The 144,179-nt window shown below is 48.1% G+C and overlaps 1 protein-coding gene across 1 annotated transcript; it reads right to left on the bottom strand.

Annotated features, from left to right (window-relative positions):
• Positions 1–29,901: 29,901 nt before the first annotated feature.
• On the bottom strand, positions 29,902–127,926 carry FXYD6 (FXYD domain containing ion transport regulator 6). Its single transcript, XM_075327343.1, has 13 exons — positions 127,820–127,926; positions 94,236–94,289; positions 90,538–90,579; positions 89,006–89,080; positions 88,252–88,291; positions 86,571–86,620; positions 85,802–85,809; positions 70,738–70,828; positions 43,830–43,865; positions 40,528–40,602; positions 31,680–31,716; positions 31,516–31,575; positions 29,902–30,933 (listed from the first exon to the last, which is right to left on the bottom strand). The coding sequence occupies exons 2-12, from the start codon at positions 94,282–94,284 to the stop codon at positions 31,554–31,556; spliced, it is 525 nt and encodes a 174-aa protein (XP_075183458.1). The 5' UTR covers positions 94,285–94,289; positions 127,820–127,926; the 3' UTR covers positions 29,902–30,933; positions 31,516–31,553.
• Between the last annotated feature and the right edge of the window lie 16,253 nt (positions 127,927–144,179).

The raw sequence follows: 144,179 nt of genomic DNA, 5'->3' as shown, positions 1-144,179 counted from the left end.
ACCAAGCACAATTCTGAGCCATACATCACCAAGCACAATGCCGAGCCGTACATCACCAAGCACAATGCCGAGCCATACATCACCAAGCACAATGCCGAGCCATACATCACCAAGCACAATGCTGAGCCATACATCACCAAGCACAATGCCGAGCCATACATCACCAAGCACAATGCCGAGCCATACATCACCAAGCACAATGCCGAGCCATACATCACCAAGCACAATGCTGAGCCATACATCACCAAGCACAATGCCGAGCCATACATCACCAAGCACAATGCTGAGCCGTACATCACCAAGAACAATGCTGAGCCATACATCACCAAGCACAATGTCGAGCCGTACATCACCAAGCACAATACCGAGCCGTACATCACCAAGCACAATGCCGAGCTGTACATCACCAAGCACAATGCCGAGCCGTACATCACCAAGCACAATGCTGAGCCGTACATCACCAAGCACAATGCCGAGCCATACATCACCAAGCACAATGCCGAGCCGTACATCACCAAGCACAATGCCGAGCCATACATCACCAAGCACAATGCCGAGCCGTACATCACCAAGCACAATGCCGAGCCGTACATCACCAAGCACAATGCCGAGCCATACATCACCAAGCACAATGCCGAGCCGTACATCACCAAGCAAAATGCTGAGCCGTACATCACCAAGCACAATGCCGAGCCGTACATCACCAAGCACAATGCCGAGCCATACATCACCAAGCACAATGCCGAGCCGTACATCACCAAGCACAATGCCGAGCCGTACATCACCAAGCACAATGTCGAGCTGTACATCACCAAGCACAATGCCGAGCTGTACATCACCAAGCACAATGCCGAGCCGTACATCACCAAGCACAATGCCGAGCCGTACATCACCAAGCACAATGCCGAGCCGTACATCACCAAGCACAATGCTGAGCCGTACATCACCAAGCACAATGCTGAGCCGTACATCACCAAGCACAATGCTGAGCCGTACATCACCAAGCACAATGCCGAGCCGTACATCACCAAGCACAATGCCGAGCCGTACATCACCAAGCACAATACCGAGCCATACGTCACCAAGCACAATGCCGAGCCGTACATCACCAAGCACAATGCCGAGCCGTACATCACCAAGCACAATGCTGAGCCGTACATCACCAAGCACAATGCCGAGCCGTACATCACCAAGCACAATGCCGAGCCGTACATCACCAAGCACAATGCCGAGCCGTACATCACCAAGCACAATGCCGAGCCGTACATCACCAAGCACAATGCCGAGCCGTACATCACCAAGCACAATGCCGAGCCGTACATCACCAAGCACAATGCCGAGCCGTACATCACCAAGCACAATGCTGAGCCGTACATCACCAAGCACAATGCTGAGCCGTACATCACCAAGCACAATGCTGAGCCGTACATTACCAAGCACAATGCCGAGCCGTACATCACCAAGCACAATACCGAGCCATACGTCACCAAGCACAATGCCGAGCCGTACATCACCAAGCACAATGCCGAGCCGTACATCACCAAGCACAATGCCGAGCCGTACATCACCAAGCACAATGCCGAGCTGTACATCACCAAGCACAATGCCGAGCTGTACATCACCAAGCACAATGCCGAGCCGTACATCACCAAGCACAATGCCGAGCCGTACATCACCAAGCACAATGCTGAGCCGTACATCACCAAGCACAATGCTGAGCCGTACATCACCAAGCACAATGCCGAGCCGTACATCACCAAGCACAATGCCGAGCCGTACATCACCAAGCACAATGCCGAGCCGTACATCACCAAGCACAATGCCGAGCCGTACATCACCAAGCACAATGCCGAGCCGTACATCACCAAGCACAATGCCGAGCCGTACATCACCAAGCACAATGCAGAGCCGTACATCACCAAGCACAATGCTGAGCCGTACATCACCAAGCACAATGCTGAGTCATACATCACCAAGCACAATGCTGAGCCGTACATCACCAAGCACAATGCCGAGCCATACATCACCAAGCACAATGCTGAGCCGTACATCACCAAGCACAATGCCAAGCCGTACATCACCAAGCACAATGCCAAGCCGTACATCACCAAGCACAATGCCGAGCCGTACATCACCAAGCACAATGCCGAGCCGTACATCACCAAGCACAATGCCGAGCCGTACATCACCAAGCACAATGCCGAGCCGTACCGTTTGGTGGAGGAGGATAATGCTCTGGTCTGCTTTCAGAGAACGGCCTCAGGTCCTTATTTCCAGTGAAGGGAAATCTTAATTCTTCAGCACAAGACATTGGACAATTGTAGCTTCAGTTTTGTGGGAACAGTTTGGCCCTTTTCTGTTCCCCGTGACTGTGCCCAGTGCAGGAGCTCCGTACAGACATGGAGGGGGGCAGTTTGGAGGAGGATATATAGAGTGTAATTGTCAGTGATTGAGAGATCTGTATGTAAGGACGTATAGACACCTTCTGCATCACTATCAATGGGGTTAGGAGCAGTAACGTGTCCTCCTGAGTGAAGGACAGTATTTGGAGGTGCAGATGGTCGGCTTTGGAGGTCGTGTGTTCTCTGAGGTCAGGACACTTTGGAGACATGAGGTTATAAGAGCATTAACCTGCGCTAAGTGTGAGGGGAAGAAATGTTTTACACTTATAAGCCTAATCTGACAGGTATTAGATTTGTGTAACAAGGAGCAAAAGAAAAGAGGAAAAGGAAACATTGAATTTGCTGAATGTGATAAAGGACATTTAAAGAAATGGTATAAAAAAGCTCAGCGCTTTCTCAGCGGAGAGACCCCCAAATGTGCCCCCCTCGCCTCCATCTCCCTGTAACAGCCGCCATTTTGTGTGAATATTTTACTGTCTTCCCATGTTCTTTTTTTATTGCTATTTTTGTTCTTTGTGTTGTGCGGAGATAAGCGAGCGCACCCGTCCTGATAACATGAGGAACAGTCACCTAATGCAAAACACAGTTCCTCTTTTCCATTGTCCGGGTCTGAACCTGTGCAGGACCTTCACCGGGTCTCACAAGGTCCACCATCCTCATCTACAGGGGCCGAAGATGCACAGGCCGAGGGTCCACAGGCACGAAATTGTGTTGTCCCATAGCCCATTCTAAAATATTTCACTTTTATGTCTCCCTAATAATCCACTGAAAAGTGTGAGCCATGGAAATGATATTTAAAGGGGTTGTCCAGAATGTATTCATCCTTGTCAGATTGGTGGGGGTCCGACACACAGCACCCAACTATGTGCAGCTTCCGATACAGAAATGGTTTATAACAGCGCCATATACTTTATAGTGGTCATTCCTGGGTACTGCAGCTCAGATCCCATTGAAGTGAATGGCAACGTTTTAAAAAACTGACTTCCTGCCTACACATGAGCGCATGGACTGGACTGGTTGTCACACTGGGGGTCACATGACCCAACCTCCTATACTGAATTGGTTTACAACAGCGCCATACACTTCACAGTGGTCATTCTTGGGTACTGCAGCTCAGATCCCATTGACATGAATGGCAATGTTTTAAAAAACTTACTTCCTGTCTACACATGAGCGCATGGACTGGACTGGTTGTCACTATGGGGGGGTCACATGACCAAACCTGCTATAATGAAGAGCGGAAAATGTATAGATTTAATGGAGGTGGTAAAAAAAAGAAGTTAGCCTAATTGATATACAACAGCGCCATACACTTTATAGTGGTTGTTCTTGGGTACTGCAGCTCAGATCCCATTGACGTGAATGGCAACGTTTTAAAAACTGACTTCCTTTCTACACATGAGCGCATGGACTCGACAGATTGTTATACTGGGGTGGGGGAGGGGGGGTCACATGATCCATCCTGCTATATTGAATTGGTTTACAACAGCGCCATACACTTTATAGTGGTCGTTCTTCGGTACTGCAGCTCAGATCCCATTGAAGTGAATGGCAACGTTTTAAAAACTGACTTCCTGGCTACACATGAGCTCATGGACTGGACTGGTTGTCACAATGGGGGGGGGGGGGGAGGGTGTCACATGACCAAACCTGCTATAATCCAGAGGGGGAAATGTATAGATTTAATGGAGGGGGGATAAAATAAATGAAAAGTGAGCAGAATTAGTTTACAACAGCGTCATATACTTTATAGTGGTCATTCTTGGGTACTACAGCTCAGATCCCATTGAAGTGAATGGCAACGTTTTAAAAAACTGACTTCCTTTCTACACATGAGCTCATGGACTGGACTGGTTGTCACACTAGGGGTCACATGACCAAAGTTGCTATAATTAGAGGGGGAAATGTATAGATTTAACAAAGGTGGTAAAAAAAGAGAAGTGAGCAGAATTGATATACAACAGCGCCAGACACTTTATAGTGGTTGTTCTTGGGTACTGCAGCTCAGATCCCATTGAAGTGAATGGCAACGTTTTAAAAACGGACTTCCTGCCTACACATGAGCGCATGGACTGGACTGGTTGTCATGCTGGGGATGACATGAACCAAGCTTCTATAATGAATTGGTCTACAACAGCGCCATACACTTTATAGTGGTCATTCTTGGTTACTGCAGCTCAGATCCCATTGAAGTGAATGGCAACGTCTTAAAAAACTGACTTCCTGTCTACACATGAGCTCATGGACTCGACTGATTGTTATACTGGGGGGGTTCACATGATCCATCCTGCTATATTGAATTGGTTTACAACAGCTCCATACACTTTATAGTGGTCATTCTTGGGTACTGCAGTTCAGATCCCATTGAAGTGAATGGCAACGTTTTAGAAACTGACTTCCTGGCTACACATGAGCGCATGGACTGGACTGGTTGTCACACTGGGGGGGTCACATGACCAAACCTGCTATAATGAAGAGGGGGAAATGTATAGATTTAATTGAGGTGGGAGAAAAAAGAAGTGAGCAGAATTGATATATAACAGCACCAGACACTTTATAGTGGTCGATCTTGGTTACTGCAGCTCAGATCCCATTGAAGTGAATGGCAACATTTTAAAAAAACTGACTTCCTGTCTACACATGAGCGCATGGACTGGACTGCTTGTCACACTGGGGGTCACATGGCCCATCCTGCTATAATGAATTAGTTTACAATAGCGCCATACACTTCATAGTGGTCATTCTTGGGTACTGCAGTCAGATCCCATTGAAGTGAATGGCAACATTTTAAAAAACTGACTTCCTGTCTACACATGAGCTCATGGACTGTACTGGTTGTCACACTGGGGGTCACATAACCCATCCTGCTATAATTAAAGAGGAAATGTATAGATTTAACGGAGGTGGGATAAAATAGATAAATCAGTCAGATTATGGCTGATGAGGATGGATTATATTTGGAAGAAAAAAATTTAGCAGATTTTTTTTTAAAGGGTAAGTCTATTTTTTTTGTAAAATCCTCTTGGTTGCTACTTAGCAACTGACTCCAGACCGCTCACTCATAAGCTCGCGGCATAAGTAATTTGCATGAAAAAGCCATTGATCTCGATGGCATTTGCTGCCAAAACGCTTTGGGAAAAAAAATGGTTGGGGACTACGCGGTAATCTACTGCAAGTTCTGGATTTTTCTCTGATAAATGTTATTTTTCATTCTCCAGGACAGATGTTAGGAAGCGGAATGGCATTTTTATATCACGGCGCTCGCTACATTAGCTAGCGGAAGAATGATGCTGCGGATTGTGGACTCTGTCTCCCTCTAGTGGTCACTATGCGGTACTGCACTAACCCCTGACACTGATCTTTTGCTGGGTCCCTGTGGGGATGTCACTGAGTTGTTCTTCTGTCAGTCTTCCTGCTGGAGACTGTGTAGCGCTGTACAACATTGTAATATGTGCCATTTTCCATCTTGTCCCTGGCGCTGAGTGCCAGGCAGTGTTCTGTAAAGTGCTCTCCGGTATTATCAGGTGCCGGCGTCCTTTATGCACCGATGCCATTAGCATCTACTTGTAAAACAGCGTTACAGGAGATCTGTGCTTTAGTCCTGCAGTAACCGGTGAATTACCGCAGCCGCTAGTAAAATGGATTCATGGGAAAAAATAAAATAAAGGCTTCATGATATTTTTACAGACAAAACGGGGGGGGGGATACCAAAGAGGCTGACGGACCATGAAAAAAGTATCAGCCCCCCTAAAGAAGGGGGTAAATTAAAAAAAGAACCCGTAGTCACCAAGAGTCATCCTGTCGTGCGGTGTTCTGCATTGCACTCGTTGGGTGTCATTGCAGCGTCAGACTCTGTTCACACTGCAGCCTGTCATGGACGTCGGCTGATTCTGGCTGTGCTGCTCTCCAGTACAGCAGGAGTTAATTTCTGCTGGCTTGTGATCATCTGCTGGGAGCTCTGGCTGCTGATTACCATCCTCAGCCGCCTTCATCCTTTATAAGATTCTGGATTCTGGGGCTGAGTGCCGGATATAGCTTCTGCTATCTCGGTTCCTGTGGTTATACAGTTCTTCGGTGATCTACAAGTTACGGTTCTGCATCGTGTGAGTTCTCCAGTTGTGCATTTATTTCCTACCCCTTTTGCGTTACTCCCCAATTCACATATACTGTCCCTCCTTTGTGTTTGTGTGCGCATGTTTTCGTTTACCCTTGTCTGTGCCTAATTGTCGAGTTTTGGTTACTGGGTTTCCAGCCCGCTCCCTGGATGGGGGGATTGTATCAGGGCTTGGACAGGAGATAGGGTCATGCTGGGAGCTCGAACCTGGCAACCATCAAGCCTACCTTCGAGATAAGTGACAGCGCAGGGGCCACATTCTTAGGATCAGCCTAGCAGCCCCCGTCCATCTGTACACCCCCGTGACACATCTCTAGTGATGAAATTTTTTTTACCAAATTTTAGCCAAAATATTAGTGTAAATTTGTGTACTCAAATTTTGTCAAACTAGAAAATAAAAACAAGTGAGTTTGTTGCAATGTTTTTTTTTTCTGCTGAATTTGCTTTCGAATTAAGTATAAAACACTGTTGTGGTGCAAATACCTTGATAACTTTGCCCAAATGTCTGTGTATGTTCCCCAATCTTCTGTCATCTCTCCAGGATGCTGCATCTTCCATATTTTCCTGCTGGGTCTTTTTGCTCCTCTGCACGTCGGGATGCTGCGGCAACCTGAAGCAATTCTGTGACGTCACTCTCCATGGCCATATAGACGGGCACAGGCAGCAGGTTGCTGCATTAGTATTCATGTACTTAGTGTTCTGCCACTACTTAGATCACGGAGTGTAAAGGCCCCGTTACACGCTACGAGTTATCTGACGATATGTCGTCGGGGTCACGGTTTCCGTGACGCACTTCCGTAGTCGTTAGCGGCGTCGTTGCGTGTGACACCTACGTGCGACTCTGAACGATCGTAAATAGGATGAAAATCGTCGTTCATTTTCAAAATATTGTTCGTCGCTTGGAACGCAGCAGACATATTGCTACGTGTGACACCCTGCCAACGACGAACAACATCCACACGACCGCCTTGGTCAAACAATATATCTGTGAACGATGTAGCGTCGTTTGTGAGATGTGTACGTGTGACCGCTACAACACGAACTATGAGCGATCTCGGCAAATCGTAACAACGATCTGGGCGTGTCACATCGCTAACGAGATCGCAAGCGATGTCGCTGCGTGTAACGGGGCCTTAAGGGAATAACAGGGGACCTTGTTGTCCCTAATCCCAGAGATACCTCTAGTGGTGAAGATGTCTGGGCCGCCTTCCTTGCCCTGCTCCTGGTAAGCCCTAATCTTATATCCCTTATCCCTCGCCCCAGGGGAGGACCTGAACAGGAGTGGTTGAACCCACAATTATAGACAAATGGAGAAACCAAAAACGCTATCACACGTCCAGTAATCATCCATTAGAACATATCCGTTGGTAAAAAATGTTCTGCAAATACAACTTTCTTGTCCGTTTTGAAAAAAAATGATTTTTTCAGAATCCGTTATTTTTGCATTGGAAAATGGATCCATTAACGGATGCTATTGATCTTCTAGTTGAAACTGATCCAGTAAGAAAAAAAAATGGATCCTTTACAAACGCAAGAAAAACGGACGGTTATGGACGGATCCATTTTCCATTGACTCCATGAAAGGCTGGGGTCAGACGGTCATATAACTCAGGTGAGAATCGCATCGCAGTGCCCGGACTGGCCGCGGCTCTCCTGACCCGAGCGGGACAGTTTCATGTATTTCTATGCAGCTCTCATTATTGGATCAGGAGAGCCGCCGGCCAGTCCGGGCATTTTGACGCGATTGTTGTCCGTGTTATACGGCTGTCTGACTGTGGCCTTAATGGGGAATAGGGAAAAAATGGCTGTCAGACTGAGTGTGCATGTGTATGGGGATGTTGGGAGCATTAACTGTTGGCCAAACAAAGGGTCTATGTAAGTTAAGGCGTACGGAGGATTAACTGTAGACTGAGCCAGGTGGGCACTTGTATGGGAGACTCGGAAGGAATAGCTGACACTTGAACTGAGTGTGCATGTGTATGGGAGAGTCACGATGAATGTCAGGAAAACCGAGTGTGCATGTCTATAGGGAGGTTGGAAAAAGTAGCTGTTGGCCCACCTGAGTGAGCATGCATGTGTATGGGGAAATCAGAAGGAACAGCTGTTGTCCCACCTGAGTGTGCACGTGTATGGAGAAGTCACTGAGCGTGCATGTGCATGGGGAAGTCACTGAGCGTGCATGTGTATGGGGATGTCACTGAACGTACATGTGTATGGGGAAGTCACTGAGCGTGCATGTGTATGGGGATGTCACTGAGCGTGCATGTGTATGGGGAAGTCACTGAGCGTGCATGTGCATGGGGAAGTCACTGAGCGTGCATGTGTATGGGGATGTCACTGAACGTGCATGTGTATGGCGAAGTCACTGAGCGTGCATGTGTATGGGGATGTCACTGAGCGTGCATGTGTATGGGGAAGTCACTGAGCGTGCATGTGTATGGGGAAGTCACTGAGCGTGCATGTGTATGGGGATGTCACTGAGCATGCATGTGTATGGGGATGTCACTGTGCGTGCATGTGTATGGGGAAGTCACTGAGCATGCATGTGTATGGGGAAGTCACTGAGCGTGCATGTGTATGGGGAAATCACTGAGCGTGCATGTGTATGGGGAAGTCACTGAGCGTGCATGTGTATGGGGAAGTCACTGAGCGTGCATGTGTATGGGGAAGTCACTGAGCGTGCATGTGTATGGGGAAGTCACTGAGTATGCATATGTATGGGTAAGTAACTGAGCGTGCATGTGTATGGGGAAATCACTGAGCGTGCATGTGTATGGGGAAGTCACTGAGCGTCCATGTGTATGGGGAAGTCACTGAGCGTGCATGTGTATGAGGAAGTCACTGAGCGTGCATGTGTATGGGGAAGTCACTGAGCGTGCATGTGTATGGGGAAGTCACTGAGCGTGCATGTGCATGGGGAAGTCACTGAGTGTGCATGTGTATGGGGAAGTCACTGAGTGTGCATGTGCATGGGGAAGTCACTGAGCGTGCATGTGTATGGGGAAGTCACTGAGCGTGCATGTGCATGGGGAAGTCACTGAGTGTGCATGTGTATGGGGAAATCACTGAGCGTGCATGTGAATGGGGAAGTCACTGAGCATGCATGTGTATGAGGAACTCACTGAGCGTGCATGTGTATGGGGAAATCACTGAGCGTGCATGTGTATGGGGAAATCACTGAGCGTGCATGTGTATGGGGAAATCACTGAGCGTGCATGTGTATGGGGAAATCACTGAGCGTGCATGTGTATGGGGAAATCACTGAGCATGCATGTTTATGGGGAACTCACTGAGCGTGCATGTGTATGAGGAAGTCACTGAGCGTGCATGTGTATGGGGAAATCACTGAGCGTGCATGTGTATGGGGAAGTCACTGAGTATGCATATGTATGGGTAAGTATCTGAGCGTGCATGTGTATGGGGAAATCACTGAGCGTGCATGTGTATGGGGAAGACACTGACTGTGCATGTGCATGGGGAAGTCACTGAGCGTGCATGTGTATGGGGAAGTCACTGAGCGTGCATGTGTATGGGGATGTCACTGAGCGTGCATGTGTATGGGGAAGTCACTGAGCGTGCATGTGCATGGGGAAGTCACTGAGCGTGCATGTGCATGGGGAAGTCACTGAGCGTGCATGTGTATGGGGAAGTCACTGAGCGTGCATGTGTATGAAGAAGTAACTGGGCGTGCATGTGCATGGGGAAGTCACTGAGCGTGCATGTGTATGGGGATGTCACTGAACGTGCATGTGTATGGGGAAGTCACTGAGCGTGCATGTGTGTGGGGAAGTCACTGAGCGTGCATGTGTATGGAAAAGTAACTGGGCGTGCATGTGCATGGGGAAGTCACTGAGCGTGCATGTGTATGGGGATGTCACTGAACGTGCATGTGTATGGGGAAGTCACTGAGCGTGCATGTGTATGGGGATGTCACTGAACGTGCATGTGTATGGGTAAATCACTGAGCGTGCATGTATATGGGGAAGTCACTGAGCGTGCATGTGTGTGGGGAAGTCACTAAGCGTGCATGTGTATGGGGATGTCACTGTGCGTGCATGTGTATGGGGAAGTCACTGAGCATGCATGTGTATGGGGAAGTCACTGGGCGTGCATGTGCATGGGGAAGTCACTGAGCGTGCATGTGTATGGGGAAATCACTGAGCGTGCATGTGTATGGGGAAGTCACTGAGCGTGCATGTGTATGGGGAAGTCACTGAGCGTGCATGTGTATGGGGAAGTCACTGAGCGTGCATGTGTATGGGGAAATCACTGAGCGTGCATGTGTATGGGGAAGTCACTGAGCATGCATGTGTATGAGGAAGTCACTGAGCGTGCATGTGTATGGGGAAGTGACTGAGCGTGCATGTGTATGAGGAAGTCACTGAGCGTGCATGTGTATGGGGAAGTCACTGAGCGTGCATGTGTATGGGGAAGTCACTGGGCGTGCATGTGTATGAGGAAGTCACTGAGCGTGCATGTGTATGGGGAAGTCACTGGGCGTGCATGTGTATGAGGAAGTCACTGAGCGTGCATGTGTATGGGGAAATCACTGAGCGTGCATGTGTGTGGGGAAGTCACTGAGCGTGCATGTGTATGGGGAAGTCACTGAGCGTGCATGTGTATGGGGAAGTCACTGAGCGTGCATGTGCATGGGGAAGTCACTGAGTGTGCATGTGTATGGGGAAGTCACTGAGTGTGCATGGGGAAGTCACTGAGCGTGCATGTGTATGGGGAAGTCACTGAGCGTGCATGTGCATGGGGAAGTCACTGAGCATGCATGTGTATGAGGAAGTCACTGAGCGTGCATTTGTATGGGGAAGTCACTGAGCGTGCATTTGTATGGGGAAATCACTGAGCGTGCATGTGTATGGGGAAATCACTGAGCATGCATGTTTATGGGGAAGTCACTGAGCATGCATGTGTATGAGGAAGTCCCTGAGCGTGCATGTGTATGGGGAAATCACTGAGCGTGCATGTGTATGGGGAAGTCACTGAGTATGCATATGTATGGGTAAGTAACTGAGCGTGCATGTGTATCGGGAAGTCACTGAGCGTGCATGTGAATGGGGAAGTCACTGAGTATGCATATGTATGGGTAAGTAACTGAGCGTGCATGTGTATGGGGAAATCACTGAGCATGCATGTGTATGGGGAAGTCACTGAGCGTGCATGTGTATGGGGAAGTCACTGAGCGTGCATGTGTATGGGGAAGTCACTGAGCGTGCATGTGTATGGGGAAGTCACTGAGCGTGCATGTGTATGGGGATGTCACTGAGCGTGCATGTGTATGGGGATGTCACTGAGCGTGCATGTGTATGGGGATGTCACTGAGCGTGCATGTGTATGGGGAAGTCACTGAGCGTGCATGTGTATGGGGATGTCACTGAGCGTGCATGTGTATGGGGAAGTCACTGAGCATGCATGTGTATGGGGAAATCACTGAGCGTGCATGTGTATGGGGAAGTCACTGAGCGTGCATGTGTGTGGGGAAGTCACTGAGCGTGCATGTGTATGGGGATGTCACTGAGCGTGCATGTGTATGGGGAAGTCACTGAGCGTGCATGTGTATGGGGAAGTCACTGAGTGTTGTCAGGGCCAGGCGGTCGGGCAGACCCAGGAGGTGGATCCACTGGGCCGAACTCTAAGATGGTGGTAAGGAGTCCGGTAGCTGAAGCACTATGGGCAGTAGAACAGTCCGTGCCAGTGAGTGTAACGAAGGAGTCCCTGGGACCGCGGAGTCACAGATGGTAGTCCGGGTGACGTAGCTCAGGTTCGGAAGCCGAGGTGATGTCAGGCGGGGACCGGAACCTTTGGAGCGAGATGACGGGTCACCGCAGGGATCCGAGATGGTACGGACTGTCAGATGGCAGACGGACAGCGTGCGGGGTTCGGGATTCAGCAGGACCGGATGGCGAGGCAGGATCAGCTCTAGAAGAGAGATACGTGAGTATGGCAGGACGACACAAGGAGACCTGACTCCTAGCTTGGAAAACACGAAGATCAGGCCCCGCCCTCTTGGACAATACACCCCTTTATACCCTGTACCTGTTTAGCCTCATTTCCTGTTAATGGACGCTGGCCCTTTAAGAAAGGGTCAGTGACCGCGCGCGCGCCCTAATGCGCATGCGCGCAGCCCGGGTGCCAGAGGCCAGGGAAGGAGGCTGAGAAGAGGACGCAGGGGAGCCGGCCAGGGCCTGGGAAGCCGTCGGGCGCCGCGATCGGAGACCAGGGGGCCTGGGAAGGACGGGCACCGGAGCCAAGGACCCGGGGAGCGTGGCAGGTGAGCCGGGGAGCGGGGCTGAGGACCCGGGGAGCGGAGCGGAGGACCCGGGGAGGGGAGCCAAGGACCCGGGGAGCGTGACAGTACCCCCCCCCACGCCCCCCTCCCCGCAACCGGGACATGAAGGCACGGATCAGAGGAGTGCCCACGTTCTCCCTGGGCTCCCAGGACCTATCCTCAGGACCATACCCCTCCCAGTCCACCAGGAAGAACTGTCGGCCTCGAACAGTCTTCATGGCCACGATATCCCTTACCGCATAGATGTCGTCATCGGCAATAGGTGGAGGAGCCGGACTGGCAGCAGCGGAGAAGGGACCAAGGACAACCGGCTTGAGCAGGGAGACGTGGAATGAGTTGGGTATCCTCATCGTGGCCGGGAGCTGTAGCTTGTAGGAGACCTCATTGATCTTGCAGAGGACCTTAAACGGCCCGATGTAGCGAGGGCCCAGCTTGTAGGAAGGTATCTTCAATCGGATGTACTGGGAAGCAAGCCAGACCAGGTCACCAGGAGAGAAACACGGAGGGTCCAGACGCCTCTTGTCAGCGTGTTTCTTCATCCGCTGGGAAGCGCGTCCAAGGGACGCCTTGACAGAGTCCCAAATGGTAGCGAAGTCACGGGCTACAGTATCAGCCGCAGGGACATCCGAAGAAGGGGATATAGGCAATGGAACGGAGGGCTGAAGTCCGTAAACGACATGGAAGGGAGATTTGGAGGACGACTCACTGATGTGGTGGTTATGTGAGAATTCAGCCCAAGGCAGAAGCGTGGACCAGTCGTCGTGATGGGCGTTGACATAGTGACGTAAGAAGGAGGTCAGGATTTGATTGACCCTCTCCACTTGGCCATTAGACTGAGGATGGTATGCGGAAGAAAAGTCCAGAGTTACTCCCAGATGATTGCAGAGCGCCCTCCAGAAGCGGGAGGTGAACTGAGTTCCTCTGTCGGACACGATGTGGGATGGAAAGCCATGCAAGCGGAAGATGTGATGGATATAGGCTTCCGCGAGTTCCTGAGCAGAGGGCAGTCCAGCCATGGGGATGAAGTGAGCCATTTTGGAGAACCGGTCCACCACGACCCATATGACTGTGTGTCCAGAGGATAATGGCAAGTCCGTAATAAAATCCATCGCTATGTGTTGCCACGGAACTGAGGGTATAGGCAGAGGCAGAAGACGGCCATAGGGCAGGTGTTTGGGCGTCTTGTTTCTGGCACAAGAGGAGCAGGCAGAGACAAAAGCAGCGACGTCCGTGCGAAGGGATGGCCACCAGTAATGGCGTACAATCGCACCCCATGTTCTCTTCTGGCCTGCATGACCGGCTGTTTTTGAGGCATGACCCCAGTGTAACACTTTTTGCCTGTCAGTCTCAGAGACATAGGTCTTTCCGGGCGGTATCTGGGCCAGGGTGACAGGAGCCACCGAAATGATCTTGCTAGGAGAGATGATGGGTTGGGTAGTCTCTTCCTCCTGCTCCATGGGCATGAAAGACCTAGACAAAGCATCAGCGCGTACGTTCTTGTCCGCGGGTCGAAAATGGAGCTGGAAGTCAAACCTGGCAAAGAATAGGGACCACCTGGCTTGCCGTGGGTTCAGTCGCTGAGCGGACCGCAGGTATTCCAGGTTCTTGTGGTCCGTGTAGATAATCACGGGGTACACTGCTCCTTCCAGGAGGTAGCGCCACTCCTCCAGAGCCAGTTTGACCGCCAATAGTTCTCGGTCACCGATGGTGTAATTACGTTCAGGCGCTGAGAAGCTCTTGGAGAAGAAACCGCACGTCACCATCTTGCCGGAGGAGGACTTCTGCATGAGCACTGCTCCGGCTCCCGAGGAGGAGGCATCCACCTCCAAGGTGAACTGGCGGTTTAACTCCGGACGGTGGAGTACAGGAGCGGAGGCAAATGCTCGCTTCAGTGAGCAAAACGCGGCGTCGGCCGCAGGTGACCAGTCCTTTGGATTAGCCTCCTTTTTGGTCAAAGCGGAGAGAGGAGCAGTCAGGGCAGAGAAGTGAGGGATAAACTGGCGGTAGTAGTTGGCGAATCCCAGGAACCGTTGGATTGCCTTCAGTCCAGAAGGGGGAGGCCAGTTGAGTATGGAGGAGACCTTCTTTGGATCCATCTGCAGTCCAGTGCCCGAGATGATGTATCCCAGGAAAGGGAGAGAAGACTGCTCAAAGACACACTTCTCATATTTGGCGTAGAGACGATTCTCTCTCAGTCTTTGTAAAACCAGCTGTACGTTCTCTCTGTGGGTCTGGAGGTCCGGAGAGAAGATAAGGATGTCATCCAGATAAACTACTACACAGATGTAAAGGAGGTCCCGGAATATGTCGTTCACCAATTCTTGGAAGACTGCTGGTGCGTTACACAGGCCGAAGGGCATCACGCAGTATTCATAATGCCCATCGCGAGTATTAAACGCGGTCTTCCATTCGTCCCCAGAGCGGATACGAACTAGGTTGTAGGCACCCCAAAGATCCAGCTTGGTGAACACACGGGCTCCTCTGAGCCGGTCGAACAATTCGGGGATGAGCGGCAGAGGGTACTTGTTTTTTACGGTGATCTGATTCAGACCCCGGTAGTCGATGCATGGGCGTAGGTCACCCTCTTTCTTCTTAACGAAGAAGAAGCCTGCTCCCGCAGGAGAGGAGGATCTCCGGATGAATCCCTTTGCCAGGCTTTCTGTGATGTAGGTGGACATGGCCCTGGTTTCGGCTGGAGACAACGGATATATCCGTCCTCGAGGCGGTGTTGTTCCTGGGAGCAGGTCGATGGCACAATCGTAGGGACGGTGTGGCGGAAGTACCTCGGACTCCTTCTTGTCAAAAACGTCTGCGAAGGACCAATAGGCCGAAGGCAGTTCCGGCAGGTTCTCTGGAACCGGAGGTCGTCGGATGGGTTGTATGGACTTCAGACACTTCTCATGACAAGCAGGGCCCCATCGGGTGATTTCGCCAGTACCCCAGCTGACTGATGGTTCGTGTCCGCAACCAGGGAAGTCCCAGCAGGATTTGATGGGACATGTGTGGAAGGACGTAGAGAGCGATGTTCTCGGTGTGCAGGGCACCGATACGCAGTTCGACCGGACTGGTGACCCAGGAGATGGTATCAGAGAGGGGTCTCCCATCCACAGAGGCAATCACTAGGGGCTTCTCGAGTGGAGTAACAGGCAGCTGGTACTTGTCCACCGTGGCCTGCTGGATGAAATTGCCTGCTGCTCCAGAGTCGAGGTATGCCTCAGCCGTGAAGCGCGTCTCTCCCGTTGACACTTGCACAGTCCACATAACCGGGTCTGAGAGAGTCCCAGCACCTAGGGTGGCCTCTCCTACCAACCCTAGGCTTTGGAGTTTCCCGGCCTTTCCGGACAGGAGCGTAGGAGGTGTGTGTCCTCTCCGCAGTAAAAGCAGAGACCCTTGGCGAGCCGCTCTGCTCGACGTTGTTCAGACTGTCGTACTCGGTCGATCTGCATGGGCTCGTGGACGGGAATCCCAGCTGTTGATGACTGAGATACGGAGGGCTTCTGTGGAGGAGAGGAATGCCGTACCGGACGTCTCTCACGAGACAGCTCTTTGGAGCGCTCCTGAAAACGTATGTCCACTCGAGTTGCTAGGCAATCAGGGCATCTAGGGTGGAGGGCACGTCACGACCCGCCAACTCATCTTTGATGCGACTCGAGAGTCCTTCCCAGAAGGCGGCTGTTAGGGCCTCATTATTCCACCCGAGTCTGAAGCCAAAGTGCGGAAACGGATGGCGTATTGGCCCACCGTCAGTGTTCCTTGACGTAAGCGGAGGAGGGATGAAGCAGACGCAGAGGCGCGTCCCGGCTCGTCAAAGGTGCTGCGAAAGGCCTGCAGGAACTCTTGAAGATCCTTGGTCATAGGGTCCTCCTTCTCCCACAACGGGTTCATCCACGCCAGTGCCTCGCCCTCCAGGTGAGACATGATGAAGGTGACCTTGGCTTGGACGGAGGCAAACAGATGTGGCAGCTGCGTGAAATGGAGGGAGCATTGGTTTATAAACCCCCTGCAGGACTTGGGATCTCCGGCGTACCGGGGTGGTGAGGCCAAACGCAGTCTGGAAGCATCCGAAGAAGCAGCCACGGGAGCGGGGGACGTGGCTTGACTAGTGGCGGCTTGGGATGTCGAAGACGTGACTGCCGCTTGTAGCGTGGTCAGGCGGGTGTCCACGGAAGTCATAAAGTTCAGCATGCGGGTCTGGACTTCACGCTGGCGTTGGAGTTCCTCTTGCAAGGCTGCTAGTGCTGCAGCGGGATCCATGGCCTGATCTTACTGTCAGGGCCAGGCGGTCGGGCAGACCCAGGAGGTGGATCCACTGGGCCGAACTCTAAGATGGTGGTAAGGAGTCCGGTAGCTGAAGCACTATGGGCAGTAGAACAGTCCGTGCCAGTGAGTGTAACGAAGGAGTCCCTGGGACCGCGGAGTCACAGATGGTAGTCCGGGTGACGTAGCTCAGGTTCGGAAGCCGAGGTGATGTCAGGCGGGGACCGGAACCTTTGGAGCGAGATGACGGGTCACCGCAGGGATCCGAGATGGTACGGACTGTCAGATGGCAGACGGACAGCGTGCGGGGTTCGGGATTCAGCAGGACCGGATGGCGAGGCAGGATCAGCTCTAGAAGAGAGATACGTGAGTATGGCAGGACGACACAAGGAGACCTGACTCCTAGCTTGGAAAACACGAAGATCAGGCCCCGCCCTCTTGGACAATACACCCCTTTATACCCTGTACCTGTTTAGCCTCATTTCCTGTTAATGGACGCTGGCCCTTTAAGAAAGGGTCAGTGACCGCGCGCGCGCCCTAATGCGCATGCGCGCAGCCCGGGTGCCAGAAGCCAGGGAAGGAGGCTGAGAAGAGGACGCAGGGGAGCCGGCCAGGGCCTGGGAAGCCGTCGGGCGCCGCGATCGGAGACCAGGGGGCCTGGGAAGGACGGGCACCGGAGCCAAGGACCCGGGGAGCGTGGCAGGTGAGCCGGGGAGCGGGGCTGAGGACCCGGGGAGCGGAGCGGAGGACCCGGGGAGGGGAGCCAAGGACCCGGGGAGCGTGACAAGTGTGCATGTGTATGGGAAAGTCACTGAGCGTGCATGTGTATGGGGATGTCACTGAGCGTGCATGTGTATGGGGAAGTCACTGAGCGTGCATGTGTATGGGGAAGTCACTGAGCGTGCATGTGTATGGGGAAGTCACTGAGCGTGCATGTGTATGGGGATGTCACTGAGCGTGCATGTGTATGGGGATGTCACTGAGCGTGCATGTGAATGGGGAAGTCACTGAGCGTGCATGTGAATGGGGAAGTCACTGAGCGTGCATGTGAATGGGGAAGTCACTGAGCGTGCATGTGTATGGGGAAGTCACTGAGCGTGCATGTGTATGGGGAAGTCACTGAGCGTGCATGTGTATGGGGAAGTCACTGAGCGTGCATGTGTATGGGGAAGTTACTGAGCGTGCATGTGTATGGGGAAGTTACTGAGCGTGCATGTGTATGGGGAAGTCACTGAGCGTGTATGTGTATGGGGAAGTTACTGAGCGTGCATGTGTATGGGGATGTCACTGAGCGTGCATGTGTATGGGGATGTCACTGAGCGTGCATGTGTATGGGGATGTCACTGAGCGTGCATGTGAATGGGGAAGTCACTGAGCGTGCATGTGTATGGGGAAGTCACTGAGCGTGCATGTGTATGGGGAAGTCACTGAGCGTGCATGTGTATGGGGAAGTCACTGAGCGTGCATGTGAATGGGGAAGTCACTGAGCATGCATGTGTATGAGGAAGTCACCGTGCGTGCATGTGTATGGAGATGTCACTGTGTGTGCATGTGTATGGGGAAGTCACTGAGCATGCATGTGTATGGGGAAGTCACTGAGCATGCATGTGTATGGGGAAGTCACTGAGCGTGCATGTGTATGGGGATGTCACTGAGCGTGCATGTGTATGGGGAAGTCACTGAGCGTGCATGTGTATGGGGATGTCACTGAGCGTGCATGTGTATGGGGATGTCACTGAGCGTGCATGTGTATGGGGATGTCACTGAGCGTGCATGTGTATGGGGAAGTCACTGAGCGTGCATGTGTATGGGGAAGTCACTGAGCGTGCATGTGTATGGGGAAGTCACTGAGCGTGCATGTGTATGGGGAAGTCACTGAGCGTGCATGTGTATGGGGAAGTCACTGAGCGTGCATGTGTATGGGGAAGTCACTGAGCGTGCATGTGTATGGGGATGTCACTGAGCGTGCATGTGTATGGGGATGTCACTGAGCGTGCATGTGAATGGGGAAGTCACTGAGCGTGCATGTGAATGGGGAAGTCACTGAGCGTGCATGTGAATGGGGAAGTCACTGAGCGTGCATGTGTATGGGGAAGTCACTGAGCGTGCATGTGTATGGGGAAGTCACTGAGCGTGCATGTGTATGGGGAAGTCACTGAGCGTGCATGTGTATGGGGAAGTTACTGAGCGTGCATGTGTATGGGAAGTTACTGAGCGTGCATGTGTATGGGGAAGTCACTGAGCGTGTATGTGTATGGGGAAGTTACTGAGCGTACATGTGTATGGGATGTCACTGAGCGTGCATGTGTATGGGGATGTCACTGAGCGTGCATGTGTATGGGGATGTCACTGAGCGTGCATGTGAATGGGGAAGTCACTGAGCGTGCATGTGTATGGGGAAGTCACTGAGCGTGCATGTGTATGGGGAAGTCACTGAGCGTGCATGTGTATGGGGAAGTCACTGAGCGTGCATGTGAATGGGGAAGTCACTGAGCATGCATGTGTATGAGGAAAGTCACCGTGCGTGCATGTGTATGGAGATGTCACTGTGTGTGCATGTGTATGGGGAAGTCACTGAGCATGCATGTGTATGGGAAGTCACTGAGCATGCATGTGTATGGGGAAGTCACTGAGCGTGCATGTGTATGGGGATGTCACTGAGCGTGCATGTGTATGGGGAAGTCACTGAGCGTGCATGTGTATGGGATGTCACTGAGCGTGCATGTGTATGGGATGTCACTGAGCGTGCATGTGTATGGGGAAGTCACTGAGCGTGCATGTGTATGGGGAAGTCACTGAGCGTGCATGTGTATGGGGAAGTCACTGAGCGTGCATGTGTATGGGGAAGTCACTGAGCGTGCATGTGTATGGGGAAGTCACTGAGCGTGCATGTGTATGGGGAAGTCACTGAGCGTGCATGTGTATGGGGAAGTTACTGAGCATGCATGTGTATGGGGATGTCACTGAGCGTGCATGTGAATGGGGATGTCACTGAGCGTGCATGTGAATGGGGAAGTCACTGAGCGTGCATGTGTATGGGGAAGTCACTGAGCGTGCATGTGTATGGGGAAGTCACTGAGCGTGCATGTGTATGGGGAAGTCACTGAGCGTGCATGTGAATGGGGAAGTCACTGAGCGTGCATGTGTATGAGGAAGTCACCGTGCGTGCATGTGTATGCGGAAATCACTGAGCGTGCATGTGTATGGGGAAGTCACTGAGCGTGCATGTGTATGGGGAAGTCACTGAGCGTGCATGTGTATGGGGAAGTCACTGAGCGTGCATGTGTATGGGGAAGTCACTGAGCGTGCATGTGTATGGGGAAGTCACTGAGCGTGCATGTGTATGGGGATGTCACTGAGCGTGCATGTGTATGGGGATGTCACTGAGCGTGCATGTGAATGGGGAAGTCACTGAGCGTGCATGTGAATGGGGAAGTCACTGAGCGTGCATGTGAATGGGGAAGTCACTGAGCGTGCATGTGTATGGGGAAGTCACTGAGCGTGCATGTGTATGGGGAAGTCACTGAGCGTGCATGTGTATGGGGAAGTCACTGAGCGTGCATGTGTATGGGGAAGTTACTGAGCGTGCATGTGTATGGGGAAGTTACTGAGCGTGCATGTGTATGGGGAAGTCACTGAGCGTGTATGTGTATGGGGAAGTTACTGAGCGTGCATGTGTATGGGGATGTCACTGAGCGTGCATGTGTATGGGGATGTCACTGAGCGTGCATGTGTATGGGGATGTCACTGAGCGTGCATGTGAATGGGGAAGTCACTGAGCGTGCATGTGTATGGGGAAGTCACTGAGCGTGCATGTGTATGGGGAAGTCACTGAGCGTGCATGTGTATGGGGAAGTCACTGAGCGTGCATGTGAATGGGGAAGTCACTGAGCATGCATGTGTATGAGGAAGTCACCGTGCGTGCATGTGTATGGAGATGTCACTGTGTGTGCATGTGTATGGGGAAGTCACTGAGCATGCATGTGTATGGGGAAGTCACTGAGCATGCATGTGTATGGGGAAGTCACTGAGCGTGCATCTGTATGGGGATGTCACTGAGCGTGCATGTGTATGGGGAAGTCACTGAGCGTGCATGTGTATGGGGATGTCACTGAGCGTGCATGTGTATGGGGATGTCACTGAGCGTGCATGTGTATGGGGAAGTCACTGAGCGTGCATGTGTATGGGGAAGTCACTGAGCGTGCATGTGTATGGGGAAGTCACTGAGCGTGCATGTGTATGCGGAAATCACTGAGCGTGCATGTGTATGGGGATGTCACTGAGCGTGCATGTGTATGGGGATGTCACTGAGCGTGCATGTGTATGGGGAAGTCACTGAGCGTGCATGTGTATGGGGAAGTCACTGAGCGTGCATGTGTATGGGGAAGTCACTGAGCGTGCATGTGTATGGGAAAATCACTGAGCGTGCATGTGTATGGGGAAGTCACTGAGCGTGCATGTGTATGGGGATGTCACTGAGCGTGCATGTGTATGGGGAAATCACTGAGCGTGCATGTGTATGGGGAAGTCACTGAGCGTGCATGTGTATGGGGAAGTCACTGAGCGTGCATGTGTATGGGGAAGTCACTGAGCGTGCATGTGTATGGGGAAGTCACTGAGCGTGCATGTGTATGGGGAAGTCACTGAGCGTGCATGTGTATGGGGAAGTCACTGAGCGTGCATGTGTATGGGGAAGTTACTGAGCATGCATGTGTATGGGGATGTCACTGAGCGTGCATGTGAATGGGGATGTCACTGAGCGTGCATGTGAATGGGGAAGTCACTGAGCGTGCATGTGTATGGGGATGTCACTGAGCGTGCATGTGTATGGGGAAGTCACTGAGCGTGCATGTGTATGGGGATGTCACTGAGCGTGCATGTGTATGGGGAAGTCACTGAGCGTGCATGTGTATGGGGAAGTCACTGAGCGTGCATGTGTATGGGGATGTCACTGAGCGTGCATGTGTATGGGGAAGTCACTGAGCGTGCATGTGTATGGGGAAGTCACTGAGCGTGCATGTGTATGGGGATGTCACTGAGCGTGCATGTGTATGGGGAAGTCACTGAGCGTGCATGTGTATGGGGATGTCACTGAGCGTGCATGTGTATGGGGAAGTCACTGAGCGTGCATGTGTATGGGAAAGTCACTGAGCGTGCATGTGTATGGGAAAGTCACTGAGCGTGCATGTGTATGGGGAAGTCACTGAGCGTGCATGTGTATGGGGAAGTCACTGAGCGTGCATGTGTATGGGGAAGTCACTGAGCGTGCATGTGTATGGGAATGTCATTGAGCGTGCATGTGTATGGGGAAGTCACTGAGCGTGCATGTGTATGGGGAAGTCACTGAGCGTGCATGTGTATGGGGATGTCACTAAGCGTGCATGTGTATGGGGATGTCACTGAGCGTGCATGTGTATGGGGAAGTCACTGAGCGTGCATGTGTATGGGGAAGTCACTGAGCGTGCATGTGTATGGGGAAGTCACTGAGAGTGCATGTGTATGGGGATGTCACTGAGCGTGCATGTGTATGGGGATGTCACTGAGCGTGCATGTGTATGGGGAAGTCACTGAGCGTGTATGTGTATGGGGAAGTTACTGAGCGTACATGTGTATGGGGATGTCACTGAGCGTGCATGTGTATGGGGATGTCACTGAGCGTGCATGTGTATGGGGATGTCACTGAGCGTGCATGTGAATGGGGAAGTCACTGAGCGTGCATGTGTATGGGGAAGTCACTGAGCGTGCATGTGAATGGGGAAGTCACCGAGCGTGCATGTGTATGGGGAAGTCACTGAGCGTGCATGTGTATGGGGAAGTCACTGAGCGTGCATGTGTATGGGGAAGTCACTGAGCGTGCATGTGAATGGGGAAGTCACCGAGCGTGCATGTGTATGAGGAAGTCACCGTGCGTGCATGTGTATGCGGAAGTCACTGAGCGTGCATGTGTATGGGGAAGTCACTGAGCGTGCATGTGTATGGGGAAGTCACTGAGCGTGCATGTGTATGGGGAAGTCACTGAGCGTGCATGTGTATGGGGAAGTCACTGAGCGTGCATGTGTATGGGGAAGTCACTGAGCGTGCATGTGTATGGGGATGTCACTGAGCGTGCATGTGTATGGGGATGTCACTGAGCGTGCATGTGAATGGGGATGTCACTGAGCGTGCATGTGAATGGGGAAGTCACTGAGCGTGCATGTGAATGGGGAAGTCACTGTGCGTGCATGTGAATGGGGAAGTCACTGAGCGTGCATGTGTATGGGGAAGTCACTGAGCGTGCATGTGTATGGGGAAGTCACTGAGCGTGCATGTGTATGGGGAAGTCACTGAGCGTGCATGTGTATGGGGAAGTTACTGAGCGTGCATGTGTATGGGGAAGTCACTGAGCGTGTATGTGTATGGGGAAGTTACTGAGCGTGCATGTGTATGGGGATGTCACTGAGCGTGCATGTGTATGGGGATGTCACTGAGCGTGCATGTGTATGGGGATGTCACTGAGCGTGCATGTGAATGGGGAAGTCACTGAGCGTGCATGTGTATGGGGAAGTCACTGAGCGTGCATGTGTATGGGGAAGTCACTGAGCGTGCATGTGTATGGGGAAGTCACTGAGCGTGCATGTGAATGGGGAAGTCACTGAGCATGCATGTGTATGAGGAAGTCACCGTGCGTGCATGTGTATGGAGATGTCACTGTGTGTGCATGTGTATGGGGAAGTCACTGAGCATGCATGTGTATGGGGAAGTCACTGAGCATGCATGTGTATGGGGAAGTCACTGAGCGTGCATCTGTATGGGGATGTCACTGAGCGTGCATGTGTATGGGGAAGTCACTGAGCGTGCATGTGTATGGGGATGTCACTGAGCGTGCATGTGTATGGGGATGTCACTGAGCGTGCATGTGTATGGGGAAGTCACTGAGCGTGCATGTGTATGGGGAAGTCACTGAGCGTGCATGTGTATGGGGAAGTCACTGAGCGTGCATGTGTATGCGGAAATCACTGAGCGTGCATGTGTATGGGGATGTCACTGAGCGTGCATGTGTATGGGGATGTCACTGAGCGTGCATGTGTATGGGGAAGTCACTGAGCGTGCATGTGTATGGGGAAGTCACTGAGCGTGCATGTGTATGGGGAAGTCACTGAGCGTGCATGTGTATGGGGAAATCACTGAGCGTGCATGTGTATGGGGAAGTCACTGAGCGTGCATGTGTATGGGGATGTCACTGAGCGTGCATGTGTATGGGTAAATCACTGAGCGTGCATGTGTATGGGGAAGTCACTGAGCGTGCATGTGTATGGGGAAGTCACTGAGCGTGCATGTGTATGGGGAAGTCACTGAGCGTGCATGTGTATGGGGATGTCACTGAGCGTGCATGTGTATGGGGAAGTCACTGAGCGTGCATGTGTATGGGGATGTCACTGAGCGTGCATGTGTATGGGGAAGTCACTGAGCGTGCATGTGTATGGGGAAGTCACTGAGCGTGCATGTGTATGGGGATGTCACTGAGCGTGCATGTGTATGGGGAAGTCACTGAGCGTGCATGTGTATGGGGAAGTCACTGAGCGTGCATGTGTATGGGGATGTCACTGAGCGTGCATGTGTATGGGGAAGTCACTGAGCGTGCATGTGTATGGGGATGTCACTGAGCGTGCATGTGTATGGGGAAGTCACTGAGCGTGCATGTGTATGGGAAAGTCACTGAGCGTGCATGTGTATGGGGAAGTCACTGAGCGTGCATGTGTATGGGGAAGTCACTGAGCGTGCATGTGTATGGGGAAGTCACTGAGCGTGCATGTGTATGGGGAAGTCACTGAGCGTGCATGTGTATGGGGATGTCACTGAGCGTGCATGTGTATGGGGAAGTCACTGAGCGTGCATGTGTATGGGGAAGTCACTGAGCGTGCATGTGTATGGGGATGTCACTGAGCGTGCATGTGTATGGGGATGTCACTGAGCGTGCATGTGTATGGGGAAGTCACTGAGCGTGCATGTGTATGGGGAAGTCACTGAGCGTGCATGTGTATGGGGATGTCACTGAGCGTGCATGTGTATGGGGAAGTCACTGAGCGTGCATGTGTATGGGGATGTCACTGAGCGTGCATGTGTATGGGGAAGTCACTGAGCGTGCATGTGTATGGGAAAGTCACTGAGCGTGCATGTGTATGGGGAAGTCACTGAGCGTGCATGTGTATGGGGAAGTCACTGAGCGTGCATGTGTATGGGGAAGTCACTGAGCGTGCATGTGTATGGGGAAGTCACTGAGCGTGCATGTGTATGGGGATGTCACTGAGCGTGCATGTGTATGGGGAAGTCACTGAGCGTGCATGTGTATGGGGAAGTCACTGAGCGTGCATGTGTATGGGGATGTCACTGAGCGTGCATGTGTATGGGGAAGTCACTGAGCGTGCATGTGTATGGGGAAGTCACTGAGCGTGCATGTGTATGGGGAAGTCACTGAGCGTGCATGTGTATGGGGAAGTCACTGAGAGTGCATGTGTATGGGGATGTCACTGAGCGTGCATGTGTATGGGGAAGTCACTGAGCGTGCATGTGTATGGGGAAGTCACTGAGCGTGCATGTGTATGGGGAAGTCACTGAGCGTGCATGTGTATGGAGAAGTCACTGAGCGTGCATGTGTATGGGGAAGTCACTGAGCATGCATGTGTATGGGGAAGTCACTGAGCATGCATGTGTATGGGGAAGTCACTGAGCGTGCATCTGTATGGGGATGTCACTGAGCGTGCATGTGTATGGGGAAGTCACTGAGCGTGCATGTGTATGGGGAAGTCACTGAGCGTGCATGTGTATGGGGAAGTCACTGAGCGTGCATGTGTATGGGGAAGTCACTGAGCGTGCATGTGTATGGGGAAGTCACTGAGCGTGCATGTGAATGGGGAAGTCACTGAGCGTGCATGTGTATGAGGAAGTCACCGTGCGTGCATGTGTATGCGGAAGTCACTGAGCGTGCATGTGTATGGGGAAGTCACTGAGCGTGCATGTGTATGGGGAAGTCACTGAGCGTGCATGTGTATGGGGAAGTCACTGAGCGTGCATGTGTATGGGGAAGTCACTGAGCGTGCATGTGTATGGGGAAGTCACTGAGCGTGCATGTGTATGGGGATGTCACTGAGCGTGCATGTGTATGGGGATGTCACTGAGCGTGCATGTGAATGGGGAAGTCACTGAGCGTGCATGTGAATGGGGAAGTCACTGAGCGTGCATGTGAATGGGGAAGTCACTGAGCGTGCATGTGTATGGGGAAGTCACTGAGCGTGCATGTGTATGGGGAAGTCACTGAGCGTGCATGTGTATGGGGAAGTCACTGAGCGTGCATGTGTATGGGGAAGTTACTGAGCGTGCATGTGTATGGGGAAGTTACTGAGCGTGCATGTGTATGGGGAAGTCACTGAGCGTGTATGTGTATGGGGAAGTTACTGAGCGTGCATGTGTATGGGGATGTCACTGAGCGTGCATGTGTATGGGGATGTCACTGAGCGTGCATGTGTATGGGGATGTCACTGAACGTGCATGTGTATGGGGAAGTCACTGAGCGTGCATGTGTATGGGGAAGTCACTGGGCGTGCATGTGTATGGGGAAGTCACTGAGCGTGCATGTGTATGGGGAAGTAACTGAGCGTGCATGTGTATGGGGAATTCACTGAGCGTGCATGTGTATGGGGAAGTCACTGAGCGTGCATGTGCATGGGGAAGTCACTGAGCGTGCATGTGTATGGGGAAGTCACTGAGCGTGCATGTGTATGGGGAAGTCACTGAGCGTGCATGTGTATGGGGAAGTCACTGAGCGTGCATGTGCATGGGGAAGTCACTGGGCGTGCATGTGTATGGGGAAGTCACTGAGCGTGCATGTGTATGGGGAAGTCATTGAGCGCTGAGGTACGTCCTTCGTGTGAGGTGTATTTGCTGTGACCGCTGTTCACACACGGCTGATATCTCCGCTCACATTCACACGAGCAGCTGATTTCTTGCTTGCAGGGTTCACTGATCCTTGCAGTCTCTGCTGATACAGCTGCATTCTCCAAATGTTAACCCCGGCTCGGAGCGATGTGCAGTATATATATATCTCCGTCCCCTGCACCTCGGATCGAGCGCTCACTGCATCAGATGCCAAAATCCATGTAGCATTGAAATGACAGCAGCCAATCACCTGTCAGCATTGGCAGCTAATCTGCCCTTTTTTACCAGCTTTGTAAAACATTCTAGCAGTGTAAGGAGGGGCCGTCACTTGTGATAAACGCCACTGTTCTCCTGAATCCGGGGATGTTTTTCTTTTGTTCCTGCTCCTCTCTGTCCCTGAGATGCTTCTTCCTTGTATTGTCTCTTGAAGCCGGTGCCTTGCTGGATTGGAGGAGTTTCGAGTGTTTTCCTTTTGTGTCTATGTCTGCCTTCCTTCCCATGTTTTGGATTCTTGCAGTGATGAGACCAGTGTTCTCGCTCGCCTTCTCACTAGCCAGGGTGACAGTGAGAAGGACCCATATAGGGATATTGGAGAGTGCAGGAATCAGCTTCAGGTGAGTGCAGGAGGTGACCCCGCTCCCCTCTCCGCAGCACTAGTGCCCACTGTTGTATCATGTTCCCGGTGTACCCCGTGTGTTGTGGCGCTTGCTGGGGGTTCCCTTATACCTATCAGAAGCCCGGTAATCACTGTGTGACAGTTCCACTCTGCAATCTTCATTCCTTTATTCATTTTCAGACCCCCTGATATGCAGTTTGCAGTCTGATCCATCATTCAGGTTTTTCTATTGTAGGAGCGGTTCTTCCAGTAATATAGGCTGGACATCATCTCTGTGCATTGATTGGCTAATATATCAGCTCACCTTCCATCCTGCACTTCCATCCTGTTCACATAGATTACGTACTCTGCCCTCCCTGAGACTGTAGATACTTTCCTTTCTCGCTCCACGGCAGATTTGTGTACAATTCGCTCCCTTCTGGTATCTCTAACACTGACAGAAGGGAGAAAGAGGCGAAGAGAACCAAAAGCAGGAGCTTTGATGGATTTGCAGAGGACTTACAGACTTTCTGCAGCAGCAAAGTGACACAAAAGCTTTAATGAAGACTGTTAAGAAAATGACTTGACTTTTCATTTAGAAAGCAAAATTTTTTGCAAAGGTGAACATAGCCTTTAATATTAAGGCTCCTGGGGGGTCGCATGGTTCAGGTGCTTTCCAGCAGATGTGCATCACTTATGTCATGTGCTTTTTTATGGGATGAAATCTGATGGATATGCTCTATGTAAGTAAATTAGATTGTCAGCTCTTGTGTTCACGGAGGTGAGAGATTGCAATCTGTGCGGTATTGCAGAATATAAAAGAGTAATATCTAACCCATCAATGTATAACACAGGTGATACATAAATGATAAATGATCAGCAAGTGTCCATAACAAAGAGCATATGCTAGCCGCCATGGATGGAGCGCAGGCAGAGGAGGATCGATTGTAGCCACCATGTCTGGAGCGCAGGCAGAGGAGGATCCATTGTAGCCACCATGTCTGGAGCGCAGGCAGAGGAGGATCCATTGTAGCCACCATGGATGGAACGCAGGCAGCGGAGGATCCATTGTAGCCACCATGGATAGAGCGCAGGCAGTGGAGGATCCATTGTACCCACCATGGATGGAGCACAAGCACAGGAGGATCCATTGTAGCCACCTACATGGAGCGTAGGCAGCAAAGGAGGATCCATTGTAGCCACCATACATGGAGCACAGGCAGCAGAGGATGCATTGTAGCCACCATACATGGAGCGTAGGCAGCAGAGGATGCATTGTAGCCACCATGGATAGAGCGCAGGCAGCAGAGGATGCATTGTAGCCACCATGGATAGAGCGCAGGCAGCAGAGGATGCATTGTAGCCCCCATGGATGGAGCACAGGCAGAGGAGGATTCATTGTAGCCACCATGGATGGAGCGCAGGCAGCAGAGGATGCATTGTAGCCCCCATGGATGGAGCGCAGGCAGCAGACAATCCATTGTAGCCCCATGGATGCAGCGCAGGCAGCAGAGGATACATTGTAGCCACCATGCATGGAGCGCAGGCAGCAGAGGATGCATTGTAGCCCCCATGGATGGAGCACAGGCAGAGGAGGATTCATTGTAGCCACCATGGATGGAGCGCAGGCAGTAGAGGATGCATTGTAGCCCCCATGGATGGAGCACAGGCAGAGGAGGATTCCTTGTAGCCACCATGGATGGAGCGCAGGCAGAAGAGGATGCATTGTAGCCCCCATGGATGGAGCGCAGGCAGCAGACAATCCATTGTAGCCCCATGGATGCAGCGCAGGCAGCAGAGGATGCATTGTAGCCACCAAGCATGGAGCGCAGGCAGCAGAGGATGCATTGTAGCCACCATGGATGGAGCACAGGCAGAAGAGGATTCATTGTAGCCACCATGGATGGAGCGCAGGCAGAAGAGGATGCATTGTAGCCACCATGGATGGAGCGCAGGTAGCAAAGGATGCATTGTAGCCCCCATGGATGGAGCGCAGGCAGCAGAGGATGCATTGTAGCCCCCATGGATGGAGCGCAGGCAGCAGAGGATGCATTGTAGCCCCCATGGATGGAGCGCAGGCAGCAGAGGATGCATTGTAGCCCCCATGGATGGAGTACAGGCAGAGGAGGATTCATTGTAGCCACCATGGATGGAGCGCAGGCAGCAGAGGATGCATTGTAGCCCCCATGGATGGAGCACAGGCAGCGGACAATCCATTGTAGCCCCCATGGATGGAGCGCAGGCAGCAGAGGATGCATTGTAGCCCCCATGGATGGAGTGTGAGCAGTGGAGGATCCATTGAGTCTTTATATACAAGCAGATATGGCTATCCTGACAATTTATTCTACTTTAATAATACAGTAAATACACAAAGATTTCAGATAATTCTGCGCAGAGTTGGATCCATCCAAAGAAATGAGAGGAATGAGGGCTGTATTGTGTACACGGACATACATAGTGTATAAATTTACTTTCCGAGGACGACCATGCAAATAGAGGGGAGGTGCCACGTGCAGAGATAAAAGGATGAAATACTATAAAAGGTGATGATAGAGTAATACTGCAGGGGTTAAACTAATTTCCTCCAAAAATGCAAAAATTACCCGTAAATAAGGGTCTTATCCATAAAATTTATTGTCACCGGTCATTTCATATTTACGTCTGTTTTTAAGGATAAGATGCCACTGAGACCCCTCACCTAGTTAAAAATGGCGGCACGGGGCATTAGGCAGGGAGCCTTCCTACAGCTCTGCAGGTTTATTCAATTGCCTCCAGGTTCTTAAAATTCGGACACAATTGACTAAAGCAGCGGTGAAGCCGGAATCCATGAGCGGCCCCCTGCATCGCACCTGTTAGGCAGCACAATGATGTCATTGCATCAAAAAAGAGCAGATCACAGGGTTGTCAGAGGTGCATTCGATAAGCATGCAGCAGATATTATACCCATCATCCAGGGTGGGCATATACTGCTCTCCTGATCCTCCTTAAAGGGATTGTATGAAATGTGAAAAACATGGCGGCTTCCAGTCCAAATACAATACTAGATTTATCTACACAGTATTTCAGTTAACTTTGGCTGCAGTACCCGACATTGCCACTGACGAGAGAGGCGCTGTTTCCAGAAGAAAGCAGTCACGTTTTTCTAATGTCACTGAACCCCTTTAAATCTGCTCATTATCAAGCTTAATACAGAAATATTTTACACATTTGTTCAGCAGTGGAGTGGGATGAGTCTTCTTATATCTGAGCACATTTTAAATATGTATCGTAGGATATCACCAAAGTGGATGGGGGCAGTACAATTCAGAAGACGTCGGTACAGTTAGGTGGTGTCCATTGGTCCAGATCTGGCTCCCTATGAGAGATAATCCATAGATGAGTTAATATGGAATCCATTTTGTATAACAACCACTCTCCAGCTTTTAATTCGACTTACAGAGGACGTGTCACTTTCCCTAAATATATATATTTTATGTACCTAGTATAAACGCCGCTGTTCTCCTGAATCCGGCGCTGTTTTTCTATTGTTCCTGCGCCTCTCCGTTCCTGAGATATCACACTTTCTTCCCTGGGTATAAACCATGTGCTTTCAGCCAAGTGGGGGTGGTCTTCAAGAGAAGAGTTGAGTACCACGCCCACTTGTCTAACAAGCCAAGTTTTATGTCAAGGGATAAAAGGGGCCATATCTCAGGAACGGAGAGTCGCAGGAAGAAAAGAAAAACAGCGCCGGATTCAGGAGAACTGCGGCATTTACACCGGACAAAAATAAATTATTTCTGGCAAGTAACAGATCTTCTTTAAAGGGGTTGTGCAGAGTCTCTCATTGCGGCAACTGATTATAACATTGTAAAATTTTGATGAATATTCTTTAAAAAATGGCCACAAGTGTGGTTTTCTCATATATTTACATTTCCAGTATTGTAAAGTGTGTAATTACCTTCTATAGAGAATGGATGTGATATCCTGTCCTTATGATCACAAATCATCAGTCATGGCTCTTTTGGGCGCAAAAGGAAAAATGATGTGAAAAGACTGCCACCTGCTGGTCATGTTTGTGCACTGCAATATGCCAAATAATAGAGCCGAGATTTAAAAACCTACCCGAGCTGCTTTTTCCTTCCACATCGGAATCTGCCACCTACAAGAGACAATATGTTGGAATTGGAAGGACGTAGATGTGTGTATACGTCCATATATACAACAGATCTTCATCCAGGTAACCTGTGTCATGCTCCACATTCTGCCAATCAGTGTAAAGCCCAGAGGTGGACCGCTCTAATATATAAATTAACATCTATCCTATGGATAAGTGATAATAACTTGTTTTCATCGGACAAGCCCTTTAATATGACTCAGCCAGCCCCCATCACACACAGCTCCCGTCACACACAGTCACAGGAAAGTCAAAAAGCAGCTGACCACAGCTCATAACCAGTGATGAGCGGACACTACCATGCTCGGGTGCTCAGTACTGGTAACTAGTGATGAGCGGACACTACCATGCTCGGGTGCTCAGTACTGGTAACTAGTGATGAGCGGGCACTACCATGCTCGGGTGCTCAGTACTGGTAACTAGTGATGAGTGGGCAATACCATGCTCGGGTGCTCAGTACTGGTAACTAGTGATGAGCGGGCACTACCATGCTCGGGTGCTCAGTACTTGTAACTAGTGATGAGTGAGCACTACCATGCTCGGGTGCTCAGTACTGGTAACTAGTGATGAGTGGGCACTACCATGCTCGGGTGCTCAGTACTGGTAACTAGTGATGAGCGGGCACTACCATGCTCGGGTGCTCAGTACTCGTAACTAGTGATGAGCGGGCACTACCATGCTCAGGTGCTCAGTACTGGTAACTAGTGATGAGCGGGCACTACCATGCTCGGGTGCTCAGTACTGGTAACTAGTGATGAGCGGGCACTACCATGCTCGGGTGCTCAGTACTGGTAACTAGTGATGAGCGGGCACTACCATGCTCGGGTGCTCAGTACTGGTAACTAGTGATGAGCGGGCACTACCATGCTCGGGTGCTCAGTACTGGTAACTAGTGATGAGCGGGCACTACCATGCTCGGGTGCTCAGTACTCGTAACTAGTGATGAGCGGGCACTACCATGCTCAGGTGCTCAGTACTGGTAACTAGTGATGAGCGGGCACTACCATGCTCGGGTGCTCAGTACTGGTAACTAGTGATGAGCGGGCACTACCATGCTCGGGTGCTCAGTACTCGTAACTAGTGATGAGCGGGCACTACCATGCTCGGGTGCTCAGTACTGGTAACTAGTGATGAGCGAGCACTACCATGGTCGGGTGCTCAGTACTGGTAACTAGTGATGAGCGGGCACTACCATGCTCGGGTGCTCAGTACTGGTAACTAGTGATGAGCGGTCACTACCATGCTCGGGTGCTCAGTACTGGTAACTAGTGATGAGCGGGCACTACCATGCTCGGGTGCTCAGTACTGGTTGTGAAGATGTAATTTACCCTCTCACTGTATATGCTGTGATACTATGTCATGATATGTATGTTTCCCTGGTTGTATTAGTTGTAATTCATGTATTTTCTTGGGGGAGCTGCTGGTCTCAATGTGTCTCTCTCATACAATTGTAGTCTTGGCATCTAATGTGATTATGTAAATAGCCTGTCCTCTTCTTTCCAGAGTTGTGTATCTAATCTGTAATTGCATTGGCCAGTGAAGGAATAGTCATTGTTCTTTACAGCAGTGGGATCAGAGCAGAAGAAATGGAGGACAACAGCCAATCGACGTCTGAAACCAGAACCTCAGGATACAGGAACTGGACTGTGGCGAGTCTACAAACAAAGGCCCGTGAATTAGGTGTCGGCCTGTTGTCTCTCTTTGCTCTGATGTACACCCCGTCACACTGGTAACTAGTGATGAGCGGGCACTACCATTCTCGGGTGCTCAGTACTCGTAACTAGTGATGAGCGGGCACTACCATGGTCGGGTGCTCAGTACTGGTAACTAGTGATGAGCGGGCACTACCATGCTCGGGTGCTCAGTCCTTGTAGCTAGTGATGAGCGGGCACTACCATGCTCAGGTGCTCAGTACTCGTAACTAGTGATGAGTGGGCACTACCATGCTCGGGTGCTCAGTACTGGTAACTAGTGATGAGCGGGCACTACCATGCTCGGGTGCTCTGTACTGGTAACTAGTGATGAGCGGGCACTACCATGCTCGGGTGCTCAGTACTGGTAACTAGTGATGAGCGGGCACTACCATGCTCGGGTGCTCAGTACTCGTAACTAGAGATGAGCGGGCACTACCATGCTCGGGTGCTCAGTACTCGTAACTAGTGATGAGCGGGCACTACCATGCTCGGGTGCTCAGTACTGGTAACTAGTGATGAGCGGACACTACCATGCTCGGGTGCTCTGTACTCGTAACTAGTGATGAGCGGGCACTACCATGCTCAGGTGCTCAGTACTTGTAACTAGTGATGAGTGGACACTACCATGCTCAGGTGCTCAGTACTTGTAACTAGTGATGAGCGGGCACTACCATGCTCGGGTGCTCAGTACTAGTAACTAGAGATGAGCGGGCACTACCATGCTCAGGTGCTCAGTACTTGTAACTAGTGATGAGTGGACACTACCATGCTCAGGTGCTCAGTACTTGTAACTAGTGATGAGCGGGCACTACCATGCTCGGGTGCTCAGTACTAGTAACTAGGGATGAGCGGGCACTTCCATGCTCGGGTGCTCAGTACTGGTAACTAGTGATGAGCGGGCACTACCATGCTCAGGTGCTCAGTACTGGTAACTAGTGATGAGCGGGCACTACCATGCTCGGGTGCTCAGTACTGGTAACTAGTGATGAGCGGGCACTACCATGCTCAGGTGCTCAGTACTCGTAACTAGTGATGAGCGAGCACTACCATGCTCGGGTGCTCAGTACTGGTAACTAGTGATGAGCGGGCACTACCATGCTCAGGTGCTCAGTACTGGTAACTAGTGATGAGCGGGCACTACCATGCTCAGGTGCTCAGTACTCGTAACTAGTGATGAGCGGGCACTACCATGCTCAGGTGTCCAGTACTCGTAACTAGTGATGAGCGGGCACTACCATGCTTGGGTGCTCAGTACTGGTAACTAGTGATGAGCGGGCACTACCATGCTCAGGTGCTCAGTACTCGTAACTAGTGATGAGCGGGCACTACCATGCTCGGGTGCTCAGTACTGGTAACTAGTGATGAGCGGGCACTACCATGCTCGGGTGCTCAGTACTGGTAACTAGTGATGAGCGGGCACTACCATGCTCAGGTGCTCAGTACTCGTAACTAGTGATGAGCGGGCACTACCATGCTCGGGTGCTCAGTACTGGTAACTAGTGATGAGCGGGCACTACCATGCTCAGGTGCTCAGTACTCGTAACTAGTGATGAGCGGGCACTACCATGCTCGGGTGCTCAGTACTGGTAACTAGTGATGAGCGGGCACTACCATGCTCGGGTGCTCAGTACTGGTAACTAGTGATGAGCGGGCACTACCATGCTCAGGTGCTCAGTACTCGTAACTAGTGATGAGCGGGCACTACCATGCTCAGGTGCTCAGTACTCGTAACTAGTGATGAGCGGGCACTACCATGCTCGGGTGCTCAGTACTGGTAACTAGTGATGAGCGGGCACTACCATGCTCGGGTGCTCAGTACTGGTAACTAGTGATGAGCGGGCACTACCATGCTCAGGTGCTCAGTACTCGTAACTAGTGATGAGCGGGCACTACCATGCTCAGGTGCTCAGTACTCGTAACTAGTGATGAGCGGGCACTACCATGCTCGGGTGCTCAGTACTGGTAACTAGTGATGAGCGGGCACTACCATGCTCGGGTGCTCAGTACTGGTAACTAGTGATGAGCGGGCACTACCATGCTCGGGTGCTCAGTACTGGTAACTAGTGATGAGTGGGCACTACCATGCTCGGGTGCTCAGTACTGGTAACTAGTGATGAGTGGGCACTACCATGCTCGGGTGCTCAGTACTGGTAACTAGTGATGAGCGGGCACTACCATGCTCGGGTGCTCAGTACTGGTAACTAGTGATGAGCGGGCACTACCATGCTCGGGTGCTCAGTACTGGTATCTAGTGATGAGCGGGCACTACCATGCTCGGGTGCTCAGTACTGGTAACTAGTGATGAGTGAGCACTACCATGCTCGGGTGCTCAGTACTGGTAACTAGTGATGAGCGGGCACTACCATGCTCAGGTGCTCAGTACTGGTAACTAGTGATGAGTGAGCACTACCATGCTCAGGTGCTCAGTACTGGTAACTAGTGATGAGTGAGCACTACCATGCTCGGGTGCTCAGTACTGGTATCTAGTGACGAGCGGGCACTACCATGCTCGGGTGCTCAGTACTGGTAACTAGTGATGAGTGAGTACTACCATGCTCAGGTGCTCAGTACTGGTAACTAGTGATGAGTGGGCACTACCATGCTCTGGTGCTCAGTACTGGTAACTAGTGATGAGCGGGCACTACCATGCTCGGGTGCTCTGTACTGGTAACTAGTGATGAGCGGGCACTACCATGCTCGGGTGCTCAGTACTGGTAACTAGTGATAAGTGGGCACTACCATGCTCGGGTGCTCAGTACTCGTAACTAGTGATGAGTGGGCACTACCATGCTCTGGTGCTCAGTACTGGTAACTAGTGATGAGCGGGCACTACCATGCTCGGGTGCTCTGTACTGGTAACTAGTGATGAGTGGGCACTACCATGCTCGGGTGCTCTGTACTCGTAACTAGTAATGAGTGGGCACTACCATGCTCGGGTGCTCTGTACTCATAACTAGTGATGAGCGGGCACTACCATGCTCGGGTGCTCAATACTCGTAACTAGTGATGAGCGGGCACTACCATGCTTGGGTGCTCTGTACTCGTAACTAGTGATGAGCGGGCACTACCATGCTCAGGTGCTCAGTACTGGTAACTAGTGATGAGCGGGCACTACCATGCTCGGGTTCTCAATACTCGTAACTAGTGATGAGCGGGCACTACCATGCTCTGGTGCTCAGTACTCGTAACTAGTGATGAGCGGGCACTACCATGCTCGGGTGCTCAGTCCTTGTAACTAGTGATGAGCGGGCACTACCATGCTCGGGTGCTCAGTACTGGTAACTAGTGATGAGCGGGCACTACCATGCTCAGGTGCTCAGTACTGGTAACTAGTGATGAGCGGGCACTACCATGCTCGGGTGCTCAGTCCTTGTAACTAGTGATGAGCGGGCACTACCATGCTCGGGTGCTCAGTCCTTTTAACTAGTGATGAGCGGGCACTACCATGCTCAGGTGCTCAGTACTGGTAACTAGTGATGAGCGGGCACTACCATGCTCGGGTGCTCAGTCCTTGTAACTAGTGATGAGCGGGCACTACCATGCTCGGGTGCTCAGTACTGGTAACTAGTGATGAGCGGGCACTACCATGCTCGGGTGCTCAGTACTGGTAACTAGTGATGAGCGGGCACTACCATGCTCGGGTGCTCAGTACTGGTAACTAGTGATGAGCGGGCACTACCATGCTCAGGTGCTCAGTACTGGTAACTAGTGATGAGCGGGCACTACCATGCTCAGGTGCTCAGTACTCGTAACTAGTGATGAGCGGGCACTACCATGCTCGGGTGTCCAGTACTCGTAACTAGTGATGAGCGGGCACTACCATGCTTGGGTGCTCAGTACTGGTAACTAGTGATGAGCGGGCACTACCATGCTCAGGTGCTCAGTACTCGTAACTAGTGATGAGCGGGCACTACCATGCTCGGGTGCTCAGTACTGGTAACTAGTGATGAGCGGGCACTACCATGCTCGGGTGCTCAGTACTGGTAACTAGTGATGAGCGGGCACTACCATGCTCAGGTGCTCAGTACTCGTAACTAGTGATGAGCGGGCACTACCATGCTCGGGTGCTCAGTACTGGTAACTAGTGATGAGCGGGCACTACCATGCTCGGGTGCTCAGTACTGGTAACTAGTGATGGGCGGGCACTACCATGCTCAGGTGCTCAGTACTCGTAACTAGTGATGAGCGGGCACTACCATGCTCGGGTGCTCAGTACTGGTAACTAGTGATGAGCGGGCACTACCATGCTCGGGTGCTCAGTACTGGTAACTAGTGATGAGCGGGCACTACCATGCTCAGGTGCTCAGTACTCGTAACTAGTGATGAGCGGGCACTACCATGCTCGGGTGCTCAGTACTGGTAACTAGTGATGAGCGGGCACTACCATGCTCGGGTGCTCAGTACTGGTAACTAGTGATGAGCGGGCACTACCATGCTCAGGTGCTCAGTACTCGTAACTAGTGATGAGCGGGCACTACCATGCTCAGGTGCTCAGTACTCGTAACTAGTGATGAGCGGGCACTACCATGCTCGGGTGCTCAGTACTGGTAACTAGTGATGAGCGGGCACTACCATGCTCGGGTGCTCAGTACTGGTAACTAGTGATGAGCGGGCACTACCATGCTCAGGTGCTCAGTACTCGTAACTAGTGATGAGCGGGCACTACCATGCTCAGGTGCTCAGTACTCGTAACTAGTGATGAGCGGGCACTACCATGCTCGGGTGCTCAGTACTGGTAACTAGTGATGAGCGGGCACTACCATGCTCGGGTGCTCAGTACTGGTAACTAGTGATGAGCGGGCACTACCATGCTCGGGTGCTCAGTACTGGTAACTAGTGATGAGCGGGCACTACCATGCTCAGGTGCTCAGTACTCGTAACTAGTGATGAGCGGGCACTACCATGCTCAGGTGCTCAGTACTCGTAACTAGTGATGAGCGGGCACTACCATGCTCGGGTGCTCAGTACTGGTAACTAGTGATGAGCGGGCACTACCATGCTCGGGTGCTCAGTACTGGTAACTAGTGATGAGCGGGCACTACCATGCTCAGGTGCTCAGTACTGGTAACTAGTGATGAGCGAGCACTACCATGCTCGGGTGCTCAGTACTCGTAACTAGTGATGAGCGGGCACTACCATGCTCAGGTGCTCAGTACTGGTAACTAGTGATGAGCGGGCACTACCATGCTCGGGTGCTCAGTACTGGTAACTAGTGATGAGCGGGCACTACCATGCTCGGGTGCTCAGTACTGGTAACTAGTGATGAGCGGGCACTATCATGCTCGGGTGCTCAGTACTGGTAACTAGTGATGAGCGGGCACTACCATGCTCAGGTACTCAGTACTCGTAACTAGTGATGAGCGGGCACTACCATGCTCAGGTGCTCAGTACTCGTAACTAGTGATGAGCGGGCACTACCATGCTCGGGTGCTCAGTACTGGTAACTAGTGATGAGCGGGCACTACCATGCTCGGGTGCTCAGTACTGGTAACTAGTGATGAGCGGGCACTACCATGCTCGGGTGCTCAGTACTGGTAACTAGTGATGAGCGGGCACTACCATGCTCGGGTGCTCAGTACTGGTAACTAGTGATGAGCGGGCACTACCATGCTCGGGTGCTCAGTACGAGATTAACTTCAACCATGAACTAATAATGAAGATGAGATGCGTTATATCATCAGTGTGATGTGGATACAATTGTATACAACTAGCTGTAGTACCCGGCGTTGTCCGGGATAGTAACTGTCTCTCACTTTCCCTCTCTGTCTGCTTGTCTCACTCTCTGTATCTGTCTGCCTCTATTTCTCTCTCTTTATTTGTGTCTGTCTCTGTGTGTCTGTCTCTCTGTGTGTCTGTCTCTCTGTGTGTCTGTCTCTGTGCATCTTTGTCTGTCTCTGTGTGTCTCTGTCTTTCTCTATATGTCTCTGTGTGTCTGTCTCTCTGTGTGTCTGTCTCTGTGTGTCTGTCTCTGTGTGTCTGTCTCTCTGTGTGTCTGTCTCTCTGTGTGTCTGTCTCTCTGTGTGTCTGTCTCTGTGCGTCTTTGTCTGTCTCTGTGTGTCTCTGTCTTTCTCTATATGTCTCTGTGTGTCTGTCTCTCTGTGTGTCTGTCTCTGTGCGTCTTTGTCTGTCTCTGTGTGTCTCTGTCTTTCTCTATATGTCTCTGTGTGTCTGTCTCTTTGTGTGCTTGTCTCTGTGTGTGCCTGTCTCTGTGTGTGCCTGTCTCTGTGTGTGCCTGTCTCTGTGTGTGTCTGTCTCTGTGTGTGTCTGTCTCTTTGTGTGCTTGTCTCTGTGTGTGCCTGTCTCTGTGTGTCTGTCTCTGTGTGTGTCTGTCTCTGTGTGTGTCTGTCTCTGTGTGTCTTTGTCTGTCTCTGTGTGTCTCTGTCTATCTCTATATGTCTCTGTGTGTCTGTCTCCGTGCCTCATTATGTCTGTCTGTGTGTGACTGTCTGTGTTTCTGTGTGTGTCTTTGTGTGTTTGTCTCTGTGTCTCTGCATCTGTGTGTCTCACTGTGTGTGTCTCTGTTTCTGTCTCTGTGTATGTTGGTGTGTGTTGCTGTCTGTGTCTTGTGTGTGTGTTTCTGTCTTTCTCTGTATGTTTCTGTCTCTGTCTCACTGTGTGTGTCTCTGTGTGTCTGTCTCTTTCTGTTTTTGTCTTTGTGCATCTGTGTCTCTCTATCCATCTCTCCACCGACATCTTATTACCTCACACATAAGGTTCTTATACTAAGAATGTCTTTTGTTCCTATAGCAACCAATCACAGCTCCTATTAATGACCTGTAGCTCCCAGCTCCATTCACTTTAATGGAGACAGGTTTTTTGTTGAATAGCTGTAAAGTGCAGGGTTAAATTTTCCCCTCAAAACATAGTCTATGACGTTCCCTGAGTCACATGGGGGGTCTGTGCAAAATTTTGTGATTGTAAATGCAACTGTGCAGATTCCTTTGGCGGACACACACACACACACACACACACACACACACACACACACTGTACATACATACACTCAGCTTTATATATTAGATTATTCTTCTGAGCCGTACATCAGATTCCTGGGGATTATTCTCTGATTATGGAGATTATGTGTCCATAGGCAGATACTCACTGAAGATCACCAGCAACCCCACTACAAACGCTACGGCTGCAAAGATGAGGCCTCCGCGCCGGACAGTCTCATAATCTGCGGATATAATAAAAATCACAAAAAGTTTGCATGTTGCATCGATAACAGTGATACGACAGTTGTGTATATGGTCACTATCTGGTCTCATGTATACTGTCACTATCTGGTCTCCTGTTTAAGGTCACTATCTGGTCTCCTGTTTACGGTCACTATCTGGTCTCCTGTTTACGGTCACTATCTGGTCTCCTGTTTACGGTCACTATCTGGTCTCCTGTTTACGGTCACTATCTGGTCTCCTGTTTACGGTCACTATCTGGTCTCCTGTTTACGGTCACTATCTGGTCTCCTGTATACGGTCACTATCTGGTCTCCTGTATACGGTCACTATTTGGTCTCCTGTATACGGTCACTATTGGGTCTCCTGTTTACGGTCACTATCTGGTCTCCTGAATATGGTCACTATCTGGTCTCCTGTATACGGTCACTATCTGGTCTCCTGTATACGGTCACTGTCTGGTCTCCTGTATACGGTCACTATCTGGTCTCCTGTATACGGTCACTATCTGGTCTCCTGTTTACGGTCACTATCTGGTCTCCTGTATACGGTCACTATCTGGTCTCCTGTATACGGTCACTATCTGGTCTTCTGTATACTGTCACTATCTGGTCTTCTGTATACGGTCACTATCTGGTCTCCTGTATACTGTCACTATCTGGCCTTCTGTATACGGTCACTATCTGGTCTCCTGTATACAGTCACTATCTGGTCTCCTGTATACTGTCACTATCTGGTCTCCTGTATACTGTCACTATCTGGTCTCCTGTATACTGCCACTATCTGGTCTCCTGTATACGGTCACTATCTGGTCTCCTGTTTACGGTCACTATCTGGTCTCCTGTTTACGGTCACTATCTGGTCTCCTGTTTACGGTCACTATCTGGTCTCCTGTTTACGGTCACTATCTGGTCTCCTGTTTACGGTCACTATCTGGTCTCCTGTTTACGGTCACTATCTGGTCTCCTGTATACGGTCACTATCTGGTCTCCTGTATACGGTCACTATTTGGTCTCCTGTATACGGTCACTATTGGGTCTCCTGTTTACGGTCACTATCTGGTCTCCTGAATATGGTCACTATCTGGTCTCCTGTACACGGTCACTATCTGGTCTCCTGTATACGGTCACTATCTGGTCTCCTGTTTACGGTCACTATCTGGTCTCCTGTATACGGTCACTATCTGGTCTCCTGTATACGGTCACTATCTGGTCTCCTGTTTACGGTCACTATCTGGTCTCCTGTATACGGTCACTATCTGGTCTCCTGTATACGGTCACTATCTGGTCTCCTGTTTACGGTCACTATCTGGTCTCCTGTATACGGTCACTATCTGGTCTCCTGTATACGGTCACTATCTGGTCTCCTGTATACGGTCACTATCTGGTCTCCTGTTTACGGTCACTATCTGGTCTCCTGTATACGGTCACTATCTGGGCTCCTGTATACGGTCACTATCTGGTCTCCTGTTTACGGTCACTATCTGGTCTCCTGTTTACAGTCATTATTGGGTGTTCTGTATACTGTCACTATCTGGTCTCCTGTATACGGTCACTATCTGGTCTCCTGTATACGGTCACTATCTGGTCTCCTGTATACGGTCACTATCTGGTCTCCTGTTTACGGTCACTATCTGGTCTCCTGTATACGGTCACTATCTGGTCTCCTGTATACGGTCACTATTTGGTCTCCTGTATACGATCACTATCTGGTCTCCTGTATACGGTCACTATCTGGTCTCCTGTATACGGTCACTATCTGGTCTCCTGTATACGGTCACTATCTGGTCTCCTGTATACGGTCACTATCTGGTCTCCTGTTTACGGTCACTATCTGGTCTCCTGTATACGGTCACTATCTGGTCTCCTGTATACGGTCACTATTTGGTCTCCTGTATACGATCACTATCTGGTCTCCTGTTTACGGTCACTATCTGGTCTCCTGTATACGGTCACTATCTGGTCTCCTGTATACGGTCACTATCTGGTCTCCTGTATACGGTCACTATCTGGTCTCCTGTTTACGGTCACTATCTGGTCTCCTGTATACGGTCACTATCTGGTCTCCTGTATACGGTCACTATTTGGTCTCCTGTATACGGTCACTATCTGGTCTCCTGTTTACGGTCACTATCTGGTCTCCTGTATACGGTCACTATCTGGTCTCCTGTATACGGTCACTATCTGGTCTCCTGTATACGGTCACTATCTGGTCTCCTGTTTACGGTCACTATCTGGTCTCCTGTATACGGTCACTATCTGGTCTCCTGTATACGGTCACTATCTGGTCTCCTGTATACGGTCACTATCTGGTCTCCTGTATACGGTCACTATCTGGTCTCCTGTATACGGTCACTATCTGGTCTCCTGTATACGGTCACTATCTGGTCTCCTGTATACGGTCACTATCTGGTCTCCTGTATACGGTCACTATCTGGTCTCCTGTATACGGTCACTATCTGGTCTCCTGTTTACGGTCACTATCTGGTCTCCTGTATACGGTCACTATCTGGTCTCCTGTATACGGTCACTATCTGGTCTCCTGTATACGGTCACTATCTGGTCTCCTGTTTACGGTCACTATCTGGTCTCCTGTATACGGTCACTATCTGGGCTCCTGTATACGGTCACTATCTGGTCTCCTGTTTACGGTCACTATCTGGTCTCCTGTTTACAGTCATTATTGGGTGTTCTGTATACTGTCACTATCTGGTCTCCTGTATACGGTCACTATCTGGTCTCCTGTATACGGTCACTATCTGGTCTCCTGTATACGGTCACTATCTGGTCTCCTGCTTACAGTCACTATCTGGTCTCCTGTATACGGTCACTATCTGGTCTCCTGTATATGGTCACTATCGGGTCTCCTGTTTACGGTCACTATCTGGTCTTCTGAATATTGTCACTATCTGGTCTCCTGTATACGGTCACTATCTGATCTCCTGTTTACGGTCACTATTTGTTCTCATGTATACGGTCACTATCTGGTCTCCTGTTTACAGTCACCATCTGGTCTCCTGTATACGGTCACTATCTGGTCTCCTGTATACGGTCACTATCTGGTCTCCTGTATACGGTCACTATCTGGTCTCCTGTTTACGGTCACTATCTGGTCTCCTTTATACGGTCACTATCTGGTCTCCTGTATACGGTCACTATCTGGTCTCCTGTTTACAGTCATTATTGGGTGTTCTGTATACTGTCACTATCGGGTCCTGACAAGTACTCACCATACAAGAACCTTTCTGACGTATCTCCTGCCAAATCTGCAAATAAAAAGAAAAAGGAAATGCAATAACAATTATGATGGAAAAAAAAAGGAAACCGCCATCAGCTGCTGTTAAGGTGTCGCAGCGCCGACGCGAGAGGGAACTAATGTACAGTCCACAGAGATAATGTCTGTTTACCCTCCGCTAAGTACCTGCACCGCCATCTCTTGCAGATCATTGCCTTCATAATATATATGACACATTGTGTCCTTATCCTTTATATCTGGTGCAGATGGGCTTTATTTCTGTTTGCTCAGCGCTCGTCCATTTACAAGACAGGAGGCTCGTACATAGGGCGCAGGTCAGGACATGGTTAATTAGTGCATTACAGACCGGTTATAGGGTAACTGAGCGGAAAAACCCTGGTAACCTATAAACCACCACAACTGGCGGACACCGAGGATCTGGAGTGACGGAGCGCGGAGCTGCAGTTATGATTTCCTATAAGGAGGGAACCCTGCAGAACTCCGGATATCAATGATACAAACACTCTTTTGTTTCAGAGCAAAAATTCTAATTGGACACCCCCCCACCGAAAAAAAAAATTGCCTGGGTCACAAAAGAGCATCTCTCACAACTTATCTACCTTTACAAAGTAATCGTCCTCCTCCTGAAGCCCCTATAAACCGCTTTAATTGCCACATAAAGTGTGACGCCAACTAAAGTGCCCCATAAACACTATATGATGCCCCCCCAGGAAGACCCTCCACACACACCCCTCAACTACCCCAGAAAGTATGGTGACCTCAACACAGTATGATTCCTCAACTGTGACCCCCACATAGCCCTCCATGCAGTATAATGGCCTCCACACCTGTGCACACTGTATAATGGCCCCACACTGCCCTCTGCACAGTGTGATGGACCCTACACAATCCTTCACACTGTATAATTGCTTCTATACAGTATAATGGCCATCAAATATCACTACATAAAGTATAAAGGCTCCCTCATAGTCTTCCAAATAGTATAATGGACTCCACAAAGCCTTACATGTGATATAATGGGCCCCCCATAGTCCTCCATATAGTATAATTCACCCCATAGTCCTCCGTATAGAATAATGCACATACCATAGTCATCCATATAGAATAATGCACCCCATAGTCATCCATATAGAATGCGCCCCATAGTCATCCATATAGAATAATGCACCCCATAGTCATCTGTATAGGATAATGCACCCATAGTCATCCATATATAATAATGCACCCCATAGTCATCTGTATAGAATAATGCACCCCATAGTCATCCATATATAATAATGCACCCCATAGTCATCTGTATAGAATAATGCACTCATAGTCATCCGAATAGAATAATGCACCCCATAGTCATCCATATAGAATAATGCACTCATAGTCATCCGAATAGAATAATGCACCCCATAGTCATCCATATAGAATAATGCACCCCTTAGTCATCCATAGTAAATAATGCACCCCTTAGTCATCCGTATTGAATAATGCACCCCATAGTCATCCGTATAGAATTATGCACCCCATAGTCCTCCATATAGAATAATGCACCCCATAGTCATCCGTATAGAATTATGCACCCCATAGTCCTCCATATAGAATTATGCACCCCATAGTCCTCCATATAGAATTATGCACACTATAGTATAGAATAATGCACCCCATAGTATAGAATAATGCACCCAATAGTCATCCATATAGAATAATGCACCCCTTAGTCATCCATAGTAAATAATGCACCCCTTAGTCATCCGTATTGAATAATGCACCCCATAGTCATCCGTATAGAATAATGCACCCCATAGTCATCCGTATTGAATAATGCACCCCATAGTCATCCGTATTGAATAATGCACCCCATAGTCATCCATATAGAATAATGCACCCCATAGTCATCCATATAGTACTATAGCCCCCAGTGTACTCACTAATTTAAATAAATAAATATGCGCTTCCCGTCGTTCCCCCGCTGCTCCGGTCTCCGTGGTGAGAGGTCAGCAGCTCTGCTCATCTCGGTAAAAGCAGGTGCGCTGTAGTGACGTCATCGCACCCACTGTGTTGAGACATCAGACGGCGAGGGAGACTGTTGAGGGGGAGCGGTTGTCTTCCCTCTTTCATCATTGCTTTCAACTGCATCAGCATCCTGGAAGCCGATACAGTTGAGCCGAGGGGGAGGGGGGTATTCCGTTGCTGGCACTGACATCAGCACCAAGCCTCTTTGACTCACGGGCCCCATAGCAGCCGGGTGGTCTGCCGCCATTGGTGGTACACCACTGCCTAAAGGTTAACGACCTTGGCTGTGCCCCTGTATGTGAACCCTAACCCTACAGGTTTGGGGAGAGGGTTATAACCGTAGACTGCACAGCTGGCACATGGCACCACTGCACCTCTACCAAAGTATCTTCCACATGGCTTATCTTTTCCAAATTCCACCTCCAAAACCGCTTCGAAAGCACTTGGAAAACCCTTCCTATTCATTTCAATGGGAAACCCACTTGGCGGTTCAGATGTGGAGTTTTTGAAAGTGCAAAAAATATACGAAATCCGTGCATAAAATCTGCACCAAACATGGAACACGTGAACTCCTCCTAAGTCTCCTTGCACCAGTGGTCTGTACAAAGGAGAAATACCAGCCCTAGACCAACGTATACCTGCTAAAAAAAGGAAACTTCCACCATATTGTAACAAATGCATACTGGTTGTTGTATATTTGCCTATAAATAAAGGAGCGGGAAATCTGATATATTATTATTATTTTTTTATCCAAGTCTGCAATACAATAAAAAGCAACAGACTGGCCATAAAGCAGAAGTTCAATGTGTATGTGATAATGTATCGTCATAAACCCGTGGCCTCAGATAAAGTTGCAGTTTAGCAAATGATGGAGAGTCATCACGCTAGAAAAACCACATAGAACTATATAAAAAAAACCTCACTGTCTTGGCTCTTTTTGGAGAGTCATCACGCTGCATGGGAAGTCATCACAACGCTGCGCGCTCTTTTCCATTAGTTTTATTTACAAACATAATGTAATGTTTGTACAACAAACTGATGTAACAAAAGACACAAATATAACAACAAATAATGTATCAACTGCTGCTTCATTTTTTTCTCTTTTTCTGTAACATAAGTTTGGGTGCACAGGATCCGGTCATGCTGCGCCCTAGACGCAGCGTGTCCTCTCTATGGGGCCGCGAGTGCTCTCTAATGGAGACTGCAAGACCAGGGTTCAGGGTGCTGTGGACTTTGTGCGGAGAACCCTCATGTCGCTGCAGCATAAATTGACATGCAGCGGCTCGGGAAGCCATGCCGCAGGTCAGTTTATGCTGCGGAGAAAACAAGCACAGAGGGCAGGAGATTTCAATACATCCCATCCACTGTGCTTGTACTGTACAACGCAGTATTTTGGATGCAGTACGTCCAAAACATTGCACTCCCTGATCATGTGCACGCACCCTCAGAGTGTGAGGCTCTGTGCGCACGTTGCTTTTTTCATTCTTTTTTCCTTGCAGACTTTAATCAACGCTGCAAGAAAAGAAAACATCCCAGCAAAGTCTATGAGAATCCTGAAGTGCTGTGCACACGTTGCTTCTTTTTTCCTTGCAGATTTTGCTGCAGAAAAAGTAGCAGCATGTCAATTCTTTTTTTTTTTCCTGCGTTTTTCCTATCTCAATAGATAAAAAATCATGAAAAGAAGCATGATAACGCAGTTTTTTTACAGCACCTTATTTCCTGCCAAAACTTGCTTTTTTGTGCAGAAAAAAAACGCAACCTGTCCACATAGCGGCCATGTTCACATGTTGAGCGTTTGCTGCAGATTGTTTTGCATCATAAACCCAACGTGTTGGAAGGAGAAATGCTGCATAAAAGAAGCACATTCTTGATGCATCTTTATTTTTTTTCCCCTTTTCATTTGAATGGGAAAAATATGCTACAAAAACATTGAAAGACGGAGCAGATTTTAAAAAAATGCTTCTTTTGTTCATATTTGCACAGAAAAAAATAAGCATCTTGTGCCGGAGATTTCAGAAATCTACTTCACTTTGCTGTTACTGTAAACTGCAGTATTTTTTAGCTTTGAAAAATAAAATACAAAAAACGCAGTGTGTGAACAAGCCCGAAGCAACAGAAGGAGACAGGAAAGGGAGGATATGCTCCTAAATGGCTGCATAATACTGTGAGTGCAAGAATATATTGGGAAAAATGATAAGATAGACTAAATACAGGTTTCATACCGTCCTGTCCAATTTAATCCCTTATTTGGAACCTTGCCTAAAATTTCCAATCACGTATGTACTGTAAATATAATACTAATGTCATTTTACAGAATATAGAGATGTAGCAGAGCTGAGTTAAACTAAGCTCCCATGACTATGTCAAATCTATATTTTTCCCCCGAAAAAGCCCATTTACTCCGCAGCCAAAAAGCCCATTTACTCTGCAGCCCAAAAAGCCCATTTACTCTGCAGCCCAAAAAGCCCATTTACTCCGCAGCCCAAAAAGCCCAATTACTCCACAGCCCGAAAAGCCCAATTACTCCGCAGCCCGAAAAGCCCAATTACTCCACAGCCCGAAAAGCCCATTTACTCTGCAGCCCAAAAACCCCATTTACTCCGCAGCCCAAAAAGCCCATTTACTCCGCAGCCCGAAAAGCCCATTTACTCCGCAGCTGAAAATGGCCATTTACTCCACAGCCCAAAAAGCCCACATACTCTGCAGCCCAAAAGCCCATTTACTCCGCAGCCAAAAAAGCCCATTTACTCTGCAGCACAAAAAGCCCATTTACTCCACAGCCGAAAAAAACCCATTTACCAAGCAGCCCAAAAAGCCCATTTACTCCACACCCCAAAAAGCCCATTTACTCCGCAGCCCAAAAAGCCCATTTACTCCACACCCCAAAAAGCCCATTTACTCCGCACCCCAAAAAGCCCATTTACTCCGCACCCCAAAAAGCCCATTTACTCCACACCCCAAAAAGCCCATTTACTCAGCAGCCAAAAAAGCCCATTTACGCCGCAGCCAAGAAAGCCCATTTACTCCGCAGCCCAAAAAGCCCATTTACTCCGCAGCCCAAAAAGCCCATTTACTCCACAGCCCAAAAAGCCCATTTACTCCGCAGCCCAAAAGCCCATTTACTCCGCAGCCCAAAAGCCCATTTACTCCGCAGCCCAAAAAGCCCATTTACTCCGCAGCCCAAAAACCCCATTTACTCTGCAGCCCAAAAAGCCCATTTACTCCGCAGCCAAAAAGCCCATTTACTCTGCAGCCCAAAAACCCCATTTACTCCGCAGCCAAAAAAGCCCATTTACTCCGCAGCCAAAAAAGCCCATTTACTCCGCAGCCCAAAAAGCCCATTTACTCCGCAGCGCAAAAGCCCATTTACTCTGCAGCCCAAAAAGCCCATTTACTCTGCAGCCCAAAAAGCCCATTTACGCCGCAGCCCAAAAAGCCCATTTACGCCGCAGCCCAAAAAGCCCATTTACGCCGTAGCCCAAAAAGCACATTTACCCCGCAGCCGAAAAAGTCCATTTATTCCGCAGCCCAAAAACCCATTTACTCCGCAGGTTCATCCGACCTTTCCTTAAATTTTTCTATAATTTCTAATCAAGATTTTCTCCCACTTTTTTGCCAAAAAATAAAGACCCCTCATGACAATATGGTCATGTGAATACAGCCTTAAATAATGTAGCAATGTATGGCAGTGCCAGAAAACACAATCTGATATTACAGTAGATGGTGCCGAATAGTGACGTCATTTTTTATGAAGCTGGGAACTTATACAATTTCTATAGATTGTATATAAGAGATGGAGGACAGTAAAAAAATCCATCACCTGGGGAATATATAAAGGGCTGATAATGAGGGTTCGGGGGTATTATTGGTCACACCATTCTTCAGGAGCACAGGATACCTGTGGTTCACCAGGACATTGCTCCAGCATCTCATCTTACCATTAGCCATGCCTCAGGTCTCACCCAACTGCGCCCTTCCTCTTCACCAGTCCAAGTGCACAATGGCCGGTGTGACTCCTCAGATAGGACAAATATTCAAAGACAGCCTTCATTAAACATTAACCACCCCCGGAGTAATATTTCTTCCAGTCACGAGTGATGCTGGATTTGGATAGAGGAGAATGGGGAGAGGTTCTGGAAAAATACAAGTGCACCTTATAAGCTCCAGACAATGGAGGCAAAGAAGACGCAGAGGTCGAGGGAAGAAGTCCTCATTGTTTCCTCCAAGCCTAAGGGCTTATTCACACAACCGATGTCAGAAGCCTCCTGAAAAATCATGCACTGAATGCACTCTTCATTCTTACGTGTTTCCGTGTCGGGTCTATGTTAGGTCAGTTTGCTTTATCCCTTATTATTGGAGTCTTGTATCCATTTTATATCATCTTCCTCCTTTATTTTCAAATTAAAGGGAATCTGTCAGCAGGTTTTTGCTCCCCCATCCGAGAACAGCATGATGTAGGGACAGAGACCCTGATTCCAGCGATGTGTCACTTACACATGGTGACTCCATCTTCCCCGCATCCAGCAATGTTTCGCTCTGTATGGCCTCGATCCTGCCGACTACGCCAAATGTAACAGGTGAAGACAGGGGGCGCTGTAGTTGTGGTCTGTGTTGTGTCTTGGTGCAACCCCCTGGCCCTGATTGTAGGGCCCGTCAAAGTATGGGGTGCATGTACTTATTGCAGGGGATACTTTGGTTCCCTTAGGGCTCCGGGTTCCGTTTTAAGAAAGAAAACTACACAATAGGGTTTCTTTAAAACCGTAACTTCTACTTTACTTCACACAGGTTACAATAACTTTAACTCCTTCCTGTGATGCAGCCACTACTTACGGGAAGTATGGGTAGAAGAGTAGCCAGGAAGGCCGGGGTCTGCTAACAGGAGGACACGAACGAGCACAAGGAGTAAACAGAAGCGTAATCAGGTCAATATGCGAGGGTCAGAAATCCAAAAGAACATGTAATAAGTTCAGGGAGAAAGCAGAGACGTGGTCAGGTAACAGGCCGAGGTCAAAAGCCAGGAGATCATGACAGGAACAGGGAGCGGACAGAGAGGAGTCAAATAACTGTCCAGATCAGAGAGCAAAGATCAGAACACTAGCAGAGACACAAGCCAAAAGCACAACTGCAGAACCAGAGAATACAACTGGTGAGGTTCTAGGCGAGCATACTCTGTGAAGAAGCCTGAGCTTCTTTACAGAGCAGGTGGAACACCCGAGTAAAATCAGAGAGGTGGAACACCCGAGTAATCAGCACCAACATGGACTCCAGTGCTGCCAATCAAACTGCCAGCTCAGTAACTCAGGAAGGCACAGCAGAGCATCTCCAAAGGCAAGATGCTCTGCACAGAAGAATCATGACACTTCCTCTCGCTCTCTTCCTTTCTTTCTGTGCACTCCTGCTCTGCACTGAAACGTCTTCTATCGGCTGCATTTCTTAGCCCTGCGCAATTCTTAGGGTCCCAGCTCTACACTGTTCCTATTCTCAGGGTCCCGTGTACCCCTACATTCGCCCAGCAGTCCCACCGACAATGGGGACCTGCCTACACGGGGACCGGTCCAACCCCAGCACACACCTTCCTCCTTAGGCAGCCATCTTCTTCTCCTCTTCCCTTTTCCTGTCTCAGGGACTTATCCCTCCAAGGCTCCTCCCAGGGGCAAATCCTTTCCTTAACTTATAGTGTCCCTGCTGTGGGATATGGCCGAGGTACCCGGCCCAGCATCCTAACCAGTCGCTTCTACTTACACATTTCTACTTCTGCTACATTTTCTCTAGTCTAGTCTCACATTCTTCCATCTTGCTACACTGGAACATTATACATTTTCATATGCTGACCACCTTCTTACCTTACACTAGCACCGAGAGCAGGTGGTCGTGTGATTTGCATGCTTCCGGCTACATTCTGACTACACATGTCTGGCTGCGTTCAATTCCCTTCTATTGAGCAAGGCTGAGCATGGCTAGTTGGAATAGGACTGCATTTATACAAACCCCATTGTTGTGGTCACATGTCCACCCTCCTGCTCCCGGCGCCGACACTGGAAGACCCTGCCCTTTCCACACCGGACAGGATGTATTCCGTGCTCCATAGAAGGGAAGCCCATGTACAGGTGAGCTGGCTAATTTTGCATGTTTTTAATTGGAAAATCCTGACAGTGCGCACACTGCTCGCTGTGAGGACTCACAAGTCTGCAGTTCCACAGAGTGATTGCAGACTCGGACCCCAAGACTGGACTACACTTTTCAGTAATCCTTTATCATATGAATTGGAGATTAAATTACAATTATGGAAAAAGCCCTTCAAGATTGTGCCAATAGGCACACAGTAAGTACAACAGTCCACGATGCAGTGGAGGCACTAAAATACACACAGATTGATGCTTGAGGAAAGAAAGAAGAAATGATACCTAGGATGCAGAGGGTGAAATAATCCAGGGTGATGGGGAAACAGCTTGGAACAGCAAGATTATATGAGATAAGGGATAAACAAATCTTAAATTACACTAAGGAGAGAGATGATCCTTATTCGGTAGTGAAAAGTGCAGAACTGCAGGATTATCTGACTACACAGGACCCGTCTGTAGTCTGTTACCATGGGGAGCATAGGACTTTATAGGGACTTCACATAAAAACACCTTGTCACGGGTGTGTCATGCTTGACAGACAGTTCTGTGGTGTTCGGCTGTAGAAGGTCGCAGTGTTTATCTGCATAAACTGCTCCCAGGCTTGGGGTTAATCCCTTTTCATTTAGGACCCTGTGAAATTCCTCATCTTTCAGCTGTCAATCATCAGCACTTCCCTTGGTGTCCTTAAATACTCTCATTCCCCCTTAGTCTTTGCTGGTGATAGGGTTAAAAACCTATATAGGCCTTGGATGCAAGCAGTCGGCTTGCATCCATCTGAAGAAACATTGTTGTTTGTTGCTGTACTTCACCCTGGAGATAAGTTGTTCATCTGCTTTAGTGTCGCCCAGGGTTATGGGGTATTCGGTCCCGGGTGGTGTATATCTGGGGAATGTCACTTTGGTGGCCATTGCCCGGTTCCGTGTCCTGGGTGCTTTTTATAAAGGGGGATATTTACAGGGGATTAGAATAGTGTTCATACGTGATGCCTCTTGCGGTGTTGCGACTATGTAGATGGAGCCACCGATGCACAATGTCCACTGCTGGGGCTGGTATTAATGGCAGCCTGGATGTTAGCGCCTCCGCAAGCTGGCCGGGCCCCAGAGGGTAGGTGATGTGACCGGTGTTGGAAGAAGGTAGTCCACACAAGGGGATCAGTGCAACTGGTTCTTTACTCCCTTTCTGGTAGTAACTGGTCACATGAGTCTGGCTGGTTTCACCTTCAGGTCCCATTTGTCCCAGTGCCAGTGTAGTAATCTGGTGCCTTCTTCCCCTGCACCTGTCTCTGGTTGGTGGATCCCCATGGTGTAGACCAACTGGGGGTCCCTGTCTGGTGGTTTGTCCACTGCAGTCCGTATGACGGTAGCATGAACCCTATGGGGTCGGAGTCTCTGGTCCTGTCCCCGGTTCTCCCTTTGCTACTGAGTTTCGTATTTTCAAGGTCAGTGAGGTCCTTGATGGTCCCCTTGCTGTGCAGGTGTTAACAAGCCTGCCTGGAGCTTCTGCCTGTCCTAGGGTCCTGTACCCCGTTGGTGCGTAGTTCCGGGAGTACTCCACGGCAACTAACCTCCTGGGCACCAGGTTACTGTTTACTCCAAGTCAGTGCGTCTCCTCACATCCACCTTTACGGTCTCCCTACTCAGACTCACTCTCTGTCTCTCCCTGTCCGCCCCTCCAACTTGGTCAACTAATGGACTGGACTGGCTCCACCTCTAGGCGGCCATGCATTGGTCCGACCCTAGCCTTGTACCATTCTTTGGGGGATTGTTGGGGAAAAACTGGGATTTTGTGAAGTGTTTGTGTGTGACCACCACTTGTCTTCTAGGGACCTAGGGGGTAGGCCCTGCATTCGGGTGAGGACGCAGAACCTTGTAGCTCCCTGATGGCTTCAGGGACGCTACACTTTCCCCTGTTTGTGTTCCCTGTGTCTTCTTTAGTGCTCAGTGGGGTTGACAATGTGCTCATCCCATCCATTCCCTACCTAGGGCCCAGTTCAGGGTCAGAGAGGGGGCCAGGTATCGTGCACATAGGTGTGGAACTTATCTAGGGTGGTCAGGAGCCAGGGGCCAGTAGAAAGTTTGGTCAGGGGTCACCATCTCCCCCTTGCCTAGCCACAAGGTTTCTCTTCCCTGTCACCATATGCCGGGACACATTTATTTAGAACATAGAACGGTTGATTGCAAAGTTGCGCAGATTTTCATTGTATTTATATTAGAGAAGAATGGTGTGAACGTAGACAAAGAACTTAATTAGTTTCCTCCTATGATGGTTGGAATCTCAGGTGGGGGAAGGTGTCATAATAATCCGGCACTGGGTGGGTGCCAGTTTGCCAAAGGCTAGACCCGGAGATACCTGTATGGCTTGCACAATATTACGGAAAATTCTATGTTGCTGGTATTAATTAGCTGCATTATTTAGTCCACATGTCCTTCATGTTGGAATATGACACCGCTATATAGACGATGTTTTACCTCTTGATCTTAGTACTGAAGCCAAAAAAAGGAGGAGGGGGATAAGGTGCTGCTTTTCTCCCAACGATTGATCGCTAAACTCAAATACTTAACCCTGCATGTGCGCACCGACAATGGAGGAGCCGAGTGGCACACTCACGGTGTCAGTGTCAGTGCGCATGGAGCGCTCCAATTCTCAGCGATCCGTCCTGTTGTATAGTTGTGGTTTGCTGGTGGGTGACGGTCAGTTCAGGGAACATCCTCACCACTAGCCCATCCTTACCAGGTGCGTGACGTCATGGGGGGTCTTGCTCCACTTGTTTCTGTGATCACCAACACATTAATATCCTGCAGAAATAATGGAGGACGTCGTATCAGGCTGCAAGAGAAACAGCAATTTACCTTTTCATTAGGATTATTTATGTTTTCACACATTTTACACATGATGCCATTCTGTAAATTGTGACCATATCACAGTCCCAATAGAAAGTTATCCAATAGCTAGTAAAATCCCACAAATCACCGAATAATGGGTGTTAGATAATTCTATCTATCCATCTATCTATCCCTCTATCTATCTATCCATCTATCTATCCCTCTATATCTATCTATCCCTCTATCTATCTATCTATCTATCCCTCTATCTATCTATCCCTCTATCTATCTATCTATCTATCTATCCCTCTATATCTATCTATCCCTCTATCTATCTATCTATCTATCTATCTATCCCTCTATATCTATCTATCCCTCTATCTATCTATCTATCTATCTATCTATCCCTCTATATCTATCTATCCCTCTATCTATCTATCTATCTATCTATCTATCTATCTATCTATCCCTCTATATCTATCTATCCCTCTATCTATCTATCTATCTATCTATCTATCTATCTATCTATCCCTCTATCTATCCCTCTATCTATATATCTATCTATCCCTCTATCCATCTATCCATCCATCTATCCCTCTATCTATCTATCTATCTATCTATCTATCTATCCATCCATCTATCCATCTATCTATCTATCTATCTATCTATCTATCTATCCCTCTATCTATCCATCTATCCATCCATCTATCCCTCTATCTATCTATCTATCTATCTATCTATCTATCCCTCTATCTATCTATCCCTCTATCCATCCATCTATCCCTCTATCTATCCATCTATCTATCTATCTATCATCTATCTATCTATCTATCTATCTATCCCTCTATCTATCTATCCCTCTATCCATCCATCTATCCCTCTATCTATCCATCTATCTATCTATCTATCTATCTATCATCTATCTATCTATCTATCTATCTATCCCTCTATCTATCTATCTATCTATCTATCTATCCATCCATCTATCCCTCTATCTATCTATCTATCTATCTATCCCTCTATCTATCTATCTATCTATCTATCTATCTATCTATCTATCCCTCTATCTATCCCTCTATCCATCCATCTATCTATTTATCCCTCTATCTATCCCTCTATCCCTCTATCTATCCCTCTATCTATCTATCTATCTATCTATCTATCTATCCATCTATCCCTCTATCCCTCTATCTATCCCTCTATCCCTCTATCTATCCCTCTATCTATCTATCTATCTATCTATCCCTCTATCTATCCATCCATCCATCTATCCCTCTATCTATCCATCTATCTATATATCTATCTATCCCTCTATCTATCCATCTATCTATCTATCCCTCTATCTATCTATTTATTTATCCCTCTATCTATCCCTCTATCTATCCCTCTATCTATCTATCCATCTATCTATCTATCCCTCTATCTATCTATCCCTCTATCCATCCATCTATCCCTCTATCCATCCATCTATCTATCCCTCTATCTATCTATCCCTCTATCCATCCATCTATCCCCCTATCCATCCATCCCTCTATCTATCCATCTATCTCTCTATCCATCTATCTCTCTATCCATCCATCCCTCTATCTATCTATTATCTATCTAACTAGCCATACATCACCAAGCACAATGCTGAGCCGTACATCACCAAGCACAATGCCAAGCTATACATCACCAAGCACAATGCCGAGCCATACATCACCAAGCACAATGCTGAGCCGTACATCACCAAGCACAATGCTGAGCCGTACATCACCAAGCACAATGCAGAGCCGTACATCACCAAGCACAATGCTGAGCCATACATCACCAAGCACAATGCTGAGCCATACATCACCAAGCACAATGCTGAGCCATACATCACCAAGCACAATGCAGAGCCATACATCACCAGGCACAATGCTGAGCCATACATCACCAAGCACAATGCTGAGCCGTACATCACCAAGCACAATGCAGAGCCGTACATCACCAAGCACAATGCTGAGCCATACATCACCAAGCACAATGCTGAGCCATACATCACCAAGCACAATGCTGAGCCATACATCACCAAGCACAATGCTGAGCCATACATCACCAAGCACAATGCTGAGCCATACATCACCAAGCACAATGCAGAGCCATACATCACCAAGCACAATGCTGAGCCATACATCACCAAGCACAATGCCGAGCCAAACATCACCAAGCACAATGCTGAGCCATACATCACCAAGCACAATGCTGAGCCATACATCACCAAGCACAATGCCGAGCCGTACATCACCAAGCACAATGCCGAGCCGTACATCAAGCACAATGCTGAGCCGTACATCACCAAGCACAACGACTCTGGAGGAGACGTGTTCTGTGCAGTGATGGATCACACTGCTCTGTGGCTGATGGAGGAGTCTGGGTTTGGTGATGGAGAACGTTATCCGCTGACTGCAATGTGCTGCTGTACAGATGGTGGAGGAGGATAATGCTCCGGGCTGTTATCAGGGGGTGACCTCAGCTCCTTAGCTCCAATGATGGGAAATCTTAATCTTCAGCACAAGACATTGTGGACAACTGTAGCTTCAGTTTTGTGGGAACAGTTTGGCCCTTGTCTGTTCCCCGTGACTATGCCCAATGCACAAGCTCCGTACAGACATGGAGAGGGGAGAACATGACAACATACAGAGCCCCATCCTCAGCCCCATCCAACACCTATAATGGAGATTGTGATCCTGGCCTCCCCCAACATCATTTCTGACCTCACAAATGTTCTTCTGGATGAAAGGAAAAAAAATCCTACTGACACCTCCAAAATCTTGTATAAACCCTTCCCAGAAGAGCGGAAGCTCCTTGAAGCAGAGCAGGTCTGATTTTTGTACTCCGACCCTTTGATTCCTTTTTATAATGTGCCCCGTATTCCCCAGTGATTAGCTGCGCTCTGCTTATACTGTGTATTTTAGGCTCGGAGCATGACCCCCAGCATCATACGGGCACAGACTCCGCAGCTCCGACCTACAGCCGACACTAAATCCACACGCGGTTTTGTAGATGCAATAAACTTAAAACATTCACAGAGGTCCTGCATGTGACACGGGCATAAAACATGGAGCAGTAAAAATGTGGCATAAAACTGTGAGCCGGGCTCGTTATATTCTTTATATCTCACATTGCTTGTCTCTGCAATGGAAACAATTTACACAGAGGAACAGATCAGAGACAGCAGAGCTGATAAAGCCCATATATTATAATGTGGGGCATACACTGCACCTGCATAGGAGAACATAGAGAACTGTGAGGCCCAATCTCAAAAAAGGACAATTTGATTCTTAGTAATTTTCCTATCTCTTTTTTGGAATAAATAGAACCTAGGATCCTCAGTCTTGTAATTTCTTACCTTTATTTTCTAATGTGGAGCCTTGTGCCCATAGAACAGAACCCCTTTTCCCCTTATCTAGACCCCCTTTTTTCATGGACATTCCAGTTCAAGCCTTTTTGTACTCTGAGGTTTGCTTTGGATCATTGTCCAAGCTTTATTATCAGGTTTCTTAGTTTGATATGAGATGTAATTACAGACAGCACTGACCTCCTGGTCTAACCTCCTGCATGATTAGAAAGTGCTGGGAGATTAGAGCAGATGACTAAGCCCTATCAGATAAGTTTGATGTGGGTGGAAGGGAAGCACAGCTGAGTTTACTAGTGTCACATTATGAACTCTTTTATCAGCGCTATTCCTCTCTTAGCACTGTCATTTCTGCTTTACTGGCCCTTTCACACACTTCTTTCCCAGAGCAGAGGGATATTATGTCTGTTGTTCTCTAAAGATATTGTACCCGTGCAGTGAGAGCAGATATAATGCTCTTATAATGACCTTAAGGTGTGAGTCATCTGTGCTCTACTTCCAGCATTTTCTAATAATGTAGGAGGTTAGACCAGGAGATCTGATCTGTAGCCTTTCATCTTACACACTGGTAATCTTGCTCCACGCTATGGTGGGGGGATGTTTTTCTTCCCTCCTGTGTGTTTTTGACTGCTTGTGATTGGTCAGTGTAATAATAAGGAAGAAGTACACACCCCCAGCAAAATCTCTCTAGTAACGCCTACTTGGACATTTTAAAAATAACTGTTTAGGTACCAAGTACCATGGTTATTAATATCTCCACAACAAAGATTATTGGGATCAAACTTTATTATCAGGTTTCTCAGTTTATGAGATGTAATAACGACACATAGTGCTGATCTCCTGGTCTATCCTCCTGCATGATTAGAAAGTGCTGGGAGATTAGAGTAGATGACTAATCTGACACCCCTGAACTAGTCAGGGTGTCACAGGGTACTGCACCCTCTTTATCTTGTGGTTCAGGACTCAACCCCTCTTGGTTCTGGGTTCCCAACCTATGGTACTGCCTCCATCCACATCCAAATCCCATGCACACCTCATACCGCACCCTGTTAGACACACCAGTGGGCTGCCTAGCTGGAATAGGGCCACCCACGTAGGGGTCAGGTAGACTAGTGGGAGGGAACTGAGCAGAACGGTGTTAGTCCTCAAGAAGTGAGGGGCTGAAGGAGTAGTGGCTCCTTGTATGTTGTCGGTTGGGTCGCAGATGGTGGTCTGGGCCCGGAGGAGTCGAGACCCGGTCGCAAGGTATTGAGGCTGGGTGCCTAAACTAGTTCTTGGAGGACGGACAGCATCTCAAGCCTAATAACCGGTCCGGGACTGAAAGCACGGCGGGGTACAGGACCCTAGGTCAGGGAGTAGCTTCAGGCAACCCGGCAATTACCCTGTGGAGGATATTGTCTTCACAAACTGTCCCAAAAAAGCTCAAAGATTGAGGGCACTAGCGCAACGAGGGGGATAGGGCTTTCCAATCCATGCAGCCTGCAAAAATCCCAAGCATGAGCCCTTGAGAGCGCAGCTCCACTACCAGCAAGTAGGAAGCGGGACCCGGACAGCTTAAAGCCAATGGGCCACCAAAACATTCCTAAAATTGTGCACGGAGGAAGGCTCCGGAGCATCCGGCAGTACCAGAGGAGACGGACACCTGGACAAGCTCCCCCAAGAGGGCAGCGACACCTAGAGACTTGGTTTATCTTTGTGTCAGAGTCTGCTTTGCGTCCGCTTCACCACCAACACTGCCTGAGTGAGTACACTGTCCTCCCCTGCTTCCAATTCGCACCACGCTCCCCAACACCACTATCCAGAGTCCCAGAGCCTCCCCTACCCGTGGAGGGAACGTCATCTGGCTGCCCCACTCCATCTACCCCGGGTACTCCCATCAACAGCGGTGGTACTCCCCTTAACGTGAACCATGGGTGGCGTCACAAACTCTTATCCCCTGTAAATACCCTTTTTTCATTTGAAGTGGCCGTGAGCCCCCGGGTCCGGAGACCCTTGAGCCACAGCAGCAACCCCCGGATCTGAGCAGTTCGACCGCTGCAGGGGCGGCACACTAAGCCTTAACAAATAAGTTTGATGTGGAAGGAGGGTAAGCACAACTGAGTTTACCGGTGTCACTGACCCTTCCCCACACTTCTTGCCCAGAGAAGAAGCATACTTATATCTGTTGTGCTCTAAAGATATTGTAAGCGTGCAGTGAGAGCAAATATAATGCTCTTATAATGACCTTAAGGCGTGAGTCATTGTGCTCTACTTCCAGCACTTTCTAATCATGTAGGAGGTTAGACCAGGAGATCAGATTTGTAGCTGAGAATCCTGCTCCAAGCTATGGTGGGGGCGTGTTTTTCTTTCCTCTGTGTGTTGCTGTCTGCTTGTGATTGGTCAGTCTCATAAAGAGGAAGACGTACACGCCCATCAGTGAAATCTCTCTGGTAACGCCTACTTAGATATTTAAAAAAGTAACTGTTTAGGTGCCAAGTACCGTGATTACTCAGTTTTACTCTACTCTGCAGCATCTATTACATTGTGTGTCCAATCCAACATGTAAAAGGTCCTCTTTAAAAGGTCTTGGATAAAGTCAGAGGTGTTTTGTCTCTTTAGAAACAACAACATAATGCATTGCATAGTAAACTCACAGTAATGTGTTCAGGGTGTTAGTGTGCACACGCTGCCATTGTAGAGCATTGATACATTCAGCTTTTGATTGATACATTGTAGCATCTGAGAGAATTGTGTGTTGCAGCTATTGTGCTCAGCTCACAGAGGATTATCCGGGATACTTACAATGATTTCCATTTCTCAGCTTAAAAAGGGACTCGAAAAGATGAGAGGAAAAAGGAGAGAAGCTGCACCTCTCACAGGTATTATAGTCTGGGATAAGTCGGATTGTGATAGCCACATAATGTAAAGCCACTTTCCTATTATTTATTTTACTCACTTATATAGCGCTATTAATTCCGCAACGCTTTACAGACCGTGTCATCACTGTCCCCATTGGGGCTCACAATCTATATTCCCTATCAGTCTATGGAGGAAACCGGCAACCGATAGGAAACCCACGCAAACACCGGGAGAATATATAAACTCCTTGCAGATGGTGTCCTTGGTGGGATTTGAACCCAGGACCCCAGCACTGCATGACTGCATTGTTATCCATTGAGCCACCGTGCTAACCACTGAGCCACCATGCTAACCACTGAGCCTATCAATGTGGGAGGAAATCGGAGAATCCGGAAGAAGCCCACACAAACATGGGGAGAACATACAAACCCCTTGCAGATGTCATCCTTGGTGGGATTTGAACCCAGAACCCCAGCGCTGCAAGACTGCAGTGCTAACCACTGAGCCACCATACTAACCACTGAGCTACCATGCTAACCACTGAGCCTATCAGTCTATGGAATGTGGGAGGAAACCATGGAACCCGAAGAAAACCCTCGACAACTCGGGCAGAACATACAACCTCCTTGCAGATGTCGTCCTTGGTGGGATTTGAACCCAGGACCCCAGCGCTGCAAGACTGCAGTGCTAACCACTGAGCAACCACAAGACAAAAAGAAAAGGTAATCAGCTCCTGATAAATTTCAATTTATTTAATAAAAACTATTAAACATTTATCTAAAAACACATGATATGAAAAGCCATGCGTTTCGCAGACAAACCAGTTCAAATTAGCTTTGCTAATGAATATTAGTTTGTGTTCGAAACGCGTCACTTTTGATGTATTTTTCATTAAATGAATGTGAACCTTTTTTCTATCTTTCCAGCATCAATCAGAATAATTGCAGCCGGGTATTATATGCTCTGGAATTTCAGAGAAAATATACTGTAAATATTTACAATATTGACAGGTCTCCCCCTTGCTTGTATATAGGAAGACACCCGTCAATTATGTTTAGTAACTCTGGGAGGAGCCAGAGATCTTTAAAGCATATATATATATATATATATATATATATATATATATACATCAGAGTGTTTCAGAGAATAATGTAGCTGACTGCAATCATGCTTCCGGACTCTGGTTCATGCTCCCCATGGTTCGGGCGCAGTATGAAGCCGGGTGTACATGTTCCAGCTTCAGAGAGGTCTAATACACATGACCGGAAGTGTGGTGACCTCTGATACATGTGCACTGACCCTAAACCCGGCATCTGAGGCGGTGTGACGGACACAGGTACACGTGTCACTGCTGACGATGACGCTTGCAATGGACACTGAGTAGAATGTTAGCACGCCCCTGTGGCCGTGCTGCCATGCTAAGAGGGCGTAATGAGAGCAGGAACTAACGCCCTTGTGACTAGTCCCTGCGCTCATTAGCATAGCATGACTGCATTGCTATCCATTGAGCTACCACGCTAACCACTGAGCCACCATGCTAACCACTGAGCCTATCAATGTGGGAGGAAATTGGAGAATCCGGAGGAAGCCCACGCAAACACGGGGAGAACATACAAACACCTTGCAGATGTCATCCTTGGCGGGATTTGAACCCAGGACCCCAGCGCTGCAAGACTGCCGTGCTAGAAAACATATTTATACTTTATTTAAAGGGAACCTGTCAGGTGTAATATGCAGCTAGGACCGCAAGCAGTTCTGGGTGCATATTACTAATCCCTGCCTAATTGTTCCTGTATCTAGTAGCATAGATAAAGAGATCTATAGAAAAAGTATTTCTAAAGATCTTTTATCGTATGCTAATGAGCACTGGGACAAGTCGTAAGGGCGTTATTTCCCCTGACTAGTCCACCCTCTTAGCATGTTAGCATACCCATAGAGGCGTCCTAACATGCTATTCAATGCCGATTGCCCAGCGTCATCAGCAGTGACGCCATACCTCCCAACCGTCCCGGATACAGCGGGACTATCACGCTTTGCATTGTTTGTCCCGTTGCCACGGGCGGGACGGCCGTCTCCCGGGCTCCGCCCACCCACTCTCTCCCCGCCTACCTGCTTTTCCCTCCTACCATCCTAACACGTGACGTGGCATAACAGAGAGGAGCGCGCTGCCCGAAACTGCTCTGTGCTGCTGCTAAGGTATGTAAACATAATCTCCCCAGCACTGATTCCCCTCCCTCAACCCCCACTTCCCCCGGCCGGAGCCTCTCTGTGCGGTCGGCCGGCCGCCTCTCTGTGCGGTCGGCCGGCCGCCTCTCTGTGCGGTCGGCCGGCCACCTGTCTCTGCGGGCGCCCCCCGCCGCCTGTCTGTGCGGGCGCCCCCCACCACCTGTCTGTGCGGGCGCCCCCCACCGCCTGTCTGTGCGAGCGCCCCCCGGTGCCTCTCTGTGCGGGCGCCCCCCACCGCCTGTCTGTGCGGGCGGCCAGCCGCCTGTCTGTGCGGGCGCCCCCCGCCGCCTGTCTGTGCGGGCGCCCCCCGCCGCCTGTCTGTGCGGGCGCCCCCCACCGCCTGTCTGTGCGAGCGCCCCCGGTGCCTGTCTGTGCGGGCGCCCCCCGCCGCCTCACTGTGGCTGCCTGCGTGTCCATGCTGGAGGCCCGCCGGCTGCCTGCGTGTCCATGCTGGAGGCCCGCCGGCTGCCTGCGTGTCCATGCTGGAGGCCCGCCGGCTGCCTGCGTGTCCATGCTGGAGGCCCGCCGGCTGCCTGCGTGTCCATGCTTGAGGCCCGCCGGCTGCCTGCGTGTCCATGCTGGAGGCCTGCCGGCTGCCTGCGTGTCCATGCTGGAGGCCCGCCGGCTGCCTGCGTGTCTATGCTGGAGGCCCGCCGGCTGCCTGCGTGTCCATGCTTGAGGCCCGCCGGCTGCCTGCGTGTCCATGCTGGAGGCCCGCCGGCTGCCTGCGTGTCCATGCTGGAGGCCCGCCGGCTGCCTGCGTGTCCATGCTGAATGGGTGTGGATGGGGAGTGGATATGGGCGTGACTGTGAAATGGGTGTGGTTAGGGGGCGTGGCCTAAAAATTTGCCGCGGCGCGCGAAGCAAACTTTGTCCCTCTTTTCCTTCTTTAAAAGTTGGGAGGTATGGTGACACGCATGCCTGTGTCCATGTCACTGCTTCAGAACGTCAAGTTTAGGCTCCGTGCATATGGATCAGAAGTCATTGTGTGGCGCCCCTGAGGCTTCAGTCGCCACGGAGTATTGCACCCAACATTGGGTGTAATGCTAAACCCGGTTACTGAGGAGATCAGTCTCGGTTTCACCACATTACACATTCAATACATATCAGGTTGCCCTGTTCCCACTGGGGATTGGGCTAGGGTCGGGTAATAAAGGGGTCGCCGACAGAGTGGCATTTACAGGATGCCCTCAACACAGGGGCCCCAGTCCCACTAGCTTAGGACCTGGGAGGGGGGAGGTGCAGCCAGCAGGGAAAGTTTGGAGTCAAACAACAGTTAACAAAACTAGTGAGCCAGCCACACTCAGGCAGGCAGTCTAGGAGAGTTCTCCAGCAGGAGAGGAAGGGAGCAGTCGCCTCCATAGGTGCTCCGGTGGGAAGGAGGAGAAGTTCATACGGTTGCTGTGGGGAGAGGAATCTCTGCTCCCCTCGCAACCCACGCCACACAGGGAGGCAGGACCCTAGGGAAGATCATACTTCACGTTGGTTTTCCAGAATCTGCCTGGACGGGGAAATTTTCAAGCTTCCCTGACCACACAACGCCCGACTGCACAGTGCCATATAGGATCCGGGGCCTCACTTCAAGCCGAACCCCATATCGCAGGGTTCCCCAACTCCAGTCCTCAAGGCCCACCAACAGTGCATGTTTTCAGGATTTCCTTAGCATTGCACTGCTGTTGGAACCAGCACCTGGGCAGGTAATTACATTATCACCTGTGCAATACTAAGGAAATCCCAAAAACCTGCACTGTTGGTGGGCCTTGAGGACTGGAGTTGGGGACCTCTGCCATATCGGACCCGTGGCACCTGCATATAGGGACAAGAGCACATCTCGTGAAACCCAGGGTCCCCTCATAGCTTCAAGCCAGGGAATCCACAGACAGGTGTTACAAGGAGAAACCCACCGAACACCAAAGTGGGCTGACCTCTAAAAGTGATTCGGGTTCCATGGAGCCCATCATAGCCAGTGTTCGGTATAACCTGGGTGAGCGGCATCGTACAAAACTGAGTAAACAACCTGGAACCGCAGCCATAGACTCTGACTCTTTATTACCCATACTACCACTCCCTGCCGCCATTACTACTCCCCTCATCATCCTCCCCGGGGCCCGCTCTACCTGTGAAGAGCAATACCATCCCTGGCTGCTACTACCATCCGCCCCGGAGGAAAGCGACAGCAGCGGTGGCCCATTCCCTGGCCGCATACCACAGGTGGCGTCACTACAAACACCTCACCACTACCCCCGTCATCCTTCCCCAGCCATCTTCTGTACGCCTCGGGGCAACGGAGTCGGGCTAGGCCGCCCGTGACCGCGACAGTCGACGGCCCGGTGACGAGTAGGTGAAATCCACCTGCCTTGTGGGGTGCTACACTTGCACTTCTGGTCATGCGCACTTTGAAGCCGGGTGTACGCATCCCGACTTCAGAGAGGTCTAGTTCACATGACCGAAAGTGTGTTGACTTCTAATCCATGTGCACTGACCTGAGGTGGTGCAATGGACACAGGTACGTGCGTCACTGCTGATGACGCTGAGCAGTAGGCATTGAATAGCACATGCTAAGAGGGCGGAATGAGCTCAGGAACTAACACCCTTGTGACTAGTCCCCGTGCTCATTAGCATATCATAAAGGATCTCTAGAAATACTTTTTCTAAACATCTCTTTATCTATACTAGTGTATACAGGGACGGTTAGGCAGGGATTAGAAATATACACCCAGAACCGCTTGTGGTCCTGGCTGCACATTGCACCTGACATGTTCCCTTTAAGTCAAATTTAAATGCATTTAAGTAAAACTAAATTGTCCCCATATCATGCAAGGCTCCTAAGAATCTAAAACGTCACCCAGCGTAAAATCGACTCTTGTGGTGGAAGGAAAACACAATCACATATATGTGACCTCCAGGACTGGTTGGCAATGCCAAAGAACACGCCGTGCTTAATAAATAACTGCTCATTTCCAGGTCTCACAATAGTTAGTGTGCGCCGTGGTCAGGTGTCCTCTCCAGCTCCACCGGTGATTAATGGTGAGAAAGTCACCTTTTAGCATAAGTTAACGCGGTGTAGATAAAAGCAGGAACAAACCTGTATTATCAATCCGCGAGCAGGAGACCACAAATAAAAGACGATATGTGCTGATGATGGACGGTGTCCGAAGACATCACCCCAAGGCACAATAATGTCACCACGGGAAGGCATTACGATTCCTTGGTGAAGTTGTTGCTTACATAGTTTGGTGGTCATGGAGGCATCCTTCTGTCCTTCTTCAAATGTCTGTCAGGGGTAATACTCCTTACCAAGCCTTGGTGGCCATGGAGGCATCCTTCTGTCCTTCTTCAGGTGTCCGTCCGGGGTAATACTCCTTACCAAGCCTTGGTGGCCATGGAGGCATCCTTCTGTCCTTCTTCAGGTATCCGTCAGGGGTAATACTCCTTACCAAGCCTTGGTGGCCATGGAGGCATCCTTCTGTCCTTCTTCAAATATCTGTCAGGGGTAATACTCCTTACCAAGCCTTGGTGGCCATGGAGGCATCCTTCTGTCCTTCTTCAGGTGTCCGTCCGGGGTAATACTCCTTACCAAGCCTTGGTGGCCATGGAGGCATCCTTCTGTCCTTCTTCAGGAGTCTGTCAGGGGCAATACTCCTTACCAAGCCTTTTATCAAAACTACTTATATCCCTCCACCTCCTTACATTCCCTCCCATCGCCATCAAAATGTACACCCTAAGGGCCCAACGTCTTAGGAATGTGAAAGGCAGCCAAGCACGGAATATCTTAAGGAGCTGTTAAGGGTTATTTAGTGTAATCACGGGAAGAAATCTAAGCCGAAAGGAGTGGATTGGAAGGTGTATCCTTAAGTTGTGCTATGAAGGAGACACCAACAAAGAAGACAAAAAGGGGGTTACTCCCGTAATCAGTGTGGACATCAGCAGGTTGGCAATTTACTTACTTTTGTTATCTGCCTTGGTTGTTCTTCTTCGCTTTCTTTTGAAAAATCCACTTTGCAAGGAGCGGTGGCCGAACATGAGCCATTACTGTCCGCAAGTTTTCTCGGGATGGAGCATGACCACCCCATCGAGCAAATCAGGGGCAGACATATCATTGGTGCACTCTGAGGCCCAAGAGGTAAGGGGCCATTTTTACCTCCAAAGCGGGTGCTATTTGCATTTTTATGAGCTCTTGGGCTGCTAAGGGCCCATATATTGTTCTTGGACAGGGGCCGTTTTCGGTCTCTGGAGCAGATCCTGGACTTTTCTACATTACTGACCCTCCCAACTGCTGCAAGTGCACATGTTCAGGTCCATGCTCCGCAGCTGAACTTTCACTTATGGTTGCCCAAAACCCACCATCTGTAACGCGCACTTCCTGCGAGCGGGATTAGTGGATCCACTGGACCACAGGGGACACCCTGGGGATTCCCTTTAGTGGGAGGGGCTTTACTAAGCGCCCTTCGTGAGGCAGACGCCAGATACAACTCCCAGGGCAGTGACAGGGACTGTGGCAGCTGATCCTCAGGACTGGTGTTGGACTCCGGTACAGCTACAGATGCACACAGGTAGAAGTGGGATTTCTGAGGTAGACCGGCAGGGGGTTATGGAAAGGAATGGTGGGCAACGCAGGGAAAGACAGGTATGGAAACGCAGACATTGACTAACTAAAGGCATTGTGCAGGCACCTCCCCTAATGGGAGGGTGCCTTAAATACACAGTGCCTCTCAGCCATAGGCTGAGAAGGATTTCCTGGAATTAGCACCCAGACCCTTTAAGAGGAGGACTTGTGTGCTCGTGCATGCCCTAAGCACACTCCCGGGAGACCTGGGCTTCGTGCACAGACCCCGGGAAGGGAAGGAGGCAGCAGCACACGTGGATGGCTGAGGGAGTGCAGGGGAGGACGTGGTGAGTCGGTGTCCTCTCAGGGAGGCCAACGCTACACCATCCAAGAAGTCAATGGGGCACTTCAGAAGTCTGATGGGAAGAACTCTTCAAGAAGGAATTACGTGGACACATTATCCGTTTGTTGGCTGATCTCTGCCATGTTTATAAGAGCCAGTGATCAGGCATAAGAGCATCCAACCAACTATCTTTCCTTATATAGGGGTCTTTATACTATTACCTACGATCTAATCCTAGATGCCAATACTCCAACCTAATCCTTCTAGATCTGTCCTTCCTCTATGACATTGACGACCTCTTCCCAGATACACTCCCCCTACAGTAAAGCCTATGACATATTTCCCGCTCACACAATCTCTCTTTTCCCTGTATATCTGCAGACATAAGCTTTTCTCTTTGGCCCATTCTATACAGAATGAGCGACTTAACAAAGTCTTTTGGTTTCATGAATTATGACTTTTGATATGATATATAATAAATCCTTACTCCATCGTTAATGGGTAGACCACCTTTAGGGACATTTTTTGCTTCTTGCTTTTTTGCTATTGGGTCTCATTAAAAATGTTGCACTGTTTGCCCTCTATAGCTTCTATATGAACTGTGTATGGCCGGCCACAGACTGGGTTAATTAAGGATCTATTAGTGAGCTCATTATGAGAGTCCAATGGGAGAGTTTCAAGCTCTTTAATCTATCTTGTTCTGAGCTCCTTTCAGCTGATTTATAGCCATAGGCCACATTAAGGGTGACTGTGAAGGAAAACAAAGAATTTGTAAAAGCAAAATGCTACATTTTTAAAGGAAACCTGTCAGCTACTCACCTGCGGTGCGGACCGATGGGCGTCACTGATCTTGACCTGGCGTTTCCCCTATTCTTGCAATCGCTGACCTCCTTCTTGCTTCTATGTCATCCATACAGTGTCCTTCATTGTACTCCTGCGTACTTTTCTCTGCTGCACTGAGGGTGGTGCAAAGTATTGTAGTGCGCATGCGCCAGCTCTCTTTGACCTTTCCAGGGCAATCTCTGGTGTTGACTTGGCTCCGCCACTCTTTTTGCGATAGCCATCCTCCTTCTTGCTTTGTGTGGTTGATGCGTCCTACGTCATCCACATACAGTCCGCCATTGCGCTCCTGTGCACCCACACTTCTCTTTGCCGCACTGAGGGAGGTGCAAAGTATTGTAGTGTGCATGCGCCAGCTCTCTTTGACCTTTCCAGGGCGATCTCTGGTGTTGACTTGGCTCCGCCTCTTTTGCGGTCGCCATCCTCCTTCTTGCTTCGTGTGGATGATGCGTCCTACGTCATCCACATACAGTCCGCCATTGAGCTCCTGTGCACCCGCACTTCTTTCTGCTGCACTAAGGGCAGTACAAAGTATTGTAGTGCACATGCGCCGGCTCTCTTTGACCTTTCCAGGGCGGTCTCTGGTGTTGACCCGACGTCTCCTATCCTCTTGGAATCGCCATCCTCCTTCTTGCTTCGTGTGGATGATGCTTTCTACATCATCCACATACAGTCTGCTATTGCGCTCCTGTGCACCTGCACTTCTCTCTGCCGGACTGAGGGTAGAGCAACGTACTGTAATGTGCAGGAGCCGGGAAAGGTCAAAAACCACCCGCGCATGCACTATGCAACACTTTGCTCTGCCCTTAGCATAGCAGAAAGAAGTGCGCATGCGCAAGAGTGCAGTGGAGGACACTGTGTAGATGACATAGGATGTGTCATGCACACGGAGCAGGGAAGGAGGACAGCGATTGCAAGTATAGAGGAGGTGCCGGACCAAGAAAAGTGACACCTATCGGCCCGGAACGGATTGGACCACCCCACAGTACGTGACAGGTTCCCTTTAACAAAAACATATTCTAAAAATGATTTTTAGCCACCAAAACACACATTTTTTTAGTAAAAACAACTGTCTCCAGAGGTGGACAACCACCATGTTTTCGTCCACGGTCCTGCACTCCGTCAGGGCTTCTGGCACAATTGTCCCTGATGGACCTCCAACGTATCCATTGAACGGTTTCAGCAGTTTTGCTAGAGTAGATCTTATGTCAAGGACGGGTTGGTTTACCCAGTCTCTTCCAGAGTTCTACAGAAATCAACTAAGTAAAAAAAAATAAAAAATAAGACCATGGCAGCGCAGTGATGAAGATTTGCCGGCTGCTCTGGGGAGTGTTGGAGGGGGCACCATTATCCGGGAGCCTCCAGGACGTACCGGTGGAGCTGTAATGTGACTTTTGTGATTTTGCACCAGGTATTGAGATAGAAATATAAATTCTTGAATATTTTTAGTACCTTCACTGTGTTTATTTTTAGGGGAGTAATGTGTCTCGTATGTGTGACCAACGGGAGTCGGGGAGGGTGAGGGCCGGTATAAATGGAACATGAGCTTGTCACTTTCTTAGCTCATTAATAAAGATAGTGTGGACAACACAAAACAAATGAAGTTAGAAAACCACGTGAATGACATTGAACTCCGCCGAAGGTCGTCCACTCTCTCGGACTCTTTCTGCACACGAGACCTTATTAATGATTTTGCGCCGTGATCTCTTCGGTACGAGTCTCATTCCAGCTGAATCCATGGCTGCTCTGAGCTGGTTCTCACCTGCACTTGACAAATACGTGTGACCACCCTCTAATGTATCACGTTCCCAATGCACGGTCCATTGCTTTGCTACAGAATGAATCACTTTCACCTGGAAGGACACTCACTGCCAAAACTGGAAAAGGTAAAGATTAATACAACCGTGCACTATAAAAAAAAAATCACTTGGCTTGTAAAGCCAAATTTTATCAACTGTACTAAACCTTGAAAAGTTTTATATATATATATATATATATATACGACGTCGCTCTGGCCGGCGAACCGCCTCTTTACTAAGGGGGCGGGTCGTGCGGCGTCACTGCGACCTCACACAGCAGGCGGCCAATAGGAGCGGAGGGGCGGAGATGAGCGGGATGTAAACATCCCGCCCACCTCCTTCCTTCCGCATAGCCGACGGGAGCCGCGGTGACGCCGGTAGGAGATGTTCATCGCTCCTGCGACTTCACACACAGCGATGTGTGCTGCCGCAGGAGCAAGGAACAACATCGGACCGTCGTGTCAGCGTAATTATGGAATTCCCAGACACTACACTGATGATACGATTACGACGATTTTGCGCTCGTTAATCGTATCATCTAGGATTTACACACTACCATGTCGAGAGCGACACCGGATGTGCGTCACTTTCGACATGACCCCACCGAAATCGCACCTGCAATGTCGTAGTGTGCAAAGTACCCCTTAAGGCCGCTTTACATGCAACGATATCGCTAACGAGATCTCGCTGGGGTCACGGAGTTCGTGACACACATCCGGCCTCGTTAGCGATGTCGTTGCGTGTGATCGTGTGATACCTACAAGCATCCGCTAACAATCAGAAAAACTCACCAAATCGTTGATTGTTGACGCGTCGTTCATTTCCCAAATATCGTTGCTCGTTCTATACGCAGGTCGTTTGTCGTTCCAGAGGCAGCACACATCGCTACGTGTGACACCCCGGGAACGACGAACACAGCTTACCTGCGTCCTCTGGCAACGAGGTGGGCGTGTCGTTAATGCGGCTGCTCTCCGCCCCTCCGCTTCTATTGGTGGCCTGCTGTCTGACGTTGCTGTGACGCCGCACGAACCTCCAACTTAAAAAAGAGTTTGTTCGCTGGCCAAAGCGACGTCGTTAGGAAGGTAAGTATGTGTGACGCGTACCTCTGATATTGTGTCACGGGTGCGATCACTAGCAGCATTGCTAGCGATATCGTTGCGTGTAAAGCGGCCTTTAGTCTCTGCCGGGCTGCTTGTTTGTTTCTTTGATAACATGCTATGAAGGAGCCAGTGACATTCGCTCCCCTTCTATGTATGCTGGCTGGACTATTTCATTAATGCCAGCTATAGCCTCTCTATACTGGTCTGGTGAGGTGTTGTGATTCAGACTTAAGGTTCGGTTCCACTTGCGTTTTGCACTGAGGAGTGCGATCCAATAAAACAGTGCGGGGCAGTGTCCATCTGCGATTGACCTCTCATGCCATATCGGCATGCGGAATGAATTGCAGTATGCGGCGTTTACCAGCGATTCTCAGCTCACGCACCCCGATATAAGTCTATGGGAGCGTGTGAAACATCGCACTGCACTCGCATGTAATCCGAGTGCAGTGTGATATACGAAGAGACAGACAGCAGAGAAGATGGGGAGAAAGTGCTCCCTCCCTCTTCTCTGCACCTGTGATGCGATCACAGATCGCATCACAGTCACATGACCCTTGGCTGACGCTCGCAGCAGAGGGTCATTAGCATATCACTTCTGATGCTCTCACATCAGAAGCTATATGCTAGTGGAACCGTACCCTTATGGTGGTTTTTGAGGATTATTGCTGTGACCAGTTGGGGTGTTAACCCTTGTTATTTTTTTGTTGCTTCCTTCCTGCTCTTCCTTTTCCTCTTTGTCTCTTACTGTTTGTAGTGGATTTTCCCTGTCTGTCTTTATCTTTGTTACCATCACACTCCTGCCCCTTCTTTCCATAGGGGGGAGACAGATTAGATCTGGTCAGGAGAATAGTCAGGACTTGACTCGGGCATCTCCACCATTAGGATTCAACCCCACACATAAAGATGCCTCCACAGTGTCCCTCATATATTAGGATGTCCCCTCAGTGCTCCATCACATTGTGATGCCCCCACACATAAAGCTGGTCTGACAGTGCCATCTTGCAAGATGGTCGCCGCAGTGCCTCCACACAGCTCACCACATAATATGAAGTCCCATTATATGATGGATGGTGTCCCCATAGTATAATGATGAAGTGACAAGTCTGGGAGGCCTCTGGCTGTGTAGTCGTGGCAGCACTGTATTCAAGGCACATCCCTGGCTTCATCACTTCTTTAATGTTGAGAGAGTGTATGTCGGTGTCTTCATCGGCCGATGCACAAAAAGGCTGCAGGCAAAAGTCCAGATGCAATAAAAACGACATTTATTCACAAAGATAAAACACTCCGGGCAGCAGATTCCGGCAATATTAGTGGAGCTGGGGACACCCTGCCCAAACGCACCCTCTGGTGGGAATATGCCCAAAGTACTCCACTTCCTACGGGCTTCCACTCTTCAGCCAAGCATACACCGGACCCACACCGGCAGAATAGGCTTTGAGGTTGCGTTCACCTCCTTATCTCCGGTGTCCCTTGATGGTCCGCTCACACAATCACACTTGCCGCTGCAGATGTGCACTCTCCGCTGCCCCGGATCCTCTCTCTCCACACACATTCAGACCTTGCCTAAATATCCGGCCGACTCCTCCCCCCCGGTGGCAACAGCCGTCCCACCCGGCCACTAGGGGGGTGCCCTAACACATCATATACAATAACAAAAATCAACACTTTTAATAATCACAATGCCGGGTAACTATGCTAAACTAGTAGGGGGTAGGCCCACCCACTACATGCCTCCCCTCTTAAAATCCGAGCCTCCCGGCAAGGCTCTAAAACTTTAAACATATTGACACATAAAAACCTTTTGGGTCAGTCCTCAACAGCGGCACCAGTTCAGCGGCACTCCCGGTCTTTAGGGGCGCTTAATGGCGCAGCAGCGCTCCCGGTCTCTGGATAGCGCCCGGAGGCTCAACAGCGCTCCCGGTCTTAGATGGGCGCCCGGAGGCTTCAATAGCGCTCCCGGTCTTTGCTGAAGGTGCCCGGAGGCTTCAAAAGCGCTCCCGGTCTTTGCTGGAGGGCAACGGGCCCGTAAAACTTTTCAACAACAATGGAACTTTCTGCCGGTCTGGAACAACACCGGTCTTTGAAGGTGCTGAAGTTAACAACTTACTCTGGGGGCCAGGCTCGCTTCCATTCTTCCGCTTGAGCCTGGATATAGGCCCCCAGAGATTGTCCCGGCTGGCGGCGGATTCGCCTGAAAGACACAGGGGCGAAAGGCGGCTCCGCCGGTGCAGCTGCTGCAGCTCCTCTTGGGGGTGATGGTGTCTCTGCCCGAGATGGCGGTGGTGCGTCCAGCATGATGACCGGCTTGTTTGTAACATTTTGCGTTACCGCTACCACGGTTGGAACCTTCTCCGGGTCAGGGGCCGATGCAGTCGCTGTTTCCGGGACAGCAGCCATGACACGCCGGGGTTGAGAGGGCGCGGGCGGGAGCGATCTGGCATGGCTCCGGCGCCGCTCTTGCTGCTCCTCCCACTCAATCTCCTCCTGCCACTGCTCCGCTTCCCGGGTGGTTGGCATGCGGGAGACACAAACAGCAAACAGGCCGCGGCTACCTGCGTCCGGCAGGAACTGGACTTTCTCGCCCGGCCACAAAGTATGGAGTCGCTTGGGCAGTCCTTCCACGTCGAGATGAACTCTATTATAAAAGTAATCATCCCCGGTCTCGACTTCTCGGATGAATCCATATCCGTCCTGCTGGTTGAACTTAACAACCACCCCGGTCACAAACTGCTGTGCCAGCTCCTCGCCACCAGAACCGGACAGCATTTCCCGGACGATGGTCTCGGCCAGAAGACGTTCCTGGACGGGGTCAGGCTTCGGGGTCGGGACACTGGGGCGCGGCTCCGCAGGCGGGGCGATGACTGGATCCCAGAAGAAGCCCAGGTGATCTTTCTCCAAGCGCTCAGCAAACTCCTCAGCCGGCTCCGGCACAAATGGGGAAGCGGCGGCGTTAAGCTGCGGGGTCTCCCATGGGAAGACTGCAACCCCCGGACGGTTTGGCATGGGTGGGGTGGCATAGGTCGCCTTCACCTCTGTGATGGTGCTCCCGGTTTGAGCATCCCATGAGGTCTTCCAGGAAACTTTGTCCGGCCTGGTGGAACCTCCCGGTCCAATGGGAAGGTCCGCCAACGCGGCCTCACTAGCAGGGGCGAACCGGGGTCGACCTCGACCGAGGCTGATTAGGGCCATAGTCGTTGCCAACTCCGCGGGTTGCCCAAAGGTCTCCATCTCGGTCTCCGACAGTGTCGCTGGTAATGGCGGTGATGTCGACGCTGAGACTGGGGAAAGTGGAGGCGGGTCTTCGTTTCCCGCTCTTAAACGGACTCCACCCCCAGCCTCACGCATCATCTTGACTCCTCCGCTGAGGTACTTCTTTTTCTTTTTCTTCATCTTCAATGCCCTGGAGCTGGCGCCTCCCCTCTTTGGGCGGAGTACTCTGTCCTTTTTCTTCGGCGCCGGCCAGCCCCAGGCTCTTCTTTTGGCGCCAACTTTTCGCGCGCTCTCGTTATCTTCACAGACGACGGCCATCTTGCCGCCATCTTGTGCCCGGTCCAACGCCTTGGGCACTTCTTCCTCCCACCATGGGACTGGAAATCTGTTCTCATAGCCCGGAGACGGTGCACTCGGCACCACTTGGTCTCCGGCTTCTTGGGTTCCTGGCAGGGGAATCGCATCCTGCCGACTACGCCACTTGAAGTGACAAGTCTGGGAGGCCTCTGGCTGTGTAGTCGTGGCAGCACTGTATTCAAGGCACATCCCTGGCTTCATCACTTCTTTAATGTTGAGAGAGTGTATGTCGGTGTCTTCATCGGCCGATGCACAAAAAGGCTGCAGGCAAAAGTCCAGATGCAATAAAAACGACATTTATTCACAAAGATAAAACACTCCGGGCAGCAGATTCCGGCAATATTAGTGGAGCTGGGGACACCCTGCCCAAACGCACCCTCTGGTGGGAATATGCCCAAAGTACTCCACTTCCTACGGGCTTCCACTCTTCAGCCAAGCATACACCGGACCCACACCGGCAGAATAGGCTCTGAGGTTGCGTCCACCTCCTTATCTCCGGTGTCCCTTGATGGTCCGCTCACACAATCACACTTGCCGCTGCAGATGTGCACTCTCCGCTGCCCCGGATCCTCTCTCTCCACACACATTCAGACCTTGCCTAAATATCCGGCCGACTCCTCCTCCCCGGTGGCAACAGCCGTCCCACCCGGCCACTAGGGGGGTGCCCTAACACATCATATACAATAACAAAAATCAACACTTTTAATAATCACAATGCCGGGTAACTATGCTAAACTAGTAGGGGGTAGGCCCACCCACTACAATGACCTCAAGTGTGACCAACAGTGCCCCTTTATTCAAGATATCCCCCACAATAGATCCCTGTAGTGGCATTATGTTATTAATATTTTGCTTACTTTACTTATATACCATTAATCCCACAGCGCTTTACAGGCGTGATCCTCACTGTCCCCATCGGGGCTCACAATATACATTGCCTATGTCATTGGGGAGAGGAAACAAACTGGTGGAAACCCACGCAAACATGGGGAAAACATACATACTCCTTGCAGATGTTGCCCTTGGATCCTATGGTTGCTAAGCAACAATGCGAATCACTGTGCCACCCTGCTCCCCATAAATAATGGGGTCACTATTGGTGGCATCATGTGTGTGGGGCATCATACTGTGTGTGGGGGCATAATATGGTGCGGTTGGGTTACTATGGGGACACTATATTGTGTATGGGGGCATAGTGGGGGTACCATACTGCGTGTCTATGGGGGCCCTTGTGAGGATACTGCAGCTTCGATCCTCTCTTTCAATGTTGTAGGTGCCATATAATAAAAACCTATGTACATATACCATATACTTCGCAGTGCCGGGGTCATGAAGATCCTACCGGTGTCAGCGCCTATAAACCTCAAGAAGACTAGATGGAGTAGACGTATGTGGCCAATATCAGTTGTTAATGGTTGTCCTCTCCATGAATACGAGGATTTATAGGGCAATACAGGTTATATGAAGTAGAGATTATAAGAAACCATAGGATTTATAGGCCGCACGCAAACAAAGGAGAGGCCATGTGCGCCAATGAGACCGGAGGCAAAAAGCAGTTATAGGATCGATAGGAAGAGTTATAGGAAAAAGTCACGCGGTGGAATTTACCCATTCATCTGGAAGGCGGTGGCTGCGGAGGAATGCACGGTCAGGCGGCACAGGGTTAGATAGACAAGTTTATTTCACATTGTTCTGACGTCACTAGATATACAGACACAATAAAAAAGATGCTCGTGTTCTGTCAGAGGAGGAGAATCACAGCGAGATCGGTACAGAGGATAGGAAACATACAACTGATTGTGTAAGAACATGCCACAGAAACAGCCACGTCTGTACAGGGACCAGGGAGGAGGAGAGCTGGAAATGAAGACAGAGCCGCCGGACCGGGATCAGCCCGAGACATCGGACCCCGAGAAACAATCCCCTAATAAAGTGACTCACAAACATTTATAACTTTCCACACTGGGCAAAATTATCATTTTTTTTTAGTTATAGTGATGAGCGGGCACTACAATGTTCAGTGCTCTCTACTGGTAACTAGTGATGAGCGGGCACTACCATGCTCGGGTGTTCAGTACTGGTAACTAGTGATGAGCAGGCACTACCATGCTCAGGTGCTCGGTACTCGTAACTAGTGATGAGCGGGCACTACCATGCTCGGGTGTTCAGTACTGGTAACTAGTGATGAGCGGGCACTACCATGCTCAGGTGCTCAGTAGTGGTAACTAGTGATGAGCGGGCACTACCATGCTCAGGTGCTCAGTACTCGTAACTAGTGATGAGTGGGCACTACCATGCTCAGGTGCTCAGTACTCGTAACTAGTGATGAGCGGGCACTACCATGCTCAGGTGCTCAGTACTCGTAACTAGTGATGAGCGGGCACTACCATGCTCAGGTGCTCAGTACTGGTAACTAGTGATGAGCGGGCACTACCATGCTCGGGTGTTCAGTACTGGTAACTAGTGATGAGCGGGAACTACCATGCTCAGGTGCTCAGTACTGGTAACTAGTGATGAGCGGACACTACCATGCTCGGGTGTTCAGTACTGGTAACTAGTGATGAGCGGGCACTACCATGCTCGGGTGCTCAGTACTGGTAACTAGTGATGAGCGAGCACTACCATGCTCAGGTGTTCAGTACTGGTAACTAGTGATGAGCGGGCACTACCATGCTCGGGTGCTCAGTACTTGTAACTAGTGATGAGTGGGCACTACCATGCTCGGGTGCTCAGTACTGGTAACTAGTGATGAGTGGGCACTACCATGCTCGGGTGCTCAGTACTGGTAACTAGTGATGAGCGAGCACTACCATGCTCAGGTGCTCAGTACTCGTACTAGTGATGAGCGGGCACTACAATGCTCGGGTGCTCAGTACTCGTACTAGTGATGAGCGGGCACTACAATGCTCGGGTGGGTGCTTGGTACTTGTAACTAGTGATGAGCGGGCACTACCATGCTCGGGTGCTGGGTACTCGTAACTAGTGATGAGTGAGCACTACCATGCTCAGGTGCTCAGTACTCGTAACTAGTGATGAGCGAGCACTACCATGTTCCGGTGCTCAGTACTGGTAACTAGTGATGAGTGAGCACTACCATGCTCAGGTGCTCAGTACTAGTAACTAGTGATGAGCGAGCACTACCATGCTCGGGTGCTCAGTACTGGTAACTAGTGATGAGCGGGCACTACCATGCTCAGGTGCTCAGTACTGGTAATGAGCAGTTGGATGTTTGGATGGGCGTGACTCATTTACCAAGTATAATAGAAACCAATGGGGAACTTGAGCATTTTTCCGGTAGAGCTCTCAGAAAAATGCTCAACTTCCCCATTGACTTCTATTTTACTCTGGTACTCAAGTCGCGGCCATCCAAACATCCAACTGCCCATTACCAGTACCCAGAAAAATGCTCAAGTTCCCCACTGATTTCTATTATATTTGGTAGACAACTCGAGCGCTTCCAAGCATCCAAATGCTTGTTACGAGTAACGAGCACCCGAGCATGGTAGTGCCCGCTCATCACTAGTTACCGGTACTGAGCGCCTGAGCATGGTAGTGCCCGCTCATCCCTAGTTACGAGTACTGAGCACCTGAGCATGGTAGTGCCCGCTCATCACTACTTACCAGTACTGAGCACCCGAGCATGGTAGTGCCCGCTTATCACTAGTTACCAGTACTGAGCACCCGAGCATGGTAGTGCCCGCTCATCACTAGTTACCAGTACTGAGCACCCGAGCATGGTAGTGCCCACTCATCACTAGTTACCAGTACTGAGCACCCAAGCATGGTAGTGCCCGCTCATCACTAGTTACGAGTACTGAGCACCCGAGCATGGTAGTGCCCGCTCATCACTAGTTACCAGTACTGAGCACCCGAGCATGGTAGTGCCCGCTCATCACTAGTTACCAGTACTGAGCACCCGAGCATGGTAGTGCCCACTCATCACTAGTTACCAGTACAGAGCACCCGAGCATGGTAGTGCCCTCTCATCACTAGTTACGAGTACTGAGCACCCAAGCATGGTAGTGCCCGCTCATCACTAGTTACGAGTACTGAGCACCCAAGCATGGTAGTGCCCACTCATCACTAGTTACGAGTACTGAGCACCCAAGCATGGTAGTGCCCACTCATCACCAGTTACGAGTACCCAGCACCCGAGCATGGTAGTGCCCGCTCATCACTAGTTACCAGTACTGAGCACCCGAGCATGGTAGTGCCCACTCATCACTAGTTACGGGTACTGAGCACCCGAGCATGGTAGTGCCCGCTCATCACTAGTTACCAGTACAGAGCACCCGAGCATGGTAGTGCCCGCTCATCACTAGTTACCAGTACAGAGCACCCGAGCATGGTAGTGCCCGCTCATCACTAGTTACCAGTACCGAGCACCCGAGCATGGTAGTGCCCGCTCATCACTAGTTACCAGTACAGAGCACCCGAGCATGGTAGTGCCCGCTCATCACTAGTTACCAGTACAGAGCACCCGAGCATGGTAGTGCCCGCTCATCACTAGTTACCAGTACAGAGCACCCGAGCATGGTAGTGCCCGCTCATCACTAGTTACCAGTACAGAGCACCCGAGCATGGTAGTGCCCGCTCATCACTAGTTATAAGTACAGAGCACCCGAGCATGGTAGTGCCCGCTCATCACTAGTTACGGGTACTGAGTACCCAAGTATTGTAGTGCTCACTCATCACTAGCTACGAGCACCCAAGCATGGTAGTGCCCGCTCATCTCCAGTAGGCCGTGCTATTTGTCACTGTAGAGACACTCTTGGGGGTTGATGCTCCCTGCAGTTGCATTGTACAGCAGTGCAGAGTATTACAGCATTATGTTCACTTCTATGGAAAGAACAGACTGAATACTAGTCTGCAGCACGATACTCTGCGCAGCGTTCACAGTGCCTTGTGGGTGCTATTTATACTGTTGGGCATATGGCCGCTCGGCACACAGTGTTCTGCAGCTCGCGGTGCACCGTACTCTGTATATGGCTAGATATGCATGATCACTTACACATAACATATTCTGAACACACAGTAAATGGCTTTGCCGGTATTCAATGAACCAGAATATTTAAAGGCACACGCACACTTTTGATCTGGCTGTCAGGACCTATAGAAATAGACTGTTCTCCACGGCTGTCTCCATAAGTCTGGATTTGGTGGTAAACGGTATGAGAAGGTCGAACGGAAAACGTTGGCGAAAATTCCCTACTCTAATGGGACCTAAGAGAGTGGAACGTTGGCCGCACAGTGCCGACATCTCCGCTCCTTCTAAGCCTCTAGGAAAATTTCAGCCACCGAGTGCTAAGACATTACAAGTGACGGCACTGAGAAACAAGGTTCACACGTGGCGCGGACGCACAATATGGCGGAGAGGGGAGGCCTGGCTACGATGGGTGGTGGAGGGTAAAGCGCTCTGTAATTTATTTTTTTTTGCGTAGTTTGTTCTCTGTTATTCCCTGGAGTCCTAAAAAAGAAAACAGAAAATGAGTGGGCGACATTATATACAATATGATATAGGGGTACTACATACAGCAGCTCCAAATGGCGCCATATTTAACCCCATGCGTTTGCTCTTAGTTCTTAGGTTCAACCAAACCAAAACTGATTGACAGCCTAAAAATAATGCATTTAGAAACAATAATACAATGCAAAGCTACAATAAGTAAATAAATAAATACATTTTAGTCCAACAAGTCAACACTGGACATTTTAAGGGACCGTCCAAAGAGAGACTTAATGGCTGAAGACTTTCCAAAGTGGAAAATGTGCAGCAAAATCATCAATATTGAAAACCTCTGTTCCATCATTTTCATTGATTTGCTGCAGATTTCCCCCTTTGGTAATTTATGCTGCAGATTTCCCCCTTTGGTAATTTATGCTGCAGATTTCCCCCTTTGGTAATTTATGCTGCAGATTTCCCCTTTGGTAATTTATGCTGCAGATTTCCCCCTTTGGTAATTTATGCTGCAGATTTCCCCCTTTGGTAATTTATGCTGCAGATTTCCCCTTTGGTAATTTATGCTGCAGATTTCCCCCTTTGGTAATTTATGCTGCAGATTTCCCCTTTGGTAATTTATGCTGCAGATTTCCCCCTTTGGTAATTTATGCTGCAGATTTCCCCTTTGGTAATTTATGCTGCAGATTTCCCCCTTTGGTAATTTATGTTGCAGATTTCCCCCTTTGGTAATTTATGCTGCAGATTTCCCCCTTTGGTAATTTATGCTGCAGATTTCCCCCTTTGGTAATTTATGCTGCAGATTTCCCCCTTTGGTAATTTATGCTGCAGATTTCCCCTTTGGTAGTTTATGCCGCAGATTTCCCCTCTTGCTAATTTATGCTGCAGATTTCCCCCTTTGGTAATTTATGATGCAGATTTCCCCCTTTGGTAATTTATGCTGCAGATTTCCCCCTTTGGTAATTTATGCTGAAGATTTCCCCCTTTGGTAGTTTATGCTGCAGATTTCCCCCTTTGGTAATTTATGCTGCAGATTTCCCCCTTTGGTAATTTATGCTGCAGATTTCCTCCTTTGGTAATTTATGCTGCAGATTTCCCCCTTTGGTAATTTATGCTGCAGATTTCCCCCTTTGGTAATTTATGCTGCAGATTTCCCCCTTTGGTAATTTATGCTGCACATTTCCCCCTTTGGTAATTTATGCTGCAGATTTCCCCCTTTGGTAATTTATGTACCAGATATCCCCCTTTGGTAATGAATGCTGCAGATTTCCCCCTTTGGTAGTTTATGCTGCAGATTTCCCCCTTTGCTAATTTATGCTGCAGATTTCCCCCTTTAGTAATTTATGCTGCAGATTTCCCCCTTTGGTAATTTATGCTGCAGATTTCCCCCTTTGGTAATTTATGCTGCAGATTTCCCCCTTTGGTAATTTATGCTGCAGATTTCCCCCTTTGGTAATGAATGCTGCAGATTTCCCCCTTTGGTAGTTTATGCTGCAGATTTCCCCCTTTGCTAATTTATGCTGCAGATTTCCCCCTTTAGTAATTTATGCTGCAGATTTCCCCCTTTGGTAATTTATGCTGCAGATTTCCCCCTTTGGTAATTTATGCTGCAGATTTCCCCCTTTGGTAATTTATGCTGCAGATTTCTCCCTTTGGTAATTTATGCTGCAGATTTCTCCCTTTGGTAATTTATGCTGCAGATTTCCCCCTTTGGTAATTTATGCTGCACATTTCCCCCTTTGGTAATTTATGCTGCAGATTTCCTCCTTTGGTATTGTATGCTGCAGATTTCCCCCTTTGGTAATTTATGCTGCAGATTTCCCCCTTTGGTAATTTATGCTGCAGATTTCCCCCTTTGGTAATTTATGCTGCAGATTTCCCCCTTTGGTAATTTATGATGCAGATTTCCCCCTTTGGTAATTTATGCTGCAGATTTCCCCCTTTGGTAGTTTATGCCGCAGATTTCCCCCTTTGGTAATTTATGATGCAGATTTCCCCCTTTGGTAATTTATGATGCAGATTTCCCCATTTGGTAGTTTATGCCGCAGATTTCCCCCTTTGGTAATTTATGCTGCAGATTTCCCCCTTTGGTAATTTATGTTGCAGCTTTCCCCCTTTGGTAATTTATGCTGCAGATTTCCCCCTTTGGTAGTTTATGCTGCAGATTTCCCCATTTGGTAGTTTATGCTGCACATTTCCCCCTTTGGTAATTTATGCTGCACATTTCCCCCTTTGGTAGTTTATGCTGCAGATTTCCCCATTTGGTAGTTTATGCTGCACATTTCCCCCTTTGGTAATTTATGCCGCAGATTTCCCCATTTGGTAGTTTATGCTGCACATTTCCCCCTTTGGTAATTTATGCCGCAGATTTCCCCCTTTGGTAATTTATGCTGCAGATTTACCCCTTTGGTAATTTATGCTGCAGATATCCCCCTTTGGTAATTTATGCTGCAGATTTCCCCCTTTGGTAATTTATGCTGCAGATATCCCCCTTTGGTAATGTATGTTGCAGATTTCCTCCTTTGGTAATTTATGCTGCAGATATCCCCCTTTGGTAATTTATGCTGCAGATTTCCCCCTTTGGTAATGTATGTTGCAGATTTCCTCCTTTGGTAGTTTATGCTGCAGATTTCCCCCTTTGGTAATGTATGTTGCAGATTTCCCCCTTTGGTAATTTATGCTGCAGATTTCCCCCTTTGGTAATGTATGTTGCAGATTTCCTCCTTTGGTAGTTTATGCTGCAGATTTCCCCCTTTGGTAATGTATGTTGCAGATTTCCCCCTTTGGTAGTTTATGCTGCAGATTTCCCCCTTTGGTAATTTATGCTGCAGATTTCCCCCTTTGGTAATGTATGTTGCAGATTTCCTCCTTTGGTAGTTTATGCTGCAGATTTCCCCCTTTGGTAATTTATGCTGCAGATTTCCCCCTTTGGTAATTTATGCTGCAGATATCCCCCTTTGGTAATGTATGTTGCAGATTTCCTCCTTTGGTAGTTTATGCTGCAGATTTCCCCCTTTGGTAATGTATGTTGCAGATTTCCCCCTTTGGTAATTTATGCTGCAGATTTCCCCCTTTGGTAATTTATGCTGCAGATTTCCTCCTTTGGTAATTTATGCTGCAGATTTCCCCCTTTGATAATTTATGCTGCAGATTTCCTCCTTTGGTAGTTTATGCTGCAGATTTCCCCCTTTGGTAATTTATGCTGCAGATTTCCCCCTTTGGTAATTTATGCTGCAGATATCCCCCTTTGGTAATTTATGCTGCAGATTTCCCCCTTTGGTAGTTTATGCTGCAGATTTCCCCCTTTGGTAATTTATGCTGCAGATTTCCCCCTTTGGTAATTTATGCTGCAGATATCCCCCTTTGGTAATGTATGTTGCAGATTTCCCCCTTTGGTAATTTATGCTGCAGATTTCCCCCTTTGGTAATTTATGCTGCAGATTTCCCCCTTTGGTAATTTATGCTGCAGATTTCCCCCTTTGGTAATTTATGCTGCAGATTTCCCCCTTTGGTAATTTATGCTGCACATTTCCCCCTTTGGTAATTTATGCTGCAGATTTTAGCTCCGCAGCATCGGTCAATTTCTGTTGCTGATTTTCTCTGCTGAAGGTGGATGAGATTTCTTATTGACCGATCCACTTTGCCGGTACTGTAATATGCCACAAATTTATAATTTTTTTGCATGGAATTTTACGGCTGTGTGCGTCTAGTGTGGACTGTCAGGCTTCCACCAGGGGGCGCAGAAGCAGAATGGAGATAGATTTCCAAAGAGCAGTTAGACTAAAGCCCACAAGAGGACGCACACACCAGTGAAAAGGTAGTCAGCAAGACTAAAGTGGGCGTCACACGAGACGAGCTATCGCGCGATGCATCGTCGGGGTCACGGTTTTCGTGAAACACATCCGGCATCGCTTGCGACGTCGTTTCGTGTGACACCTCCGAGTGATGCAGAATCGCTCACAAATCGTGAGTCGTGTACTCGTCGCTTATTTTTAAAAAATTGTTTATTTTTAATGGCGCCGGTTGTTCATCATACCCGGGGCAGCACACATCACTCCGTGTGACACCCCGGGAACAATGAACGCAGCTTACCTGCGTCCCGCGGCTCCCGCCGGCAATGCGGAAGGAAGGAGGTGGGCGGGATGTTTACATCCCGCTCATCTCCGCCCCTCTGCTTCTATTGGCCGGCCGCTGTGTGACGTCGCTGTGACGCCGAACGTCCCTCCACCCTCCGGAAATGGATGTTCGCCGCCAGGTCGCTCAGCAGTTAAGTACGTGTGACGGCGGTTTAACGACTTTGTGCGCTACGGGCAACTAATTGCCCGTGACGCACAAACGACGGGGGCAGGTACGATCGCTCGTGCAATCGCACGATAGATCGTACCGTGTGAATAAGGTATAAAGCATAAGTCTTAACCAGGAAGTCACTTCTGAACAAGGAAGTGAGAAAGCCATAAACAGGTGGAAGGACGAGGGTCAGGAGCCAAGAGGTCACGTCAGAAGCCAAAAAGGGGAAGCAGAGCCATGGTCAGGAAACGTTACCGAGGTCAGAGGCCGGGACAGCAAGTAAGTACAATGGAGGAGACTGAGAAACAGAACAGGACCGGGGTCTTGGAGACAGGACAGACAAACAGTACAAGGGAAATGGAGGTCGGGGAGAGGTAAGCTGGGTAGCGGGACGGATCAGGGCTAACGCACAAGAACCAGTAGCAGGAACTATTACTGGTGGCGTTCCTGAGGAATACACACCATAATAAAGTGGGGTGAGTCCCGGAACGAGGCACAACAGAGCAGACCCAACAGACTTAACCCCGTCAGAGTCAAGCTACAGTCATGACATGGACGAAGACCAATACAAAATGAAGGAAAACTCACGAGTTGTTAGTTCTCTGTTTTCTGAGCTCCTCGAGCTACAAGAAATGAAAAAAAAAAGAGTAAACACGTGAAGGTAGCATGCATATATTTATGTATGACTGTCAGTATGTAAAGTATGTGTGTATATATGCAATATATATATGTATATAAATCTATGCATGTATAAAACAAAGTATGTGTGTATTTATAGTGTGTACAGTATAGGAGTATACATAATGTATAGTATGTGTGTGAATGGATATGTATGATGTACTATATGTATGGTATAGATGTATGTTTGTTTATAGTGTATGTAAGTAATGTTTGTATACATAATGGATGTGTGTGTATGGATATATGTATAAGGTATGTATATGATATATTAGTGTTTGTTTATAGTGTATGTGTATGTGGGCATTAAAAAGTGTGTATATGTATGTATGGATACATGTTTAAATATATACAGTATGCATGTATGTGTATGGATATATTTAATTATGTATAGTATATACGGTATGTATGTTATAGTGTATGTAATGTATGTACAGTATGTGTGTATGCATAATGTATGTATGTGAATAGATATATATGGTGTATGAATAGTAAATATGTATGATGTATGTATAGTATACTATATATGCATGTAATGTATGCACAGAATGTGTATTTTCATAGTATATGTATGTTTGTATTTTGTTTACAGTGGGCATATACTGTGTGTATACGTATGTATATACTGTATGTATATATGTGTAAATATGTACAGATTGTTCTGTGTATACATGTATGTATACAGTATCCGTTACTTATAAATCACCTTTGGAGACAATAAGGTTTTCTGCCTGAGCTTCTTCATCACCGGGAGCCCTGAGAAATAAAGAAAAGCGTAATTTACTGAGACCTTCTATAACAAAGAACATAACGAATTGTGCCTCCAGAGCTGACATTCTTCATGCACATAGCCATGGGTGGATCCATGTTAGATGGGTCTGTATTGTACCTTTATACTAAGTCATACTGAGGCGTTTTTTAGGTTCTATGAAGGAATACAGTGCTGTGCGGAGGCGCTGTATGACATTACACGGAGCCTATATGTCTGTACGGGACAATAGGACCCCAAGTGCTGCGGGAAAGGCTCCATATACAAGCTCTGACATATACAACTAAAGTTCCTCATACGCATAATATGTTGTTTTTTGGCTTTCTCTTGGTCCCATGTGAAATTTAGCCAGAGACTATGTGTCACATTGGCAGTGTCATGCTCAAGTAATGTGGGCTTTACACGAGACGACGGATCGTGCGATAGATCGTCGGGGTCACAGTTTTTGTGACGCACATCCGGCATCGCTTGCGACGTCGGGCTGTGTGACACCTCCTAGCGACGCAGTATCACTCACAAATCGTGAGTCGTGTACTCGTCACTAGGTTTCATAAAACTGTTTATGAAACATGGCGCCGGTTGTTCATCATTCCCGTGGCAGCACACGTCGCTCCGTGTGTCACCCCGTAAATGATGAACAGCAGCTTACCTGCGTCCCGCAGCACCCGCCGGCAATGCGGAAGGAAGGAGGTGGGCGGGATGTTTACGTCCCTCTCATCTCCGCCCCTCCGCTTCTATTGGCCGGCGGCTGTGTGACGTTACTGTGACGCCGAATGTCCCTCCGCCTTCAGGATGTGGACGTTCGCCGCTCACAGCGAGGTCGCACAGCAGGTAAGTGCGTGTGACGGCGCTTAAACGACTTTGTGTGACACGGGCAGCGATTTGCCCATGACGCACAAACGACGGAGGCGGGTACGATCGATCGTGAAATCGCTCGATAGATCGTACCGTGTAAAGCCCGCATAAGAGGATGCAACACAGAGGTTACAACGAGGATGGAAACAGAGAGGAAGGCCGTGATGATAGGGAGCAGCAGTCAGGACACCTGTGTCTGAACCCTGAGCTCGCCTAACATCCCTATACAGGTCCTTCCACTCGTCGCCATCACGTGCCTAGTCCCTATCTGTCCCTCCAATCACCCTGACTAGTGCAAAGTCTGGTGAGTGCGGTAGACATCAACACTACTGTAATAAAACACAGCTGAAGGAAGACAGACACGGGAACAGACAAAATAGGATACATTTCAACTTCAAAGCTGCAGCCAGACACCAGGGCTGCAGCTGACATGGCTCCAACAGCTGCAAGAAACTTTCTTCTTCCTAGGTGGTCATTTCAGAATGAATCTCTATAACCGGCATCAGGTGATGGAACATGTGACTATTTAAAGGTGGAGAGGAGTGGTCACAAACCACTGTGCAACCAAAGTGTAAGTCTGAAGATCTCCTCCTTACCTGGGAGGTATGTCCTCTGTGAAATTAGTAATATGGCTGCCGTTTATAATGGGGCAATAATATTGGAGGATTATGCAGAGGAGCCTGTTTATCCTTCCCTCAGATCACGTCCTATGTTTCTATATGTGTTCCTAATATTTGATAAATATACATTGTGTGTTTCTTACCTTTGTTTCTGGTTCAGATTGTTGCATCTGCACCTTCGACCTGAAGGAAGAAAAAGTATCCCATCATTTATCCCACGTCTTATTCTACATTTACTTTAAAGCAATGGAGCAGATTTACAAATGAAGACTAGAAAGTCCGAAAATGTTGCAAATTTATAACAGCGGCTCGTGCCGGGCGATACATTTGGAACAACATTGGACACTTGTCTCTAGTTTTCCACTTCTTATCTGTTACTTTACTTTGCTCCACTTTTTTGTGCAGACATTTTGCTGCAGTTCGGCACTTTTTTACCCACAGGCGTTTTCTCTACGCTGTGCCCCCTTATCAAAGCAGCTACAAAAGTGTCTAAAACACATTAAATAGGTCTAAAACTGAAGGTAACATTCTATCCGTGCTTTTCCCGGATAGGACGATAGTCTGTTTTTGATACAAATCCCGGATCACACATACAGGGCTATTGGTCTGTGAAAAAAACGGGCAGCACTCTGATGTCATCAGTGGGCAAAATATATGTGTGAATGCAGTTTTGGTCAAAACTAAGCATGAAAATCTTTCCGGTGGAACAAAGCTAAAAAGGACCCACGAGTCCCAAATAGCGCAGACGTCACAGCACAATAGCAACATTTGTCTTTGAAGGGAAAGAGCGGGTGGGAAAACCGCTTACATTTTGCATTTCACGCCACTAGGGGGCGCTGTAGACCATTATAAAAAAAACAACTTCACAGCGCTCTGTATCACCATAAAGCAACTTACTCAGAATCAGCAGAATCCCCAGTGTGAACAGGACGACTGCAAACACCAGCCCTCCGATCCGCAGGCTCTCATAATCTGTGGAAAGAGCAATTCACATTCTATCAGCAAATCCTATGGGAAAAATCATTTTTTACCTAAAACACATGTCGTTAAATAGAAAAATGCCCTCAAAGAACGCCATATTCTAGATGGTAATGGTTGCATGAAGTAATTGCACCACTTTTTGCGTTCGATTTATGAAAATCCCTATAAAAACGATACGTCTTTACTAGTGATAGGCGTATAGTAACAATTCGGGTTTGGTTTATTTGTAACGAATCCCAAAGTTCTATTCCGGTATTCGTAATGATTGACGAACCTAATGCAAGTCAATGGGGAATCAGAGTGTGGCGCCCCTGAGGCTTCGGTCGCCACAGGGTACTGCGCCTCACTTAAGGTGCAGTATTCATCCCGGGTAAGGAAGAGGTTAATCGCTGGTGTTCTTCACATTTTACACAACATTCAGTTCAGCAGCCAGCCACTGGGACTGGTTAGGGTAGATGTGAGGTGTTGGCTGTCATGGGCATGGGACTTTCCCAATCACTAGTTCAGCACCTAGGGGGTAGAGCTATATTGGGGGGAAGGAAGGAGCATCATTCACACAGTCAGTCAAGTCGGGACCTCGGTTCAGAAAACACCACATCTCAGGAAAGCAAGAGGAGCACGGGGCCCGAGGCTTGAAGCAGGAAGCTCAGCCTGGGCTCTCTACACCTGGAGCGGGATTCCAGGGTCCACGGAGCATGCAGCGAGTACCCGTGACCAGTTCCACAGTCCAGGATTGGCATGGAGGGATTTCCATTAGAAGGGACACACAGTCCACAACACCGGGCGGTGACCTCCGAACTATCCAGGATCAACTGGAGCCCATCACAGTGGAAGCCGGCACTCCAAGGGTGACCATCATTGCCGGCACCGTTCCCCCTGCGCTCCGGTGCCATAGACTACCACCACCATCATCCTCCCTGGGGCCAAGTTCTACCTGTGGAGACCTGCAACATCTGAGCTGCGTTACCATCCGCCCCAGAAGGGAGAAAGACTCTCCGCAGCGGCGGCTCCCATCACAGCCGCCCACCACTGGTGGTGTCACGAGACAACTACTCCCAACATCCCCAACCCCTTCATCTTTTATTGACACCGACAAGACCATGGAACCAGGCCAGGCCACTGTGATATCCCTCTCCTACACCGGCCCGGTGACGAGTAAACCTCCAGGCCCCGTGGTTGCGTCAAGAGCATGTTTATTGAAGATTTCCCAGAAAAATGCTCGGGTTCCCCAGTGATTTGCATTAGGTTTGTTATTCGTGATGAATACTGGAATAAAATATTGGGATTCGTTACAAATAATCCAAACCTGAATAGTCACTATTCGCCGTATGACTACTCTTTACCACGATTTTAGAAAACTAAATGCAACATGATTGCTTCTTGTAGACAAACCCTTAACACACCGTGGTCAAATGTTCCTGGATCATTTGGAATATCGGTCCCCTTACCGTAGATAAATGGATTTGTTTCCTTTTTATCTTCTCCGACACCTGCAGGGATAACAGAAAAAAAAATCACAATGTCACAATAACTAGATTTCTGTGACTGTATGTGATATTTTACTATACATTCAGTATCTTCAGTTACTTCAGGACAAGGGTAAATAAACAATAAAAAAATACTTTTAACATGTTAGAGAAAATGTGCACTATATTAATCCTGAGAAACACTAAAATCAAGGTGTAAGAGGCCTAGGAGCCGTATACCACTCTGCTTAATCTGTATGGATGAGCTGAGCTCTTCTGCCCCTTCACGTCAGTGATCGGAATCTGGACCCCATCAATTAAAAGTTCTAACACGTGTCTAAGACAGGTCAATAGTTTTATTAATAATTGTACTTGTGAAGACACAGCCCTGTAATATGGCAGTCAGGGGGTTAATATTCTTAATTTAGCCAGACAAGAGTCCCTTTTGTGTGTTAACTCGTGTTTGTTGAGCCATTGTTTTCCCCAGGACTATTGGAGCCTTCCATTGTCTGAGAATGTGGATTGCTAAATTAATGTAACTTCCCCCAGCCTCTCTGTCTACCTCACTCAGAAGAGAATTACAGATTTAAATGCTACCCAATCAGAGCACAGCCTTATTCCACCAATCCGGTAAGATCACATCTCCTGGAATGAGTACCTGAAGATATAAAAAGGGACTGTTGGAGTCACTAGGTTGTTCTCTTGCTACATGGCTGCAATCTAGGGGTTTCAGTTCCAGTTGGAAGTCCATTGCCCAGCCTAGACACTTCGGCGTCGGTTAGGGAATCAAACTGGATTATATTGTGCAGGAGTACCGCCAAGGATTCTAGGATTTGGCTGGAAGAAACCCAGGTTGGGACGGGACGATTACCTGGCTACGGACTTTGCTATGCTCGTGAAGCTTCCTACGCTTGTCACTATCCTATTCTTGGTGGGTGCTTGGCAAAAGCAGGGTGCTGCTGGTTCGTGGTATTTGGACCTGGAAGCTATGAAGGCCCAAATAGTCTGAGCCAGCGGAAGGGTGAGACTCTGTTGCCTGTTACATTGTGTGATTTGCATGGTTTTGTGTTATAAGCCTTTGACTGTTGGGGATCCAATTAAGTCTAATTTTTGTGGTTCGCGCACCCTTGTGTTGTGTTCTGCCCATGGGTACGCAGTTCGGATGTTCAGTTGGGATGAGCCCTGGTCCATGAGGTCTTTCTAAAGGCGGCCGGGCCAGCGGACGAGAGCACCCACTGACCCCCGTGTCTCCACAGTAGAGCACCCACTGACCCCCGTGTCTTCACAGTAGAGCACCCACCGACCCCCTTGTCTCCACAGGAGAGCACCCACTGACCCCAGTGTTTCTACAGCAGAGCACCCACTGACCCCCGTGTCTCCACAGCAGAGCACCCACTGACCCCAGTGTCTCCACAGCAGAGCACCCACTGACTCCCGTGTCTCCACAGGAGAGCACCGACTGACCCCCATGTCTCCACAGTAGAGCACCCACTGACCCCGTGTCTCCACAGTAGAGCACCCACTGACCCCCGTGTCTCCACAGTAGAGCACATACTGACCCCCGTGTCTCCACAATAGAGCACCCACTGACTCCCGTGTCTCCACAGTAGAGCACCCACTGACACCCGAGTCTCCACAGGAGAGCACCAACTGACCCCCGTGTCTCCACAGGAGAGCACCAACTGACCTCGTGTCTCCACAGTAGAGCACCCACTGACTCCCGTGTCTCCACAGGAGAGCACCCACTGACCTCCCGTGTCTCCACAGTAGAGCACCCACTGACCCCCGTGTCTCCACAGGAGAGCACCCACTGACCCCCGTGTCTCCACAGTAGAGCACCCACTGACCCCCGTGTCTCCACAGTAGAGCACCCATTGACCCCCGTGTCTCCACAGTAGAGCACCAACTGACCCCCTTGTCTCCACAGGAGAGCACCCACTGACCCCAGTGTCTCTACAGCAGAGCACCCACTGACCCCCGTGTCTCCACAGCAGAGCACCCACTGACCCCAGTGTCTCCACAGCAGAGCACCCACTGACTCCCGTGTCTCCACAGGAGAGCACCGACTGACCCCCGTGTCTCCACAGTAGAGCACCCACTGACCCCGTGTCTCCACAGTAGAGCACCCACTGACCCCCGTGTCTCCACAGTAGAGCACATACTGACCCCCGTGTCTCCACAATAGAGCACCCACTGACTCCCGTGTCTCCACAGTAGAGCACCCACTGACTCCCGTGTCTCCACAGGAGAGCACCCACTGACCCCGTGTCTCCACAGTAGAGCACCCACTGACCCCAGTGTCTCGACAGTAGAGCACCCACTGACCCCCGTGTCTCCACAGTAGAGCACTCACTGACCCCCGTGTCTCCACAGTAGAGCACCCACTGACCCCCGTGTCTCCACAGTAGAGCACCCACTGACCCCCGTGTCTCCACAGTAGAGCACCCACTGACCCCCCTGTCTCCACAGTAGAGAACCCACTGACTCCCGTTTCTCGTTTCACCCACAATACTTACCATCTAAAGTAACCCCCCGCCACCACTATGATCCCTCCAGACAGAAGTATGGTCATTGCCAGGTTTTTTGACCCGTGCCAGCGAGAAATCCAGTCACAAGAGCCCCATGATGTTTCTGGTTACTGCTGAAGATTTGCGTTACCCTGGTCTGGCCTCCACTGTGATATTCCAAACCTCTTCCAATGCCAGCAACATGGACGCCTCGTGCATTTACCATTTTGTGATTTTAAGGCACAAGACGCGTTGTGACGTCTCGCTAGATCTAGAAACGAGACCTCATGCGATCTTATAGTGTCACAGGGGCCGAGTAATTGCAAGAGACGGCCACAATATGTTCCTTCAAGTGCCAACAGATGAAGTTTGTACTTCCCCGATCCGACAAAAGTGGTCAGAGTAGCGCCAATCTTTTTGCTAATCGCTGCTTCTTTTCTGATTGAAAGTCACAGAGGATCCAGTGTTATATTATATATCCCTAGAGTCAGTATTGGACTGCGCTGTCAGGGGCCCACCTGTAATATTTACTCTGGGGGCCAAGTGTTCAGTTAAATGCAAAGATTATATTACCATCATTCACAAATTCACCTATGCTTCTATGTAAAAATAAACTGTGTAGTTTGGTAAATCAATGATAAGACTCTGCAAAAAGGGCCCACCAAGGGATTCTCCGGTCTCCCTGTGGGCCGGTCCGAACCTGCCTAGATTGATGATTAGTGATGGGCAAATAGTAAAATATTCGAGTTCAGATTATTTGTACCGAATACCCAGAACTATTCCAGTATTCATCATGAATAATGAACCTAATACAAGTCAATGGGGAACCGGAACATATGTCTTGAAGATTTTCAAGATAAGTACTCGGGTTCCCCATTGAGTTGCATTAGGTTCATTATTCGTGACAAGTACCGGAATAGTATTAGGGATAATTGAAAACCGAATATTTTACTATTCGCCTACCACTATTGATGACCCATTACCAGGATGTGATCCTATGTGCAGACTGGATCCATGGACTTATATAGACTGCATTCACTTTGCCTAAATGTCATGATTGATTACATCCCCTACCATCTTATTGACGTTCTACTTTGTTTCTGCCGCTGTTCAGACTCCTGTGAAATGTGAAGAATAAATTATACAGACTGAAGAAATGATGCTTGTTCTTACCCAGTACTGGTACCAAGACAGAACAGAGGAAAATCAGAGCAGTCTCCATGAGCCCTGCAAGAAACAATAGGATGTTGGTGAGAAGAAGGAGGACGATGCGCTCATGCTGTATGTACAAACTTCATAATATGGTCAAATAGACTTAACGGGGTGTGCTCATCGTCTCTGTTCAGGAGCGCACTCCTCCCCTGCCTCCAGGCTTCCTCCTTGCTGGGGGGCGACATGCTCCTGATGATTGACACTTTGGACTGGCGCATGGCCTCGTGCTGGCGCTCACTGTACAATCTGCCATGCTACAAGCAGAGGCTGTCACAAAACAGACTAGGGGAGAGTCCAGCATGAGCCAAAACACAAAACAAGGGTAGCATGACAAACAAGGAATACATCGGGGACAGCTTGACAACGGAGGGCATTAGGACTAGTGAGAGGGAAGATGGACACCTCCTCACTTACCTGTCACTGTTCCCTGCACTCCTATCCAGTTCCTATACAGGTTCCTCATCTGTCGCCGAGCATGAACCTGAAACCCTGAAAAGACTCTACAATAATCCCTGGCTAGGGAGTTGGCAGGTGAGGGACACTAGCCCTACTGCTGCACTAAAACAACACACAAAAGATGGAAATAGACAGGGGGGAACACAACAACAGACTGTTGCAGTCAGAACAGAGACTGCAGCCACACCAGCAACCTCAAGAGAGGGTTTCAGTAGCTCCTTCCACCTCCAGGACCAGCATCCAAATGACAAAGAGATCAGAGAATAACTGGCACCCTCTGCTGCTAGCAGAGGGTATATAAAGGGACTGCGAGTGGTCCCAAACCAGAAACACCAGGTGGCAAGGAGTACTGACATTAACCCTAGAACTGTCAAAGGAAAGGAAACATGTTTAATATTGACAGTCAAGAATGGAAATGACTCTCAAGTCATGAATCTGTCACTAGTCTCATAATGCAGAGAGACAGCCGTGACCGAGACAGCTTTGTTTCTACAGCCTCAAAAGAGAGCAGGGATAGCAATCTCGCCAGCTTCAGAACAGCGCTTACAAGCTCTATTGGCAAAAGCTTGTAAGCGCTGTGCTCCTTAGCTTAGGAGACCGGTCACCACTGACAGACTGCAAAGGCGGCCAGTAACATGGGCAATGAGCAGTAAGTAATAAGATTACAAATCCCTCGGTTCTTGAGAAGTTCTTGAGGAGGGAGAGGAGGTCAATTTCAAAGTTGCTTGTTTTTACAAGTGTTTTGCAATTCTACCCATTTGAGAAAATGAGAAAACCCCTTTTATTAGTCCAAAAAGAAATCTAATGTATGGTAGGTAAATGGCTAGAGCATGAAATTGCTACACTAGATCTAAAAGGATATGAGGGCATATCAGTCCTGACATTCGATATTACCCGACTTCATGGCATGAAAATGGACACAAACTTTGTATTCTTCCTAAAGGTACAAGGTGAATGATCGTTGCATCTTATACCTCTGCGATAATCACATATTTCTGTGCTTCTGTAGTAGTATATGGCAAACAGCATTGACATTTACATTACAGGTGTACAGAGAACCATATGTACTACACAATCACCTGATGTAAAGGGCAGCGACCGATGGACCTTAATGATTTCACAAAAAATAAGATTTAGATATAAGTACAGCCATGCAGACTTCACAAAAAAAAATCTCTGAACTCCACAGTGTTTATATATGGTGTTTTTCAAGCCCACTTCAATTGGGATGTGTTCGACACAGATACAGTACAAGATACAGGGCAAGTACAAGAAACAAGTACAGCTAATGTCAGGAACATGCAGCCAGTAACAAAGTTACATGAAAAATGAATCTTTGCTATATCTATTGTGACAACTCTGGTGTAAATTAGCGCATGGGATCGCCATCATCTGGGTTAAGATGAATAGCATAAGAAAAACTTTTACTCCAATGCAGTGGATTAGATTCAAAACTGGCCACAATAAACGTTATTATCTTTATGCATAGCAAAGCAAGTCACAAAGCATAATAAATGTTAAGCTGTCAGCCACCATCTAAACATTATCTAGTGAGTTCATAAAGACTTCATGACTTCTCTGTATCTCAGACCCTGGCTACACTAACTGCAATATGCAAAGAGCCTCTTTAGAAGAGGACTTGATCCCTAGTATCATCAATTGCATGTAACAATCCTAAAAGTCAATATTGACCCTTTGACGACCCCTGACAGATGAATTTGGATAAGAAGCCAAAGCAGAAACTCCATTTTCAGACACGTGTTTAGTGCTGTTGCCGCTCATCAGTGATCTCTAAGGTTTAGCAGCTTCGCGGAAGCTTAAAAGGGTATTGCCAAGTTTGGAAGTAATACCCGGTCCAAGGGATATTGGATAACTTCCCAACTGTTGGCGTTCCGTTGACTGGGACCCCCACCTATGCCGAGAATGGGGGTCTGAAGACAGAAGTGTAATTGGAGCGGTGGTGGATCATGTGCACTGCTGCTCCATCCATTCTTAATGGGAGTGCGGCACTCAGTTGGTCCTTGGCACTTCCATAAGAATAAAAGGATTGGCTCTATCCCGGATCCAACTCTGTTCCATCCATTCTTAATGGGATTGTCGGGGATTGCCGAGGGCGGCACTCAGTTGGTCTTTGGCACTTTCATAAGTATGAATGGGGTGGGTCTATGCCGAATCCACCTCTGCTCCATTCATTCTTAATGGGATTGTCGGGGATTGTTGAGTGCTGTACTCAGTTGCTCTTTGGCACTTCCATAAGTATGAATGGAGTGGCTCAATCCTGGATCCACCTCTGCTCCATCCATTCTTAATGGGACTGCCGGAGATTGCCGAGCGCTGCACAAAGTTGGTCTTTGGTGTAAGAATGAATAGAGCGGCTCTATGCCGGATCCACCTCTGCTCCATCCATTCTTAATGGGATTGTCGGAGATTGCCGAGTGATGCACAAAGTTGGTCTTCGACACTTACATAAGTATGAATGGAGCAGCTCAATGCCGGATCCTCCTCTGCTCCATCCATTCTTAGTGGGACTGCCGGAGATTGCCGAGTGCCGCACTCAGTTGGTCTTTGGTGTAAGAATGAATAGAGCGGCTCTATGCCGGATCCACCTCTGCTCCATCCATTCTTAATGGGATTGTCGGAGATTGCCGAGTGATGCACAAAGTTGGTCTTCGACACTTACATAAGTATGAATGGAGCAGCTCAATGCCGGATCCTCCTCTGCTCCATCCATTCTTAGTGGGACTGCCGGAGATTGCCGAGTGCCGCACTCAGTTGGTCTTTGGTGTAAGAATGAATAGAGCGGCTCTATGCCGGATCCTCCTCTGCTCCATCCATTCTTAATGGGATTGCCAGAGATTGACGAGTGCCGCACTCAGTTGGTCTTCGGCACTTCCATAAAAATGAATAGAGCGGCTCAATGCCGAATCCTCCTCTGCTCAATCTATTCTTAATGGAACTTCCGGAGATTGCCGAGTGTATATATATTAATATTATTATTATTATTATTTTTTTTTAACCCATTCTTAGCGTTCCAAACATTCCAACAAAATGACGGATGTTGGTCGCTATTTTGCTGGTTTCATATGAATCAATAAAAATATTCAAATATTCATATTTGCAAGAATCTGTCATTTTCAGTAAATTTGGGGCCAGATTTGATTGGTTACATATTGATATGCTCTTCTCTACTGCCCAATGATTCCCTATATGATAATAAAGGGCAATAAATGCTGGAGCCGCATCCTTTGGAGCATTAATTAACCCCAGGCATGCTGGATGAGTTCGCTGATATCACTGAAATTCCTATACAGCGCTGGGGATTTTCTGCTGCCTTGTCAGGGATGGTTGCCTTGAAGGATTGCCTGGATATTGCACTGCAGACTTCTGCAGATCCCAAGTAGTGGGAAGAAGTGCGGGGAGGAGGCGTGCTCTGCCATATCCCTGACTCAGGGCATCACAAGGATGTGGTACAGAGGCAGCTAGGGGATGGGAAGAAATGGCACACAGCAGTCAAGATGCAGGTACTTTACACGGATTATCATCCCAGCTCCATACCGATGCGCAATGTCCTTCTTTATTAAGTCTTTTCCCATTTTCCAATGTCTCTATTCCCTGCTCATAGTTTAACCTTCACATTATGGGATTTGTCCCCTGCTCCTTCTTACTGCACCATGACTTTCCACACGCATCTGCATGCACCATGCCACAGAAATGGGGGGCATTGGACCCTAATATTGCATATTACATGTTTTATGGCATGAATGGTGTGAAATCATTGGTAGGAATCGCACTGTGGTCAGGGGTGTAAATATTGGGGGTGCAGAGCTGTTAATACCACTATAATATTGAGGGACCCCCTGACGGATTTTCTATTGTGGCCCCAAAAATTCAAGTTACATCTCGTGCGGCTTTTATTGGGCACTCGGTCAATTTTACAGTTACAAATTGGTAGTAAAATTTGAGTCAATAAGTTTAGAACAAACATTAGGAGGTCTTAATGTTATCACTTGCATATAGATATCACACTTATACACTGTATACTTTATTTATCACACTTATATACTGTATATTTATATATCACACTTATATACTGTATACTTTATTTATCACACTTATACACTGTATACTTTATTTATCACACTTATATACTGTATATTTATATATCACACTTATACACTGTATATTTATATATCACACTTATACACTGTATATTTATTTATCACACTTATATACTGTATACTTTATTTATCACACTTATATACTGTATATTTATATATCACACTTATACACTGTATATTTATATATCACACTTATACACTGTATATTTATTTATCACACTTATATACTGTATACTTTATTTATCACACCTATATACTGTATATTTATATATCACACTTATACACTGTATATTTATATATCACACTTATACACTGTATATTTATTTATCACACTTATATACTGTATACTTTATTTATCACACTTATATACTGTATACTTTATTTATCACACTTATACACTGTATACTTTATTTATCACACTTATATACTGTATACTTTATTTATCACACTTATACACTGTATATTTATATATCACACTTATACACTGTATATTTATTTATCACACTTATATACTGTATACTTTATTTATCACACTTATATACTGTATATTTATATATCACACTTATATACTGTATATTTATTTATCACACTTATACACTGTATATTTATATCACACTTATATACTGTATATTTATATATCACACTTATATACTGTATACTTTATTTATCACACTTATATACTGTATATTTAAATATCACACTTATACACTGTATATTTATTTATCACACTTAATATATTGTATATTTTACTATATAGAAGGATAAACCTAGAAGAGTGACCAATTCTACAAATCTATTGTTTGGAGGTATTTACTAATAATTCCTAGCATTATCATAAATATTTACACTTTGTATTCTGAGGAATTCTTTATCACTTTCTCAGTATACATATTGCCCCCATTATAGAGTCTCCCTTCATTGCAGTATTACACAGGTTGTGCCTATATGGTGCTGGCGGGCAGTACTATGTGGCCATTCACAACTACACAATCTTAATTCTCATCCAAAAACTGAATAACTAATAGGAAATATCTGCAGAATTAAAGGGATCCGTCATGTGGAAAATGCGATCTGATCTGTAGCATGCTACAGGGAAGAAGCAGAGCAGATATATATATATATATATATATATATATATATATATATACCGTATGTATATATATACCGTATGTATGTGTATATATATATATTATATATATATATATATATATATATATATGCACACAGATACAAAGATAGAGAGAGACAGAAAGACTGATACAGAGACAAACAGAGAGATGGACACAGACAGACACACAGAGACAGACAAGGAAAGAGACAGACAGAGACTGTGAGAGAGAGAGATAGACAGTTACTATCCTGGGCAATGCCTGGGTACTAAAGCTAGGATATCTGATATATAAAGCGGAGTGTATGTGTGTATGTCCGCAAAAGGAATCCGCACCGTCGCATTTACAATCACGAAATTTTGCACAGACACCTCATGTGACTCAGGGAACGTCATAGACTATGTTTTGACGGGAAAATTTAACCCCGTGCTTTACAGTTAATCTCCAAAAAACCTGCCTCCATTAAAGGCAATGGAGCTGCGAGCTACAGGTAATTAATAGCAGCTGTAATTGGTTGCTATAGGAACAAAATAAATTGCTATTATAAGAAGCTTATGTGTGAGACAGACAAAGACAGAGAGAGACAGACAGAGAGACAGAGAGAGGGAGACAGACAGAGAGAGAGAGACAGACAAACAGAGAGACAGAGAGAGACAGACAGTCAAAGAGACTGAGGCAGAGAGTCACACAGACAGAGACAGGGAAAGAGACAGAGACAGGGAAAGAGACATAGACAGGAAAAGAGACAGAGACAGGGAAAGAGACAGAGACAGGGAAAGAGACAGAGACAGGGAAAGAGACATAGACAGGAAAAGAGACAGAGACAGGGAAAGAGACATAGACAGGAAAAGAGACAGAGACAGGGAAAGAGACAGAGACAGGGTAAGAGACAGAGACAGGGAAAGAGACATAGACAGGAAAAGAGACAGTAACAGGGAAAGGGACAGAGACAGGGAAAGGGACAGAGACAGGGACAAGGAAAGAGACAGGGAAAGAGACAGAGACAAGGTAATAGACAGGGAAAGAAACAGAGACAGACAGCAAAGAGACAGACGGGGAAAGAAACAGACAGGGAAAGAGACAGACAGAAAGAGCGACAGAGATAGAGAGAGACAGACAGAGAGAGACAGAGACAGACACACAGAGAGACAGAGACTGGGAGAGACAGTTACTATCCCAGGCAACGCCCAGGTACTACAGCTAGTATATATATATAGTTATATAAATGGGAAAAGATTCAGTATAACTTGTAATTAAGTCATTTTAATTCCAGAACACTTTGATCTTCAGAGTCCAGTGGGCGGTCCTAACCAGAGATTGACAGCCTTCATTGTATACTCTACATGTAATGTACACATGTAGCGCTGTCTGGGTGACCGCACACTGGACTCCTAAACCTTATTTTGACACTGATTTATCTTTGGGTGGATACATTGCTTCTATGGACAGTTTTAGGGCATTCATAATTAAGTCCTTGAGCCAAAATATCAACAGAATGTGTCATCAGAGAATGAATTAATAGGACATTCACATAATATACATTAGCAGCAATAAATGAACACAAACCTTATCATTTCTATTAAAGCGCATTTAATGAGCGTGTGTAGAGGTCATTTTGAATGGAGGGTAATAGCCAACTATTGTAAATGGTGGATCTTGTGTTATCTATTGTATATAGAGGTGTTATCAGTCATTGTACAGGCGGGGGAGGAGGTGAGCTGTGACATCACCAATTGTGAATGGTGGATTTTGTTTTATCTGCTGTATACAGAGTTGATATATGTCATTATACAGGAGGAGGAGGAGAGCTGTGACATCATCTAGTGTGAATGGTGGATCCTGTGTTGTCTGCTGTATACAGAGATGTTATCAGTCATTGTATAGGAGGGGAGGAGGTGAGCTGTGATATCTCCTATTGTGCCTGGTGGATCCTGTGATATCTACTGTATATAGAGATGTTAGCAGTCATTGTACAGAAGGAGTAGGAGGTGAGCTGTGACATTGTTGCGGGCGGAGGAGGGGACGCCGCGCTCTCCCACTGCTGCTCGGGTCCGGCTGCCGCGGCTGCTGCGGCCTGCTGCTGCTCGTGGGCTCGAGCGATGAGCCGGATCCCGGGGACTCTAGCGGCGCTCCTCGCCCATGAGTGAAAGGGGGTTGTTGGGTGTGGGGATTGTTTATTGTCCGTGACGCCACCCACGGTTGTGGTGATTTGTAGCCCCACCGCTGCTCGGTGTGGGGATCCCGGGAGTGATGGTGTGAAGCAGCAAGTTGTTGTGTTGCCCCTCCGTGGGTAGGGGTTGGTGATCCCGGGGCCCGGTGATGAGATGGGGGATGCAGGGCCTGATGGGCGCAGGGACGCGGGGGCAGCGCTGTGCCTTGCGGCACTGTGGTACTCACTCAGCCTGAGACGTTGACACAGTTTTTCGGTAAACCACACGGCTGGAAAGACGGTTCCCACGGACGGCTGCACTTGCTCTCCCAGTAGGTAACGGTGATGTCCCTTTGACCTGCACCTAGTGTTTCTGTGTTGGTAGCGATGGGTTCCCACCGGTAACCCGCTCCCCGGCTTGGATATGGGCCGGAGGAGCCCTACTTTGCCCGCAGGCGCTGGCCCTGAGGAACTGGTGCCTTGGCGGTGGCGGTGTTCCCCCTTAATGGTTGGACTGTTGCCTTCAGTCGGGACTTGGTTGTTGGGGGATCGACGTCCCCTTCACTGACGGATTCGGCAAATTATGGCGACTCCTAGCCTTGCCGGGGTCCGAGAGGCCCCTGCCCTGGTGCTGACTGTCCTTCGTATACTGCTCCAGACCGCCGGGCCACTACCCGTCCGCGGTCCTTCCAGCAACCTCCGAGCAGTCCCCCTCCAGACGATCACCGCTGTTGCTGACCTTGCTGACCTGTCCTGCACTTAGCCGGACTAACTTCAGGTCTTTCTACGCTCACTTTTACTCTTGTCTTCTTTGCTCCACTACCACTTCACTTTCACTTAGCTCCTCTACCACCTCCTTCTACTTCACTCCCCTAACTGATCTGCTTGTTTACTCCTTTCTGTCCCTAGCTGGACTGCCTGGTTCTTCCCGTCTCCAGAGCTGTGTACTCCTCGGTGGGCGGAGCCAACTGCCTGGCCCACCCCCTGGTGTGAACATCAGCCCCTGGAGGAAGGCAACAAGGATTTTGGTAGCTTTGGTGTTCCTAACTGGGATGTAGGGTGTGGTGGCGTGATGACCTGTGACCCCTGGCTTGCCCAGGGCGTCACAACATCACCTATTAAGACTGGTAGAGCCTGTGTTATCCGCTGTATATAGAGGTGTTATCAGTCATTGTACAGGAGGAGGAGGTGAGCTGTGACATCACCTATTGTGAATGGCGGATCCAGTGTTTTGTACTGAATATTCAGATGTTATCAGTCCTTGTACAAGAGTGGGAGTAGGTGAGCTGTGACATCACCTATTGTGAAAGATGGATCCTGTGTTATCTATTGTAATTATAAGGCTGGGACCACATTGATGTATGTTCCCTCATGTGAGAGAATTGGATGCGATATGCTAATGACACTTGGCTCAAACTCTGCTACGAGAATCAGAGCACAGGTGCAGAGAAAATGGAGAGTTTAATTTTGCCACTGCCTGTATATCGCCCTGCACTCGGATGTCATCTTTGTGCAGTCCGATGTTTCACACGCACCCATAGACTTGTATGGGTGCACGTGTTCCAATTTGAGCTGCCACTCGCAGCATGCGGCAATATTTTTCTCTTTCGGAATCGGCATCTCTGATCTGCTTTGCCACATAGTATAACACTGGTCCGAGAGCCATCTGATAAAACATCGGATTGTATTTGTCCGTGATATACGCTCGTGTGAGTGAGCCCTAAAGATACCTATAGTCAGATGTAAATTGTGATGGATACTTTGTATAGAAATGTTGAAAGTTCTAAATGGAATGTAACAAATAGAGAGCGGTTACAATAACAGAGCACATGGCTGATATCACGAGTCACTAGTGCAGATTTTTACCTGTCTGTATCATTGTAAAAGTTGCAATTAGGACATTAATTCTTGCAACAATTTATTAAGAATGTCTCAAGTTGACGACATGGAGAATTTTCAGTGGTTCGTCAGCTGTCACCAAGCCGCACAGGGAGCCAGTCACGTCCGCAAATCTCAGGGCTTGTCTGAACTGAACCTACGTTTGATAACATATAGTTTTTATCCTCTTTAATATTTTCTTTTTCTCATGTGAAGTAAAAAACAAACAAAACATTCAAAGGCATTCCAGCTAGACCCAACAATTAACAACATAGAAGAAAAGACAATGCAGTGCAGTCGTCCCTTCTAGGGATGAGCGGACCTATGGACGTTCCGATGCACCACGGTCGGCCGGACTTTAGATAAAAGTTTGGTTATGGACTTTACCTGAACCTGGCTCTGGACCCCCAACCCAAAATAAGTCAATGGGGACCCAAACTATGGTGCTGTAAAATGGCTGTAAAATGGTCATAATATGACAAAAGGAAGCAAAATGGGAGTAAAAACAGGACAATTGCCCTGCAAACAAATGTGGATAGGGAATAAATAAAAAAAAAAGAATGACATGAGGGCCCCCCTATTTTTGATAACCAGCCAAGGTAAAGGAGACAGCTGGGGATGGCTGGTATTATCAGCCTGGGAAGGTCCATGTTCTTGGGCCCTTCCCAGCCTAAAAATAGCAGCCTGCAGCTGCCAAAGAAGTGGTGCATCCATTAGATGACAAAATTCTGGTGTTTTGCCTATCTCTTCCCAACTGCCTTGGTACGGTGGCAATCGGGTAATATTTTTGGGGTTAATGTCAGCTGTGAATTGACAGCTGGCATCATGCCCAAGGGTAAGTAATAGAAAGGCATTTATTAGAAATCCCTATTACTAATCCGGTACGTATATGTACCGCCCCGCGCTCGGCCGCAGCCGAGCAGCTCGGATCCGGGCTCATTTGGTGGGTGGCTCGAGCGCCTCCAGAACCGGGGGTCACATCGCTCTGCAAGGGGTTGCTGGCAATCTTGATGGGGGTGCTGGTTAGGTAGGTGTACGGCCGGAGCCATGTTTGGAGTTCGTGATGCCACCCACGGGACGTAGTGAAGGTGTAGACACCACCGCTGCAATTAGGGGGCGCCCGGGGGAGATGGTCATGCAGCAAGATGTTAACCCCTCCATGGGCAGGGATGGTGGCCCCAGGACCCGTTTGGGAAGTGATGTGGTGGCTGGGCGGTGCAGGGCAGCGTGCGGCCAGATGGCACTATTGTACTCACTATGACAGATACACTGGAGTCTCTGGTGAATCAAAAAAAGGATAGTGGTCGGTGCCCGCAGCTGGCTGCGTCTGGTCCCCCACCAGGTTGGTGGTCCCCGCCTTTCTCCTGCACCTCATTTGTAGATTCTGACTGCCTACGCTTCAGCGACGGTAGTCCGCTCCCTGGCGTGTATGTGTCGAGAGAGCCCATTTTGCCCGCAGATGCTGGCCCGTGGGATCTCTCTGCCTGTGCAGTGGCTTTCTATCCCCCTCGGTGGGCTGTTGCCGTCTTTCGGGTCTTGGGACGGGAAAGGACCTAAGGTCCAGACCTCAATCAGTACATTCGACGTGGTCCAGTGGCTTCTGGATCTCGTTCTGGGTCTGAGTGCCCCTCCTGGTGCTCTGGTTTCCAGTTGGTTCCCTGGTTCGGTACCGGTGGGCCACTACCCCGTCCCAGTCCCTTACGGTTCCACCAGCCGTCTTCCCGGCTCCTGCAGGCGGCAACCACCGTCTGTCTCCTGGCCACAGGGTATCTGGGCTACGACCCAGATCCCTGACAGACGTTTACACTTTGCTACTACTCCCTTTCACCTCCAAAACTGATCTGTTTGTGTTTTTCCCGCCTCAGGCTCTCCGAACTCCTCAGTGGGCGTGGTCAACTACCTGGCTCCGCCCCCTGGTGTGAACATCAAGACCTGAGAGGGGTGACTCAGGGTTTTTAGGTTGGCCGCTGTTACCTTTTTAGGGGGACGGGTGTATTGCAAGGGCCTACATGTGACTACCTGGCTAGTCCAGGGCATCACATAGACACTTAAAAAAATACACACAAATGGAAAGTAATGGAGAGACATGTATCAGAAATCCCTATTACTAATCCGGTAAGTATACAGTTAAAAAATACACACGCACAGAAAAAAAAAATAGTTTATTTGCATAAATACTCCCCCACACTCCCTCTTTCATGAATTTATTAGTAAAAAAGAAATCCTCAAAGCTCTGACGTAATCCAATGGAGTAATGTCCCACGACGCCCATCGATTTATATGGAGCTTCGTTCTGAGAACAAGACTCCATGGGTCACTCCCTGTCAGTGGCAGACCCGGAACTTCTCACTCTCAAGAAAAATGCTGTACCTACCCTACTAATGCAGTGACCTATGGAGTCTCGTTCTCAGAATGAAGCTCCATAGGAATTGATGGGCTTTGTGGGACATTACTCCATTGCATTACGACAGAACTTCAAGGATATTTTTGTAATTAAAAAATTGGTCAACGAGGGAGTGTGGGGGAGTCTTTATTCAAATAAACAATATTTTTTCCTGTGTTTTTTAACTCTAGTCTTGCTGGGTTAGAAATGGGGGGTTCTGATAGACGCCTGTTTATTACTTACCCCTGGGCTTAATGCCAGCTGTCAATTCACAGCTGATATCAACCCAAAAGTATTACCCTAATTGCCACTGCACCAGAGCAACCGGGAAGAGTCAGGCAAAGCGCCAGAATTGGTGCATCTAATTGATGTGCCACTTCCAGAGTGGCTGCGCCCTGATATTTTTAGGCTGGGAAGGGCCAAATAACCATGGACCTTCTCAGCTTGATAATACCAACCCCTAGCTGTCTGTTTTACCTTGGTTGCTTATCAAAAATATGGGAGACCCAACGTAATTTTTTTTTATTTATTCCCTATTCAACAGGCTGTTAGAGCACTCTGCACCAGGCTATATCAGGGCACTCTGCAGCAGACTGAGAATGAAATGGTGGTGCAACTGTGCTGCCCCTGCAGCAGTCGAACTGCTCGGATCCGGGGTTGCTGTGGCTTGAGGGTCTCTGGACACGGGGGCTTGCTGCCACTCAAATGTAAAGGGAGTATTTACAGGGGATAAATGTTCATGACGCCACCTGCGGGTTGCGGTAAGGGGAGTACCGCCGCTGCCGAAGGGAGTACCGGGGCAGATCGTGTGTGGGCAGCAAGCCAAAGCCGAGGGTGGAGGAGGTGGCATGGCTATTGAGGTGGCCGGGGGCAGACCGGATTCTGTGGCCGGGTAGGCCGGATCAACTGGAACTGGGTTACTGCTTACCCGCTCCACACGCAGGGCATCCGCTTCATGGGCCCACACCGCCGCGGCCACGCTCCTCATCTCGACTCTCCAGTCATCCAGCGGGAACAGGAACTGCGTCCGCATCCTCCTGCAGAGTCGCTCCGTCTCCTCTTCAATCCAGATAGCCGTCCCAGGAACAGCACGTTCTGGTGACCAGTCCCTTGGCGCCGACATCTTGCTGCAAGTTCCAGGAACTTATGGGCAGAGTCCTGATGTCCCTGCGCCCACCTCCGCTCTTACATCCTGTTATACTCCCCCTTGGTTCTCGTCACCAATCTCTCTGGATGAGGGGTGGGACTTCGGCTTCTCACTCTTTTGCTGGGGATGATGGCGCAGTTGTTGTTTTTGGCGCCAAAATATGGTGGGCAAGATGGTGGCAAGGTAATTTTACAGTCACTTTTCAGATTTGGACAGTTCTGTAAGGCGCACGTCACCTGGATTAGCAGATCCAGTTCTTATCCTATTCGTGACGCCAGGAATTTGAGGTGTGCCGCCCCTGCAGCAGTGGAACTGATTGGATCTGGGGTTGCTGTGGCCCGAGGGTCTCCGGACCCGGGGGCTTGTGGCCACTCAAATGTAAAGGGGGTATTTACAAAGGATAAATGTTCATGACACCACCTGCGGGTTGCTGTAAAGGGGAGTACTGCCACTGCCGAAGGGAGTACTGGGGCAGATGGTGTGAGGGCAGCCAGGTGTCAGTCCTTCTGCAGGTAGGGAAGGCCCCGCATGGTGGGGAAAAGGAAGTTTGGTGATCGGGTGGCTCAGCCTTGGGAAGCAGGATGCAAATTGATTGACCGTTGTGGCCCCTCAGCTTGAAGCTTTCGGGGCCCCGCTACCCGTGTGTATGGCAGCTGTGCTCTTGATGGCTGGCACTTGGGATTTTAGTGGGTTATGTGCTTTGGAGAACCCTATCCCTCGCGTTGTGCTGATGCCTTCAATCTCTGAGCTCTTGGGGAAAGTTCATAAATTGACTATCCTCCACAGGTTAATTATCAAGGCGCCTGAAGCTCTTCCCTAGTCTAGGGTCTTGTACCCCACCGTGCTCGGTACCAGTAAGGTAAATGGGCTTTCTGGTGCTTTTCAGTCCTCCTAGACTACGTCCGTCACACCCCTGTCCAGTGTTCCTGATACCGGGCCCTGACTCTTGTGGTCCCGGACTACCGTCTGCAACCCAACCTGTCGCCTTCCTGGGAACTACAACTCCCCAGCTTCTCAGTCTTTAAGGGCCAACTCTCAACTCCTTGTCTCCCCTCCCACCAGTCTGCCTGACCCCTAGGTGGGCGGCCCTGCTCCAACTTGACCAACCCACTGGTATGTCTGTACAGGTCTGGTGTGAGGTGTGGTTGAGATTTGTAGTGCAGATGTTAGTGACACCGTTGTTGGGAACCTGGAACCATGGGGGTAGGCCCCACACCCTGGGGGACAGGATGTAGTTCCCTGTAGCACCCTGATGTATTCAAGGTCGCTACACAACCCGTCATCCAGCATTTATACAGGCCGGATCATGTTGTGCACCGGCCAAACACAGCTATGCCAATACTTGGCATGGCTGTGATGGGTATGGGAGTGCCCACAGCAAAAAAGCCTGTTGATTGGGTGTGCTGCAGCCTTTCAACAAGCTTTATTTGGGTGGCGAACCTTAACAGTAGCACAGACTTCCGTGAGAAGCCTGTGTTCGGAGGTGTCCACTTCGAACCCTGAACTATACGGTTCAGGTTGGCTCATCTCTATTCCCTTCATTGAATTAAAACTCATTTCTATGTAATATAAGTTTAAAACCTTAGTGTAATAAATTTATTAAGAAGAGAATACCGCAATAAATTCGGCGCATCTTTGCGCTATCTGTGCAATAGAAAATGAAGTCTATATTGGCATCTGATTTTTTCGGCATACGAGAAAGAAAAGGTGACGCACAAATGGTAAAAATGGACAGTGGACAAAAGAATATATAAAAATGGGACAAATAAATGAATGAAAATAAGATGTAAAATGGTGGTGAAAATAGGTCTTTTTTGGTGGTTTACAAAAAAAAAAAAAAAAGATCCCGATTCCTTACTTTAACCATTTGCTGACTATGGCATCTAAATGGTTAGATTGATAGGACACCCTTAGGCTATGTGCGCACGTTGCGTCGGAGTACCTGCAGTTTATTCTGCACGTTTTCCTTCCCTTGGTTTTTGACCAAATGGCTTTTGGCCATTTTTTAGCGTTAAAAACGCATGCGTATTTACCGCGTTTTTAGTGCGTTATCAGCGCTTTTTACCTGCGTTTTCACCTGCGTTTGTGCAGATGCGTTTTGTAGATCAAGACACTGAGAAATAAAGTTGAAATAGTCAAAAAGATTGAAAAAAGAGAAAAAAAAGTATAAAATTAACTTTTAATAAAACTATATGGAAAATTATCAATTTTAATGAAATAATAGTGGTTATGCACATTTTAACTGGAAAATAGGTAAAGTTTATTATTTTTTAGCATTTAAATTTTCGGTTATTGTGTGTGTGTAAAGGAACATTAGAACCCATTAATTTTTGGCCAGAAAAGCATGCGTTTTTGGAGCCAAAAACGCAGTGGAAAAGCAGGTAAAAAGCATGAAAAACGCAGGAATTGTGATTTTGGTTGCAGTTTGCCATTTCTCATTGACTCCAATGTTAAGGAAACGCTGCAGAAATGGCAAAAACAACTGACATGCTGCTTCTTTTTCAGCATGGTTTTTGACCCAAAATATGCAAATTAAACGCTGCAGAAAAAAAAGCAAAGTGCAGACAGGATTTCTGCTTTTCCCATACACTTTGCTGGAAAACAAAAACGCATGCGTTTTAGCGCAAAAACGCTGCTGCTAAAAACGCTGCAGAAACGCAGAAAAAAACGCAACGTGCGAACATAGCCTTATATAGTCACCCTATCAATCCCCTATCCCCCATAAAGATGTATATAAAAAAATGTAAGCAAAAAAAGCAACAGTTTAACTCTTGTAAAAAAAAACCAAAATAAAATATTTTTATATATATATATATATATATATATATATATATATATATATATATATATAAAATGTGTATTTTTTTATCGCTTTAGCCATAACGGCCACATGATAAAAATGAACGCCCTCTTTATCCCACATAGTAAAACTTGCTTTAATAAGTAGATAAGTAAATAAAATAAATATAATAAAAATAAATAAAAATAAAATATATAAAATTAAAGTGAATAAGTAATTAAAACACCATATCAAAATGTATATCTTTCATTTATCCTGCCTCCCATAAAATAAACAAATATATAAATGAAAAGTGTCAAGAAATTATTTGCAGCTCAAAATAGTTTTCGTGCAAAAAAAAACCAGTGACAAAAAATGTATTGACGTGACAAAAAAAAAAAATGTTCTAAACATAAAAGTACAGCAATACAAAAAACTATATAAATAGAATCGCAGTCATTGCAGGAAAAAAGCAGCTATCATGTCATATAAATGGGTAGAAAATAAAAAAAATTGTTGTGTTTGCTTTATTTTTCCACCCCCCCCCCCCCAAAAAAAGTAAAACAGTTATGAATTGCAAAATGCAGAGATGATGAATGAAACAACACCGCCGCGTCCTTAAAGGGTTAAAGTGACTGGTGCTGCGTCGGTATCTAAAGGCTAATTTGTAATCCCAGGCGCCATTCATGCATACACTGGCATATTCCCCTGCTCTCTGGAGTCCGCCACGTCAGGAAAACACAAGCAAGTCTGCTGTATTATCTGTGTCCCTGCGTGCAGAAGTGGTCCTCGCACGTCCCATCTCCATAGCAACGTGGGGAGGAGAGGCTGCTATGGCAACGGCAGGAGGTAGTAATACAGACAAAACAAACATGGACAATCTCCCAGAATCCTCCTTGCTCAGATTAACCCAGTGATCTACTCGTTAGAGGGTGATGGGATCTAATTTGTCTCCGGTGTTTTCGCGACACTATCTAAATAACATGGCCGCCCTGCTTGTCTTATGCAGTAAAAAGCCACCCTGATACAACTGTCATCTAAGTGATGATCCCTAGTTACCATTGTCTGATTATGAAAATTGTGCCTAGCAACCAATCACAGCTCAGCTTTCATATCATATTCCGCTCTGGAAAAATGGAAGCTGCGCTGTGATTGGTTGCCATGAGCAACAAAGACAGATGATTATACTGTAGGTAATAATGGATGATGAGAAGCTGAGGGGTGTTAATAAGGACAGCGGAACTGTCAGGAACATTAATTTGCGCTTATGCAGCATGGCTGACTTGCTGTGTCAGCGCCGGGCAAGCTCCTCGGCTCGTTACATCTGGGCGGCCGCCCCACAATACGCCTGCTCCATATCTAAGTACTGCGATCTAAACATCAATTCATATGGGGCAATCTAAACTAGCTTTCATTGCAGGAGTTCAACCACCTCAGATGCCAATGTCAATTGCATTTAGGAGGTTGGAAAAGGGATGTCGATGGCCATTGTCATGGCAGGGTCTTACCAAAGATACCTGTGTCTGTCATATTTATACACCTCTGAAGCCTGCGGCTGGGGCATTACGGGAGGTAATTTTATAATTCACTGCATTGCAGTTTCCCCTTGTTTGTTCACATTATGTTTGTCTGTATTGGAAAAACACAAAAAAACAAAAACAAAGAAAAAAAGTCAAATTGGATAAAACTACATAAATGGGCCTGACAAAATTGTTTGCTCCTTTCCCAAATTGTGGGTAAACAACTTTGCTTCAAGCATGTGATGCTCATTCAAACTCAGCTGTGGCAAGTAAAAGTTGTGGGCAATATGAAAATCACACCTGAAACCAGATCAAAAGGGGAGAAGTTAACTCAGTCTTTGCATTGTGTGTCTTGAGTGTGCCACACTAAGCATGGAGAACAGAAAGAGAAGAGAACTGTCTGAGCACTTGAGAACCAAATTGGTGAAAAATATCAACAATCTCAAATCCATCTGCAGGGATCTTGATGTTCCTTTGTCCACAGTGCACGATCCCAAATCCATCCGCAGAGATCTTGATGTTCCTTTGTCCACAGTCCACAATAGCAAATCCATCTGCAGAGATCTTAATGTTCCTTTGTCCACAGCGCACAATATAATCAAGAAGTTTACAACCCATGACACTGTAGATAATCTCGCTGGACGTAGACAGCAGTGAAAAATTGATGAACAGTTGCAACGCAGAATAGTCCGGATGGTGGATACGCTGCCCCAATCAAGTTCCAGAGAAATTCAAGCTGTCCTGCAGGCTCAATGGGCATCAGTGACAATGTGAGCTTTTGAATGAAATGCTATGGAGGAGACCCAGGACTCCACTGCTGACACAGACATAAATAAGCTAGACTTCAATTAGCTAAAATGTACGTGATTAACCAAAATCCTTCTTTAAAAGTGTCTTGTGGACAGATGAGACCAAGATAGAGCTTTTTGGTAAAGCACATCATTCTACTGTTTACTGAAAATGGAATGAGGTCTACAAAGAAAAGAGCACAGGACCTACAGTCAAATATGGTGGAAGTTCAGAGATATTTAGGGGTTGTTTTGCTGCCTCTGAAACTGAAAATGTCAAATTTGCCTTTTTCTCTGTTTTTTTTTGTGTTGTTCCAATACACTCAAAGGAATGAAATATGTGCATAACAAAGCATGTAAAATGGCAGTTGTTTTATGAGAGAAACACTTCCTTTTATGGAACAAATTCAAGGGTGCCAACACTTTCGGCCATGACTCTATCTATCTATCTATCTATCTATCATTTCTTTATGTTTTTAGAGCACCATTAATTCCATGATGCTGTATATTTGAAGAGGCTTACATACAAAATACATATATAAAATATGAATAATGATTACTGAAAAACTAACAGTGGCAGATTGGTACAAAGGGCAGAGGACCCTGAGCATAGTCTATACAGTTTATATCCTACAGTCTACAGGTGTATATATATATATATATATATATATATATATATATATATACACTAGCTGTAGTACCCAGGCATTGCCTGGGATAGTAACTGTCTCTCTGTCTCTCTCTCTGTCTGTCTGTGTGTCGCTGTCTGTTTATCTCTTTCCTTGTCTGTCTGTGTCTATGTCTCTGTCTATTTCTATCTCTCTGCCTGTCTCTGTATCAGTCTCTGTCTCTCTTTGTCTGTCTGTCTCTCTATCTCTGTGTCTGTCTCTATGTCTGTGTCTGTCTGTCTCTCTCTTTCCCTGTCTGTCTCTTGCACTGTCTGTCTCTTGCCCCGTCTGTGTTTTGCCCTTCTGTCTATTTCTCCATCTGTCTCTTTCCCCGTCTGTCTCTTTCCAGGTCTGTCTTTTGTCCTGTCTATCTCTTGCCCCATGTGTCTCTTTCCCCGTCTGTCTCTTTCCCTGTTTGTTTTTGTTTGTCTCTTTCACTGTCTGTCTCTGTCTGTCTCTTTCCCTGTCTGTCTCTGTCTGTCTCTCTTTCTGTGTTTCTGTCTCTCTCTATCCGCCTCCCCACAGACATTATATTACCTCACACATAAGCTTCTTATACTAACAATGTATTTTGTTCCTATAACAACCAATCACAGCTGCTATTAAAACCAGTAGTTCCAGGCTACATTTACTTTAATGTAATGTACTTTAATATTTTTTGGAGAGTAACTGTAAAGTGCGGGGTTAAATTTTCCTGTCAAAACATAGTCTATGACACTCCCTGGGTCACATGAGGTGTCTGTGCAAAATTTTGTGATTGTAAATGCGATGGTGCGGATTTCTTTAGCGGACATACACATACACACATACATACACTCATACATACATTCGGCTTTATATATTAGAAATATATATATGTTTAAATTAATAAATGACAACAAAAGTTTAAATCACCACTCTTTTCCAAAACCATAAATAAAATCTAAAAAAAAAAATATTTGGTATTGCCATGTGCATAACTGTCCCAACTAGTAAAATATTCTATTTATCCCATTTGATAAATTCTAAAATGAAAATAAGTAAATAAATAAATGAATAAAAATGTCAAAAGAGACTGACCATTGGCCAGAAACAGCGGAGGAGCGGCATGGATCCACACAAAGTCTCTGCAGTTTTTGGAGCTGAAACTGAGCAGAATCTCGAAGTTTTTGAGGAGTTTTGAGTAGGATTTTGCGTTTTTGCTCGATTTATGCTCCAAAACCTCTTAAAAATAATTTGTGAGGACATACCCTTATGGAGACAACTGAGCATTGATATTGATACCCGAATGCCTCCTGTTATCGATATTTTATCTTACTAATAATTGAAAGGAGGTTTGTGCAATTGATTGTCTGATTGTTTGTTTACTCTCCCGTCATTATTTTCGGTGGCACATCAGACGCAAAGTGATCATAAATTGTGTTTAGTCAACAAAAGGGCTTTTTGCTTGTTTGTTGGTTGTGTACATGGGCAACGAATGGGAACTGTGATGTTAGACACTACGAGCAGTATGAATAGAAGGGTAGTCAGACAAGCCGAGATCATAAGCCCGGAGGTAATGTATAAGGTTTAGGGAGCAGACAGAGACGTGGTCAGGAAGAGGTCCGAGGTCAGAAGTCGGGAGGTAACGTATAGGGTTCAGGGAACAGACAGAGACGTGGTCGGGAAGAGTTCCGAGGTCAGAAGCCAGGAAGTAACATATAAGGTTCAGACAGCAGACAGGGACATGGTCAGGAAGAGATCCGAGGTCAGAAGCCGGGAGGTAACGTATAAGGTTCAGGGAGCAGACAGAGACGTGGTCAGGAAGAGATCCGAGGTCAGAAGCCGGGAGGTAACGTATAAGGTTCAGGGAGCAGACAGAGACGTGGTCAGGAAGAGATCCGAGGTCAGAAGCCGGGAGGTAACGTATAAGGTTCAGGGAGCAGACAGAGACGTGGTCAGGAAGAGATCCGAGGTCAGAAGCCAGGAGGTAATGTATAAGGTTCAGGGATCAGACAGACCAATCACCAGAAACAAGGCGCATCTATGAAGGCACCTCCCAAAACCAGTGTGGACCCTAGTGCTGAAAGACAACCTGTCAGCAACTGCACAAGACACATAGCAGAGCATTTGCAAATGCAAAATGCTCCGCACAGCGGAGCCATGACAAAAGCATTCCAAATGCTAAATGCTCCACACAGCAAAACCGTGACAGAAACATTTGAAGGCTTGGCAGCATATGCTCCAGTTTTAAGGGGCTTAAACCACACGGAGCATTCTTCCCAGCATACGGCCTTTGTCTGGGCACATATACTGGTGAGATGTGGTGGTTTACATCAGTCTTTGGTATTTGAGACATATAAGCTGTGTGCATGTCACTGACATCACTTACTGGCAGTTTTAACGTATCGTCTGTGCAACATTATTGATCGGTCCGACCTACTGTGACCTTTTGATGGCTCTAGAAATAGCACAGCAGCTACATAGACTGTATTGGAAATGCCGGTATGACTGGGTTGATCTAGTTATTTACCCTGGAGTAATAAGGCTGATGTGATTTTTTTGCTTTTACTGCTACCATTGAGTAGATCAGATATACTCATCAAATGTCTCACTGTAACTTGGAACAATGTCGGTCTGTGTAATTTCAGAGGCTCTGTAACCACAGAGTGCCAGTGACAGTAATGCAATTTTCCTCTATTGCAAAATATTAAAGGTGACATCCAGTTTTATGCATTTAGTTTCCATAGATGGAATATCTTCTTGTAGACCATGCTTGGAGACCCCGTCGTATGGAAAAATAGAGGCATAACCAGTGGCTTAGCAAGGATTGCCAGCAACCTGGTGTCACGTCCCCACCAGAGTCCGCTCCTGCGACTTCTGCTTTGATCACTAGGCGACGCCGTGTTCCCAATGTGCATAGTGCTGGTGATAGGAGAGGAGTCGATGCCTCTAGTGGGCGCAGGCTCCGCTCATCCACTAATCTGGGTTTCCATGGGCCCTGCAGTACCACTGGCTGACTGTAGGTGGTGTGTCTTTCAGATGAAGTTGCTACGATCCAGCTACAACCAATGGGAAGACGCCACACCCTTCTAATTCCACATCCATCTCCCCCCCCCCTCTCTTCAAAGTAGTAACACCCAGAGCCCCCATAACCGGTTTAATGACAGCCTGAGCTTTTTCACAAAAACTGCATGGAGGCAGTACACCAAGATTAAGGGTTCCCAACTTTTCCCCCTTCAGATCTCCTCTTCTGCGTTGTTACTCACAAATGTCACCACCTGCAAACCTGCTCATTATAGCTGTTTGCTAGAGGAAGACAGCCGTGAGACAGACATCATAGGCCACGAGCCACATGTGGCTCCCAAGCTACAGGTTGGGGGCCTCAGATCTAAATGCTCATTCAGCCGAAGACTAGTCCTCCCCATCATCCACCACACGTGCAGATCTTCATATTTGTGGCTTATTGTCCTTACAATAAAGGATTGAACATGATGAAATTCAACATGCCCGATTCTTTTTTTCCTCTGACGTCATCAGTTGTGGGAGAGTTTGGTGACTCCTATAGACATAGTTGACCAGTACCACCAAAATCAGCATGTACAGGTAAGCGTTTATGGACACCTTTAGCATAAATAAAACCTAAACTTAATTGTATCTGCGCTTACTGTACATTTCCATTATTGTCCTCCATCGTTGGCCATCTTGGAATAAGGAGATGTTGACTGTAGGGTGCTTCAAGGAGATTTTAGAGGCAAAATTTAAAGAACATGTGTCCCCCAATAGTCCATAGTTTATCTCATGTATATAGAGTTTAACATCCTGAAACATTATATACTTAAGCTAGCGCGGCTTCATACTCTTGGTAGTGGCCGTTCTCTGCTTCGGCAGCTCACTTCAATGGGATCAGTGGGATGTCCTAGGTCCATACAACCTTTGCTTTCAGTGGACCTGCAGACAGGTGATCGATGGGGAGCCAAATGTGCCAATCCCACCGATCTGATATTGATCACCTTTAAATAGTACATTAATATCTAAGTCCTCCTGGACAAACCCTTGAAGGCCACAAGATTGTTGGAGAGGTCTCCTGCTGATCCGTTATAAAGAGCTTCTCTCCCTCAGGACTTTGGTTGTCTATGCTTTACAGGCATGGTCCACTGATTTCAGCTTGGAGGAACATGAGGACAGCTCATCATCAAAATGTGTTAGGAATGCTGTCCAAACTAGACATCTCCCCCAAAAAGCTCTTCTTAAATATCTCATAGACATATTACTTGTATCCCCTGGAGTTAATACAAAGTAGCACGCTAGGCCCACGCCATTATTTCCTGCAGGACCCTTCCTAAAAGGTGAAGGATAACCATTCATCACAAGTCTGTGCGGCTCCTCATTGCTGTATGAAGCCATAAATGAGATGAAAAGTTGAAAAGACGAAGAGGGGGTGGGGAGGGGGGATACAAAGAGAACTGGAATGGAGGTGGTGGGTGGAGGATGGAGCAAACATCTGCTATCAAAAAAACCACTGAAAGTTCCCAAAGGGAGGGGGAGATAAGACGCGCTGTCTTCTAAATACAGTCTTCAGGCACACCCCTATTATCTGAGATGAAGCTTAAAGGCGCACGATAAAACATATCGGTTCTCTAATCCTGTAGGCTCAGCGTATGGTCTACATTCTGCCAATGTAACCTATAAGCCTATTGCCTGCCTGGGTATAAGATCAGGGACCCATTGGGACAGATATCTCTAGCATAAACCTATATCGTAATAAATACATAGACATATAATAATAAAGACAAACCCCATGCGGTACTAACAATCTGCTAACACTCCTCTACATCTGTAAGGGCCCAGTCACTCTGCGTTCTTCATCACATTCAGTGGTCCCGTCGGGGCTTACGTCCGAACACCCCCATAAAACGGGATTTGGATATATACGCCAACGATGTAATTGACTATGATGTTGCAGACGGAGTCACCGTGTGCTCTGTTGTGGACCATTTTCAGAAGTATACCCCTACGAGAGATGGACACTAAGGGGTACTTTGCACGTTGCGACATCGCTATTGCGATATTGTCGGGGTCAAATCGAAAGTGACGCACATCCGGCGCCGGTAACGACATCGCAACGTGTATAGCCTAGATGCGCCGATAAATGATTGCAAAAGCGTCGTAAATCGGTGATCTGTGTAGCGTCGGACATTTTCATAATGTCGCACCAATATGAGATACGATGTTGTTCCTCGTTCCTGCGGCAGCACACATCGCTGTGTATGAAGCCGCAGGAGCGAGGAACATCTCCTTACCTGCCTCCACCGGCTATGCGGAAGGAAGGAGGTGGGCGGGATGTTTACATCCCGCTCATCTCGGCCCCTCCGCTTCTATTGGCCGCCTGTCGTGTGACATCGATGTGACGCCGCACGACCCGCCCCCTTAGGAAGGAGGCAGGTCGCCGGCCAGAGTGACGTCGCAGGGCAGGTAAGTGCGTGTGAAGCTGCCGTAGCGATAATGTTCGCTACGGCAGCTTTCACAAGATATCGCATGACTGGAGGGGGGACTATCGCGCTCGGCATCGCTAGCCGATGCTAGCGATGTTGCAACGTGCAAAGTACCCCTAAGTCTTCTATGCCCTCTTGTAAGTGTATATGGCCAAAACTGGTGTATGACAGAGCACAAGGTGATTCTATCTGCTCCATTATAGTCAGTGACCTCATCGGCGCATACGACTGTCACGGGTGTGTCACGGGTGACAGACAGTCATGTAGTTTCTGGCCATAGAAGGTCACAATGTTTGGCTGCACAGAATACTCCCTGACTTTCTATTGTTCCTGCTCTCAGTATTCATTGGTGTAGATAGCTTTCCTGTTGGATTTTCATCTCTTCCCCTTTAGCACCCAGTGGAGCTCTCCTTCCATCCAGCTGCTATCAGCATTATCTTGTGCTTAAATACTCCCTTCTTCCCTGGACTGGTGGGGATATTATTCAGTTCATTCAGCTCTGGTTGCAAGCAGGTGGCTTGCTCTCATCTGTGGTATCGTTGCTGAAACCTTACTGAACTTCTACCTGAGTCATCTGTGGATAAGTAGTTCATGCTTTTCCCCTGTGTGTCCTACTTGTGTCGTCTATAGTGTTTAGTGGCGTTGATGAAGAGCTCATCCCATCTGTTCTCTATTTAGGGTCCAGCACTAGGGTTCAGGTATCCAGCTCGGCCCATAGGTTCAGAACCTATCTAGGGTGGTGAGGAACCCCAAGGATCAGCAGTAGGCTTGGTCAGGGGTCACCATCATCCTTTTCCCTAGACACAGGGCTTCCCTTCCCTTTTGCCATTAGCATGGTATTTCCCCGTATCTGACAGTGACATTAATGTATGTGCGGTGATGTCAGAAGATCTGTAAAAGAGTGTGGAAGCCCCAGTAAGATGTTGTGTGGTTGGAGAAGCAGAAGCGAGATAGATGACCAGCGAGACAGGTGGATGACAACTTATCCACCAACTCAAATGGAGATCTAAAGATGGACTTTGTACAAACCACTCCGCCTCGCAGGTCCAAAGTGCTCCCTAATGCTTACCCTTTACCATTATGGAGGGAAGTGTATTTTTGCTGTAAGGGTCTCAGGGTAGCTACGGAGAGAGTTGGTGGAAGAAGTGGAGAAGATGAATCAAAACCAGAGAAGAGGGAAAGTGACAAAATCAGAGCCAATATGAAATGGTCACGTACAAGCCCAGAAAGGTACAAGGTACAAGGCCGGAAAGATACAAGGTACAAGCCCAGAAAGGTACAAGGTACAAGGCCGGAAAGATACAAGGCCGGAAAGATATAAGGTACAAGCCCCGGACGGTACAAGGTACAAGCCCAGAAAGGTACAAGGCACAAACCCAAAAAGATACAAGGTACAAGCCCAGAAAGGTACAAGGTACAAGGCCGGAAAGGTACAAGGTACAAGGCTGGAAAGGTACAAGGCCGGAAAGATATAAGGTACAAGCCCCGGACGGTACAAGGTACAAGCCCAGAAAGGTACAAGGTACAAGCCCGGAAAGGTACAAGGTATAGGCCCGGGAAGGTACAAGCTACAAACCGGAAAGGTACAAGGTACGAGCCCAGGAAGGTTCAAAGTACAAGCCCGTAAAGATACAAGGTACAAGCCCAGGAAAGGTACAAGGTACAAGCCCGGAAAGATACAAGGTACGAGCCCAGGAAGATACAAGGTACAAGCCCAGAAAGATACAAGGTACGAGCCCAGGGAGGTACAAGGTACGAGCCCAGGGAGGTACAAGGTACAAGCCCAGGGAGGTACAAGGTACAAGCCCAGAAAGATGCAAGGTACAAGCCCGGAAAGAGGCAAGGTACAAGCCTCGGAAGGTACAAGGTACAAGCCCAGAAAGATACAAGGTACAAGCCCTGGAAGGTACAAGCACAGAAAGGTACAAGGTACAAGCCTGGGAAGATACAAGGTACAAGCCCGGAAAGGTCCAACGTACAGGCCCGGAAAAATACAAGGTACAAGCCCGGGATGGTACAAGGTACAAGTCCAGACAGGCACACGGTACAAGCCCGGAAAGGTACAAGGTACAAGGTACAGGCCCAGGAAGGTACAAGTTACAAGCCCAGGAAGGTACAAGGTACAAGCCCGAGAAGGTACAAGGTACAAGCCTGGAAAGGTACAAGTTACAAGCCCAGGAAGGTACAAGGTACAAGCCCAGGAAGGTGCAAGGTACAAGCCCAGGAAGGTACAAGGTACAACCCCGAGAAGGTACAAGCCCAGGAAAGGTACAAGGTACAAGCCTGGAAAGGTACAAGTTACAAGCCCAGGAAGGTACAAGGTACAAGCCCAGGAAGGTACAAGGTACAAGCCCGGGAAGGTACAAGGTACAAGCCCGGGAAGGTACAAGGTACAAGCCCGGGAAGGTACAAGGTACAAGCCCGGGAAGGTACAAGGTACAAGCCCGGAAAGGTACAAGCTACAAGCCCGGAAAGGTACAAGCTACAAGCCCGGAAAGATACAAGCTACAAGCCCGGAAAGGTACAAGCTACAAGCCCGGGAAGGTACAAGCTACAAGCCCGGGAAGGTACAAGGTACAAGCCCGGGAAGGTACAAGGTACAAGCCCGGGAAGGTACAAGGTACAAGCCCGGAAAGGTACAAGGTACAAGCCCGGAAAGGTACAAGCTACAAGCCCGGGAAGGTACAAGGTACAAGCCCGGGAAGGTACAAGGTACAAGCCCGGGAAGGTACAAGGTACAAGCCCGGGAAGGTACAAGCTACAAGCCCGGGAAGGTACAAGGTACAAGCCCGGGAAGGTACAAGGTACAAGCCCGGGAAGGTACAAGGTACAAGCCTGGAAAGGTACAAGGTACAAGCCTGGGAAGGTACAAGGTACAAGCCCGGGAAGGTACAAGGTACAAGCCCGGGAAGGTACAAGGTACAAGCCCGGGAAGGTACAAGGTACAAGCCCGGGAAGGTACAAGGTACAAGCCCGGGAAGGTACAAGGTACAAGCCCGGGAAGGTACAAGGTACAAGCCCGGGAAGGTACAAGGTACAAGCCCGGGAAGGTACAAGCTACAAGCCCGGGAAGGTACAAGGTACAAGCCCGGGAAGGTACAAGCTACAAGCCCGGGAAGGTACAAGGTACAAGCCCGGGAAGGTACAAGGTACAAGCCTGGAAAGGTACAAGCTACAAGCCCGAGAAGGTACAAGGTACAAGCCCGGGAAGGTACAAGGTACAAGCCCGGGAAGGTACAAGGTACAAACCCGGGAAGGTACAAGGTACAAGCCCGGGAAGGTACAAGGTACGAGCCCGGGAAGGTACAAGGTACGAGCCTGGAAAGGTACAAGCTACAAGCCCGGGAAGGTACAAGGTACAAGCCCGGGAAGGTACAAGGTACAAGCCCGGGAAGGTACAAGGTACAAGCCCGGGAAGGTACAAGGTACAAGCCCGGAAAGGTACAAGGTACAAGCCCGGAAAGGTACAAGGTACAAGCCCGGGAAGGTACAAGGTACAAGCCCGGAAAGGTACAAGGTACAAGCCCGGAAAGGTACAAGCTACAAGCCCGGAAAGAAACAAGGTACGAGCCTGGAAACGTCAGGCAGCGACTTTAGGCAAAAAGGCGATTCCATTGGTCAAATCTAAAAGGACATTGAGAGGTTAAAAAGGAGAAATAAACAGGATAGGACCAAGTCCAACATTGGTGGTCACCAGATAACTACTAATAAATACAATGTCCAACAACTACAAGACTACAAGGGAAAATAGGGGTATAAATACAGCGCCAAGTGCACCTATTGTTCAATGAAACGTGCTGATGGTTGGCCAACTGAACTGTCGTGATTGTTGGCCTTCCAGGAAGACCATCATAGAAGTGGCCCAGCCTTAGAGAAGGTTTGTCTCGTCCATTAGACTGATTGGGTGGGCACACACCGCCCAACATAGGAATAGAATCTGCTCTCACAGCTGTCTATGGTCTCTGATAACAGTACCTACCCAAAGTGAAGTAGAATCTGGGCTGTGGGAGCTCAAGGCTTATTGATGAACATGGGGCAATGGCTTACCCATCTTTGCCAATGCTATAGAAGAGCTGCTGTAGGACAAAATAGCCGATTCCCAGTTTGCGTTGTATGGGGAAACTTAGACATCCTGTGCAATAATAAAAGCCCTCCAATGGGAACATGAGCATCAGAACCGGACTGTGGGGCAATGGAAGAGGGTGGTTTGATGTGCTGAATCGTATTGTCTTTGCCACCATACGGAGGGCCAACTGCGTGTGCATCGCTGACCTACAAAAGAGATGGCACCAGAATACTCTACGGGAAGAAGACAAGCCGGCGGAGGCAGTGCAATGCTCCGGGCAATGTTCTGCTGGAAACATTGAGGCTTTTGTATGGATTTTTATGGATTTGACATGTACCAAAAACCTAAATTTGTACAGACCAAGTTCTCTCGTCATGGCAGCGATGTTCCCTAATGTCAATGCCTCTTTCAGGAGGATAATGTCTTCCCATGCTGCAAAACAGTTCCCGAATGACATTGAGGTCATGTTGCTTACTTGTCTCCAACTGGAGATCCCTGAATCTCAATCCAATCGATCACCCGTGGGATGTGCAGGAAAAACAAGTCTGATCCATGGAGGAAAGTAGAGGATTTAAGGGACCTGTTGCTAATGTCTTGTGCCATATAACACAGGACCCCTCCAGGGGTTTTGTGCAGTCCATCCATAAGTCGTTCTGAGCTGTTTCCGAGGCATGCGGGGGACCTACACAATATTAGGGTATGGCTGATCCATGCTATGTTGAGGTCCACGGAGATCGGTTTGTGATCTTCTGATATACTGGATATCCTCAGCAATATAGCTCAGCGTCATTATCAATGATAATCCAATTCACCCTGGATTTCCAATAACTCACGGTATAATTCACTGTTAATTGGCAGTTACCATAAAAGTCTCCAGTCTATAAAAGTCAACCTAATAAAAAGCTGCCAAGAAGTCTCAAATACTACCGTACACATATCTTAATTTGCTCAGTCCACTCTTTCTCCCAGCTGATAGCAGAGAACATTAGCTGCACAGTAAATATATAAGTATCAAATAATGCATTTGATATTAAATTGGTATAAAATATATTAGTATCAAATGTATTTAATACCAATCACTTTAAAGAACGCTGCTGTGAGCCTTTTTTCTTGCACGGAACAACTGATAACAGATAATAATAGCTTGCGTCCAACTGCACATTTAAAACAGACTTCCGGTTTAGAATCATGCTGCTGTTGGTGACTGTTTAACCCTTTTGTAGGACTTATAACGGGATCATTGAGAGAACACAGCAATTATAACCCATTATTATGCCCATTCACCTGTGCATTGGGATTTGCAAAAATTGGCATATTATTGTTACAATGTAACTGCAGGATAGCAATGGATAAAGGGGTCCTATACTGTCCCTCACGCTAGGGGACCCTAGACTATCCCTAACCTCCGGATTACCCCTTATGGGGGAGATGCCAAAGTCCTGTGCCTGGCTATTCTCCTTCCCAGAGCTAAACTGTTCTCCCCCAGTGCAGGATCGCAAGGTACAGGGAGCTCCTATACTGTCCCTCACACTAGGGGACCCAAGGCTATCACTAAACTCTGGATGACACCTGATGGTGGAGATGTTGAAGTCCTGTTCCTTACTATTCTCCTTTCCAGAACTAAACTGTTCTCCCCCAGTGCAGGATCGCAAGGTACAGGGAGCTCCTATACTGTGCCTCACACTAGGGGACCCAAGGCTATCACTAAACTCCGGATTACACCTGATAGTGGAGATGCCAGAGTCTCATACCTTACTATTCTCCTGTCTAGAACTAAACTGTTCTCCCCCTCAGTGCAGGATAGCAAGGGACAGGGAGCTCCTATACGGTCCCTCACAATAGGGGACCCCACACTATCCCTAACCTCCTGATTTCCCCTGATGGTGGAGATGCCGAAGTTCTGTGCCTTACTATTCTCCTGCTCAGAAGTAAACTGTTCTCCCCCCCAGTGCAGGATAGCGAGGGACAGAGGGCTCCTATACTGTCCCTCCCACTAAGGGATCCTACGCTCTCCCTAACCTCTGGATTACCCCTGTTGGTGGAGACGCCGGAGTCTCGTACCTTACTATTCTCCTGTCCAGAACTCAACTGCTCCCCTTCCCCATGGAAGGAAGGGGCAGGAGTGTGATGGCAACACAAATGACGACAGACAGGGAAAAAACAAAACTCAGACACACTGCAAACACACAGGAACAAACAGTAATAAACAAAGGAAAAAAAGCAAGAGGAGTAAGGCAGCAACAAAAGGACAAAAAGGGTTAACACCACAAGCACTCACAGCAATGAAGTACTACAATCAAAAGTAAGTCTGGATCACAACACCTCACTAGACCAGTATAGAAAAGCTATAGCTGGCATTAATAGACTTATCCAGCCAACCTATATAGGAGAGGAGAGAATGTGACTGGCTCCTCCACATCATATGATCAAAGGAGACTAACAAGCAGCCCAACAGGGATTAACTATTTCTAACCTGACAATAATCTACAAGTCTGTGGGTCGACCCCAGAGTCTTCCTGTGCTGATCACAAATATCAGAGACGTTAGCAGGCAGAGTGGCAATATACAGATCCGGACGATGCCATGACAGTCGGCAGTGCCCACAAAAACCTCCTTGTGACAATTATTTCTGTAGGACAAAGTAGATAAGCATCTACCAAACATTCTTGGCCATTCATATAAGATGTGTGGTAGAAAAATATCCATATTTTTTGGTTCTGGTTTCTCCTAAGAGAAGATGTCACATAGATTTATAATAAATCCTAGAGTCAATAGTGAATATTATATATGTCCATCGATCACATCCTATTTATGTCTATTGATGTGCTATGAAATAAAAATTGTGCAAGGGGTTCTGCAGGGGAAAAAAGGAAGAAGAGCCTTAGTTGTCACTATTTGTAAATAAAAATATTCATGGAAATATTCTCATACCATAAATGAAAAGGGATAAAGTAGTTTTTCGAAAAGGTTTATGTTATCATCAATGTGTCCTTGTCTGTAGTGTATTCTCCGTCCACACTAGTATATACACTATATGCCTTGGTGGATGAGAAGCCAGCGTGTAAATGTTTTCACCCATGTGCAGAATTCATCACTGTCTATCTGAGCTGATGTGATCCTATTCTATTCCTAATGGGCCTTTAAGAAAAAAAGAAACCATAAAAGAAAGCAGAATACAGTAATATCTGAGCTGATGTGATCCTATTCTATTCCCAATGGTCCTTCAAGAAAAAAAGAAATCCTACAAGAAAGCAGAATACAGTAATTCCTGTTATGTAGTCATTGCAACCTGTCAGACGAGATATGTCTTTTTTTTAAGAATTGGTGGAAATGTTACTATGAATTTGCAACTACTAGTATACTACTTTTTTCTCTGCTGATTCAGTCTCACATATGGGCTTTATAATGGGGTATTGCAGTGTAATATACATTTACAGTAAATTGCATCATAGTAAGTTAATTTCCTTTGCACAGCTTCCTTTTTTTAACATCTTAGCTGCCATGTTGCCCCAAATAGCTACAAAGCCCCAAACCAACACATTCCAAATTTAATAGCAACATAAATATAACTAATGATAAAAGGGATCAAGCCAAAAAAATCTTCCTTCCATTTACATCTAGGTATATTCTGCTATTTTGGATAATAGTGATCAATATTTGGAAACAAAGCAAATACAAAAAACTTCCTTCCATTTACATCTATGTATATTTTGGATAATAGTGATCAATATTTGTAAACAAAGCAAATACAAAAAAAGCCTAATTCCATTTACATCTCGTTATATTCTTCTTTTTTGGATAATAATAGATCATTATTTGTAAACAAAGCAAATACAAAAAAGAACCCTTCCTTCCATTTACATATAGGTAAGTTCTGCTATTTTGGATAATAGTGATCAATATGTGTAAACAAAGCAAATACAAAAATTCACTTCCATTAACATCTAGGTATATTCTACTATTTCTAATAATAGTGATCAATATTTGTAGACAAAGCAAATACAAAAAAACTTCTATCCATTTACATCTATGTATATTTTGGATAATAGTGATCAATATTTGTAGACAAAGCAAATACAAAAAAAAAAATCTTCCTTCCATTTACATCTAGTTATATTCTTCTTTTTTGGATAATAATAGATCAATATTTGTAAACAAAGCAAATACAAAAAAGAACCCTTCCTTCCATTTACATATAGGTAAGTTCTGCTATTTTGGATAATAGTGATCAATATTTGAAAACAAATGAAATAAAAACAAACTTCTTTCCATTTACATCTATGTATATTTTGGATAATAGGGAGCAATATTTGTAAACAAAGCAAATACAAAAAAAACTTCTTTCCATTTACATCTATGTATATTTTGGATAATAGTAATCAATATTTGTAAACAAAGCAAATACAAAAAAATAAATAAATCTTCCTTCCAATTACATCTAGGTTATTGTTCTATTTCCACTGAAATCTGGAGCATCTTCAAGAAGAAGAAGAAGAAGAAGAAGAAGAAGAAGAAGAAGAAGAAAGGGATTTCTAGGATTTAACTAGGAAGAAAGGAGGGAGGGGTTGGGGGGGGGTTCACAAAGAACTGGCATAAACACCCCTCCACCCCTGTCTACACCAGCACAGATGAAAAGATTAATAGAGATAAACCTCTTTATCCAAATCATCAAATCTCTGTAATTTCATAGCGCAAACACCTGTGTGAATGGGCAAAACAGACAAAGAGAGGGACAATGGAGAAAGAGAGAATAAGGGAGAACAGAGCAGAAACAATGTATCCAATCTAGAATTTGCTGCCATTCAATACAATGTAATAATATCCAGTCCCCCAAATACAATCTGATTGCAGAGAATTAATGTGTAATTATCCATGTAGCACACAATCCGGGGTCTGCCAGCACCACTACCATTCATTTATCCACTCATTCACTAATATTGCATGATGCAGGTTGTAACCCTCTCACTCTACAGCTGCTTTGGAGGAGATCTCCCCATTATAAAGCACATCCAGAGCACAACATTGATTTACCTTGTTGCAGTGATGTTCCCTGATGGTGGGATCAGCAGGTGGGTATATTCTCTGGGCTGTCAGAGCAGTGTGTATGCTGCTGCCTGCCTGTGTGTGCACCACTGCTGATAAGGATGGATGGAGGCTGCTGTGCAGCTTAATAGCACATCCTATAAGGGAGGGAGTCTTCCTTATGGACCAGCAATGGGAGGGTGTGTGTGTGTGTATCTGTGTGTGTGTGTGTGTGTGTGTGTGTGTGTATCTGTGTGTGTGTGTGTGTATCTGTGTGTGTGTGTATATCTGTGTGTGTGTGTGTATCAGTGTGTGTGTGTGTGTGTATCTCTGTGTGTGTGTGTGTATCAGTGTGTGTGTATCTGTGTGTGTGTATATCTGTGTGTGTGTATCTGTGTGTATCAGTGTGTGTGTGTATCAGTGTGTGTGTATCAGTGTGTGTGTGTGTATCTGTGTGTATCTGTGTGTGTGTGTATCTGTGTGTGTGTGTATCTGTGTGTGTGTGTATCTGTGTGTGTGAATCTCTGTGTGTGTGTATCTGTGTGTGTGTGTATCTGTGTGTGTATCTGTGTGTGTGTGTATCTGTGTGTGTGTGTATCTGTGTGTGTGTGTATCTGTGTGTGCGTGTGTGTATCTGTGTGTGTGTGAGTGTGTGAGTGTGTGTGTGTGTGTGTGTGTGTGTGTGTATGTGTGTGTGTGTGTGTGTATCTGTGTGTGTGTGTATCTGTGTGTGTGTGTGTATCTGTGTGTGTGTGTGTATCTGTGTGTGTATCTCTGTGTGTGTGTGTGTGTGTGTATCTGTGTGTGTGTGTGTGTGTGTGTGTGTGTGTGTATGTGTGTGTGTGTGTGTATCTCTGTGTGTGTGTATCTGTGTGTGTGTATCTCTGTGTGTGTATCTGTGTGTGTGTGTATCTGTGTGTGTATCTCTGTGTGTGTGTGTATCTGTGTGTGTGTGTATCTGTGTGTGTGTGTGTATCTGTGTGTGTGTGTATCTGTGTGTGTGTGTGTGTGTGTGTATCTGTGTGTGTGTGTGTATCTCTGTGTGTGTGTTGTGTGACTCTGGCTTTCCTTTCTTGTGGCTTATGGTTTGGATGGATCTTGATTTTCTTTTACCCTTTCATTAAGATGAGATGTGTTCTGTAACACAAGGAGCTCTTACTCCACCTCCTACAGTCACATTATAGCTATCACACCATGGCTCTACTTCTCAGTGTATAGATTCCAGTCTGGGTGGAGAAAGTTTCCTTTTCTCATTCACAAGCAAATAAATGAGCTCTGGTGAAATGCAAGAATACGTTGTCACATATGAACAATGTGTATAGTTTCACACATTTATAAGTTATTAAATACTGTATATCTCAATTCAGCCTATTCATTTAGTATATCAAGTTAGTAAATAATGCACAGAACTATAGTCAATGATTGGATCACACGAGCATATTGCATCCGATATGAAAGAATATGATGTTATATGGTGCGTGCGTGATCTGAGGATCATTCACTGTGATCTGATTCTATCGCATGCTAGAATCGGATCACAGGTACGGAGAAGATGGAGAATTTAAAGGGGTTGTCCGCTATTTTATCATTGATGGCCTACCCTTAGGGGTACTTTGCACGCTGCGACATCACTAGCCGATGGTAGCGATGCCGAGCGCAATAGCCCCGCCCCCGTCGCAGCTGCGATCTCTTGTGATAGCTGCCGTAGCGAATATTATCGCTACGGCAGCTTCACATGCACTCCTGCCCTGCGACGTCGCTCTGGCCGGTGACCTGCCTCCTTCCTAAGGGGGCGCGTCGTGCGGCGTCACAGCGACGTCACACGGCAGGCGGCCAATAGAAACAGAGGGGCGGAGATGAGCGGGACGTAAACATCCCGCCCAGCTCCGTCCTTCTGCATAGCTGGCGTGAACCGCAGGACGCAGGTAGGAGATGTTCCTCGCTCCTGCGGCTTCATACACAGCGATGTGTGCTGCCGCAGGAACGAGGAACAACATCGTACCAACATTATGGAAATGACCGACACTACCCGGTCATACGATTTCAACGCTTTTGCGCTCGTTAATCGTATCAAAAATGATTTATACACTACGATGTCGACAGCGACGCCGGATGAGTATCACTTTCGATTTGACCCCACCGACATCACAGCTGCGATGTCGTAGTGTGCAAAGTACCCCCTAGGATAGGTCATCGATTACCTGATTGCCCGGGGTCTAAAGGCCCCGTTACACGCAGCGACGGATCTAACGATATATCGCCGGGGTCACGGATTCCGTGACGCACATCCGGCATCGTTAGCGACGTCGTTGCGTGTGACAGCAAGAAACGACCGTTAATGATGAAAAATACTCACCTTCTCGTCCATCGTTGACACGTCGTTCATTTTCGAAAAATCGTTGATTGTTGAGCACGCAGGTTGTTCATCGTTCCTGCGGCAGCACACATCGCTACGTGTGACACCTCGGGAACGACAAACAACAGCTTACCTGCAGCCGCCGGCAATGAGGAAGGAAGGAGGTGGGCGGGATGTTACGGACGCTCATCTCCGCCCCTCCGCTTCTATTGGGCAGCCGCTTAGTGACGCCGCTGTGACGCCGAACGAACCACCACCTTAGAAAGGAGGCGGTTCGCCGGACACAGCGACGTTGCTAGGCAGGTAAGTCCGTGTGACGGCTACGAACGATTTTGTGCGCTACGGGCAGCGATTTGCCCGCGACGCACAAACGACGGGGGCAGGTACGCTCGCTAGCGATATCGCTGCATGTAAAGCCCCCTTAACACCCTGCACCCCCGCCAATCAGCTGATCTCGGTGTCGACTGCCTCAGCCATAAATGCTCACTTACGAAGCTGCCCCTTCTGATACCGGCCATGTCTGGGTACTGCACATCTGTCTCCTATTGATTTGAATGTGCAGTACCTGGCCACTATCAGAAGACAGAGCATCTCCGGAATTGAACATTTATGGCTGCCGGCACCAAGAACAGCTGATTGTCGAGGGTACGGGGTGCCAGATCCCGGAAGGACAATCAGACATTGATAACCTATCCTAAGGATAGGCCATCAATATAAAAGAAGTGGACAACCCGGGCGGCACGGTGGCTCAGTGGTTAGCATTGCAGTCTTGTGGTGGCTCAGTGGTTAGCACTGCAGTCGTGTGGTGGCTCAGTGGTTAGCACTATAGTCTTGTGGTGGCTCGGTGGTTAGCACTGCAGTCTTGTGGTGGCTCAGTGGTTAGCACTGCAGTCTTGTGGTGGCTCAGTGGTTAGCACTGCAGTCTTGTGGTGGCTCAGTGGTTAGCACTGCAGTCTTGCAGCGCTGGGGTCCTGGGTTCAAATCCCACCAAGGACAACATCTGCAAGGAGTTTGTATGTTCTCCCCGTGTTTGTGTGGTTTTTCTCCGGGGTGTCCAGTTTCCTCCCACACTCCAAAAACATACTGATAGGGAACCTAGATTGTGAGCCCCAATGGGGACAGTGTTGCCATTGTATGTAAAGCGCTGTGGAATTAACAGCGCTATATAAATGAGTAAATATTATTATTATTATTTAATTTCTCCATCTTCTTCATTGTCTGTCTCTGTATATATCAGACTGCACTGATGACATGCAAGTGCAGTTCGATGTTTCACACGCACCCATAGACTTGTATGGGTGCGTGTGATCTGAGACTCGCTGACAATCGCAGCATGCAGCCATTTTTTTCCACAGTTCAATTAGAATTGAGGAAAAACTCGAAGATCTGACCTGCATCATTGACTAACATTGGTCGAGATTTTCTTGCGTTGCACTCGTGTGAGTGAGCCGTTAGGTCAATGCTCCGTGGCTCTAATAACATGCTATAGTTTTTCCAATTACTTACTAGCCCTGATTACCTGTGGACCACCATTACTTGCATTATGTAGATCATGTATCTCTCCACTGGCGGACACAGACAGAAGAAAAATATATGGGCCCTTTAAAGTCCAATAACTCATCAAAATGCACAATTGCACCTGCTTTTGGAGGTAGAAATGGGCTCCCAACCTCTTGCGCCCCTGTGCGGCCACACAGGTTGCACCAATGATGTGTCTGCCTCTGTATGTCTCTATGGGCATTTCTTTCCTTTATGACTAGTGTTGGGCGGACCCGGATCGTCAAAATCCGGATTCCGCACGGTTTGAGCGGCAGATCCGAGTCCGACTCTCTCTCTCTCCTTAAAACGGTTGTCCCCTACTTTGACCTTGATGGCTTATCCTTAGAAGAGGTCATCAATGCCTGATCGCCAAGGGTCCGACCTGGCGGCGGCAGCAGACAACTGGAAATGCTCCATTTCGGCGCTGCTCTGTCTTCTGATAGCGGCCGCGGCTGGTTACTGCACATCAGAACATGGAGCAGCTCCGGAACTGAGTATTTCTGGCCGCCTGCTGCCGCCGCCGGGACTGAGAAAAGCTGATCGGCGGGGGTGCAGTGTCGGACCCCTGGCCGATCAGACATTCATGACAGTCCGACATGCTGCACCCCCGCCGATCATAAGTCAGAATGGCTCCAAGAGCATAGAACAACTGTAAAGCATTATTCTTAAAAGGATTGTCCACTACTAAAGATGGGCCATCAATGTTAAAGTAGTGGACAACCCCTTTAAGAATAATGCTTACAGCTATTCTATATTCTTGGAGCCATTCTGACTTATGTATACGAGGTTCCTTATAAGTTCTGGATATGAGGACCCCCTGACTTATTGCCCGCCTTCTTCCCCTCCCCTCCTCCTCCTGACATCACAATTTCAATGGTATCTACATCGTCAGGATATAAACACCGCTGTTCTCCTGATTCCGGCGCTGTTTTTCTTTTGTTCCTGTGCCTTTCCATTCCTGAGATATGGCCTCTTCTTCCTGTTTTTATCCAACAGGGCGTGGTCCTCAAAAAGACGCCCACATAGAAGAGCTAAGTGCCACACCCACTTGACTAAAACAGGATAGATTTTCATACGGGGAAGAGGAGGCCATATCTCAGGAATGGAGAGGCGCAGGAAAAAAAGAAAAACAGCGCCGGATTCAGGAGAACAGTGGCTTTAACACCAGGTAAAGAAAGAAATCAATATTTATTAAAAATGACAGGTCCCCTGGGGAATTAAAGACTGTAATATGAATCAGAATTATCTATAGCTGATCATATAATATCTAATTATGCTCAGAATTGGACACTATAGGACTTTGGTCTCCTAATATGTCCCGATAGGCTGCGTCTGTCAGAGCATGCTGGGAGTTGTAGTTATCCAGCGTTTGCAGAACCACACATCTGCCAGTGGAGTGATCACACCATCCCCCTATACAATAGATGTGTTTTCCTTCCTCTTCACCCCTTATGTGATTGACTCTTACTAGATCCCGCTTTTCTTACCTTTGCACAGAGTTTTCTTCCCCTGTATACACACGGTGTCACCACGGCTGTTGCTCTCAGATCCCCCCGGGAAGCGGCTAAGCAAAAGCTTTCAGCGCCACAACAGGTTTAATCTCCTTGACAATGATTCTAGAATTATGAGCAAAAATTCTCCGGTTTAAAGACTTATCTCTGCTTTTTCTTTCCAGACATGTCAAAGTGCCCCCCATTGCCTTCCACGGAGATCAGCGGCGCCACCTGTCACTTGTCCGCCTGAGAAATGATGGGGGGGGGGGGCTTTCAGGTTTGATGTCAATCAAGTCAAGAATCTTTATTATGTTCTGTATAATATATCATGCTACAAATAAAAGTAATATTGATACCAATGGTTTATAAGTCACTTATCTGCAAACCTCGGCCTCTATTATCATATTCCTACTCTACAAAGCCCAATATTCCATCTGCACTGATGTATCTAGTTCTGGAGACAGAGGGAGCGGTGTCTCCATCAGCCAGGTTACTACACAATCTGTATATATAGAGAATAGAAATGCTCTTATTGTCACACTTGTCACTGGATCTTTTTTTTTTTAGATTCCAAGTGACGTTTTCTGGAAGATACACATGTACATTAGCAGCAATGAGCAGCTTCTGACCTTACATTTTATATTGAGGCATCTAATGAGCGTGTGAAACACAAACATATTTTCAGTCCAGGTGTTAATATTTGCACCAATATTATTCAATGGGGCAGTGCATATTTTTTTTCCCATTAACTGAATCTGTGCATGAAAAAAAAAATGCACTACGTATGATTTTCCTCCAGAAATCATTTGAAATAAGATGCACCCATTTACGTCTATGGGTGCAAGTGTCATGAGTGTGTCCCGCTCTCTGGAAACCTCTGATAAGTCTGGGACCAGAACGTGACAATGCTTTATTGTTCACAGGTATACAACTTGTAATTGAGTGAATCTACTTTCTTTTAGTGCTGTAGGGGTTAAGCACTCTTTCTTATCTGGCTGTCCTTTGTAGCCTTAATCTCAGGTGCAGCTCTTTTGTGACCATTCCCCTTCACTATAAAAAGTCACATGTCTTACTATCTAATGCCGGTTATAGATTCTCATTCTATGCTGAAGGAGCCTGTCTCTTGGAAGAAGCTGAGTGTCAAGCTGCCACCAGGGGGAGCCGGAGCTCTGTAGTAGAAGACACTACACAGAGCAACCAGAACCAGGAAGTAAATACAGTGTCCTCATACACTGCCTCACAGCACAGCTGAGAAGCAGAGCTGCGGGGCGTGCGAGGAATAGTCAGGCAGACTGGGTCAAACACAGTACGGGCAGAAGCAGGACCGGAGGAACAAGCAGAAGCGGAGTCAAAGTCAGGCCAAGATCAGTACCAGAGGAAGCAACCGAGTGGGGAAATAGGAGAGGGGACAGAGGACAGGAGGGACAACCAGGGGACGGAACACAGACAAGGGCACGGGGGCACAGGAACAGACAGATCAGGATATCACTCACAGGATCAGCAATCACAGGCAAAGCAGTGCTAAGCTTATAGCCAGCGCTGGTTCACTGGAAATGTCAGCTTTTAAGGCATCCAGACTCAGAAAGTGAGGCCCGGGAGAAGGCTAGCCATGTGGACGGGGAGGCGAACCATGACACTGAGTGTCACAATGTGACTGTAAGAAAGCAAGGGACAGGGGCTCCTATGCTGTCCCTCATGCTAGGTTTCCCTAGGCTATCCCTAATCTCAGGGTTGAACCTTATGGTAGTGATGCCTGAGTCTCGTGCCTGGCTATACTCCTAACCAGAACTGATCTTACCAGGGAAGGAAGGGGCAGGAGAGATAGAAACACAGATAAAGATAGTTAGGGGAAAACCAAAACTCTGACACACTGCATTCTTACAAGAACCAACAATGAGAGACTCAGGAGAAAAGCAAGAGCAGGAAGGTAGCAACAATATGACAAGGGTTAACTCCACAACTGCACACAGCAATAATGCACGACAACCACCAGATGGTCTGGTTCACAACCAGCTTAGATAAACTATAACTGGCAATAATAGTAGTGTCCAGCCAGCATATATAGGAGGGGAGCAGATGTGATTGGCTTCCCCATATCATGTGATCAAAGATGGCTAACAAGCAGACTAGCAGAGATAAACTCCTCCTAGCCTATTTGTTAGTCAACACCCGAGTCTGCCTGCGCTGATCACAGACATCAGAATCAGTAGTCTGAACAGATCCTGATGCCTCCATCACAGTAGGCAAAGTTTGTAAAAATCTCCATGTGGAAATTTGGTTGTATCCTGGGGTTGTCACGCTCCAGGTCCGACCGCGCCGCTCACCACCCATTGCTCCAACCCCTGGGGTCCCCGCTCCCTGCCGAGCCCGCTCTCCTGCTACCCCATCCATACCTTTTCCCCGTCGGCTCCGGCGCCGCACCGCTCACTCACTGCAGCCACCTGCGTTCCAGCGTCCTGCCTCTCCTCCTGTGGTCTCGGCTCTGACTTTCAGGTTGCGGCCCTCACATATGCACACTAGGGGGCGCGCGTGCACTCACCTAGACTTAAAGGGCCAGCACAGCTGTCTGGAATATCACTAATAAGTAACCTAGGGTATTTAAGACTTGCTACTCCCCATGGCCAGTGCTTGCTCAACGCGTCCCTGTAGCTTGTCTCTTGTACTAGTTGTTCAGGTGCCTCTATGCCTGTGCTTGGTGTAACTCTGTCTCTGCTTGCAGATCCTGAGTATCGTTCTGAGCACACACTCCAGCCTGATCCCAGTAACCTGCTCCAGTCTCCGGTTCTGGACCTCAGCCTGATCCCGTTAACCTGCACCAGTCTCCGCCTTCAGATCTCAGCCTGATCCCAGTAACCTGCAGCAGCCTCCACCTCCGGACCTCAGTCTGATCCCAGTAACCTGCTCCAGCCTCCGTCTCCAGACCTCAGCCTGATCCCAGTAACCTGCTCCAGCCTCCGTCTCCAGACCTCAGCCTGATCCCAGTAACCTGCTCCAGCCTCCGCCTCCGGACCTCAGCCTGATCCCGTTAACCTGCTCCAGCCTCCGCCTCCGGACCTCAGCCTGATCCCGGTAACCTGCACCAGTCTCTGCTCCTGGACTTCAGCCTAATCCTTGTGACCTGCACCAGTCTCAGTTCTGGACATCTGCCTGATCCCGTTAACCTGTACCTGGTCCAGATCGGCTCCTGCATCCAGTGACTCTTGCTGACCCCGGCTTCCGTGCATCTAGGCCCTCTGCGGTTACGCCCGACAGTCCCTGTATAGGGGTTCGCTTGAGGCAGCGTCACAGGGGAGTCCGATGCATGGTCCAGTAGGTCCACTCCCAGGACTATCCTTACAAGGGTCTAAGGGGGTAATTTTTTTTTTTTTAAAGATACATGTAACACAAAAACTTGGTTAATACATTAGGTTCTTTTCTGATATAGTGTCCCTTTAAGGCCACTATAATTATAGAGCAAATAGTACAGAAACATCTTGCTTAGTGACACGGGACCCCAATGTCGGTTATATCGGGTCAATGCAGCAATGTATGGGGGCTATGACGAGAAATCGACTGATTGTCATTTGCTATTGTTAGGAAATGTCCCATTTTCGGCGTATTTTCCCTTTTCTGGGAACATATGGATATGTTTGTGTGCAATGTGTGCAGAAAACATGGTTTCTTTGAGTATTTGCATTTCTGCAATCTGGTGGCAGCTGGTGCAGGGGGTGCGGTGCCAGCGTTATAAATATTCACTACTATATCAAAGAAGTCTGGGATTGGAAATGAAATTCTGGCTTTCATGTCTGATTTATCACTTGACGCTGCGCCTCTTCCGGGCCCGGCTTTCATTATGAGCATAAATTAGTATTCTACAACCCAAATGTCTAAATCTAAAAAAAAAAAAATGGCCGCACTATTTTGTTTGTTTTTCTCTCCTCATTTGTATATTTTTATCTTGGAGACTTTGACTTTGGTTATGAAGACCCATAACGCTATTATGTACCACTGATCAGAACTTTTCCATGAACCTCTGCCCTGGCCGGGTATCTAGATATCCTGACCAAAGCCGAGTAGTGTCCCCATTTTGCCAACTGTCATGGCGGCATTGGACGCTCTTCAGATTGTAGATTCTGACACTCTGCCCTGATGTCTAGGATCAATTCAGGCAGACTCATTCATAGACAGGCTAGCAAGAGTTAATCTCTGCTTATCTGCTTGCTCCTTTGATCACATGTTGTGGGGAGGCCTATCACATCTGCTCCCCTCCTATTTATGCTGGTTGAATCCTAACACCCATGCCAGCTATAGTTTATTCTATTTTGGTCTGTGAGGTGTCTTATCCCAGACTTACTAGTAAAAGTTGTGCTGTTTGCTTGGTGCGGTTGTGGAGTTTACCCCTGTTGTATTGTACTTCCTTCCTGCTCTTGTTTTCCTTCTGAATCTCTTATTGTCTTTACCTTTGTGTGTGCTTGGTTTCATCACAATCCATTCCCATCCTTCCCTGGAGGAGGGATATCAGATCAGGACTGGTCAGGAGCAGGGCCAGGGAGGAGACTCAGGCCTCTCCACCAGCAGGAGTATCCCTGAGATTAGGAATAGCATAGAGCCCCCTAGCTTGAGGGACAGCATAGGAGCCCAGGTTCAGTGCTAACAAGAGTTAATCTCTGCTGGCCTGCTTGCTCCTTTGATCACATGTTGTGGGGAGGCCAATCACATCTGTTCCCCTCCTATTTATGCTGGTTGAAACCTTCCACCCTTGCCAGCTATAGCTTTTTCTTTGTTGGTCTGTGAGGTGTGGTGTCCCAGTGTCACGTCGCCACCAGAGTCCGCTCCTGCGACTTCTTGATAAATCACCAGACGCTGCCGTGTTCCTGCCGTGGATAGTGCTGGTGATAAAGGAGGAGTCAGTCCCAATGGCTCTGGTGGACGCAGGCTCTGCTCATCCACTAAACTGGCTTTCCATGGGGCCTGCAGTACTACTGGTTGACTGTGGTGGCGTGTGTCTTTCAGCTGAAGTTACCATCTTTCAGCTACAGCCAATGGGAAAGCACCACACCCTTCTTATTCCCCCTCCTGTCTGCTGGTTGCCGCCAGATATAGTCTTGTAGTATACTGCTGCGGCCCTGGTTTACACTCTGCTCCTGAACTTCTGATCCCCATATCTGACCTACTCTTCTGCCTGCTTTTTTTGTACCTCGCTGCCATCTCCAGTTTGACCTTAGCCTTTTTCCTGACCACCCTCTTGCCTGCCGATTTTGTCCCTTTTTGTACCTCCTAGTTTGGTCCCTGCCTGACGATTACTCTTCTCTGATTACAGCCTTCCACAGGTAGCAATCTCCTAGGCCTTCTTGTAATTCCTGATCCCTGTACAGGGGTTAAAGGGTTTTGGGGTTCTTGGGATCCTGCTGAGTGGGCGATTAGCCTCTAGTTTGTCCATGGTAGGCATCCTGAGTCTGTGGTCCCGGGCAGATGGCAAACCCAGACTTTCTGGTGAAAGTTGTGCATATTGCTTGGTGTGGTTGTGGAGTTTACCCCCGTTGTTTTGTTGCTTCCTTCCTGCTCTTGTTTTCCTCCTGAATCTTTATTATCTGTACCTTTGTGTATGCTGTGTGACAGAGTCTTGTTTTTTCCCTTGTCTCTCTTTATCTATGGGTTTCATCATAATCCTGTCCCATCCTTCCCTGGGGGGAGGGGGAATCACATCAGGACTGGTCAGGAGCACAGTCAGGAAGGAGACTATTATAACAGAAAACTTGGCACTCAGGAGTTCATGTGAAATAACGGTGATTAATATACCAAGCACAAACGTTTCGGTCCGTAATGGACCTTCTTCAGTGTGCAGTGGTGGTAGAGTGTCACATCAACTCATGAGTGCCAAGTTTTCTGTTATATTGGTTATGGGATTGGATCCCACTTGTGCACCACCAGCAGAAGTGCCATGTTTTGCTATAAATAGGAAAGAGACTCAGGCCTCTCCACCATCAGGAGTATCCCTGAGATAAGGGATAGCATAGGGCCTCACAACTTGAGGGACAGCTTAAGAACCCCAGTTCCCCGTTATCCCATAGTCATCGTGACACCCTTTTTTTTTAAGTTTTTAAGATATTGATCCTCTTAAGTCAGGGGCTGTGCTTGCAGAGATGGGTTTGCACTGATATCTATGCACTGATATAAGGTTTTAAGAGTGTGCATTGGTTGCAGCTGCGCAGTACTTCCCTGTTGGGCCACCATTTTAATCAGAAACTATAGATTGGGACAAATAAGATAACTCCTAAAGTGCAGATAACTACCCAACACCCTCATAAAATAAGACAGTGCCCAAACATGGGTAGTAGGTCCTTGTCTGGCCATCACCTTCCTCTGCCCTGTGTAATGGTAGTGAATAGGACAGATCCCAGACATGTGGAGTGGCTTCATTCATTTCTTTCCGCTATCTTTGCAACTGAAGTTGTGGTGCCCCTGAGGCACAGTCACCACAGGGTATTGCATCTGAGTTAAGGTGCAATGCTCATCCCGGGTAAGGAAGAGGTTAACCACTGGTGTTCACTTATACGACACACACAGCTCAGGTGCTTTCCCACTGGAACTGGGCTAAAGATGGTCACCATAACAACGGCTTTTTCCCAGCCACCAGTGAGTCATCAGGAAGGTGGGGGCAGCACAGGGGAAATGAGAGAACACACAGTTTTTACCTCAGAATAGTCTGAGACTCAGAACAACACGGTCGCTGTGGAGAGTGCTTAAGAGCTTCCACAGTTAGGACCGGGCAGACTGGAAGGAGCAGGAGACGACCAGGAAGCTGTGGGACACAGGAGCAACAGGGTAGCTGGAGGTAGAGCTCAATAGTGCCCTCAGCACCGACGCAGTTGAAGGTGCAGAGCCCTAGGGTGGCGTCCACTCCACGTTGCGCCACCAGATTCTGCATGTCTCTCTGACCACCAAAGATCTCGGGGCACAGCAGCACAAAGAGTCAGGAGTCAGGACCACGGTCAGGCCCACGTTTGATTCACGCTGCCTTTAAACTTTAATACCGATCAGGGGATCCACATAGAAAGCACAAGGAAGGAAGGTCTCACACTCCACAACACCGGTGGTGGCTTCTGAGGTACCCGGGATCAGCTGGGGCCCATCACGGCGGAAACAGGCACTGCAAGAGTGACAACTGAACTGTGAGTAAACGACCTGGAACCACAACTACTGTGTCAGCCTATCATTGCCGTCACTGTCGCCCCGTGCTTCGGTGCCCACGGCCACTACTACCTCCATCATCCTCCCTTGGGCCTAGCTTCACCTGCGGGAAGTTGAACTATCCTAGCTGTGACACCATCCGCCCCAGAGGACAGTGACCGCAGCGGTGGCTAATCCCTGGCTGCGTACCGCAGGTGGCGTCACGAGACAACCACAACTCCTATCATCCTCATCATCACGCATCCTCATCCCATCTCCATTCCCCCTTTTGGTGTACACCTCGGGGCACGAAGCCGGGCAGGGCCACCCGTCACATCATCAGACCCGACATCACCGGCCCGGCGACGAGTATTTAAACCCCTGCCCTGCGGGTGCTGCAAAGTCAATTAAAGAGATCTGGAACATGCGCAATAGCCCAAAAGCCATCCTATTCCCCACCATCACCACCACAACCACTCTGCCCAGACCACGGCAGCGTTCTTCACATGACTTACACTATGATGCAAAGTGATATAGCAGATCTAAGAATGTACCTACAACTAAGCAGGGAGTGGGGAGGCTACCGCAAAAAAGGGGACCTTGCAGACCCCAGAAAGAGTTGGCAAATCTCCGGCAGAACCCTCCCAAAACCTTCTACAACACAAGCACTTTTGGAAGGTTTCTTGTGCGGTGCACTGGGATACTTCTCCATCGTAGAGTTGCGACATACAGGCTCACATTTTAGGGGGTGGGAAACGCTGCATGGAAGGGGTGAAAGTCTGGAACACTGAGTATGTCACACTACGGAATCTTTGCAAATCTTTTTCAAAAACTATGAACTTACCCGATCAGGAAATAGTGGGCAAAGTCCACGCGAAAATGCACACCTGGCTGCTGTATGGATTGCCGATACACACAGCTTTCACATCAGCGTGTTGAAGCCGTTTTTAATATTTACCTTTCACACCCACGTGGTAGGCGGCACATATTTCCGTTGGGTGGGTGCACGAGTCTTACTTTTGATGATCAAACAATAGTAGCTTTACTTCCTTGGTAACATGTTAGGTTAGGTCATGGCCGGTTGAACTCGATGGAGTTAAGTCTTCAAACCTAAACACTATGAAACTTTCTATAACACTAAAGCATGAGGAATACATTACGGTAATATTTATTAGATTAGGAACTGTCATAGAAAACAATGAAGACAACCCAAAAGTAGAGGTCCCCAGTAGTTGGCTCCTGAGATTAGTCAAGTCTGAGCTAAGACCTTAAGAGGAACTTATTATGAAAATGTGCAACAACTCAAACACATATTGTCACTCTAGGTACGGGAGGTACCAAGCCAACGGTGAAAGGGAAGGGAAGCCCTGTGTCTAGGGAAGGGGAAGATGGTGACCCTTGACTAAACCTACTGCTGGTCCCTGGGGCCCCTCACCACCCTAGATAGGTTCCACACCTATGCTCTGACATAGGTATCCCTAGTGCTGGTTCCTGGGTTTCCTCACCACCCTAGATAGGTTCCGCACCTATGCACTGAGCCGGATACCTGACCCTAGGTAGCCCTAGTGCTGGTTCCTGGGTTCCCTCACCACCCTAGATAGGTTCCACACCTATGCTCTGACATAGGTATCCCTAGTACTGGTTCCTGGGTTCCCTCACCACCCTAGATAGGTTCCGCACCTATGCACTGAGCCGGATACCTGACCCTAGGTAACCCTAGTGCTGGTTCCTGGGGTCCCTCCCCACCCTAGATAGGTTCCGCACCTATGCACTGAGCCGGATACCTGACCCTAGGTAGCCCTAGTGCTGGTTCCTGGGTTCCCTCCCCACCCTAGATAGGTTCCGCACCTATGCACTGAGCCGGATACCTGACCCTAGGGAGCTCTAGTGCTGGTTCCTGGGGTCCCTCCCCACCCTAGATAGGTTTCTCATCTATTCTCCGAGACAGAAACCTGACCCTAGGTTTCCCTAGTGCTTGTCCCTGGGGTCCCTCACCACCCTAGATAGGTTCCGCACCTATGCGCCGAGCCGGATACCTGACACTAGGCATCCATAGTGCTGGGCCCTAAACAGAGAATGGATGGGATGAGCTCTTCGACAACCCCACTAAACAACTAGAGAAGATACAAGGAGGACACACAAGGGGAAAATGCATGAACTACTTATCTACAGATAACTCAGGTAGAAGATCAGCAACGTTTTCAACAATGAGACCACAGAGGAGTACAAGCCACCTGCTTGCAACCTCGGCTTGGATGAACTGAATAATATCACCAGCACAAGTCCAAGGAAGGAAGGGGGCATATAAGCACCAGGGGAATACTGATGATCAGCAGCTGGGTGGAAGGCAAGCTCCTGCTGGGTCCAAAAGGGGGAGAGATGAATCCAGCAGGAAAGCTACCTATACCAATGAATACTGACAGCAGGAACAATGGAAAGTCAGGGAGCATTCTGCACAGCCAAATGCTATGACCTTCTATGGCCAGAAACCACATGACTGTCTGTCACCCATGACACATACTGAGCAAAATATGTACTACATGGAGTGCACTTGGGCAGAAATCATGGGGTCTTAGAGAAGAACATATCAGCATTCCATTAAGGCCTCGTTCACACATCGGTGTCTCCCATACTTGTGGTTTCCGTTTTCTGTTTTCACACGTACTGGAGACATGTTCACACGCATACTAATTACAATCAATGGGGTTCCTCACACCTCCGTGTTTTCAGATGGACCCTGTGTCCGTGAGAACCACATGGAGATAAGTCCGTCTGTTTCCAGCAGCACGTATGAAATATGGAAATGTTGTGGGGTCCCCCCTATTTTTCATAACTAGCACAGGTAAAGCAGCAGCTCTGAGCTGCAACCCTCAGCTGTCCGCTGTACCCTCCGCTGTCCGCTGTACCCTCCGCTGTACCCTCCGCTGTACCCTCCGCTGTCTGCTGTACCCTCACTGGTCATCAAAAATAGAGGGGATCCCACTCAGTTTTGTTTTTTTTAATTATTTAAATAAATAAATAGCTAAAAATACGGCTTGGGGTCCCCCTCACTTTTCATAGCCAGTCAACGTACAGCTGAGCTGGGGGATGTTACACGGATGTCACACGGACATCACGTGGATAGCACACAATATGGATGACACACAGATGACACACAGATGTCAAGGATAGCACACGAATGACACATGGATGACACACTAATAGCACACAGATTATATGTGGATGTCACACGGATAGCACATGGATGACACATAGCACACTAATAGCACGCGGATGATATGTGGATGTCACACGGATAGCCCACGGATGACACATGGATGACACACGGATAGCACACGGATGACACATGGATGACACACGGATAGCCCACGGATGACACATGGATGACACACGGATAGCACACGGATGACACATGGATGACACACAGATAGCACATGGATGACACATGGATGACACATAGGACACTAATAGCACACGGATGATATGTGGATGTCACACGGATAGCACATGGATGACACATGGATGACACACGGATAGCACATGGATGACACATGGATGACACATGGATGACACATGGATAGCACACTAATAGCACGCAGATCACACACAAATGTCACACATATGTCACATTGATAGCACACAGATAGTACACAGATGACACACAGATAACACACAAATAGCACACAGATTGCACACGGATAGCACACAGATTGCAAACGAATAGCACACAGATGGCACACGTAAAACACACACATGACACACGGATAGCACAAAGATTGCACACGGATAGCACACAGATGACACACGTAAAGCACACAGATAGGACACAGAT

The sequence above is a fragment of the Anomaloglossus baeobatrachus genome, chromosome 11 (genome assembly GCF_048569485.1).
Source record: "Anomaloglossus baeobatrachus isolate aAnoBae1 chromosome 11, aAnoBae1.hap1, whole genome shotgun sequence".
Taxonomy (NCBI): domain Eukaryota; kingdom Metazoa; phylum Chordata; class Amphibia; order Anura; family Aromobatidae; genus Anomaloglossus; species Anomaloglossus baeobatrachus.
The sequence above is the reverse complement of the archived record's forward strand: the minus strand, read 5'-3'. Positions and strand labels throughout refer to the sequence as shown.

Bases quoted from the DNA above. Each gene is read 5' to 3' on its own strand.
- FXYD6 (XM_075327343.1), bottom strand. From the start codon at position 94,284: ATGGAGACTGCTCTGATTTTCCTCTGTTCTGTCTTGGTACCAGTACTG. The intron at 89,081-90,537 runs GTAAGGGGACCG...CTCTTTCCACAG, and splicing joins AACAAATCCATTTATCTACG to ATTATGAGAGCCTGCGGATC. The intron at 40,603-43,829 runs GTGAGTACTTGT...TTATATCCGCAG, and splicing joins GTCAGAAAGGTTCTTGTATG to ATTATGAGACTGTCCGGCGC.